The sequence below is a fragment of the Mytilus edulis genome, chromosome 4 (genome assembly GCF_963676685.1).
Source record: "Mytilus edulis chromosome 4, xbMytEdul2.2, whole genome shotgun sequence".
NCBI classification, from domain to species: domain Eukaryota; kingdom Metazoa; phylum Mollusca; class Bivalvia; order Mytilida; family Mytilidae; genus Mytilus; species Mytilus edulis.
In genome coordinates, this window is record NC_092347.1 from 36,027,120 (window position 1) to 36,157,771 (window position 130,652).

The 130,652-nt window shown below is 32.3% G+C and overlaps 5 protein-coding genes and 1 long non-coding RNA gene across 8 annotated transcripts; 2 read left to right on the top strand and 4 right to left on the bottom strand.

The window, feature by feature from the left end:
- The first annotated feature begins 13,332 nt into the window (after positions 1-13,332).
- LOC139519566 (uncharacterized) lies at positions 13,333-19,377 on the top strand. Its single transcript, XM_071311736.1, has 2 exons — positions 13,333-14,841; positions 18,827-19,377. Exons 1-2 carry the CDS (start codon positions 13,408-13,410, stop codon positions 19,229-19,231), a joined length of 1,839 nt encoding a protein of 612 aa, XP_071167837.1. The 5' UTR covers positions 13,333-13,407; the 3' UTR covers positions 19,232-19,377.
- Positions 19,378-42,928: 23,551 nt separating this feature from the next.
- LOC139519628 (DNA-directed RNA polymerase III subunit RPC3-like) lies at positions 42,929-70,552 on the bottom strand. The gene is made up of 15 exons (XM_071311824.1): positions 70,359-70,552; positions 66,403-66,664; positions 65,644-65,787; positions 64,503-64,585; positions 63,516-63,620; positions 63,032-63,124; positions 61,906-61,986; positions 61,145-61,196; positions 58,862-58,922; positions 57,985-58,051; positions 47,904-47,987; positions 46,708-46,809; positions 44,953-45,002; positions 44,077-44,226; positions 42,929-43,053 (listed from the first exon to the last, which is right to left on the bottom strand). Exons 1-15 carry the CDS (start codon positions 70,503-70,505, stop codon positions 42,942-42,944), a joined length of 1,593 nt encoding a protein of 530 aa, XP_071167925.1. The 5' UTR covers positions 70,506-70,552; the 3' UTR covers positions 42,929-42,941.
- Positions 70,553-70,587: 35 nt separating this feature from the next.
- On the top strand, positions 70,588-83,883 carry LOC139519625 (NAD-dependent protein deacetylase Sirt7-like). 2 transcript variants are annotated; one of them, XM_071311820.1, is made up of 8 exons: positions 70,588-70,650; positions 72,131-72,960; positions 74,275-74,485; positions 75,681-75,788; positions 76,663-76,790; positions 77,382-77,467; positions 77,950-78,030; positions 83,063-83,883. In XM_071311820.1, the coding sequence occupies exons 2-8, from the start codon at positions 72,163-72,165 to the stop codon at positions 83,865-83,867; spliced, it is 2,217 nt and encodes a 738-aa protein (XP_071167921.1). In that variant the 5' UTR covers positions 70,588-70,650; positions 72,131-72,162; the 3' UTR covers positions 83,868-83,883. The 2 variants fall into 2 exon arrangements, with proteins under 2 accessions (XP_071167921.1, XP_071167922.1); XM_071311821.1 differs by having other exon boundaries at positions 70,619-70,734.
- A 3,633-nt stretch (positions 83,884-87,516) lies between these two features.
- On the bottom strand, positions 87,517-95,811 carry LOC139519626 (cyclic AMP-responsive element-binding protein 3-like protein 1). Of its 2 annotated transcripts, none has more exons than XM_071311823.1 (8): positions 95,376-95,811; positions 94,058-94,571; positions 93,409-93,548; positions 93,069-93,203; positions 92,325-92,452; positions 91,626-91,707; positions 90,341-90,437; positions 87,517-89,580 (listed from the first exon to the last, which is right to left on the bottom strand). In XM_071311823.1, exons 1-8 carry the CDS (start codon positions 95,478-95,480, stop codon positions 89,228-89,230), a joined length of 1,554 nt encoding a protein of 517 aa, XP_071167924.1. In that variant the 5' UTR covers positions 95,481-95,811; the 3' UTR covers positions 87,517-89,227. The 2 variants fall into 2 exon arrangements, with proteins under 2 accessions (XP_071167924.1, XP_071167923.1); XM_071311822.1 differs by having other exon boundaries at positions 95,049-95,765.
- Positions 95,812-100,422: 4,611 nt separating this feature from the next.
- LOC139519567 (uncharacterized) lies at positions 100,423-102,703 on the bottom strand. Its single transcript, XR_011663624.1, has 2 exons — positions 102,609-102,703; positions 100,423-101,909 (listed from the first exon to the last, which is right to left on the bottom strand). It is a non-coding gene; the product is annotated as an uncharacterized lncRNA (long non-coding RNA).
- Positions 102,704-103,549: 846 nt separating this feature from the next.
- On the bottom strand, positions 103,550-107,492 carry LOC139519569 (coiled-coil domain-containing protein 30-like). The gene is made up of 6 exons (XM_071311737.1): positions 107,283-107,492; positions 106,870-106,975; positions 106,160-106,387; positions 105,711-105,778; positions 105,172-105,253; positions 103,550-103,742 (listed from the first exon to the last, which is right to left on the bottom strand). The coding sequence occupies exons 1-6, from the start codon at positions 107,354-107,356 to the stop codon at positions 103,668-103,670; spliced, it is 633 nt and encodes a 210-aa protein (XP_071167838.1). The 5' UTR covers positions 107,357-107,492; the 3' UTR covers positions 103,550-103,667.
- Positions 107,493-130,652: the final 23,160 nt, after the last annotated feature.

Genomic DNA, 130,652 nt, shown 5'->3' on the forward strand with positions numbered 1-130,652 from the left:
AAGGCTTAAATTTTGTCAGAGATAATCCATTTTTTTAAATTTATGATTCCAATGAGCTTACACAACTCTTTAAGTTTTGATTGTTTTGCAAAATGCATAACTGCTTTAAACGTTAGAGTATTAATGTTGGGACAAACTTTTTCATCTATAAATTTTTTCCTTTCTTCTGAAAAATATGTACATTCTAAAATATATCTTCTTATCCGAAAGTCAATAACACAACAATTATATTATTATTTACCTTAGTAACAGTTTCTTTGTCATTTATATTTTACTAGTATTTCGCGTTTTGTGTGCTTGCAAAAGTCTAGCCACTTAATGAATGTCATTTTCCTAATACAGGACTGGTCATGATAACAAATGTATGCTTCTATGCACGTTTTAATGGCATAAACTGGCAAAGATTAAAGACGGTTGATGCTGGAAATTTGTACAGACATTTAGGATATATTTGGAATTTGATTATATCAGATCGGCAAAAGTATGTTTTGTATAATTGATTTTTTTTGCAAAAAAACTTGAATAACCCAAGTATACCCCAAATGAAATGTAAATATAAGTTACCTTATACGTTATTTTAGAAACTCAATATGTAATTATTAGACACCCCATATTAAACTATCAAATAATTGTGTATTAAAAAGTTAAAAGTAATTTCACTGTGTAGAATGCCACATGCAGGGTGTCGTTTATGTTTGACAGGCGGTGGCGGTTTTGAAGCGGAGAAAAACTATCAAGGAAAGTTCAAGTATCAAAATTTCTTTTTTGAGAATTGTTAGAACCAAATAAGGTATTGCGCGGAAGGAACTATAATATTTTATATTTCAAAAGCAGAATCAGATGTTTTCAGTTTTCTGTGTATTGAGGTTCATATCCACGTTTCAGGATAAAAATCTACTTTAGATGATTTTTCCCGTATGATTTATATAGAAATTAATTTTTAACATGAAATTTAATCAAAAGCCAGCGTCTGAATTAAAAGTTATAAAATTAAGTTTTAAAACTATTTTTGTATCAAAATATAATGTGTCGCTCAAGGTGTCAGATTTTTCGTCTCAAGGGCATTTATCAAAAAACAAATTGATTTGCATGTAATTCGGCCTTTATCTGATACTTTTTAAATCAAACGCACCTTCTTTGTTATGATGACAAATTTAAAGCTGATGGTATTTCATTTTGCCTTTTTAGGTCTTATAAATTAAAGAGGGGCAAAAGATACCAGAGGGACATTTCCTAGATCGACAATAAACTGATAACGCCATGGCTAAAAAAGAAAAAGACAAACAGACAAATAATAGTTCACAACACACAATATAGAAAACTAAAGATAAGCAACACGAAAACTACAAAATATAGGGGTGATCTCAGGTGCTCCGGAATTGTAAGCAGATCCTGCTCCACATGTGGCACCCGTCGTTATGTGCTTTTCAATTTTTATAAATAGTGAAGAAAAAAGACTCAAAGTATTTTGTTTTTAAACCTTAATATGATTTCCTCAGTCACACTCATGGTCCCGAAAAATGGCTCAATTCGCCAAAAACATGGATCAAAATCACATAGGAGAGTTCCGTATAAGATTTTTCCTAAACTACCAACAGTCAAAATCCATAAAATTTCTTTACCAGTTTCCTCTACAATACTTTTGTGCATGCCGCATAAAACATCCACTTCCAAACGAATTCGATTACTATCTCAATAGACATACTCACTGGCATCTATATCAACAAATGACAATACAGCTTCTACAAGACATAAAGACGAAGACACTTCTATTCTAAACGATTTCAAAACAACAATTGAAATCTAGAAAAACTTAATATGGCTGTTAGTTTTCTTTCATTTGTCCAAATGGTAATGAAAACAATTTTCCTTTAGACAATACTTGTCTTCTCCTTTGCCTGGAGAAGTTCACTCTGAAATATCAATGTACATGGCGATGACATCTAATTAGTTATCAAAGGTACCAGGATTATAATTTAGTACGCCAGACGCGCGTTTCGTCTACATAAGACTCATCAGTGACGCTCATATCAAAATATTATAAAGCCAAACAAGTACAAAGTTGAAGAGCATTGACGATCCAAAATTCCAAAAAGTTGTGCCAAATACGGCTAAGGTTATCTATGCCTGGGATAAGAAAATCCTTAGTTTTTCGAAAAATTAAAATTTTTGTAAACAGGAAATTTATAAAAATGACCACATAATTGATATTCATGTCAACACCGAAGTGTTGACTACTGGGCTGGTGATACCCTCGGGGACGAAATCTAAAACTGTTTTTTGTCTAGGAACTGCAAAGTTCATACTATTTTGTCATTTTAATTTTCTTATAAAATATAAGAATTTACCGTGAAAAATTCCGTAGCAAGTCTTCTAAATCCTCTCTGCGTTTTTCCAATACCATTTTCCCTATTTAATCTTCTTTGACATAAATCTGACTGTCTCTAGGAAAAAAAAAATTGTCTAATTAAAAATGCAGCATTTTGACAGCGTTTTGAAATCATTAATAATAGATGCGTATTCGTCTTGAGGTCTTCTTGAAGGTCATTTGTATTTTATTTATATAGAAGCCGGTGATATTTTCTATGGAGAGAGTATCGAATTCGTTTGGGATTGAGTATTGTTTGCGCCGTGCACGAATGCTTTGTAAGGGAAACTGGTGAAGCAATTAATTTTATTTCTTCTGAGATTTTGCTCCTTTTTTTGGTTCATTGAGCTATAGTCGTGACTTTTCGTGACCATGATAGTGAATTTATAGGGGGAAATCATGTTTAGGTATAAAACAAAATACTTTGAATCGGTTTTTTTTTCACTATTTCTAAAAAAAAAAAAGCACATATCTCATGACACTTAAAAACCAGGCAAATTAAAATACCCTAAGTTTGGTATTTGTCATCATAACAAACAAGGTGCGTTTGATTTATAAAGTATCAGATAAAGGCCGAATTATCTTCAAAACTTTTTTTTTACAAACGCCTGTACCCCTTGAGGCACAAAACTGACATTCTGAGCGACACATTATTTTTTTACGAAAAAATAGTTTTAAAACCAATAATTTCAAATAGAAAGCGGGCTTTTGGTTAAATTTCGTGTTAGGAATTCATTTCTATATAAATCATACGGGAACAAATCGTCAAAAGTAGGGTTTTTTTTCCCAGAGCAGTGAAAACGTCTGCTTCTGCTGGCAGGAAATAGATCATGGCTCGATTCCGTCCGTGCAATACATTATTTGGTACAAACATTTCTCTAAAAAGAAATTTCGATACTTGAAATTACCTTGATAGTGTTTCTCCGCTTCAAAACCGCCATCCTGTGTAAACAATGCCGACACCCCGCATTTGTTGAATTTGTTAAACGTTCACATTAAAGCATGTAAAAGTATATGTCTGAAACAGCACAGAACAACACAACAACCATTTATCATGTACAAACGTCAACATTGCAATTGTTACCCTCAGGGCAAGATTTTGAATTTTAAGCATGAAATTATGCTACTCTCGCTGTGTACATTTAATGATGATGAACATGTATCCCATTTCAAATGCAAAACAACATAGAAATAGGTAGTTGTTTGAAACTTCAGGATTCCATTTTAAGAAATCATATGTACTTTGTCTTTCATGGTACCGGTAAACATTTTCCGTCTTGTATTTGTCTAAACACAATAGCATAAAAAAATAATGATTATAAAATGATTTTTTTTGTCAGTATATTTTCAACAACCGTTAGTTAGGTTATTATGGGACCTGGTCAAGCATCTGAATTGAATGTTTGATTTTGACTGAATAGGAACAAGCTTACAAATATAAAAAAAGAAGATGCGGTACAATAGCTAATGAGACAACTGTCCACAAGCGACCAAAATAACACAGAAATTAACAACTATAGGTCACCGTACGGCCTTTAACATTGAACAAAGCCCGTACCGCATAGTCAGCCATAAAATGCCCCGACATGATAATGTAAAACTATTCAAACGAGAAAACAAATGGCCTAATTTATGTACAAAAATTGAACGAAAAACAAATATGTTACACATAAACAAACGACAACCACTGAATTACAGGCTCCTGACTTGAGACAAGCACATTCATACAGAATGTGGCGGGGTCAAACATGTTAGCGGGACCCCAACCCTCCCCATAACCTGGGACAGTTGTATACCAGTACAACATAAGAACGAACTATATAAATCAGTTGAAATAGGCTCAACTCATCAGATGGACAAAAATACAAGTGGACTTGTACATCCCAACAACAAAAAGACATGAGTTGAGTTTTGTTGTATGTCTTTTCGTCGTTTTCGTATTTTTCGTAATAACGTCAGCTTGAGTTTGAATATCATTTGGCATATTCCGTGTCTCTTGTGTTAATCTATAAGCATTCTGTAATCTATGTCACTATCGACATAACGACTATTAGCATGAGATATGAAATGAATAGGTTACTTTCAGTGCATTTAAACAAAATGCCCTATTTCGTTCTTTCTATTTATATCACCAACACGATTAAATTCTTATCGACTATCTCATCCAACGGTAAGTAAATGTTGTATTAACCTGAAGTTTCTGATTATCTTTTGAACACTGTTACGTTTTTTACAATTTTTTTAGTTCAATATTCAAATATTTCAATGTGAAAATAGGATACTTGGAATTTTCGTTTGATTTTTAAAACGTACAATCTGAATTATACATGGAGGCTTTTATGTCACTGCCTAGTGAACGTCAAAAGGGTACAAGTCCCCAGTGGTAAAATGGCCTTCATTTTTCGTTTAAACACTACCTAGTATAGCGCAAAAGGACACGGTATTTTGGGAGTAGACAAATCAAGTTTTGAAACTATAAAGGTACGCTCTTATCACAATTATACAAAGAGACATACCGGTTATATATTGACACTATTTACCAACTTCATTCGTTTAGGTTTGCTATCTTAAATGTCAAATGACAAAAAACATAATAAAATTGCAAAACTGCTTTTTTGTATAATCATTAGTGTCAACTCGTAAACTTGCGATAAATACATTTCGATGACTTAATTAATATTTAAACCATGCTGAAAGTCATATATTACATTATAATTCTCCATAGAATGCGTCTTCAGAAAACGATTCTATCTAGGTTTTCTAAGTTTTTAAAATGTTATGAAAATACAAGGATTAACAAATTCTTATAACTCTTATCAAAGAAGCACTTGCTCTTATAAATCTATAGGAAAACACACAGTCATGAGTCTATAAAAAGTTATGGATAAATAGAACGGATGATTTGATTGCTAACACCCGTTTATCCAACAAACAACACATCCACTCAATTTAAACTGAAAAAATCTTTTACCTCACACTGCCTGAATTTATTTTTGCTCGTCATTCTTTTTCAAAAATAACGCTCTAAAAACTCAAATTATACAATGAAGTAGAATATTTGACAAAAATCTTTGATAATGATTATAACTCCATAACATTTTAATTGTAATTGTTCAATATATCAAAATGATGCTTTTTTGCTATCTTAAACTGATGCCTATCTATTATAGGTTTCAAGATAATACTAAAAAGCAGTCATCTGTTAAAAAAATAAAAAAAATACTGTTTATTTATAAGGACAATATCTCCTATGTAGTACTAGGTATTGTTTTGCTGATTATTTCTGTTTACGGCTTCCACTTATCTATTAAAGTTTTCAAAATAATAATTAGAAATAAAATGCTGTAAACAATTGCCATTTAAAAGCAATCATATATCATTCATATTGTTCCGACACATCTAGTCTTTTTTGTCGACTTCTACAAAATAACCATTGCTTTTTTAAAATACGAATAAAGAAATATAAACGTTGATGAATCAGGCCGTGTCCATTATCCATGTCTCATATACTTTGATAACAAACAAAAAAATAAACACTAGAAAAAGATTAAATTCTAAAATAAGCTCCCACACAAACATTGGAGATCTTTTATTGATAAAATTGATCGAATGAATATAGTTGTGCAGATGGTAACAGAAGCATTTCTACTGTATAAATCAATTATTTACGACGTATTGGATTTTTGTTTAACTTCCTGAGATTTTATTGAAAATCTTTTTTTTGAAAACTGATGTTTACTTTCGTTTTTTTTTAAAACCTTTAGTGAGCAGTACTAAAATATATAGAAGCTAGTAAGTATTCAGGATAACAAACTTTTTTCTTTTAATTTGACTACACGTCACCTTTCATATCGTAATTTGTTATAAAGTTGAAATCAATTACTTTCACTTTAGGTTAATGAATCCTACCAATTGGACAACAATTGCTGATCATATCTACTGCTGTGTCAACTACATATCAATTTTCGTTTTGAAACCTTTAATATACAGTAAAATAGATACAGGAAAGATGAGTGACAATAAAACAAATAAACTCTCCATCCAAGTCATAATGTGCAAAAAGGAAACAATTATAGGTCAAAATACGATCTTCACACCGATTGCACGAACAACATGCTATAAATAGAGGCAACAGTAGTATACCACTGTTCGAAACTCAAACATCGATTGAGAAAACACAACATTAAAATGTAGCACACACTGAAACGAACTATAATATAGCAATGGCCATTTTCCTGTCGTGGTACAGGACATAAAAAATGGAGGGTTGAACCTGTTTTTGTGGCATGCCAAACATCCCGCTTTTATGGCAATGTTAAATATAACATTAAAATGACAACATTACATGACAGGACTACAATACAAATAAATGGGAGAACATATAGGACAGAGAAACACACGAAAAATAGCTAACAAAAGGTACCAGGTTTAAAATTACATACGCCAGCAGTGTTCTCCTTTTTTCACTAAGGTAAGGTGGGTGTTTTGAAAAAAAACACTTGCAACCGGTTGATTTTTTTAACATTTTCAACCGGGTTTATTTTTTTCAGTTTTACTGTGGGTTCGGGTCACAAATAGAATGATAAGTATTGTATTTACATTTAATGGAATTGAACCATTCTTCTGCTATCACTGCCAGCCTTTCATTAAATGATTTGACAAAATAGTTTTGTGCATATCGGATAGCAGTTCATAATTGCTTTTGCAGGACTCCCTCCTCCTACGAAGTCTGCTAATGCATGGCCTATCGAACCAAGTTTCTGTCCTGTTCCTTGCTTTGGTGCTGTTTTGGCACACAGAACAGTAATATCTTTCTGTGACGATATCCATTGAAAGTCCTGTTCATATTTATCACCACCCCTCAAATGAGGGGCAATCTCTCAATTTAATGACTATCCCTTTTATGAGGGGTACATTTAAAGAGAAACAAATGAGCACATATTTGTTTTGGGCCTTTTTATCTCATTATGGACACTCTTGTAGAAAAGTTGTACCAAATAAAACGATTTCCCCCCTTTTAAGGTAATAAATCTAAATTTTTCTTTTTCTTTTCTTCCGAGTTTCTTCCACAGTAATATGACCCCTTTCCTGATGGACAGTCCCTCATTTGAGGGATATCCCTCATTTTGGGATTGTTCCCAACCTGTTTATCTTCGCGATCACCTGTGTGCCGATTCTGTTGTTTTGATACTTTTTTTTCAATTTCAACAATTTCAATTCAACTATCCGTTTTAGTTGACTTATATGGCTTAGAATTTTTCTGGTCATCTGCCTTTCTATTCCCCTGATTAATAAAAGAAAACATTGAAATTTGACGATCCGCCATTTTTGTCAATGAAAACAAACTGCGAGGCGCGATTAGAATTTTAAATTTTTACGGTGCGGAACCGAAAAAAATCCGGAATTTGAAAAAAAAAGCCGACCACCTCCTAAAATGGAAAGGTGGTCGGCTTTGAAAAGAAGGTGGTCGGCACACCCGGCTTAAATGCCGAATGGAAAACACTGGCCAGACATGCGTTTCGTCCACACAAGACTAACCAATGACGCTCAGATGAAAAAAGTTCGAAAGTCAAAACAAGTACAACGTTGAAGAGCACTGAGGACCAAAAGCTCCAAAAAAGTTTTGCCCAATACGGTTAGGGTTTTCTTCCTGGCATAAGAGCATCATTATTAGTTAGAATGATTCATACTTTTGCAAACATTAAATTTTATAAAATGACTATATAATAGATATACTTGATAGAACCGAAGTGGTGACTAAGCACAGAATAAAAACAGATACATAACATAAAACAACCTAATCCAGCACATAAAAATACACAGCTGAGTTAGCCAAAGCCTTAACGCACAAAGTGACGTCACATTTGAAATCATTAAAAAAACACAAAGTGACGTCACATTTGAAATTATGAAAAAATACACAAAGTGACGTCACATTTGAATTTCTGAAAATATTTCCCAAAAATAAAGGACCTATAATGACTTGTTTAAAACAATTCGAACAGCAAAATCGACGGTGTAACATATATTGAAAAATAGAAATGAGAAACACTGATGAACCATACCACCAAACGACAAACACTAAAACTTGAGCTAGAATATAAATATCCATGATCATACACTTAATTTTTGAAATACTTAAAAAAAAACATCTTTTAATAAAGTTTCTAGTATGATGAAATAAAAAGTTATTATGTAGTCGAAATAGAGATACTTTTACTTCGGGTTATTGAATTTAAATCATTGAACCAAAATGGCTGGTCATATTGTGATCAGGGTCCTTAAGCTTATGCATAAACCATCTTCACTTAAGGGTTTTTGAAACTTAGATTTCACTATGAACTCCCCTTGTTAAGTAAAATTCTTAGGTCGTATGCAAATTAAACATTTCTGAAATCTTCACTTATGTAAGGAATACTTCAATCGGAGCATTTCACTAATTACCATATGATATATGTTAGTTCATACATGATTGCTTTTACAATACCAACCGTGTAAGAAAATGATTATTTCCTCTTATCAATTGAACACAACATACTTTTATTTAAAAATGGTGTTAAACTGATGTAAGCTTGTTGTAAATTAAAAAAAAATAAGTAACCCAAACAAATGGCAAATTGGCACAGAAGAGAAAATGTTGATTTGATGAACGATCATGGGAAAAACAAACTATTTGTAATAAAAAAAAACGTCCCGCTTCTAATACTACAGGAGAGATGAAAGGAGCTTGGAAGGAAATTGGTTAATCTAATGATGTGTGCTTAACGTACAGTGGCAAATTTGTCATGCGTGTTCAGGAAGAACAAACTAACAATAAGAAGATCCTGAAAAAGAGGGTGTCTGGGATGAAGGTCGGGGAAACTTTGACTGATACTGTAAATTAAAGTTATATTGGATAAACACTTCAGTTTTGCCGGGTAACAGGTCACTTTTGGATCCCAAAAATTTGTTGCATATGCACAAGGCAGAGATTAACGACTCAATTCTTACTGGACATGATTGTGTACTTATACAAACCACAAAGCTAATAGGACACTAAACGTTGGCAAAAAGACCACCGTTAGCCTATTTTTATCCACCAGTAACCATTGCCAGGTTGGGGATGCAAGGAAATAACAAATATATAACCAAATGATAAGTACATAAAATTCTATAAGGAGATATTCTAAATTGAACCAAAAGAAGTGAAACAACTTATGCATGACGTAAAAATGTCACATGTAAAAATATTTCGAAATTATCCATTATACATATATTTTTACAGCAAACAATACTTCAACGATATGAGGAGTCGCTAAATGAATACTCGGCATTACTTCGTAAGAGGTAACCAGATTAATATTTGTTTTTCTTACTAAAATCGTAATTCAAAAAGGTTCCAAATCGTTGTGTTAATCAAACAGATTGTATCTATCTCTAATGCGCTAACCAGGGATGGGGTAATTGAAAATGTAATGGTAATTAAGTGTAATGCATTATAGCAATTTTCCATATAATTGAATGTTATGTGTAATTGAGCATTTTTTAATTAAATGTAATGGTAATTTGATTAATTACTTTGAAAAAAGCATGTAATGCTCAATTACTTTTGAATTACATTTCAATTACATGTACTTTTAAGGTATTTAAGAAATAGTCATGATAAAAATCTTCTTTAGTTGACATACATAACTTTTGCTATATAGTCCTATAATTTAAAAGAATGTGAGAATCATATATTGGTGTTGTTCAGTTTTTGATAAAGATCTTTATCTAAATAGATTGATAACATGTTTATACATACCACCAATGCATGTATGTATGGTCATGAATGTAATATTGAATATTTAAATATTACCTCCATGGTATGGTATAATAAACAAATGTGTAAATGTTTCCTAGACAGTTCAATTAGAATTTTAAATCACTGCACATAATCATTTTGTCAAATTAGTATACACAAAAGGATTATAGAAAAAATTTACCAGCTGTAAAAACAAATGGCAATTAATAAGATTAAAATGTGTAATGAAACATCCTAGGGACAATGCCACTATAACATATATGTTATCTAATTAGCAAAAAACTGCAAATATTTAGACATTATACATTGTTTGAACTAAAAATTATTTTCAATCTAGTGACAAGCATACTATTGAATAATTGTAAAGTAAAAAAACATAGTCAAATTTTTAATTAATTTATAAATTATTTATTATAATTTATTATGTTTAATTTAATGGCTTCATTTCTGAAGTGTCAAAATACCCCTTAATGTATTGGCAAGTTAATAGGAACACATTCCTTCTTCTATCAACACATCTCATGATCTAGCAATACCTGCCACATCAGCTCCTGTTGAAACAAAATGTTCAGACCAGAGAGATGCAGGCTAAATGACAAAACCTTAAAAATACTAATGCTGATCAAATGAAATGCTAAAAGTATGTTGTAGGCGTACAGTAATATTTTACACATGCTATATATACATGTACTATATATATTGTTTTAAAAAAAGTTATGACAAAATGTAATGTGTAATTTAATTAATTGCTTTAGTAAAGTAATTGTAATTTAATTAATTACATTCCAAAATTTATGTAATGTGTAATTGGTGTAATTGATCATTTTTGCAATGTAATGTGTAATTTAATTAATTACATTCCAATGTAGTTGACCCCAAGTCTGCCACTAACATCTAGTATTTAGCTTATTCAGCATCTAATAGCGTATTTTCGAATATTTCGATTCTAAACTATCAATGACTAGAAATGAATTAAACACATAGCAATAATAATTTCAGTAAAAATCAGTTTAAAAGAAGTCTGAGTCCGATGTCAGAAAAGATATTAAAAGAAATTATGCAAAATGAAAATGATATAAATTAACAGAGAAATACTAGCAGTTACTAACATGCCAGTTTCAAACCTCAATTAAACAGATTGAAATATTATGTCTTCATCATATGAAAATCAAGTTAAATCCTGCCGTTAGGGGTTGAGTATCATACAATCATAAACTATATGATAAGAACATGCCATCAACTGATTTTAGAATAAATGTTTTTTATGTCCGAGGTAAGACCCTATGAGTGAATCAATATTACTGTGCTTATCCAGTCACCTTTGTGGTATCACAAAAGCAATGGCTAAAACAGTTTACCAAATTGCAGTTAGATATCTTCTCCAACTAACTGATCAACTGGTAAAATATTTTAGCAGATTGCTCAAGTGATAGGTTGTTAGTATGAAGTGAGTGCTGTGAAATAAAAACAATTACTTACTATCCAGTTCCAGTAAGATGATGTCTTTGTCATAACTTCCAAACAAAATAATGACTTACTATAATATGGATCACTGATTTAGAAGGTCTAACTTTGACATGAAAACTTCGATCATAAATAGATCTAATAAATAATAAGTTCAAAACATTGTTTTGTAAGTCTATAATTAGTTGGTCTGTTTTCCTACAGCAAGTAGTGCGTAATTGTAATTTGAACAATTTTTCTATTCCCTGATGGGATAACTTTTCAGTAATACAGAGATATCTTTCGTTGAAATGAAATACGTTGTTACATACACGAGCGAATCGAACAAGTTGAGATAAATAAATACCATAAGATGGTATACACACTGAGGTCGTTATTATTGAGAGACAATATCTCATCGAAATATCTAAAAGTATTATTAAATTTTTAAATAAGATGTTGTTTCGACGGGTCTTCGCTGATTTGAGTCATAAATTGTAACTCATACCAGAAACAGGTTCACAATAAGTAGTGCACAGTAGGTCCCGACGGGAATTTCGATAACCTGGCGATATACGGAAACTCTATAGTGAAAAAAATATTATCTAGTTAAAATTCAAGGGGAGATATGGTATTGTAGCAAATCCCATTGACATAGTTCTTTCGTTTGTTGTAACTTAAAAATTAGATAGAACATTTGAAAATATATATTCGCATTCCGACTTTTTAAATGCCCAGTTAATCAGGTGTATTAAATTATTCTTAATAAGATTAGGAAATTTTTATATAGGGTACAATTTATCAAGTAGTTCCAACGAATTTTTGACACTCCAATTATTCAGAAATGGTGAGAAGGGCTTTCTTAAACAAAAACAAAAAAAAAATTCTGATTTTGTCTCAGGTGGTGAAACAAATGAGAAGAAAAAATGATTTCGCTTTGATTTTTCAAGATCATTTTCGCTAAGTGTGGTCCTATTAATAAAAATGTATCAATACGTAAACACACATAATATTACTGATTTAATTATTAATGAATTGAATGGTAGCTACTCTATCTATGTTTTTCAAAAATCAATATTTTCGAGTGATTTTTTCGAATAATTGTTTTATAAGTAACTCATACGTAGGTATAATCTTAGGCGTTATCATACTGTAAGCAATTTTCTGCATACCACTTACGTTTTATGGGTTTGACTTGAAACAACTAGGACTTTACTAAGGACGTTCATGTCGATCATTTGGCTACCATGGCTGAGTGTCATCTAGAACTTTACTCTGAGTATAGACAAACCTGTTCATACGGAAAGGTTTTAACATGTTTAAAGCATATATCATTCTTTTGATAATAAAATTCAAATGTATTTGATAGTTAAGAAAAATTCAAAACTTAACTTGGTTTGCTGTACACTTACTTTCATCATTATAGGAAATGATGGGGAAGTTATCAAACCTCATTCCCAACTTTGCTTTTTTGGGTACTTTTGTTGGAAGAAAAAAGGGCACTGCAAAATTCAACATTTAGAAAGATTGCACATTCACATATTTTAGCCATCATCTATCAATAAAAGAGGTAAACTAAAATTCCAGACACTAAAAGAAGATACACGTAAAAATATATGCATCAGCTACGTACTCTTGAACATAATTTTACGAAAATCAGGGATAACACATATTCTCCTTCCCTGAGGTTCAAGTTTTAACATCACGAAAATAAATGAACTATTTTTTTTTGCAGATGGCATCGTTTCAACGAATATTACCAACAAGCAGTACATTTCAACAACATGGAGATGAAAGTTCCTTCTTTACAAATATGCTGTCTCGTTTCCAAGGCAAAGAAAACGAGCTACATCGTGTACTTCAAACAGAGAAATCAAATCTATCAGTTGACGAGAAGATAAGAAATGACATTGATATTTCTCAGTCAGAACTAGTCAGCTTAACAAATGAGGTCCTAGACAGTGACGATTTTGTGCAACAATTGGAACAAAAGGATATTTCTGAAATTAAAAATTTGGGACAAAGAAAAAACGAAGTAGACGATTTTCTTGAGACACTTGGCACTACATGTGAAGAATGTATGACTTATGAAAAAGTTGATCTGATACCACAGATCAAACCAGGAGATCACATTAGGTTTCACAATTACAAAGGCGGAATTAATGTCTATAACCACCATGCCATTGTTACTGATGTGCAAGCTAAGGAAAATCAGAGGGTCGGACAAATGACATTGATTCATTATCAGGGGGATTTTACGCAGAAGTTTACGGTATTACGAGATACCAAAGAATATAACACGAAAACGGTAGAAATCGACATTGTGCGGTACCATAGGCGACCATTTAAACCTGAACAGATCGTTGAAAGAGCTAACAAAATGGCCGACAAATTTGAAAACAATGAACATGCTGAATCTTACAATGTCTTTGGAAATAATTGCGAAGACAAATCAAATGAAATTGTGACTGGTTCAAAACATAGTAACCAAGTATCGTCAGTCGCGAATTACTTGAAATGTACAATTTCATGGTTATTGAAGCTATTTTTTAAAGTTGCAATACAGTTTTTGAAAGAAATAAAAGAATATATTAGAAGTTCTGCTGATGCAATGGTAATATATAGCTTGGTCACCATGGTCGACAGAATGGCAATGTTAAAGGACAAGTTAGATAAAGGATTGATGTGTTTAAAATGCTACGAAAAACAACAGAGAATAATGTCAGCATCCCTATTATTTTGTTTGATAAGAATCGGTATATCAGTGATGTGCCACGTATCCTGGCTCTATTTCGCTGTAAATACGGTCATTGCTTGTGCATTACCATGTATAACTCCATTTTTTACGGATACAATCATGCCTATTTTTCAACCAGCATCAAGGATTCCAAAGCCAGTGGTGAAACAATGTAAAATGGTTCGGAATGGAGATGTCATTACCTTCCCTTATTATAGGCTTTATCATGAAGGTGTTATAACCAGAGTTATCCCTGACAACACCAACGATGAACACAAAGTAAAACTCACGCTGGTACATTTTAACTATCCGGGTCTGTTTGGAACTCGAACTGTTGTCAAAGAAGTATTCTTCTTTAATTTGAAAGATCAAAATATTTATGTGTACGATTTTAGCAAGGAGAATCCCTTAATACCATATGATGTAGTTAAAAGAGCTTTAGACAGGTGTGGGAACCAGAATTTCTCCATTTTATCTAATCGATCAAGTCATATGTCAAGACATTGCAAGGTAAGAAACAGATTATTTTGATGCAATGACAAAGGTCCAAAAGATATACTATAATTGTATTTCGTACTTGAAAAAACTCGTTAAGAAATTTTTTTTTTTACATTTTACACGTCTAGAGTGTTTTTGTAAATTCATGCAACCAGGACGCTCAAATTGAAATCTTTTACAGCCAATGAGGTAAATACAAATACCTTAATACGGTCGGATTAAAAAGACTACTTATAAATGTTCTAAACGACGACTAGCCAAATTCGTCTTAGTTCAATCTTGTCCGACTTTTTTCACGACACAACAAAATTGTCAAATTCAAGATTAAATGTGTAACTTTGAATCAGGTGTTGTTGAGTTAGGATTTCAACTAACAACAGATGTGAGGCTAGAATAAATATACGTGTGAACGCAAATCTAGAAGACATCATTATATTTTCTATCTTTGCAACAAAAAATAAACTACGTGCATTAAAACTAATTTCACTCGTATGCGGAGTTGAATCGAATTGAAAATAAGCTGTGTTTGGAGATTTCTTTCAGAACTGTGAATCATCAATGCTCTTCACCTTTTTTCTTTTTTTTGTTGTTGCCTTTTTAACTTTTTCACATTTTTGTAAAATTCAACATCACTAATGAGTCGTTTTAGTCTTGCGTACAAAAGTTTATGCCTTGTATCTCAGACGAGTGCGTTTACACATTACAGTTCTATGTATGAAAAATTGAATAAACCTCGGATCAATTCTGTTATACATCGGATTTCATGATATACGACTTGAATCTAGTATGATTGTGGAAAGTGTATTATAGCTGCTCTAAAATCAAATTCTCTTACGTTATTAGATATAGTAGTAGCCGAAGGCTCGTGGGCCTATATTGACCATGGGCTGATAATACATCTGATATGAAAAATGACACGGTATAATCTTTTTAATGGAGATAAACAGTTTGGTATATTGATCGTTTTGAGCGGTTCTCAAGCAGAAGTTCAAAAGCGAAGTTTACGGACGTTAGACGATAAATATAACATATCCGATATGCAATCTTTCTATTATATGCATCAACAGAGGAGTAACACATCGATGATAAAAACAAATGTTTGAAATAGTCAATAGTAATTTTGTATTGTAACTTTGTAAAGGTCAACAGTAATTTTGTATTGTAACTTTAAAAAGGTCAACAGTAATTTTGAATTGTAACTTTATAAAGGTCAACAGTAATTTTGTATTGTAACTTTGTAACAAAATTAACGGTATCAATTTTCTTGCACCAGATGCGCATTTCGACAATACATGTCTCTTCAGTGATGCTTGTGGCCAAAATATTTGAAATCCAAAGCTTATATAAAAGATGAAGAGCTATAATCCAAAAGGTCCAAAAAGTATAGCCAAATCCGTGAAAGGAATCAGAGCTTTGCATGAGGGAGATACATTCCTTAATTTATGATAATTTCTATCATTTTGTAACAGCAAATTTTAATAACACTTAAAAAATCCGTATTTTCATGCCAGTACTGGCTACTGGGCTGGTGATACCCTCGGGGACTAATAGTCCACCAGCAGAGACATCGACCCAGTGATAGTAATAAAATTAACGGTATCAATTTTCTTGCACCAGATACGCATTTCGACAATACATGTCTCTTCAGTGATGCTCGTGGCCAAAATATTTGAAATCCAAAGCTTATATAAAAGATGAAGAGCTATTATCCAAAAGGTCCAAAAAGTATAGCCAAATCCGTGTAAATTATGCTAAAAATATTTAAAATACATTTATTAATCTTTTATTTTTATTTTAAACAAAATATTTTTCTGTTTCCTAATAATTGTTTTGTACCCTGCTTTGTTATGTCTTTTACTGGTCGATGCCTCTGCTGATGGACTGTTAGTCCCGAGGGTATCACCAGCCCAGTAGCCAGTACTTCGGTACTGGCATGAAAATACGGATTTTTTTGTGTTATTTAAATTTGCTGTTACAAAATGTTAGACATTATTGTAAATTAAGGAATGTATCTTCCTCATGCAAAACTCTGATTCCTTTCATGGATTTGGCTATACTTTTTGGACCTTTTGGATTATAGCTCTTCACCTTTTATATAAGCTTTGGATTTCAAATATTTTGGCCACGTGCATCACTGAAGAGTTATGTATTGTCGAAATGCGCATCTAGTGCAGGAAAATTGGTAACGTTAATGTTATTACTACCACTGGGTCGATGCCTCTGCTGGTGGACTGTTAGTCCCGAGGGTATCACCAGCCCAGTAGCCAGTACTTCGGTACTGGCATGAAAATACGGATTTATTTTGTGTTATTTAAATTTGCTGTTACAAAATGTTAGACATTATTATAAATTAAGGAATGTATCTCCCTCATGCAAAGCTATGATTCCTTTCACGGATTTGGCTATACTTTTTGGACCTTTTGGATTATAGCTGTTCACCTTTTATATAAGCTTTGGATTTCAAATATTTTGGCCACGAGCATCACTGAAGAGACATATATTGTCGAAATGCGCATCTAGTGCAGGAAAATTGGTAACGTTAATGTTATTACTACCACTGGGTCGATGCCTCTGCTGGTGGACTGTTAGTACCAGAGGGTATCAACAGTCCAGTAGCCAGTACTTCGGTACTGGCATGCAAGTACGGAATTTTTTGTGTTATTTATATTTGCTGTTACAAAATGTTAGAAATTATTATAAATTAAGGAATGTATCTCCCTCATGCAAAGCTCTGATTCCTTTCACGGATTTGGCTATACTTTCTGGACCTTTTGGATTATAGCTCTTCATCTTTTGTATAAGTTTTGGATTTCAAATATTTTGGCCACGAGAGATGCATTGTCGAAATGCGCATCTGGTGCAGGAAAATTGGTAACGTTAATGTTATTATTGAAAACGGACCATTGAGGTGTGTTTTCCGGAATTTGCCGAGTAACGCGAGAATGCCATGTGGTTACGTTACGGAAAGGGGTGTGACAATAGTCATAGGCATGTGATAAATTTCTCATATCAGCCCCACTAAACACTATTTCGGAATATATCAAATTTACAAAAATTTAATGCTATTATCATACTTTTAAAATCATAAATTATTTACTCTAAGTTTATGATAAATGCAGAGTAACGCCGTAATGCCATGCGATAACCATTAGCAGGTGCAAGAAAGATAACGTTACGGTAAGGGATGTGATAATAGCCGGAGTCATGCGATAAACTGTTCATGTCAGATGTATTATCAGCCCTGGTCAACAACAGTCCTCAAGCCTTTGGCTGTTCTGCTGATGATATATCTGATTTTAAACATGCCATGTTATAATCTCTTATTTCTGCCTCTTGTCAGAAAAAAAAAACGGAAGGAAAAAAATGATTTCTATCAAAATTTTGTGGGAAAATGTTTCAGACTTTTACTATTATAACTCTAATATGAAATGGCTTTAGTTGTTTAACTAGATAATGTAGGATATGCATACAAATTCAAGAAAGAAAAGGAGGTAGGAAACAATAATTTATTTTTTGACTAATCTATTGAAAACTATAGTATAATAAATACAAATCAGAAGATAAATCTTCGAATATCAAGACAATCACTCTTTTTATCGCTATTTTGTGCATTTTTCCTTTGATTTTTTTTGTGATAATTTTTTGTATCATGGTACTCGTCCGAGATGGAAAATTATCGCTAGAAACTAAGAAGGCACGTGGAGTTGCTAATGAAATTGACCTGAAATTGACAACGTCGTCATAGGTAAAATAGCGATAAACAGATTATCATTGGTCATCTCAACTCGATTGCTTTTCTCGATTTCGCCGTACCGGCTCAAACGAGAAAAAAAAAGTTCTGACGATTTTTTTTAACAGTTTTTAAGCAATTTGTGCAATTCTAAAAATTATAAATGATAGAAAAATGAACTTTTTTGTTGAAAGTTTTATATGTCGACTGTCAAACGGAGCGTCCACTAGCTAGCGAGGAGTTATTTCCATTTTTGTTATATTTTAGACTGGGAAAACAGAGTTGAAGACAATTCCAAATAAGAGAGCTACGGAGATATCAGATTTTTCCCCTGGAGATGTTATTAATTTCACATATTGTTGCCTGTCTCACGAAGCCGTAGTTGTTAAGGTAGATTATCCAGAAACTATCAAATGTTCTGTAGTCCATTACAATTATGCTGGGGCCTTTGGAACTAGGACCATAGTAGAGGAAGATTTTGTTTTCAAACTTGCAGACCGAAACGTTTTCATCCATGATTACAACGGATATGATATTTACCCACGAGAAGAAGTTGTTAGAAGAGCAAAATCACGACTCGGTGAACAGAACTTTAACACTTTCAATAACAGGTCAAGTCATTTGGCTAAATGGTGTAAAATTTTAGAAAAAGGTGAAAAAAAAACCAACTGAATGAACTGAACGAAATAAAAAGGAAAACATAAAAGAGGGGCGAAAGATACCAGATGGACAGTCAAATCCATAGATCGAAAATAAACTGACAATGCCATGGCTATACTAGAAGTACAAAAAAAAACACAACATAGAAAGCTAAAGATAAAGCAACACAAACCCCACCTAAAACTTTGATCTTAGTTGATCCGGAAGGGCAAGCAGAACCTGCTCCACATTTGGATCCCCTCGTGTTGCTCATATTTTTGTTGTAAATAGTCTAATTCATTAGGTCATATTCGTGAAAAGGGAACAGGATTGTAGTTACGACATAAGGAACATATCCGATATCATTTGCGAAACGAATATTCCATAAAAATCAACCAACTCGTGATGGCGTCCGTAAAATTTACAAATTGATCAATTATGAGTAAAATAAACACTCAGATATGTGTTTTTGTTATTTAATGGTCATGCTTCTATTCATAGGAATTTTGTTTAAAAGTGCTCGACATCTATTTATATACCTATTTGTCTAAATATTCAAATGGTCCGGCCCGTAATCAACCAAAAATAGGCATTGATAATTTAACTTTACGCTAAAATTGGTTTTACTCTAGCGCTAATTATATAAAACGTCCGAACTTGTTCGTTAAAATGTCCTGTTAATGCGCTAATATGTCCATCGCCGAATAAATGCCTTTAATTCAGAAATAAACTATAATTGTTATCACAACAAAGCAGCCTATGTTTTTTAATCCTGCATTTAAATTTGGGCAAACTAGAATGACGTCTTATCTATAGCGAGATATTTTATCTTCAAAAGAAGGAATTAACTTAAAATTTTAAAGGAATGTTGATCTTCTTAAATTCACTTCAAAACATTATATAACTTACCTGTATATTTGTATGGTGTAAGATGTATGAGAATGTTTTAGAAACCTTTTTAAAGTATAATTTTCTCGTACAAGAGACTGAATGTGTCATTGCATTTTAATATTTGATTATTGTGTTAATGATATATGGCATTATACTTTATAATACTTCACGTTAAAATGCCATATTTTGATTGGGTAATACGAGGATGTTAATTTACTCTATCACATGGCTGAGAGGGTGACAATTTTTATGAATGTTACCCTCTCGTCCAGACCAATCAAAAATCGGCAATTTAAAGGACAATGAATTGAATTTACATCAAGTGATTGAATACAATGCTTATGTTTTACATTTCAGCTCAGATTTTATAATCTAACTGTAAAAATATCAAATATAAAACATCTTGCTTAACTTTTGTTGTTAATTCGAAGACCCGTAACGTTTTTATGCACGCGATTGACAATGTTTTCTCGGGGTACCAACTTGCCCTATAACCCTCTCAGCTATGTGTTATTTATATATTGAACTATTGTTTTGTGAATATTTTTGTGTGATATGAAACTTATCTATTGTATATAAATGTTGAATAATTGAATAAAAAACAACCTTGCAAGTCGAAAATAAACTGACAATGCCAAGGCTAAAAAATAAAAAGACAAACAGACAAACAAAAGTACAGAAAACATAAGAAATATGAACCCCAAAAAACTGTGAGTGATCTCAGCTGATCCGGAAAGGTAACTAGATCGTTATTTGTTCCTAGAAATTAAGAATTATTAACAAATTACTTGTAATTATATTTACTGTTATGAACGTTAATTATAGTTTCATAGTTTTGTTTAGCCGAAAATAGTGTTCCCGGCAAAATTGACAGTTTCCTATTTTGCGTTACGAAATTCCGCCAACATGTGGCATTCGGAAAACATCAATTGTTTTCCAGTTGTTATTAATACTACATTTCATTAGTAACTGCATTTTACCTGCTTTATATTCCTAAATCGGTGTAAAGTCGGATGGAATTGTCCATTCCTTCAATATAATTCTATGTTTACATTCTCGATAACTTTAATAATAACATTTAACCTTGACCAGCTACGGACTATATTCTTACACGCAAGGATAAGGCGTGCTAAGTCTTATAAAAACCGGATTTTTCTTATAACGAAACGAATTTGAACCAAGCTTGAAAGAATACAAGAGGTAATAACGCATACACGAAAAACACATTCAAACGTTTTAACATATTGTATTTCATTTACCTGTATTTATTATTATTGATAATAATAATCTCTGTTACTTTTAAAAGTTGTTTAGTCATTATTTAATATCCAGAAACCAAAGATATTGTTTTTAAATTAAAGATTGGCAACAATCTTTACACTGGTGGCAGCGAATTTAGTTTTCTTTCTTAAGAAAATTTTAAGAATCTACGTGAATATTTTATTAGGCACGCATTTGTTAAGTACATACATTGTGTTTGTCCATATTTTATGATATTTGGTTACACATAAAAAAAAACCTAAACATAAAAAAAGACACTTCAACGAAGGCTGAGAAATAGATAGTACAGTTGGTGAATATAATTAAATTATAGTATATATTTAAGTAATTTTAAATTCAACAAGGATAAATTATAATCCAAGTTGAAATAAAATAATATAGTTAGTTAAAATCTATATCAACAAGGATAAATTCTAATCCAAGTTGAAAAAGATAAAATATAATAGTTCTCAGAGTCTATATCAACAAGGATAAATACTAATCCAAGTTGAAAAGGATATAATATAATAGATAGTCAGAATCTATATCAACAAGGATAAATACTAATCCAAGTTGAAAAGGATATAATATAATAGATAGTCAGAATCTATATCAACAAGGATAAATTCTAATCCAAGTTGAAAAGGTCATAATTTAAAATTTAATATATATCAACATGGATAAATATAAATCCAAGTTGAAATTAAATAGTTCAGGGGTACAATTCAACAAAGATAAATTTTAATCTAAGTTGAAAGTTTAAATATAGTAAAAGTAAATACCATATTCAACCAGGATAAATTATAATCCAAGTTGAGTTTAAATTTAGAAGTCTATTTTAACAAGGATAAATCTGAATCCAAGTTAAATATTAAGACCATGATAATTCAAATAGGTCCAGACCGTCCAGTAATTATATTTATAGTCTATTTCAAAGTTAATATTTAATAGTCTATTTCAAAAGTTTTCTTTTACAACAAGGATAAATATAAATCTAAGTTGTAAATATAATAATATTTGGAAAAGGTCAAAGTTGAAAAATTTATAGTCATTTTCAAATTTGTTATTTATATAGTCTATTTCACAAAATAAGGATATATTCATAATTTAAAAGGTGTTTTAAAAGTAAGACATAGGAAATTGTTTTTCTATTTCAACAAGGATAAAAAGTAATCTAAGTTGAATAATTCTGAAAAACTACAAGATTAACAAGGATAAAGTTTAATCAAAGTTGATTAGTAAATTGAAACTCTTGATTTCATTTAGCAATTAAAGTCAAATGTATAATTTAAGAGACAGATCTCGTATACCACAGGGGTCCAATTCACTTAGTAGGGGAATTACCACATTAGCTAGTCCAATTATTCCCACTTGGTCTGTTGCATCTACAAATATTGATACCTGCTCATTTGGGGATGTCACGTCTCATAATTATTTAGCCTCAAACCAGGCTATTAGTTTAAACCAGGGGGAAATAAATACAAGCCCCAGGCCATTTAGTAGTACTGCGAGTAATATTCAAAGGGAAGTAAGCACAAACCCATTTCTTTTCCCAACTCAAAGTAAGAGTGATAGTGCTATAGCGACTATAACAAGAGAAAAATCATGTGAGAGTGATGAAATAATAAAGATGAGACAAGAATTAGAGGCATTAAGAAATGAAAACCTTCAGAAATCATATGAGAGTGAAGAATTGGTAAAGATGAGACAAGAGTTAGAGGCATTAAGAAATTTTAAGAACCTTCAGATGAAGAATAATGCTCAACATTTCACTGAGAGTAAATCTGACCCTGTTATCAGAAGTCCAAATAGTTATGCAGGGACCCAGCAACGTTCAGCAAACTCCTGCAACAATACAACATTGCCAGAGACCCAGCAACGTTTAACACACTCCTGCAACAATATAACATTGCCAGAGACCCAGCAACGTCCAACCTACTTATATAATACCACAACATTGCCAGACACCCAGCAACAACAATCATATGCCTATGCTAATATGACAATACCTGAGATACAGCATCGTCCAAACTATTCTGGTACAAGTACAATCATGCCTGAAATCCAGCAACGTACAGATTACGAGCAGTATCCAAACAATTCCTCAGTATCAAACTGGTTACCTAGGCAACATTATGGCAGACCACAGCAACAATATGGCAGACCACAGCAACAGTACCATAATATTGAAAACTCCAAGATAGACAATAGGAGAAGAAACAAAGTGCCATTTTACAACGGCAGAGATCCATGGAGTGCCTTCTTTATGCAATTCGAGCTCATTGCAGAGATAAACAGATGGAATACTGATACTAAAGCCATTGAATTAGTAACAGCACTTAAAGATGAGGCAATGGTTTATGCTTCCTACCTCTCACCAGAGACTAAAAGATCTTTCTTTGGGCTATGTGCAGCTATGTCTAATAGATTTGGTGAACATGGTTATCCAGAGACGTATAGACAAGAATTGCATACATTAAGGAAACAGGACAAAGAAAACATCCATGAATATGCTTCCAGAGTAGAAATGCTAGTCAGACGGTCATTTCCAACTATTGACGTAGCCACTCACAGTACATTGAGTGTAGAGTACATGCTAAGGGGATTACCCGACCAGAGCATTGCTATAGAATTACTGACAAAGAGAATTACCAGTATGACTGAAGATATCCACCAGGTGACTCTGTATGAAACATATAAAAGAGGAAATAAAGATAGAAACATCCGTCAGCTGAGTATGCAGGAAACTGTTGAATTTGATGAAGGTGAAGATGATATCGAAATAAGGAAAGTTGGCGGGAAAAGATATGTAACTGAGGAGAGGCTTACACAATTTGAAAGAGGGATCACTCAGTCATTAGGGGAGATAATTCAGAAGGAAATGACAAAATTTAACAAACCAAATGTTAACCAAGGTTATAGGCAAAACCAGCCGTATAACAAAGACAATAGAACAAAAACAAGAACCACATGATGTTTTAATTGCAACGAAGAAGGGCATTACATCAAAGACTGTAAAAAAACAAAGAAAAATAAAAGCAGTACAGAAAACAGAGATTTTTCCAACAGCAATGAGACACAAGATGATTCTTTAAACTAATAAGGGCTGAGACTGTCGAGCAAGTATCAGCCATTGATAAAATTATTGAAGTTAAGGATATAACTACCAGGAATGGACCATGTGGAGATGAATTTGATGCATTGACTCATGATCTGAGCTTGAATTTGTTGTTTGAGGGATTTGAAGAATTACAGAAGAGTACACCTAGTGATGTAATTGGCAGTGCTGAACCGAGTCCGGCAATAGAGAAAAATATCGTCATTGATCGGGTGAGGGCAGCTACCATTACTGTTCCTTTGGTCATTAACAAGGTTGAAACCAAGGCAGTTATTGACACTGGAGCGGAGGTGACAGTTTTGAGTGAGGAACTGTATTCTAAAATTCCAAAAGACATGCGACCAGAACTGAAGAAGGCAACAAGGAATTTAGTGGTTGCAGAGGCTGGGAAGCATATGACAACAAGGGGAATAGCACAGATAGAGATGAAACTAGGAAATGAGATTTTCACATGGCCCATGTATGTAGCCCCAATTGGAGATAATGTATTGTTAGGATGTGACCTGATTGATGAAAAGGACATTACTATCAACTGCAAGAGGGGACTCCAATTAAATGGTGAATGGATAGAATGCCAAACCACAAGACAAATAGATGGTATAGCCAGAGTTAGGATAAAAGAAGCAATTACCATACCAGCCAATTCTGAGATAATTATTGCTGGAGAGGGTTATGACACAGAAGGATTGTCCAGCCGGTATTCTATACTTGAACCAGTTGTTGAAGATAGTAGAAAAATTATGGTAGCAAGGACATTAGTCGATGCTCACAGTTGTAAAGTACCTGTTAGATTAATCAACCTTGATGACCACCCTGTCAAATTGAGAAAAAATTATCTGCTAGGGGAGCTTCATCCTGTTCAAGATATATCAGAAGTCATTGACCTTGAAGAAAAGAAGATTAATAGATGTGGTACATCAACCAATAGTTTCAGTATACATAGTAAACACAGTGTAACTCTTCAAGATTTTTTGACAGATCAAGGAAATAAGGAAGCAGTAAAATTCCAGAGTCATGGACTGAAAGCTCAGAGATACGGAAGATCAGTGGTGCAGAAAATGATGGTAACCAGATGAATAAGGTCGATATTCAAATGATGCCAGACTTTTTGCAGGATCTGTATGAAAGGAGCTCAAAGAATCTTACAGATGAAGTTAATCGTCAGAAATTAAGAGATCTATTGCTGACAAATAAGGACGCATTTGCTTCGAATAGAACAGAATTAGGTACATGTGCCTAAGCCAGATGGAAAATTCATTTTGGACACAGATGCTTCAAACATTGGTATAGGTGGTGTCCTTCAGCAGATACAAGATGGAAAGGAAAAAGTCATAGCTTATGCCTCTAAAAAGTTAGATCAAACCCAACAGAGATATAGTGTGACAAGAAGGGAGCTTTTGGTAATGGTGACTTTTATACACCATTTCAAACATTATTTGTTAGGCAATAAGTTTACCATTAGAACTGATCATGCTGCACTAAAATGGTTGTATTCATTTAAGGACCCTCAAGGTCAATTAGCAAGGTGGATTGAGTCCTTGGCACAGTATGATTTTGATATTGCTGTCCGCCCTTGTATCAAACATAGCAACGCTGATGCACTGTCAAGGTTGGACTACAATGATCAGCTATGTGAACACCAGAAGAGAGATGAATATAAGGAAGACTGCAAATGTTGCAAAGGCCTAATGGAGGACTGGCAGAAATTTAAGTTGGAAATTGACAACATCAAAGAATTAAGCAGCAAGATAGATCATCGTAAAGACACAGAGAGTAAAATAAGGGTCACAACCAGACAACAACATTACAAAAATCCAGGTACAAACAGAACGTGGTTAGCCAAGTATACTAATCAGGAGATGTCTGTATTTCAAAAAGAGGACGAAAATCTAAAAATTCTTCACCAATGGATGAGTAGTGGTTCTATACCAGATAGAGATAAGGCGGCAAGTTTGAACCCTGCTGTACGGCGTTACTGGTTGAATTGGCAGAATGTAGTACTTGTAGAGGGTGTAATATTCCAAAAATGGATTTTAGACGAAGATGGCAAATACAATTTACAGCTAATAGTTCCAGCCATTCTTCAAAAGGAAATCATGATAAATTGTCATGATACACCATTTTCTGGACATCTAGGAGTTGCAAAGACAAAAGACAAGATGAGGCAAAATTTCACCTGGTATGGAATTGGAAAAGATGTAACATCTCACATTAAAATGTGCCAGATTTGTAACAGATTGAAAAATTCTTCAAGAAAGCCAACTGCACCTCTGGTGGATTACAGAGTAGGTAATCCAATGGATCGCATAGCAATTCATGGGACCTTTGCCTATTACCAAAAACAAGAATAGATATCTTTTAGTCATAGGCGACTATTTTACTAGATGGATGGAAGTCTACCCAATTCCTCATCAAAATGCTGACATTATAGCAGAGAAATTGGTTCAGGAATTTATAGCCAGATTTGGAGCACCACTGGAGATCCATACTGACCAGGGAAGGAATTTTGAGAGCCAGTTATTTGCAGAAGTTTGTAAACTACTAGAAATCTCCAAGACTAGGACCACAGCCTATCATCCATCATCAAATGGAATGATAGAAAGATTTAATGGAACATTAGCTGGAATGATAAAAAGTTTCATAAATTCTAATGCTAATAATTGGGATTTGTATATAAATCTTCTTTTATCAGCCTACAGAAGTAGTCCACATCCTGCAACTGGACACACCCCTAATTTCATGATGCTGGGAAGGGAAATCAACATTTCCAGTTCCATTTTATTTCCTTTTCCAAAGGAAAAAGATTACGACAACGAGGATCAGTATATCACCAGATTACGAGCTAAGATGATGGAAGTTTACAGTATTGCACGCAATCACTTGAAATCATATGCAGAACGACAGAAGCGTGATCACGATACTAGGATTTTCCACAGTCAGTATATAGTTGGGTCCCTTGTCTATAAATTTGATAAAAACATTAATAAAAAATTTAAGTCACCTTGTGTTGGTCCATATAAGGTTACAAAAGTTTTAAGTCCTGTGGTATATGAAATATCTTATAAGAATAAAATTGAAATAGTTCATTTTGACAGACTTAAGTCCTGTACATCTGATTGACAAGAGTTTCATAAAATACTAATCAGCTTGTACATGTACATGTACTATAAGTTGATATGATAATAGAAATTAAGATTTATAAAAAATTTGTTAATTTTATGTATTTTCAGTAAAATGGTTTTCCGACAGTGTTCCCTTTGTAAATTTAAAGGAAAAATGAAAAATGCTGTGGATCATTTTTTAAAAAGACATTTACCAGAGAATGATGTACCATATTTTTGTGTTTTGTGTAAATTTAGAGCCATCAACAAATTTAAATGGGAGAAACATTTAAGCTCTTTCCCTAAGCATATTAGTGCTGTTAATTCCTGTCATACAATGTTATTCGATAAAGTTTATTGTATAGAGTCCGATAAGAAATTTGAGCTGGACATAAGTCCCAATGGTCAACTCATACCAATAGAATATACTTCTGTTCAACCCAGTAACATACCTTTTGAAGAAAATATTGAACCTGTACCTGAATATTCAGAGGAAGTTGTGATTGTTGAAATGACAGAAGAAGATCAAACTATTTTTACTCTTAAAGAAGAGATATCAAATCTAACAGACACATTAGTCAAAGAGAGAAATCAATTGGAAAATTATTTAAATAAGATGGAAGAAACCAAAAAGAATTTAAAATCTGAACTCAATCAAACTAAAGCAGAACTACATGTACAAAACCAGAAAAATAAAGAAAACCAGACGAGCGAGAAGGAAGAAAGAAGAAAGGATAGAAAGAGGAGTTATCAGGAACCTAACAAAAGGATACGAAGTGTGGTTGTGGTGCCAAAAAGAAGATGTGAACATTTTTAATTTTCTACATACTTGACATTTATTTGTATATAAATTGTGTTTATTTTCATTGATATAATTGTTAACATAACCAATAATACGTGTCGTGATATCCTGATATCCAATTAATTGAGACATGACCGGAAATATTTATATGCATATATAAAATTTGCAATTTACTTGTATACATGTATTCATAAGCTCCACGGCAGGTGCTTGTAAAAATCGCTTTATTTTAATTTGAAAAAATATCACTTTTAATATTTTTTGTAATTTCGAGACGAAATTTAATTTGACGGAGGGCAGTGTTATGAACGTTAATTATAGTTTCATAGTTTTGTTTAGCCGAAAATATTGTTCCCGGCAAAATTGACAGTTTCCTATTTTGCGTTACGAAATTCCGCCAACATGTGGCATTCGGAAAACATCAATTGTTTTCCAGTTGTTATTAATACTACATTTCATTAGTAACTGCATTTTACCTGCTTTATATTCCTAAATCGGTGTGTAAAGTCGGATGGAATTGTCCATTCCTTCAATATAATTCTATGTTTACATTCTCGATAACTTAAATAATAACATTTAACCTTGACCGGCTACGGACTATATTCTTACACGCAAGGATAAGGCGTGCTAAGTCTTATAAAAACCGGATTTTTCTTATAACGAAACGAATTTGAACCAAGCTTGAAAGAATACAAGAGGTAATAACGCATACACGAAAAACACATTCAAACGTTTTAACATATTGTATTTCATTTACCTGTATTTATTATTATTGATAATAATAATCTCTGATACTTTTAAAAGTTGTTTAGTCATTATTTAATATCCAGAAACCAAAGATATTGTTTTTAAATTAAAGATTGGCAACAATCTTTACATTTACCATGTTATAAAAATTATTCTCTTACTGGAAAATGCGTTATCCAAAGGTCCGAAATATCATGAGCCTAAACCCATTAATTAAAGACACAAATACAAAATATTGATGGATTCAGTCGAGATCCATGCCAGCAAATTGGTATGTAAAGACTAAGGTGTCGTTTATTCATATCAGAAACTAAATGGGTCTATAAATACCAATATTGCATCCATCTTTAAAATATAAAAAAGAAGATATGGTATGATTGCCAATGAGATAACTGTCCTCAAAAGACCAAAATGACACAGACATTAACAACTATAGGTCACCGTATGGCCTTCCACAATGAGCAAAGCCCATACCGCATAGTCAGCTAAAAACCCGTCATATAATCATATAAATACTTAAAAATTCCAAACATCATTTAGAGTACATACAATCTAAGACTCTTTCATCTTGCAATATTATAGGACAGTTGATTTGTCTACTCTTTATACAAGTATCCCCTTATAAAACTAAAAGACAAATTGAAAGAGTGTATACTGCTTTGTTAACAAAAAAAGAATGACCTCAAAGATCTATATAGATTCCACAACTGCAACAAAAGAGGGACGAAAGATACTAAAGGGACAGTCAAACTCATAAATCGAAAATAAACTGACAACGCCATGGCTAAAAATGAAAAAGACAAACAGACAAATTATAGTACACATGACCCAACATAGAAAACTAAAGAATAAACAACACATCCCCACAAAAAACTAGGGGTGATCTCAGGTGCACCGGAAGGGTAAGCAGATCCTGCTCCACATGTGGTATCCGTCGTGTTGCTTATGTGATAACAAATCCGGTAAATAGTTTAATTTGGTAGGTCACATTCATGAAAGGGAAGGTGATTGTAGTTACGACGTAAGGAACATATCCGATATTATTTGTGAAACGGTTATTCCATAACGGTCAACCAACTCGTGATGGCGTTCGTAAAATTTACGAAGGGATGATTTCAACTTCACCATTTGGAACTCTTGGTTTAATAGCTTCCTTGTGAGCAGCAACCCTCTATCAAGAAAATCAAGATAGGAAATGCAAATGTTGTTAACCGTGCCCGGAAATTTAGAAATGATCCATGTAAACTTGTCGCTCCTTTAAATAAAAAGGTTCTAAAAGGTTACCTATTCAACACTGTAATACAATCATTGAAAATTGTTTTATTGGTATATAAATATTGATTTTGTTATTTTTGTGTCGGGATGTATAAGTACCGGGCCACGTCAACTTGTATTTTTGTCCATCTGATGAGTTGAGCCTTTTTCAACTGATTTTTATAGTTCGTTCTTATGTTGTACTGTTATACCACTGTCCCAGGTTAGGGGAGGGTTGGGATCCCACTAACATATTTAACCCCGCCACATTATTTATGTATATGCCTGTCCCAAGTCTGGAGCCTGTAATTCAGTGGTTGTCGTTTGTTTATGTGTTAAATATTTGTTTTTCGTTCATTTGTTGTTTTTTTTTTTGTTTTTTTTTTACATAAATGAGGCCGTTAGTTTTCTCGTTTGAATTGTTTTACAGTGTCTTATCGGGGCCTTTTAAAGCTGACTATGCGGTATGGGCCTTGCTCATTGTTGAAGGCCGTACGGTGACCTATAGTTGTTAATGTCTGTGTCATTTTGGTCTTTTGTGGATAGTTGTCTCATTGGCAATCATACCACATCTTCTTTTTTATATAAGCACGGGAATATCGTATCAATTTGGAGATATATACCCCGTATGCAGGTGCTGATGGAATGTTGCTACTTAGAAATGGAAAGTTCACAATTGGAAAGCTGAAATCATCTCTTTTGTCGTAAAGTTTTGTTTTCAACCGACCCTCATTGTCAATTTCTAGATGTAAGTCAAGATATGAGGCCGACTTAACTGTATCTGCAGTATCCTTAATCTCTAGTTCGATGGGATAGATGCGTTCCACATAGTTTCATGAAAGGATATCGCTAACTTCTTATCTTTAATTTTTTCCTAAGAAGTTCCTGCATGAAGTCAGCCTCTACAACAACTTACAAGTGTATTACGATATTTCTCCACTCGAGACAGTTAAATTTTAATATTAAAAGCGCGAGGCTTGTCAAGCTTTTTAAATAATTTAAATTTTACTGTTGAGAGTGGAGAAATATCGTAATACACGAGTTACAGTGGTGGAATCTGATTCTCTAATGATTTGTATCCTTCCTTTTCAAAGATTTGAGTTGTGGAAACGGTTTTCCCGTTTGAATGGTTTTACACTAGTTATTTTGGGGCCCTTTATAGCTTGTTCGGGTTGAGCCAATGCTCCGTGTTGAAGGCCGTACATTGACCTGAAATGATTTACTTTTATAAATTGTTATTTGGATGGAGAGTTGTCTCATTGACACTCACACCACATCTTCCCATATCTCTATCTTGTCTTAGAGAGGGGTAAATCTTACTTTTTAACACTCGGATTCAAACAAAATGTTCTATGATACTAACATTATCAAGATGTTTAATTTCTTGATTAACAACATATTTGTTACGTGTTCTTCAACAAACAATTAGCATACGAATGGGAACAAACTGTGCTCCTCGTCTTGCCGACTTCTCTCTTTATTCATACAGGATTTTCCTATGAAGAAAGAAAAGAAGTTAGAAATATTCGTTAACTTCACTTTCCGCAAAAAAGATTATGTTTTCTCCCTAAATAATTTAAAACATGCGCACTATATATGTTGAACGCATCTATCTCATCGAACTTTATATGCCTGAGATCACCCCCAGTTTTTGGTGGGGTTCGTGTTGCTTAGTCTTTAGTTTTCTATGTTTTGTCTTCTGCATTATTTGTCTGTTTGTCTTTTATTTTTAGCCATGGCGTTTTCGGTTTATTTTCAATCTATGAGTTTGACTGTCCCTCTGGTATCTTTCGTCTCTCCTTTAGATAAAAGATACAACAGATACAATAAAATATGTCTCATATCTTGACTTACATCTAGATATTGACAATTTGGTTCGGTTGAATCTTTGCGACAAAATAAATGATTTCGGCTTCTAAATTATGAAATTTCCATTTAAATATAGCAACAATCCTGCAGCACCTGCATACGGAAATTGTACAAGCATGTTTTTTTTAAATGTTTAAACCATTTTAATTTTAATCAGTTAATGAAATTCAACGCCAAGAAATGCATCAGTACTTGGTGTATATTAATGAATATGCAATCAAAAATTGCCATCGTGCATCATGAAGCCTTTTTTGTGGTTCTTTTTCGTTGGCGGTTGGATTTTATATAGTGGTCATTTTCATGGTTTTAATAATACAAAGATTAATTTGGTGGAATGGTTTTCTAGTTTCATGGTTTAATCATTGTTTTACATTGTACAACATAAAATGTCTGTGTCGCATACACATTACAGTTTGACATATGTAGGGGGCATATGTTTTGGGCATACAGTGCAATGGAGTTTTATTTTACTTTCTAACTTCCAAAATGTGTTACTCCAAAAAGAAAATGATCTCCTAAATGTATTATGCATGTGATCGTTTCATATATATTGTAGAGATCCCACGATTAGTACCTATTGTCACCGTGTGGCAAGTCTTTGCACCAGAGTTATGCTGAATCGTTCTTGCAGCGAATAATTACGTTTTCGTCCTAAACATTCATTAAATATTCGCCAGTGGAGGTTAAACGACCAATAATCCTCAATCATCCTAGCATGACAGTCCTGGCTCCAGACTATATATGGTGCAAGATTGTAGATTTATTTTCTTGATAAACATTTTGGTGAAAGAAACAAGTGGACAAATCAATATCTATAATAATTCGTTGATCTGTAATTAAAACTAAAGGGCTTATTTAGAAATAAGGTGAACCCGAGTATCTCTACTCAACAAACTAGCCTCCTATTCTAGATCTTTGTCTTGGTCTATTATATGCACAATTTCTGTTTTCTTTTCTGAGTATGAATTGTTGTTTGTTTATTCTTATTTTTAGGAGTAATCTTATTCTTATTTATATGCGTCTGGCGCATTAAATTATAATCCTGGTACCTTTGATAACTATTATTAAAGGTAGAATTTGTAGATTGATTGCTTCCAACATGTATGTGTATATGATAGCCACAAAAAGATATTTCATCAATTGGTTCAATTTGACCAAATAGGCAAAACAATACTCAAATGGAAACATTCCAACCATGTCAATACATAAAAATGTGTGTCTACAGTCACTTGAATTTCTTAACATAAATGTTTAAAATAAAAAGATAAAAATATCGTAGAGTATATCGCTTAATCGTATAGTATATCGATTAATGATTGAAAATAATATCCGTATACTATTTTATTCACATTTTTTTTTATCGTTAATTGTTAGATATTCCTGTGACTACAGTCTTAAAACATGTATTTTTCTTTATCTTGACCGTAATAAAAATAAAAGCTTTTGAATTACGTCACGTTGATGCAGAGAACAATATTAATAATACAATTTAGTTTTTATTTCTACACTCGTTTTGTCAAAATGTTCAAGTTCAATCAGCTATTGTTTTAAACGACAAGTCTTTGTCTGATTGGTTTCATTATTTTGTCAGTCTAATTACTTACTTTCTTTAAATATCTGAAACCGAAAGCATGATAATTGGAATTTCCGTCAGGTATTTATTCCGTTTATACATCTAAGATAGTGAAGGGTGGTGAAGACATTGGGCCTGGACCCGCCATTACACATGAACTAGCAAACAAATTAAACTAAACAGCGAAATGCATGTCTAAAGTTCAAGTCCCCATTGGTGAAACCAACTTTCGTTTCCTTTTACCACTGGGAAAAAAAGAATAAACTACCTCGCAAAATTCATGCCAAAATGCTAAATCCCCAGTGGTAAACTGGCTTTCTTTTTTCCCTTTTCAACTAAGGGCAAAAATGCATAAATGATAGAATTTTCAAATATTTATCAATATGAACAATACAACTGTGCTGATATTAGTTTTAATAACCTCATAGTCCTGATAGGCTAAATGTTAATGGCAAACGTTACAAAAAAAAGATGATTTGTATTGTGCATTTGGATAAATGTTTGAAAATTCTATCATTTAATCGTATTGCTATTTCATATATATGATAGCTCTTTTGCATCGTAGCACTGGTGAAGGCAAATACTCATGTAACTCACTGAACACAAGTATTGAAATAAAATAATAAAAGAGGAAAGAAAGAAGAAATTTATCTTTTATAACATCAAAATGACTTATTCCTAAGAAGGAGGCTCATTGTTGGATTTGTAAGATTTATCGCTACAAATATGAAACTATGTGTGTATAAAAACCACAAATAGATATTTCAGTAATTTGTAAAATTGTACAGAATACACAAAATTATAAATAGGCAAGAGGGATAAAATGGTAGCATCAAGAATTTGCAATCAGTAACATAGCTTATATAAGAAAATGTCACACTCACTTGAATTTCTGTCAATAAATGGATTTGTAGATTTATCGCTACAAATATGAAACTATGTGTGTATAAAAACCACAAATATATATTTCAGTGATTTGTAAAATTGTACAGAATAGACGAAATTATTAACAGGAAAGAGGGATGAAAGGGTAGCCGTAACAAGTTTTCAATCAGTAACAAAGGTTATATATGAAAATGTTTGTCACAGTCAATTGAATTTCTGACAATAAAGGATTTAAGTGATGATAAAAATAATATCAGAATTAAACAGTTTTTAACAAAACGTTGTATGGCTAGAAATTCAAGTGACTGAGGTCGTTAAACATAATCATTTTTTGTTGTTGAAATCAAGTCGACTTATAAAATATAAAAATAACGTATAGTTCTAAGGAGCTAGTCAGTGTAACTGTATGCTTACCCTATGTAATTAAAAAAAAATCAGAACTTGCTCAGAGTGCGTACATTGAGATAGAAGGATATAGGACGGATTGATCTTTCTCGACTTCACTTATCCCGTCTTTTTGTTGCATTTTATCTCTGTTCCTATCTCTTTTTTTCTTTTTCCCATATCCTACTTTTTTAACAACTTCACTCCACATCCCGACTCTTTACTCGTTATATCCAACAATTTGATAAAAATTCAGACCTATATTAACTTGCATGGTCGTGCATGAAAGCGAAATAGGAGATATATATTTTGACTAGCTTGTATAAAACATCCACACTTTCTAACAGAACATCCAACATACCAAAAGCGTGTTTCCCCCGTATTATAAGTTAAATGGTGTGTTAGTGACCTAATACGATATATATATGGAGTCAGTAAATTCCATATGGGGTGAAAGCGAAACTCGAATCCCAATATGGAATTTACTGACCCCATATATATCGTATTAGGTCACTAGCACATCGTGTAACGAATTTATCTTAGCGACTATCTTCACATGTGGCATTTTGACTAGCGGCCTATCAAAATGACCAAGTCTTCAATACTTAGTATTAAGATCCAACTTCCATTTGTCTATACAGAAAACAAATGCCAACAAAAACAACTTTTAAACTTAAATTTGTTTTATGAATTTATTTTAATTGTTCAGTACATGTGTCGATTTCTTCGTCTGTTGAATTCTTTCAGATTTCTTTTTTGTTTTGACAGGGATGTAACTCCGTCATGCCAACAATAAACACTTGTTAGCTTTAATTATGTTTTATGAACTTATTTAAACCTCTTATCATCAATTTCTACGTCTGTTGACTCCTTTCAGATTTTGCTTCAACACCGTGTTGTTTGATAAAGAGTTGTGGCATCTTTTTTTTATATTTTGGAAGGGAAGTAACTCCTTACTAACCCCATATGGTAACTAACCATTCGAACATCATTAATTGTGGAGACTTGAACATGTTAAATGCCATTGAGGCCGCCTATCAACATGAACTAATTCATAAACGAAATCCATGCCAAGATTTAAGTCCCAGTGGTATTAAAGTGGCCTTCGTTCCTTTTTCCAATTAAGGGCTACTAAGTACATACATATTTGAATGTATGTATAAATATTCATAACTCAGTAGTATTTACCTAATTTTCCTTAAACGCCATATCACACCGAAAAAAAATTTAGTTGAATTTTACTAAAAATCATGTCACAGTCATTTTGATATGACTATGGAAATACGAAAATTATCCCTTAATAAAAATGTAGATTCAATGTAATATTTGTTTTGTAAACTCCTCAAAATATCGGTTTAAACTATTTGCATTTATTTGATGGGGTAGTTTGATGTTTTGCTTGTCAGTGATAAAAGGAAACGAAGCCCTGTTTAGTCAATAGGGACTTGAACCTGAGGCATGAATTTCGCTGTTTCATATTATTTTGATTGCTAACTTTTTTAGTTTTTTGTGGGCCCAGGCCAAATAACCAACAATCTTTCACATTATAAGATAAACGGAATAAATACCTGACGGAAATTCGAGATATTATACTTTCAATTTCAGATGTTTAAATATTACAATAATATACCTGTAAATAAATCAAAGAAAGTAATTAGACTGACAAAATAATGAAACTTTATCCCCAATTTTTATTTACCCGTAACATCCCATATCGTTAACTGTGTCACCCAAACATTTGTCTTTGCATATTTTCTCATGATTATATAAGGAGCTGTGGATTTACTTCCCCTTGACAATGGTTGATGCAGAGGATAATATGAATAATACAATTACATATTATTTTTTGTTTTAACACTCGTTTAGTCAAAACGTTCAACTTCAATCTGCTATTGTATGTAACAACAAGTCTTTGTCTGATTTGTTTCATTATTTTGTCATTCTAATTACTTACTTCCATTTATTACCAGATATAGTATCGTAATAGTCAAATATAAGAAACTGAAAGTATGATATTTGGAATTTCCGTCAGGTATCTATTCCGTTTATACTTCTAAGATAGTGAGAGCTGATTATGCCATTGAGGCCTGGACCCGCCAATACACATGAACTAGCAAACAATGTATACTAAACAGCTAAATTCATGCCTAAAGTTCAAGTCCCCAATGGTGGAACCAACTTACTTTTTACCACTAGCAAAAAAACAATGATGAATAAACTACCTTGCAAAATTGATGCCAAAGGTCAAAATCGCTGGTAGTAAACTGGCCTTCGTTCCCTTTCCAAATTAAGGGCCATAAAGTATATTTAAATGTCAATATCATTACATGATAGAATTTTCAAACAGTTATTTAAATACACAACACAAGTGTGCTGTAATCAGTTTAATAAACTCCTAGTCAGGCTAATGATTTAATGGCATACGTTACAAACAAGATTTGTATTGTGCATTTGGATAAATGTTTGAAAATTCTATTATTCAATCGTATTGTCATGTCAAATATATGATAGCTCTTTTGCATCGTAGCACTCTGGTGCATACAAATACTCACGTAATTCAGTGAACACAAGTTTTAATATTAAAAAGGGGGAGAACAATGAACTATATGAGTTTGTATGCTTCAACGATACATAATTACATACTTAGACAGATTAAGGTGAAGAAAATATTTATAATAATATGAAAAGTGTTACTGTGTATTTCTATCGAGAAAAAATAAATTTATCTTTATGACATCAAAATGGCATATTCCAAAGAATGAGGTTAAGGATGTACACCTCTGAGGAGCCAAAATTTCTATAATTAAACTTTTTTTTCTTAACCTGATTTTTGGGCTTATATGACTGTAAAAAATAATTGATGAAGAAAAAATCATATGGTGGTGCACTTTGAAAGTACTTATGATTTTCACTTTAAAATTTTTCATCAATTTCTACCCATTTTTTGAGCTATTGGTATTATCGTGAAAAAAATTAAAGTTCCACAATAAAACTTGTTTTCATACTTTTGTTTTAATAAAGATAAAGTGCACCAATCTGAATAAATTTTACTTTAAAAAAACTATAGCTAGGTGTTAAAATAAGAAAGTTTTATTATATTTTGATGCTTTTTCATGTCATTCATGTCAAATTTACCATGCTGTGAATGTTGTAAATTTGTGATTTTTCTCTGTGTTAACAACAAAATTTAAAATTCTGTGTTATAAATGATTGAAAAAAAAATACATATCTAAGAAATTTGAAAAGAAAAAAAGTTACATATGATGTGCATGTTTCTGGTAAAAAAAAATGTACCCCTCACCCATTTTCTCATTTTCTCAAAAAGACTGATTTGATTGGTAATAAAATTTGAAAAACACACATTTTGTTAAGTTTGATTATATCCCACAATTTGATTAAAAGTCAGAGCTATATAAACTCGCATGCTCGTACATATGAGCGAAATCATAGATATATTTTGATAACATTGTATACTGTGTATTCAGTTATTTTCCTGGATACCAATTATCTTGGGTTGAGTATAACCTTGCATATTCGTGGATATTTAATTTCGTGGATTTGGCAAAGTCTGCATATATTCCTTTAGAAAATTTACAATTCGTTGAACATTTAAATCCTTGGTTCCCCTGTACCCACGAAATCCACGAAAATTGTATCCAATGAATATTTATAAATCCACAGTATCACACAGCTTCACTTTTTACCTACCTCGAATATCCAACATACCAAAAGCGTGTTACCCCCACATAATAGATAAAAACATTTTACCAAAGCATATTTTGTCATGACAGTATTTATAAAAACAGCTATGGAATTACTTCCCGTTGATGCATATAATTATATTACAGTCATTTTTGTATTTCAACATTAAATTTGTCAAAACGTTTAAGTTAAACAAGCCATTACTTTAAACGACGAGTCTTCGTCGTATTCATTGTATTAATTTGTCAGTCTAATTACTTGTTTTCATTTATCACCAGGCATATTATTGTAATAATTAAATATCAGAAACTGAAAGAAGAATGTTTGGAATTTCTGGCAGGTATAAATATCGTTCAAACATCATTAATTGTGGAGACTTGGATGCCACTGGGGCCGCCTATTAACATGAACTAGTAACAAAAATTTAATAAACGAAATTCATGCCAAAAGTTTAAGTCCCTAGTGGTAAACTGGCCTTCGTTCCTTTTTCCAATTAAGGGCTACTAAGTACATAATTTTCATGATTTTGATATGCATAATTATTTAAAACTTATAGTCTTTACCTAATGTTTTTAAAGACCATATGATACCGAATAGATCTTTCGTTCATTTTGCCTTAAAATTTGGACAAAGTAATTTTGATATGCACTATTGAAATATGAAAAGTATCCATTAATTAATTTAAAACATGTTAAAATGTAGATTTAAAATAATATTTGTTTTGTAAACTCATCAAAATATTTGTAACAAAAAGCTAGACCTTCTAAATCAGTGAGTCATATTATAGTAAGTCATTATTTTGTTTGAAATTCATGACAAAGACATCAACCAACTGGAGATGGATGGTAAGTATTACTATTTATTTTACAGCACACATTTCATACTTGCAACCTTTCACATAAGCAATTTGTTAAAATACCAATTTACCAATTGATCAGTTGGTGGGAGAAGATTTCAAAATGCAACTAGGTAAACTGTTTTAGCCACTGCTATTGTGATACCCCAAAGGTTACTGGATAAGCCTAATAACTAGCTTTTACCTAGTAACTGCAAGTACTCTAAAATCGCATTTTCGTGGTGATTTTACCTGTTTACACAATTTGAAATGCATTTTGGTTTTCTTTAATATTTGCTTTTTGATTTGTTTCATATCCCGTCCCACCTATGATAAGTGTTTTGTATTACAATAAATGTTCACTTCTGTTCTAGTATTATGAACAATAAAATTATTTTGAAAAAATATATCCGTACTCCTAACAACTAAATTATCATTAATAAACGCCATATGCTGCTCACCAGCTGCATATATGTCTGAGGATAGGACTTGGCCGTCATATAATTACATTAACCAATGAACCATTAAACTGAGGTCAAAAAACATGTACAACCAACACGAACTCCTTTTCCCAAAATGTATATGATGTATTACTCACCTCACATTCATTTCATACATCAAAGTCAGTTGACCTGTTGCTCATAATAATGTATGCTAGCTATGGACCGGACCACTAAAACTGATCTTTCAAATGAGTTTTTCATGGTTAGGTAAACCTTGTGCGACAGATAAGAATACCATTTTTAGATCCCATTTATTAAATAAAGGCAACAGTAGTATACCGCTGTTCAAACTCATAAATCCATGGACAAAAAACAAAATCGGGGTAACAAACTAAAACTGAGGAAAACGTATTAAATATAAGAGAACAACGACACAACACTACAATGTAACACACACAGAAACGGACCAAGCATCAGAAAAAAATCCCACGAGAATAACAAACATAACATCAAAACCAAATACATGAATTAAACAATTTTCATATTACTCATGATAGTCTGTTTCATAGTTAAAAATATTATCAAAACTTCCTGACAAAATATTGATTTCAGCTTCCAAATTGTGAACTTTCCATTTGTATGTACATGTACCAACGTTCCATCAGTATCTGCATGTATAGTACATATGTGCCAGTACGAAACTGGTTAGCTTGAAGTTCCTATTATGCTAAAGGGTTACTGCTTAAAAATAACCTATTAAAACCCAGCATTCCAAATGCAGCTGTTACTTACAGGTGTTATCAATAGTTGGTTGACTGTTAATAAATACCGCAACACAGATGACGGATATACTTCAAGAGATGTATCTTCAATGCTGTCCTCTTTCTCCTGAATGAGGTATAACTAAATGTTTAACAGATATGTGTCACATGTGGAGCAGAATCTGCTTACACTTCCTGATCACCTGAAACTATCCCCAGTTTTTGGTGGGCTTCGTGTTGCTCAGTCTTTAGTTTTTTAAGTTATTTTTTGTCAACTGTTGTTTGTACATTTTGTATCTCCATCATTATTGTATTTTTGGTATGGCATTGTTAGTTTGTCTTAGACTTAATAGTTTTGATGTCCATTTTGGTGAATTTAGCCTTACTTTTTTTTTAAATGAGAAATTCCCGTGATAAAAAGCATTTTTTGAGCACCTTTTTTTACCTTATTTTTAGCAAATCAAACATAACTACATCTCCCTTTTCAAATGATTCTTTACAGTAACCGTACATATAGAAAATTTCAGCCGTATTTTTAGAAATAGCAATTTAAGTCATATTGGAGTGAAAGTGTGCTTTATTTTATCACCTGGCACTTCGTTTTCTAAAACAGAATGTTAAATCTTCGAATCAGTTGAAAAGATGGGTTTAATAAACACATATAGTATTTGGGTCAAAATTTTTAAAAGAACTACAATAGGTGGTGAGGATCACTTACAGTGAAGTCAATGTAATTGTGCAGAGAGCATGGTATTCTCTCTACCTGACACATTAAAGTTAATATTTCATTTATTGTCTGAGTGGACTTGGCAGTGTATTTAGACATATAGCACATCCATAATTTTTCCCTGTTTAGCACTAGTTTTACTTTAAAGTGGCAGTCAAGGGATGGTTCTATTCCTATATCCAACCAAAATTGGGATTCAACTATATTGAGGCAATATTTATTAAATTGCTTCGCTGAGCCTAACTTCATACGACCGTAGATGTCCAACCCTGAAAAGTAAACACAATATTCACGCTTGATACAGGTCTGAATTTATATTGGAACTAAATTTTTTACACATAATAAGTTTCTGACACAGAACTACTGTAGTCAAAGAACTTCAAATTGATTATGTGATTCAAATATCATTTGAATTTATATTTTTCGCTTTTGTGCAATACACTATGCTGTTGATTATTAACCCCCTCTCCCCCAAAAAATATACCCTTCACAGATTAAAAACAAATACTAACCCATTAGTAATAGGCACTAACCTTAACACAAAAAAAAATCAATAAAACTATGCTAAACGTTTTTGCACCTTTTCTGAGACAACATTGCAGGCAAGACAAAAACGATGTCTAGTGAACATTTATATGGGCATGTATACAACTATACATAACAGAATTTGTAAACTTAATGAAGTAATTGCAGTCTGACATATATATAACCTTAAAACATTCGAATTTATCAACAAAATAAAGTTGACCTATAACAGTAGTCATGGTTATTGACAAGATCACAAAATCCAGTATACATTTATCATGAAGTCATTCAACCATATGTATATTAGGTTAATGACAGTAGAGCCAGACATGCCAACTGGAAAAGGGCATACACATCTGTATACTGAGAAAATGTATACAAAATATGAATTATCAAGGTCATTTCCCTTCAGATACTTAAAGCTTTATACAAACAGTTTATATTGTCACAGCTGCTGCCAGATTAGCATCTGATTGTCTCACATTTTGTAATATTTCCATCATAGCTTGGTCTCATTATTGTGATAAACTTGATTTTTGACAAAAAAGGGTTTCCTGGAAAATGCCTTCTTGTCATTTTTTTACTCATTTTCATGAATAGTAAACAATCCATGCTAATTTCATTACAATTACTTATACTTCAAGTACTTTTAACTTCCATGGTAGGGGTTGTTTCATAGAAATAATTGGGAATTATATGTCAATGTGTATATATTTAGTAGGTAGCTAATCTGTCCACTTTCTGTTTGGAGGCTGATGCCTTAGGAAAGAATTGGAACAAGTTCAAATCTTTTCAAAAACCCTAAACAGTTTTTAAGTTTATGGTGTGTTCTTCCTTTAAAAGCAAATACAAAGCAGATCATATATTTATTTTTTCTTCTTCTGTGTACATTTTAAAAGTCTGTCTTGATTGGCATAAAATAAGTACATTTCTAGTACAAACATAGTATCATCAATCTGTATCTCACTAGTTTCCAACCTGTAAAAAAAGAAAAAATATATGAATGGTATTAACAAATAATTATAGGAATAAAAAAGACAGTTAATACTAGAATAATTTATCTTAAACCATTTAATGTCAACCCTCTGGGAGTAATGAGGGTTTTGGTGTGGGGGTCCGGAATTTTAGATTCTTTTTAAATTTATAGGTTAATTTTCATCATCTTAAAAATAAAAAAAATTCTGTAAAATTCTAATGAAATGATTGTATTATTAAATTTTCATGTAATTTGGTGATTTGTTTATTCTGTACATGGTACATTTCTGTAATCAGAATAATAACCATCTTCTTTTATTTTGCACAGTTATTCTTCATACTTCATCACCCTATTTTTCTCTATTATTTCTATTGTTTGCTCATTTATCTGTTTACATTATTTTTTTTGCCAATATTCTCACTCTTTTATTGTCTGTTCTATTTCATATTGTCCCATAAATCGACAAACTTACAAGCAAAAGGACAAACAAGGTGAAAAAGGCAAAATAGCTACAAGGGAAGTTTCTGAAAATTGAAATTTAAAAGACTAATTTATTTCTATGTAATGTCTAAAATACAAAGGCAAAATGTCTTGGTCAATAATATCCAAGTATTGGTTTATCAAAATATGGAGTTTAATTTTAAATATGTATTTGACAGTTAAGAGTAGTAGATACTGATGTATAGACTGTTTTTTTTCTCCAGAAATTAGATGTAGTATTATACGTAACTGACCCTATATGGTAAATAACCCCATATTTTTAGGACACTCCATACCAAATATATATATAGTCACTACATGTAGTCCTTTAACCAATCATATCCCCGTAAATCTATAGGAGGTAAGATAAAACATGATACAGATTTGTAAACAAAGTAGATTAAAGAAGAAACGTTACAGAATAATTCAAATTCTGTATCATCTGTATCAGGCAGGAAAAAACCCAACTCAGAACAAAACATTAGCTTCTTTTTTCCTAGTTTGAAATATCTGATAGTGTAGATTCTAATGAGGTATATGCCTACATTTGAACTGTCCTTTTAACTGTATCTATCTGATCCCTCTCTGTGGGTGTTATGGTCTGTTCTATTTCATCTTTCTGTGTATCATCTCCTCCTGCCTGATCAATGGAGGCTATTATTGCATCTACCCTCTCTTGTTTATCTAGCAACCGCCTGTAAATGTATTTCAGGTTAAAAGGTATATCTTTTAAATGAGATATGGCACAATATTCACAGAAAATATGTGTACATACATATATATAAATCATATACTGTGATTTTGTTTATTTTCATTGCTTCCAATTTTGTAAGATGAGAACAAAAAGTTTTTAGATATAAACAAAAATTCTGCACACCATTTTAAAAGAAATATCTGTTTTGTTGAACTTTTCAAATAATGTTCTACATTTAAACAGAAAAAATAAAACATCCACCAAATAACTATAGATTATTGTTGTTCCTCCACACTGACTATGGTAAAACATCAGCTTTAAAGCTTGTTTCACAATGTGCCAAGAAGTTTTTTGCATTGTCTGCCTTAGAAATTTATAATTGTTTAAAATAGCCCATGCAAATGTGTAAAAAACACAAGTCTACATATTAATGTCCTGAAAATTGTTTTATGTTGTTTTTCACACAAAGTACTCATTTCTTTTACAGGTAAATCAGAATCGTAAACAAAAAATGTAGATAATTGTGTTTTTTTTCTCGACCTAATTTCACTTCATGCAAAAGATGCTGATTTAACTTTGACAATTCTAAGTACAACCGATCTAAGATGGTCAATACTATTTACTTTGACTTGTGGTTTATATAAGAGTAACATTTATAATGTTGAAATGAATAAAGGAATAATTTGCTACTTCTTTATAAAGATCTATATAACCATTATAAACCAACCTATGTTCCGTCAATTCATTATCTTTTCTTAACGTTGCATTATACATTGCCTGCAAAAAAATTAAAACATAAACTGTTTCTCATCATGTTTGTTATTGAAATTGTAGAGGGTATCCTCATTATATATAATTACTTTTCAAAATAATAATTTACCTAAACCATATTAATATGAAATTTTTATTACAAAATAGAATATTAACAGATACATATCAAAATCAAATATTTCATTACAAATTTCTTCTTCCTTTTGCCAGCATTGCATCACTTTAAATTCAATAAAATTGAGAATGGAATTAGGGAATGTGTAACAGGGGCAACAACCCAACCATAGAACAGACAACAGCAGAAGGTCACCAATAGGTCTTCAATGCAGCGAGAAACTCCTGCACCATGAGGCGTCCTTTAGCTGGCCCCCTCAACAAATATCTATACTAGTTCAGTGATAATGGACGTCATACTAAACTCCAAATAATACACAAGAAACCATAATTAAAAATAATACAAGACTAACAAAGTCCAGAGGCTCCTGACTTGGGATAGGCCCAAAAAGGCGACTGGGTTAAACATGTTTTTTGAGATGTCAACAACCTCCCCCCTCTATACCTTTAGCCAATAAAGATTAGTAAACACATTACAATAAGTACAGTAAAATTCAGTTCAAGAGAAGTCCAAGTCCTATATCAGAAGAGGTAACAAAAGATAATAAACAAAATGACATAAAAACATAAACAGACTACTAGCAGTTACTGACATGCCAGTTCCAGACCTCAATCAAACTGATTGAAACAGTATGTCTATCAGGCACAATCCCTCACGTTCACAAGACTTTGAAAAAAATGAAGAAGTCACCTGGACACCAGTTTATGCATAACAGTCTGAAAAACTACAAAACATGATTTGTTATTTGATCTGTTTTGGTGTTTCATACTGCTGCATGTGTTTTGTTTTAGCTGAAGGTTCTTCAAACACTAATGTGATGAATATATTTCACAGTATTTCACTAAAGGAAGCGACTGTTTTAATTTCAAAGTTGTATTCTTAAGTGATATCTATAAGTGCAGATTTTCTGCACACTCTAACTGTATACATTGTTTGTTTCTGCACACTTTAACTGTATACATTGTTTATGTTTGTATTTATGTTTGAGATTTACACGTTCTATTCTGTTTCTTGTTTATGTCAACACCACAATTTTTACAATTGTTTTCCTGTGATTTTAAGACTTATAAAGCGTTCATTTACAATCATTTACAAGCATCTTCAATTTCTAAGTGATGTTGAAAATACCGTAAACAATCACACAACCTTTGAAATAACTGGAGTTTCACTACATATATTCAACAAGTAAGAAAAGTTTTCCTAAAATCCACAGGTGCGGAAAATTTACCAGTGCTAAATTAACAAGGCGAATTACGGTAAATTGACATTAGGTAGAACTCAACATTCTATATATTTCTGCACTTTAGTCAGATTGTCTCTATTTATAGGGTTTTTAAAGATAAATCTGCAATTTACCCCTTATGATCTATTTTAAGCCATGCTGGTCTGCAGGCAAGGTCATTGGAGACATTTTAAAAACAAGATAACATAATGATGATTGTAGCCAAATAGTTTCAAAGAAGATTTTTGTAATTTAACAGACGAAAGGAACAATATAATTGTGATGAAAAAAGCTCACTTGGCCCTTTGGCCCTTTAGGTGAGCTAAAGCGTAAGAAATAGTTTTGAACATTTAACTCATATCTTATTTACATACCTTATAAGATCTTTCTAGTACATGCTGAGCCAGTTTATGTATATCTACTTTAAACAGATAGAATGTTCTAGAAGGAGCATGATCTGGAGTTTTCGCTATCTCCTGAAAGTAAGCAATACATTATCAACAAATTCATACTTCAATGTGTATGTGAAAATAAAGTATACAATAAATCGTAACCAATATGAATGCACATTGATATACATATACATGTGCAGTTTTATATCAGGGAATTTTGTCAACTACATAATGATATTTTGTGCAATGTTATGGAACGAACTGTTACTTAGTAGACACGGTAGAAGGATTGAATTCGCATATTTTCAAGAAATTCTCACTTCTTCCGAGAAGATATTTTTTCTTAGATAATATGTCAATGGATTAAATTATCTGAAATATCAGAAATCTCAAATACTGTTGCAGTTTCTTGTACAATTCTTTCAGGCAATTGTATGTAAAATGAACGTAAAACTATGTACTGGAAATTCAGACATTAATGCGATGTTTTTTCTAATAATGTGAAAAATGCATCAGGGTTATAATTGAAATAATTTAAACTCGCAATTTGAAATTTTTTATATGAATTAAACAGGATTTTCCTCAATATCGCAAAAATTCAAATTGCATTTAAGTCTTAAATGACAAAATCGCAATAACAAATGCAAGCAATAATTTCTGAATTTACAGTATTTTGTGGTAAGCCTAATATTAGCATGCATTTTATAAGCTCAATGACCATATTTTAAGTCAAACTAAATTCACATGGATCAAGGCCTACATTAGCTTTGTAGTTCATCATTGCAAAATTCATGATATGTGCAATATACACCCAACTAAAATGTACGTAAATTCAGCTCTTTGAAAAGAATTAAAGAGTTCTTTATTTACTGTATGGTCTGTCATTTGCATTTTAAAACAGCACTCATTGTTCAGCTCAGTCAATCTTTTCAGATAGCAGTATGCCAAAAAACTTGGAGAAGCGATTTTCTTTTGAAATTTTTTTTTTCCCTCACTTTTGAGGCCTATTTATATTGAGATTGACCCATTATATGACCAGTTAATAAAAGACTCCTCATTTATGTCTAATGTCGCAATAAAATAGTTCAACTTCAGCATTTTCTTCTTTACGCAGAGTTAAGTTTATAGACAGTTATCCATATTTCTAATACTAATAGCTTCCTATTTTTCAAACTTACTGATGTGGTTATAAATTTCTGGGAAAACATATTATACAACAGTTCCTTAGCTTCTTTTGCTGAGATCATTGCAAAATCTTCAATCTAAAATAAAAAAAAAAAAATGTATGTACATTAAAGGGGCACTAGCTACGAGATATATAAACTAGAGGCTCTAAAGAGCCTGTGTTGCTCACCTTGGTCTATGTGAATATTAAACAAAGGACACAGATGGATTCAAGACAAAATTGTGTTTTGGTGATGGTGATGTGTTTGTAGATCTTACTTTACTGAACATTCTTGCTGCTTACAATTATCTCTGTCTATAATGAACTTGGCCCAGTAGTTTCAGTGGAAAATATTAGTAAAAATTTACAAATTTTATGACAATTGTTAAAAATTGACTCTAAAGGACAATAACTCCTTAGGGGGTCGATTGACCATTTTGGTCATGTTGACTTATTCTTAGGTCTTACTTTGCTGTATATTATAGCTGTTTACAGTTTATCTCTATCTATAATAACATTCAAGATAATAACCAAAAACAGCAAAATTTCCTTAAAATTACCAATTCAGGGGCAGCAACCCAACAACGGTGTGTACGATCCATCTGAAAATTTCAGGGCAGATAGATCATGACCTGATTAACAATTAAACCTCATCAATTTGATCTAAATGCTTTGGTTTTTGAGTAATAAGCCAAATACTGCATTTTACCCCTATGTTCTATTTTTAGCAATGGCGGCCATCTTGGTTGGTTGGCCGGGTCATCAGACACATTTATTAAACTAGATACCTCAAAGATGATTGTGGCCAAGTTTGGATTAATTTGGCCCAGTAGTTTCAGAGGAGAAGATTTTTGTAAAAGTTAACGACGACAGACGCCAAGTGATGAGAAAAGCTCACTTCGCCCAAGTGAAATAATAATTTGCTTTTATCAGCTAAAATGGTTCAATTTTGTCAAATTAAGCTAATAAACATGATAATGAGTTATTCACTTGCAAGTGAATAAGTCAACCTCATTAAATCCATATTCATGTGAACTCTAATTTAACCCAGTAGAAAGTGATAGAATAATGCATGCATTGTCTGTGTACGGGTATTTAAGGCCAACCTTAAAAATATGTTTGTTTGCAGTTTTCCGACTGTACCTTCAGACTAAAGGGTCGGTAGGTAGGAAAAATATTTTATTTTATCAGCCAAAATAAAGTTTAAACAAGCAGTTACACTAAACCAAGTTTCTTGTGAAGAAAAAAAAACATTTTAAAACAACAAACGCTGGACATACTGAAAACCAACATCAAATGAACAGGCATTTTCAGATAAAAATCTTAACCAAAACTGAAACTTTAACATAGTGTCATTATCCAATTTATGACATAAAATATGGTATAATTATTAAATACTGGAACACTTATAAACAAGGAATGTCATTATGACTAGAACTGTTTTAAAGAAATATATTCAGACATGTATGCTTCTCGACAAGAATGTTTTCATGAGTAGAGTATTTTCATCAGAAAAATGTAGATATTAAAGATTTATAAGACAATGTATTAAAGAGTGTATTTTTAATTAAAAAAAAATAACCATTGAATCTTCCTCAATTGAAAAACAGGCAACTTGAAAAAAAAAAGTATTAAGACATTCGACTGTTTTCATATTTCTAACAATATTTAATTATATGTGATAAGGTTATATTTTTGCCAGGCTTTAATGAAAACCAAAGAAATCTAAAGTTTGGGGTGAAATCCATAGCACCCCATTAAAAGTAAATGGTCTGTACTGAAATGTTTTTAATGCATAAAAAAAATTTGGCAGCATAGCTCCTAAGGACATGTTTTAATTGAATTCACATAGGCCACACAGTTTGGGTATATCTAATATTGTAAGAAAGAGAATAATTGCAATGTGTGGGGCAGCCCCCCTTATCCTAAAGGAGCATACTCATTGCAATCGAAGATAGATTTAATATAGAGATAGTATATTTATTTTTCAAGCTAACCATTCATTTTCTCTACATCTTTATGTAGTTAGGGTTGCTTCTTATTGATTTGGCATTATCTATATCCATTAACATTTCAAATGAGCCCTTCCTCCGTACAGGCGTGTTTACAGATATCCATGAAGATTAAGTCACGGATGAGTGGTTTCATCTTCATCGTCTTCACAACGATTTGTAGAAAATATGCCATACTTCAAGCTGCTGTCGAATTATTTAACCACTGAAATTGGTTCCATAAAGTCAGGCTCCACAGATTCTGTACCCGTTTGTTTGAGACAGAATGGTTATCGTGTCAGTTATGAATATCCACTGCATCATCGTCAATGATATCATCACACATCATTACATGTGCCTGAATCTGTATAAACAGTTTACTAATAAACTTTTTTGTTTGTTATTTGTCTTAAAATTGACACGAGACGACAGCATAAAGTACTCCTCCATGACTTCATGGATACCTGTAGGGAAAACGGTAGTATTTAATTTTCCCAGCATTAGGTTGGCCTTTTGTGTACCCAAGGCAGGTGAAGGAAGTCAAATTAGGAGCGCTGTGATTGGATGTAAGGGTACAATATATTTTTTATTTATCTATGAATAACTGCAGTGTGTATATTTACAATATAAATTTTAAAACCTATTGAAATATTTTCTAGAGAATTATTCGAAAAGACTTGCAAAATTTCATAAATTTGGTGCAAAATGACGGTGGGCATGGATAACATAAACAAGCTCCGTTGGAAGTTGGTCATGATACTATTTGGCTTTAATTTTTAAAACAGAGTAATAAAGTACTAACACAACATATAACTGTTTTATCCAGGTTTTTATCTTAAAAAGTGGTAAATTTAGAAAATGTTAACATTGTCACCAATGGCAGAATAAATAGTACCGTTTTCCCTATACTGAAGATAGCAAGGGAAATCAAAGTCACTCAAACTTCAATTCTTGTATACTATTTTGAAGCTTTTGATTAGTACATTTGATTTTTATCACAAAGAATAGAAATTTTTCACTGAGAACAATACTGTGTTGAGAAAAGTGCAGAGTCATCATGATAAGTCAAATTGATTGGTAATGATATAAAACTTTATTCTAGGATGTCAATATTAACTATATTGAGTAAAATGCACCATATTATAGTTCTTTTGTATTTGATTTCACCTTTCGCAATGATTTTTTCAATTGGAAACACCAGAATTCAAGTCGCGACAAATATTTTTTACTGTAATGTTTGCCTTTTTTGCTGCGTAATTCCCTAAATGTATAACATGGGTATTTCTGTAAACATTATCTATTAAAATGGGAAATTGTCTGGTTTAGTTTGTACTGTTTATGGAATTAGGCAATATTTGGTCACATTGAAAGCATTTTCAGTGTTAGAATTGTTCATCTAAGAAAAAAGAGGCCCACTTGAGGCTAAATTTACATAGAATTTATACTCTCCTGTGTAAAGAATTGTTCACATTCTTGATAATGCATGCAGCAAATATTTCAAAAGTGCTTCATTTTGTAGTTTCTTTCTTTTATTATATCAGACATAAATAATTTTTCATTTCCTACTGTTTGAAAGGACTTTTGTTGGTAATTAATACTCCCAAGGGACATAATTTAGCTTTTTCATTGATTAATACAGGCAACAAAGGCAACTTTACAGCTGAGTGCATGTATATTTAATGTTTAAAGTGTCTAATATCTTTGTTTTCATCATCTCGAGACAGAATAATAGATTTTATAACAAGCTTTAAAAATTTTAACCACAATATGGCATATACTAAAGCATGGAATGGAGATTAGTATGAAAAATCTTGAATTTGTGCATTTCTTGTAAATTTTTGATAAAATGAATACAAATTGAATGGAACTGTCCATTTTATCTGTTTAAATGGAACTATTTGTCATTCTTTTTAAATAAGATAAGATATGATTGGATACAGGTTGTTTATTAAGGCTTTTCTGAAAGAAGTAGAGAATGAGGTAAACCAGCATGTAGGGGTGGGGATATAAAATGATCTATGTTTCTTTAAGTACTGGGGACATACAAGTATTTATTATAGCCAAGGTTTTCACAATAGCCCAGTATTGCATTAATAATGTCATAAGAATTCTTTATATCTTTATGTCACAGTATAGGGAAAACGGTAGTATTTAATTTTCCCAGCATTAGGTTGGCCTTTTGTGTACCCAAGGCAGGTGAAGGAAGTCAAATTAGGAGCGCTGTGATTGGATGTAAGGGTACAATATATTTTTTATTTATCTATGAATAACTGCAGTGTGTATATTTACAATATAAATTTTAAAACCTATTGAAATATTTTCTAGAGAATTATTCGAAAAGACTTGCAAAATTTCATAAATTTGGTGCAAAATGACGGTGGGCATGGATAACATAAACAAGCTCCGTTGGAAGTTGGTCATGATACTATTTGGCTTTAATTTTTAAAACAGAGTAATAAAGTACTAACACAACATATAACTGTTTTATCCAGGTTTTTATCTTAAAAAGTGGTAAATTTAGAAAATGTTAACATTGTCGCCAATGGCAGAATAAATAGTACCGTTTTCCCTGTAAACAATTTCCATGTGCTTTATCATTAAATGGTGGGTCACATGAACGCTTGACAGGAAGCTAAGAAAAACCGAACTTGAAATGCGTAATTGACCCAGACTTTAAATCATTTCCGTAAAGGACCCAAAGTTCCGGATCGCGTCAATAGAAGTACTTATTAAAAAAATTTCTTCAAATTTAAAGCAATAAAATTTTCACAGTCGGGAAGATTTTCAAGCAAACTGCAAACTGCAAACAAACAATATTTTAATTTAAGCCTAAAGGAAAAGAATGTCAACATTGAAAGTGAAACAAAGGTAAATAGTTTGATTAACTGATTCGATCCACACAAAATTATTCTTATAAAGGTAAAAACACTGATTAACATAAATTTTTAATCTATAATACAAAATTTAACAAACCTATAAAAATTCAATTGCAAGAGTTGCTTAATCTATTTATATCTGTGTTTATGTTTACATCGCTTATACAGTCATAGAAGGTCAACTCAATAGTCAATAAGATAGCGTCTTGGCTAAATTTCACACCAAACGAAGCAACATCTTATTGAGACCATGTTCTGTAAATTGTATATTTGATATTTTTGATAGTTTGGAAAAAATGTTTTACATTGTTATAAGTAAAATATGAGAATTTGAGTCAAATCGGTTAACATGAATTTGGCAGCTAGTGCCCCTTTAATATTTATATCTAAGTTAAAGCAGCTCTAACCAGAAACTAGAGGCTCTTAAGATCCTGTGTCGCTCACCTAGGTTTATGTGAATATTAAACAAAAGACACAGATGGGTTGATGACAAAATTGTGTTTTGGTGATGGTGATGTGTTTGTAAATCTTACTTTACTGAACATTCTTGCTACATACAATTATCTCTTTCTATAATGAACTTGGCCCATTAGTTACAGAGGGAAATATTTTGTTAAAAATTAACAAAAATTACAAAGTTTATGAAAATTGTTAAAAATAGACTGTAAACGGCAATAACTCCTTAAGGGGTCAACTGACCATTTTAGTCATGTTGACTTATTTATAGATCTTACTTTGCTGAACATTATTGCTGTTTACAGTTTATCTCTATCTATAATAATATTCAAGATAATAACCAAAAACAGCAAAATTTCCTTAAAATTGCCAATTCAGGGGGAGCAACCCAAAAACCAGTTGTCCGATTTGTCTCAAAATTTTAGGGCAGATAAATCTCGACTTGATAAACAATTTAACCCCCATGTCAGATTTGCTCAAATGCTTTGGTTTCTGAGTTATAAGCCAAAATCTACATTTTACCCCTATGTTCTATTTTTAGCCATGGCGGCCATCTTGGTTGGCTGGCTGGGTCAACGGACACATTTTTGAAACTAGATACCCGAATGATGATTGTGGCCAAGTTTGGTTAAATTTGGCCCAGTAGTTTCAGAGGAGAAGATTTTTGTAAAAGTTAACGACAACGGACGAATGATGCCAAGTGATGAGAAATGCTCACTTGGCCTTTTAGGCCAGGTGAGGTAAAAATGTTGCATATTAATTGAAAATTCTTATTTTGGGCCAACCTTAAAAATATGTTTGTTTGCAGTTTTCCGACTGTACCTTCAGACTAAAGGGTCGGTAGGTAGGAAAAATATTTTATTTTATCAGCCAAAATAAAGTTTAAACAAGCAGTTACACTAAACCAAGTTTCTTGTGAAGAAAAAAAAACATTTTAAAACAACAAACGCTGGACATGCTGAAAACCAACATCAAATGAACAGGCATTTTCAGATAAAAATCTTAACCAAAACTGAAACTTTAACATAGTGTCATTATCCAATTTATGACATAAAATATGGTATAATTATTAAATACTGGAACACTTATAAACAAGGAATGTCATTATGACTAGAACTGTTTTAAAGAAATATATTCAGACATGTATGCTTCTCGACTAGAATGTTTTCATGAGTAGAGTATTTTCATCAGAAAAATGTAGATATTAAAGATTTATAAGACAATGTATTAAAGAGTGTATTTTTAATAAAAAAAAAATAACCATTGAATCTTCCTCAATTGAAAAACAGGCAACTTGAAAAAAAAAAATATTAAGACATTCGACTGTTTTCATATTTCTAACAAAATTTAATTATATGTGATAAGGTTATATTTTTGCCAGGCTTTAATGAAAACCAAAGAAATCTAAAGTTTGGGGTGAAATCCATAGCACCCCATTAAAAGTAAATGGTCTGTACTAAAATGTTTTTAATGCATAAAAAAAATTTGGCAGCATAGCTCCTAAGGACATGTTTTAATTGAATTCACATAGGCCACACAGTTTTGGTATATCTAATATTGTAAGAAAGAGAATAATTGCAATGTGTGGGGCAGCCCCCCTTATCCTAAAGGAGCATACTCATTGCAATCGAAGATAGATTTAATATAGAGATAGTATATTTATTTTTCAAGCTAACCATTCATTTTCTCTACATCTTTATGTAGTTAGGGTTGCTTCTTATTGATTTGGCATGATCTATATCCATTAACATTTCAAATGAGCCCTTCCTCCGTACAGGCGTGTTTACAGATATCCATGAAGATTAAGTCACGGATGAGTGGTTTCATCATCATCGTCTTCACAACGATTTGTAGAAAATATGCCATACTTCAAGCTGCTGTCGAATTATTTAACCACTGAAATTGGTTCCATAAAGTCAGGCTCCACAGATTCTGTACCCGTTTGTTTGAGACAGAATGGTTATCGTGTCAGTTATGAATATCCGCTGCATCATCGTCAATGATATCATCACACATCATTACATGTGCCTGAATCTGTATAAACAGTTTACTAATAAACTTTTTTGTTTGTTATTTGTCTTAAAATTGACACGAGACGACAGCATAAAGTACTCCTCCGTGACTTCATGGATACCTGTAAACAATTTCCATGTGCTTTATCATTAAATGGTCACATGAACGCTTGACAGGAAGCTAAGAAAAACCGAACTTGAAATGAGTAATTGACCTAGACTTTAAATCATTTCCGGAAAGGACCCAAAGTTACGGATCGCGTTTAAATCTATAATACAAAATTTAACAAACCTATAAAAATTCAATTGCAAGAGTTGCTTAATCCATTTATATCTGTGTTTATGTTTACATCGCTTATACAGTCATAGAAGGTCAACTCAATAGTCAATAAGATATTTTAATTTAAGCCTTGCTGTTACACTGTGTAGAACGCCACATGCGGGGTGTCGGCTATGTTTGACATGGGGTGGCAATTTTGAAGCGACGAAAAAGTAACAAGATAAGTTCAATCATCAAAATTTCTTATTTTTAGAACTCTCAGTACCATATAATGTATTGCACGGAAAGAACCGCAACATAATCTATTTCCTGAAAGAAGAAGCAGTCGTTTTCAGTGCTCAGTTTTCTCAAACACCTCGCCCTAGTTTTCCGTGTTGCAGATTTTGAAGCTTTATATGCAAATTTCGGTATAAAAAACTACTTTACACAGCTACTCTCCGTATCATTTATATAGAATTGTATTCCTTTCATTGACTTATACCAAATACCAGTTTCTTAGTTAAAATTAATTGGTTTTAAAACTGTTATTCATCAAAATATAAAGTGTCGCTCGGGGTGTCAGATTCTGCATCGCAAGGGGTAGAGGCTTGTCATAAAATATACATATTTGCATGTAAATTAGTCTTCATATGATACATTTTATTTCAAACACATCTACTTAACCATGACAAAATAAGGATTTTTCATTTTGCCTGTTTTTGGTCTTATAAAACATGTGCTTTTGATTTCATTCATAGTAAAAAAAAATGGCTCAAAATATTAAGTTTTCAAGCTGGTAAACGATTTCTCTTCCTTTTCAGTCGCTATCATGGTAAAAAAGTCAAGGCTATGGCTCAATAAACCAAAACATGGTAGAAAATCACAAAATAGTCCTCAATATAAGATATGCCTGAAGCCTCCACCAGCCAAAATGCATCATAGTTCATTACCAGGTTCATCTAAAAATCACTCGTGCACGCCGCAAAAATCCATCACTCCTAAAAGAATTAGAACACTCTCTCCAATGAAACACTCACCGGCATCTTTTCCAGCGAATGACAACACAACTTCAAGTAATCCCGAAGACGATGATACTACAATTGTCAATGAGAAAACAACGACTTGTACACAAATATACAACGGAACAGGTTTACAAGAAAAAATGATTCAAGACAGTTATTTCGTTCGTAATCGCCTAGCTAGAACTATCCGTTTTGTGTTACACATCTATTATATCATATCATATCAAACCATAGTCAGAGTAGACCTTCAAAGTAGATATGATATGATAGATGTGTAACAAAAAAAAATCATATCATATCTACTTTGAAAGACTAATCTGACTATGATATGATATGATATGATATTATATGATGCCCTTTTTTACTATGAATCCATGAAATCAAAAGCACATGTTTTATAAGAACAAAAACAGGCAAAATGAAAAACCCCTATTTTGTCATGGTAAAGTAGATGTGAATGAAATCAAAAGCATATATTTTATAAGACCAAAATAGGCAAAATGAAAAATCCTTGTTTCGTCATGGTAAAGTAGATGTGTTTGAAAAAAAATGTATCATATGAAGACTAATTTACATGCAAATATGTATATTTTATGACAAGCCTCTACCCCTTGCGACGCAAAATCTGACACCCCGAGCGACACTTTATATTTTGATGAATAACAGTTTTAAAACCAATTAATTTTAACTAAGTAACTGGTATTTGGTATAAGTCAATGAGAGGAATACAATTCTATATAAATGATACGGAGGGTAGCTGTGTAAAGTAGTTTTTTATACCGAAATTTGCATATAAAGCCTCAAAATCTGCAACACGGAAAACTAGGGCGAGGTGTTTGAGAAAACTGAGCACTGAAAACGACTGCTTCTGCTTTCAGGAAATAGATTATGTTGCCATTCCTTCCGTGCAATACATTATATGGTACTGAGAGTTCTAAAATAAGAAATTTTGATGCTTGAACTTACCTTGTTACTTTTTCGTCGCTTCAAAATTGCCACCCCATGTCAAACATAGCCGACACCCCGCATGTGGCGTTCTACAGGGTGTGTTAGTCATAAAAATAAATGACTAATAAATATTATTTTTTTACAAAGAACATGATTGAAATAAATGATGCCATTCATGTAAAACTCATCTTCACTAGTCAAGGGTTATGGTCATACCTTCTACTCTCCAATATCTCATGGATCACAAATTCTGACTTAATCTGACAAGGGTGAAAAAGATTCTATAGGTATGAACCTATATATTTTATATAATTAGCTAGCAAAGATGTATGAAACTCAGTTATAATAATATTTAATTTTTGCAAGCTAATTTTTTCACTAATTTGACCATATTGACCTTTGCCTAAATTTTATAATTAAGGAAAACCAGAACCACTTACTAGAAAAAACATAAAAATAACAAGTTGCAACCAGGTTTTGCGCTTCAAAATCTGAAAATTTCACATTTCACTTTTTTAAAGTACATTTACCTGCTTCTGTTCTACATGCTTTTTCAACAATAGCACTCTAAATATTCTTAGACATTTTGATCCAAACCTGCAAAAGAAGGGATAAATACATTTTAAATTTAAATGAAGCTTTTGAACAGTGATTTATACAAAGATAATGGAGAATGTATCCATTGATGCACCCTCTTTCATATAACGTTATAATTTTATAAAGGGACACATCTCTAGAACAGTAAAAATAACGCTACACAAACTTGTGCCGGTACTTGATTTAGGTTTTGTGGTAATAAGCATTGTTTTGTGAAGTTTCATAAGATTTGGTTGACACAAATTTAAGTTGGAGAATGGAAATAAAAATAAAAATATCAGCATTTTTTCCTTTTGTAATGGAGCTTAACTCTAGAATCCACCCAATTTCAAACTTGATCAGTGGTTTGTGGTAGTTAGCATTGTGTATAAGATTTATAACATTTGGGTAAGGCAAACTTAAGTTTCAAGTACAGGAATAAAAATATCAGCAATTTTTCTATTTGAAAACGTTTTTTTAAATGTCATTGTTTTCTTAATATTTTACTGCTTGAGACTTCTATTTTAAGAAAAAAAGTTAAACGTTAGCATATGCAACAAATGCAGTATCTATTGGCGTACTTTAGATATAATGTCTATTATCATTTTCAAGCACTCATTATATCTATATATATGTATATAAATATCATTATTTCATTATATCTCTTTTTATTCAAAAGTGAATTTTAATATAGTCTTATATAGTTTTCTATATGATGTATGTTCAATTTGTTTTTATTCTTGAAATATTTTTTGTTCTGCTATGTCTGTTTTTATTGGACATATGATTTTCAATGCCCCTTGGTTTCTTCCCCGTCTATTTTTATCTTACCTTTCTAATACAACTGATTCCAAATGAGAAGTAGCTATTTGAGTTAGTGCTTTATATATATCTGATTCTCTTAAGGAATAATACTATGCTTTCTTTCATCTGACCAATCTATCATTATATGCAATGCCTTGGATGAAAACCAACCTTATGTGAGTGCATGTATACATGTACATAAATTTGATTGATTTTGGAACACTTCAATGCACAATTACAAATGAATTTTGGTCGGTTAAATTGATTTTCTTGAACAGCTGAATTGTGAAACAGTTACAGACTTTCAATAGAGATTTTTTCAACTTGAAATATGTTAAAAATTATTCATAAGGTCTATTTTTAACAGACGCAACTCATATGTTATAAAATAAATGCTGACTTAATAAATTAATATATACTGCAGCTGTGCTATTTGAGCAGTCAAATTGCATTGACCGTATATTCATATGTGATATACAGTCACTGACCGTATATCACCTTGTTTATGACGTTGACAATGTGTTTCCGTAGAGTTTTATTTATGACGTCAATAAAACATACAGGTTCGCGGCAATTTTGCGTTGTCCGCTCACAATTAAAGAATGACGGTTTTTACCCTAAATACTTCATTTTGAACAGTTATAAGAGTTGCAGTATATAAAGAATAACCATACATTGTCTCGAAATATCAATCTGTTATTTGTACTCGGCTCGAAACAGGTAGAAATGCTCGGCACAGCCTCGCTTTCTACCTGTTTCTAAGCCTTGTACAAATAACATTGATATTTCGAGACAATGTATGGTTATTCTATATATAGGTTCAAAATAAAGGACAAGGTACGATAAGGCCTGTTTTTGGCCCCCCTATTTCCTCATTTTTCAAATTCTGTTTTGAAAAGCTACTTTACATGTTTAAATATTCCCTTAGGTTTGAAGTTTGTTTGGCTGAACTTCAAAACCATTAATTTTTAGAAAATGGGTGAGGTTAGGGGGGATAAAGGGCATCAATAACACCAAAAGAAGGAAAAATTACAATTTTAGGTCATTTTTTCTTTAAATATACATGCCTACGTGACCCAGAGAAAATTACGTTGATTTAGACAGCAAAAACTGTGCTAATGACTTTCGAATATTCTTGGGTCACATTGGCGCAGGCATTTCAAAACAAAAAAAATGTTGTACAAAACACCTGAAAAGTGAATAATAATTACAATATTTTAATAATAACAGAAAGTTTACCCCCCCCCCCCCCCCTCACCTCAACCAGTTGCTAAAATTAGTCATTTTGAAGTTCATCCTAACAAACTTCAATCATTAGGAAATATATTAACATAATAAGTAGCTTTCAAAAACAGAATTTGAAAAAAATTGAGAAAATAGGGGGAGGACAAAAACAGGCCTTATCGTACCTTAGCTTTAACCAGATACAACTTTTCCCCAAAAAAAAGTTATGGATTATGTATAAAAGTAGTTTCTGTTTTAATGTAAGGCTTTGTATTGTATTTTAACTCTGTATTATATTGGCTATGTATTTTAATTGTTCTGTTGAACTAACATCCTTTATGTCACCAAAACAAGACAGTTCCTTAGATTCTGTCTTTGTCAGTGGCATCAAATTTAATGGGTTTAGTCTGTACACTTGCAATGCATTTACTTAATGGGTTTTAAAATACATGTAAAATGGTTTCAGATTGAGATTTGGAATCAGTTATCTCCAAACAAACTATGAAATTTCCATAAAGATCTCTGATTTTGATTTGTCTTGTCTTTCGAGCCAGAATGACTACAGTACAAAGCCATTTGGAATTCAAAGACAAATTTTAATGAGTTTGCATTATCAGTTCTACAAATCCAGACATAACTTTGTCTAATTGCAGTTGACATGTGTGTATATAATTATGTTGTATAATAAAATCAGATGGGATTCTGTCAGAAATCTTCATAAAAAAATCACAATCTGTTTCCTGGAGATATCAAACCTTTTACCTTTTCATCACCAACCAATCAACAGAGACCTTTCCCTTAACTAATTTTTGTATCTATTTTACAAAAATCAAGGGGAACCCCTTTGTAAAATTGATGTACATTGAATTGTTTCAAACAAAAAATTCAAGAATTTTTTACTAACTAAACCAAGAATTTTTAAATTTTTTAATTTATATTTTAAATGTCAAAATTCATTATTGTTGTATGTAAAAATTCATCGTTCTAGTATGTAAAAATTCTTTGTTGTTGTATGTAAAAATTCATTATTCTAGTATGTCAAAATTCATCGTTGTAGTATGAAGAAGATATACGTATAAAGGATACTGACAACATACATTCCTCCGCCACTTTCATCAACTTTACTTATAAAACATGTCTACAAAATAAAAATACATCAAGAATAATTAATAATGATTTAACTGTTCAATTTTGTTATTTCTTTAAAATCTAGCTTTCAGGAAAACTTTTATCCTTTTTAACATTAATCTTCAAAAGATAGCACTCCCAAAAAAGATGAAAATCTTACTCTGTGTGAATGCTTTATAATTCATTAACTAAGAAAGAATCTTAAATATTTAAAATACTTCTGTGAAAATAAACTTGTAACTTATCCTAAAATTAAACATCTTATGACATAATTGAATTCAAAAGGACGATATCATGAGTGTACACAAACCACACATTCTAATGATAAACTAGGTCCAAATTTATGTCAGCTTATAAACCTTTGAAAAACTACAGAATCACATGTTTACAAAAACACAATCTTTATTAATTCATAAAAATTGGTACCCATGAAAATTAAGGCCAAATAAAAATATATATGTGGTTCCAGTAACCCTACCATCCCTACTTTTTTGGCTTAAAAATAGCCTACCCTAAAGATTTTATTGTCATTTTTCATTAAGCACGGTTAAAGTCAGAATTTTGCTCCCATAGAGTCAATGTAAAAAAAAACATAAAATAAAAAAAAATCCCTACCTACCTACCCTAATTTTTTTTTCAGATGTAACTGGAACCACACATACTTTTTTAGTTGGCCTAATGAATTCACAGTACCGGTATATTGTTTTGAGTTAACTTACTGAATCTTCACTAATCATAGACAAATAAATCTGTAGTAACTTTCTTGTAAGTCCAAAGTCCTTTGGTAATGCATTAAATATCTAAATAGATTGTAAATAGGTTATCAAATATACAAATTGTACACTTATGAGCACTCATAAGGCAATGTCCTACTCTTTTAAAGATTATTTATTTGCACTGATTTTCAAATTGTCCATTGCCAATATAAATCTATGATATAAGCTTCACAAAAATTGTGTGCATGAATTGAACAAATGAGAGCGCTAACTATGCAAATTTTAATTCAATTAATGTTTCCAAGGGGCATAACTAAAAATAATTGATCAGCACTGATTTTCAAGACATAGCTGATTTAACATGTATAAGACTATAATATTAGTTTGATTAAAACCTGGCAAGAATTATACGGGAGACAGCACTAACAAAACCTGACTGCAAGGTGACCATCAAGAAAGGAGGCTCTACATTTCAAGGGCATAGGATACAGTTTTGATCCCAAAAAGAAATTTTTATAAAAATTTGCATATAGGCTATTTTCTACCTGATTAAATCAAATATGTAATAAAAAATATACATTCATGTGCTACTTTTTAAGTAAAATGAGGTCGAAATTACAGACATTTACTCAAAATTCGGATTTGTGAACGTATTTTCCTTCTGACAGAAATGGATAACTTTTTTGTTTTTTTAAAAGATAAACACAGAAGCTGTTTTTCGTTAAATTATTCATAATTTCTCTTTTATATATATATAAGTATCCTATAAATTTACGAAATATTTTGTTTAGAAATAAATAAAATTTATCAAATGTTCATGAATGTAGAAAAAAATGTCATTTTTTGCTGTATATTTATCAAATTAAAAAAAGATCACTATCGATGTTTTCATGAAAATTGGTACAAATAATCTTCATACGTAATCAAACCAAAAGTCATTCAAAAAAAATCCATGAACTTGATTAAAAGTTAAATCAATTTAAATGACAAAAATCAGTTGAAAAATGCTTCTTTATCCAATATGTCACAGTTTGACGTTGTGAAAATAACATTTTACATTAGCAACGTCATTACCTCCCCTGTAACTGAATTGTATGCCTTTAGCCTCCTTGATCTGAAATATTCTTACCTCAGTTAATGTAACAGCATTAGTAACAGTACTGTATGGGTCAGACTTTAATTCACAGACACGTAGTAATGTTCTTAGAACTTCTCCAGCCTTCTGTGGAAAAAAAATACAGACCCTAAATAAATATCTAATGTATATATATATTCTTAGAGTTTCCTCTTGTTCATTTACTGTTTGTTCCAATTTACACATGATTTTTCTTCTGTTTGGACTCTTTTAACTAATTCTTTTGCTGGAAATGTACAATCCTTCAAGATGAAGCTAATTTTGAGATGAAATGTTTTATTTATTTTTCTACAGATACTAATTTCTGTTGTTTTGATATATTTTTTTTTAGTACAGATCCAACTTAAATTAGTATAACCCCTAATAAAATAAAATTTTAAGACATTTGTCTACTAGTATCTTTAAAATATGTAAAGCAGCCATCAAGAATTGAAAATGTGTGTATTTGTAGAACTTAAAAAGCATGACTGGTACTAACCTTATCTACCTTACTGGCTATAGCAGTTATCATAAGTTGATCTCTCATATATTGATGGAACCTGTCAAAGTTTGCTTTCCAGTAGATTCCAGCATCATCAGGTTCCTTAAAGAAAAGAGAAAATTAAAACTGAGAATACATATCATACTTTAGATTCAAATAAATGATTAATTTCTTTGTCAATAGACATTTCAAGGCCAATCAACATATGAACAGGACAATCATTATTTTCAGTACAAATAAATGATTAACTTTCTTTGTCCATAGAACTTTTCAGGGCTAACCAACCTATGAACACAGAACAATCATTAATTTATCTATTTCTATCAGTTTTACTAAAGAAAGAAGGTTCATTTTAAAGATTATACTACAAGAGATTTTTATTTCAAACACTGATTTGTAAAAAAAACCCACAATAAAGACTCCCTTCCACTAAAACAAAATACCATTCCATACAAAACATAATATTTTTTTTGGATTGGATTAATGTATCTACTATTTACAATTTTTCTCAAGTACAAGTAAAATAGCATATATATTCAAGAATTAACCACTCTGGATATTGACTCTTAACTAAATCTTTTTGTTGGGTTACATATCTACATTATTTTTCCATTTTTTTTGTAAAGTCACATGTAAATCATTATGTATTCATCGTTTTGTGTATTTCTGTATCATCTTTATCATAATTATGAATCTTTGTTTCTGAGACTCTTTTTTAAGCACAATACATACACGACATGTCAACAACTAGTTTGTTGTTAAAAAACACATAAGATCAACATATTCCTTATCATTTTTCATAGATTTTTTTGTTACATACATGTAGTTTTAAAAACTACCTTCTAGTCATAATTGCCATTTTGTGTATCTCCTTTTTTAATGTTCATTTCATGATAAGCCAATAAAATACTTGGACAAATTGTGTGCATGGACCTTACTGCACTCTATACAACTTATGATGAACCTTTCAGAGAATAAAATTACCTCTTTTTCCGGTGAATCAAGAATTCTTCTTTTTTTCAATGATACTGGATTATTGTCTGTAGAGTGTTTTCTTTTTCTACTACCTATTCAAAATAAATCATTGAAACAAATAAAGCAAATACACATACATTTCAAATTTCTATTTTTACTTATATATGGCTTATTTTTGTATTTTACTTTTTCATCATAATGTTACTTTCATAGATTGGACTCTCTCTAAGTTATCACATTTCTTAATTAACAGCTGCGCCATGAATGCATGATACGCCTGTCATTTTTTCAAAGAATAAAGTTCAATAACTTTTCAATGTCATATCAGAAATCACGAAAAAACTAAAGGGAGGTTATCTTAATAGATATAAACCAGTCATCAAAGTTTCATGATAACTACTCAAAGCCTTCTTCAAAAACTGGAAAATCCCCCCTTTTTTTAATGAATAAAATCATGTAACTCACAATCGTAAAATCTAAAATTTATGAAAATTGAAATGGAGCTTAGGTCAAAATTACCCTTTTTTAATGAAAAAAATCCAGAAAACTCAAATCTAAAATTTAAAAAAAAAACGATACAGAGCTCATGTCAATAGATATTAAGTTCCGCAAAGTTTCATGCATTTTTTGAGTAAATGTCCCACATGTTGAAGACAAGCGGACAGACAGAGAGGGACAGACGTACAGGCGGTATACCATAATACATCAGGTAAACAGGCATATAAAAAATGACAATAAGTATTAATGAATATCATTAGGAAATCATCAGGCTTATAGATAACAGAAGATTTGATAATAAGAACAAGAATGTGTCCACAGTACACGGATACCTCTCACTCACTATTGATTTTTTATGTTCAGTGGACCAAAATGCTTATTTGGCATTAAACATGTTAAAATTAGAAAGATCATATCCTAGGGAACATGTGTACTAAGTTCAAGTTGATTGGACTTCAACTTCATCAAAAACTATCATGACCAAAATGTTTAACCTGAGGTACAACAGAATGATGAACAGACAAACAGACACACAGAACGAAAAACATAATGCTCCTAAGTGGGGCATAAATATTAATTTAAAAGCTATTTAATAAAGTCTTCACAAACTTGTAATAGAACTGCATATATATTAAGTAAAGTCTACACAAACCTGTGACAGGTATTTTGTATAAATCATCAGTGACGTCTTCACTATTGCTAGTATTGGTTCTATTTTTACATCTCTGTAAGAAATGTGTATTGACCAGACAGTTAAACTTTTCCTGTACAAATGAGCTGGCTATTTCTGGATGACCTGTTAAATAAACATAATCATGATAATGAAAAATGTAATTTAGTTGAATGCATCAAGTCATTTATCATCTTTCTATTTTTGCTGGATAGGTTCATCTCACGACATGTACATGAAAAAGTTTAAGTTTTTACAAGTAAATGAAAAGATTAAGATCAACATCAAAATTTCCACAAAAAATTGTATAAAATTGATATTTGTTTTAAGAATTGAAAATTTTTCCATTTCATATTATCAACCCATTCAACTGCATTGTTGGTCTTGTGGGCTCCACACTCTAGTGTTAGAGATCCTGGGTTTCATCCCTGTTCCACTCGACCAAAGTGTCCAGGTGAGGTCAGGTGACATGCCTTCCTATATATATATATATATATAGCTAAAGACTCATACTTTTATGAACTACCACACAAAATATTCAGATCAACTTTATACTCTAATACAACATTTTCAAAGCAGGATTCTTATTTATATATATTTTTTAATAAACAGCTCTAGCTTTTTCAATTAAAATACCTCAATTAATAAAAAAACATTGTTTTTTTTTTAATATTACATTGATATCAGGTTATGAAAATGAATTATTTTCAAGATATTAAACATTATCCACAGAGTACCTACCAGCATTAGTTAGGGCTTCATTTAATTTATTAGTAACATTTTTTACAACTTGTGTCATTAACATCTGTCCATTCTGTAAAATCTCCTCCGCAACAAGTTCTGCCGCATCCCCGTATAATGTCTTAGCACAATATATATAATTTGGAAATCTAATCCTCCTTAATATAATTTCAGAATCTATCAAATATTCTAGAGTTCCTTTACTGTCTGTTATGTAATCACAAATATTATGTTGCAGAAGTACACACAAAACTTTCTTTGTCTACAAAATAAAAAATTCAACTACATGATAAACATGATAAACTAGAGGCTCTAAAGAGCCTGTGTCGCTCACCTTGGTCTATGTGCATATTAAACAAAGGACACAAATGGATTCATGACAAAATTGTATTTTGGTGATGGTGATGTGTTTGAAGTTCTTACTTTACTGAACGATTTTGCTTCTTACAATTATATCTATCAAGAACTTTGCCCATTAGTAACAGAGAACTATATTTGGTAAAAATTTACATAAATTTACCAAATTAATGAAAATTGTTAAAAATTGACTATAAAGGGCAATAACTCCTTAAGGGGTCAATTGACAATTTAGGTCATGTTGACTTATTTGTAGATCTTACTTTGCTGAACATTATTGCTGTTTACAGTTTCTCTCTAGCTATAATAATATTCAAGATAATAACCAAAAACAGCAAAATTTCTTCAAAATTACCAATTCAGGGGCAGCAACCCAACAACCGATTGACCGATTCATCTGAAAATTTCAGGGCAGATAGTTCTTAACCTGATAAACATTTTTATCCCCTGTCAGATTTCCTCAAAATGCTTTGGTTTTTGAGTTATAAGCCAAAAACTGCATTTTACCCCTATGTTCTATTTTAGCGGTGGCGGCCATCTTGGTTGGTTGACCAGGTCACGCCACACATTTTTTAAACTAGATACCCCAAAGATAATTGTGGCCAAGTTTGGATTAATTTGGCCAAGTAGTTTCAGAGGAGAAGATTTTTGTAAAAGATTACTTTAATTTACGAAAAATGGTTAAAAATTGACTATAAAGGGCAATAACTCCTAAACGGGTCAACTGACCATTTTGGTCATGTTGACTTATTTGTAGATCTTACTTTGCTGAACATTATTGCTGTTTACAGTTTATCTCTATCTATAATAATATTCAAGATAATAACCAAAAACAGCAAAATTTCCTCAAAATTACCAATTCAGGGGCAGCAACCCAACAACCGATTGACCGATTCATCTGAAAATTTTAGAGCAGATAGATCTTGACCTGATAAACATTTTTATCCCATGTCAGATTTCCTCAAAATGCTTTGGTTTTTGAGTTATAAGCCAAAAACTGCATTTTACCCCTTTGTTCTATTTTTAGCCGTGGCGGCCATCTTGGTTGGTTGACCAGGTCACGCCACACATTTTTTAAACTAGATACCCCAAAGATGATTGTGGCCAAATTTGGATTAATTTGGCCAAGTAGTTTCAGAGGAGAAGATTTTTGTAAAAGATTACTTTAATTAACGAAAAATGGTTAAAAATTGACTATAAAGGGCAATAACTCCTAAACGGGTCAACTGACCATTTTGGTCATGTTGACTTATTTGTAGATCTTACTTTGCTGAACATTATTGCTGTTTACAGTTTATCTCTAACTATAATAATATTCAAGATAATAACCAAAAACAGCAAAATTTCTTCAAAATTACCAATTCAGGGGCAGCAACCCAACAACCGATTGACCGATTCATCTGAAAATTTCAGGGCAGATAGATCTTGACCTGATAAACATTTTTACCCCATGTCAGATTTGCTCTAAATGCTTTGGTTTTTGAGTTATAAGCCAAAAACTGCATTTTACCCCTATGTTCTATTTTTAGCCGTGGCGGCCATCTTGGTTGGTTGACCGGGTCACGCCACACATTTTTTAAACCAGATACCCCAATGATGATTGTGGCCAAGTTTGGTTTGATTTGGCCCAGTAGTTTCAGAGGAGAAGATTTTTGTAAAAGTTAACGACGACGGACGACGACGGACGACGGACGCCAAGTGATGAGAAAAGCTCACTTGGCCCTTCGGGCCAGGTGAGCTAAAAAGGAAAAACTTAAATTGCTTAAAAATGCTATCCATGAAGTTCCTTAACTCAAGTATATCGCACCATTGTTGCTCAGGGGTAATACTTATATCATGTATATGATTTCATGAATGTTCTGTTATGAATCCTTAACAATTTATTTTTTTCGTAGAGTAAAACTGCTCGTGCCTTGTTCAATTTCTTCCAAAAAATAAAAATAAAACAAACAAGGCCATGCTCTTCATTGCTCTTCTTTGATTGGTAACAAGGTTCTAAAAACACTTAATCCATGGATTGAATGTTGAATGTGTACTGATTGATATTTAAGTCTGAGACTTATGATTTTTATTAGTTATTTTTGTCTTTGAACAAGCTTTCAGACACTGTGGGTACTCTCAGATCTGTACTGTATCTTCTGTGTTTTAACTTTTAAGTGTATTGTGTATACAATGATATATCTGTATATCATGTATATAGATGCAAATTTGAAATAAATAGAAGACAAGTTTTAAAATATGCTTAAGAAATTAAATAGAAAAGATGGTGTCACAGAACTTATTTTCTAAAGCTTGCTTCAAGTTAAAAAATCTGAATTTCTTTAAATTCCTTTATCAAATTTGACTATTTAACAATGTTTAAATTATCTCCCTTAAAGTTCCTAGTTGGGAAAATTGATTCGAACAAACCCAAACAATTGGTGTAGGTTAAAACAGTCTTAATAATGCAATAAATCACCTTATTTTTACTTAATTATGTAAAGCAAATAAACAGTCTTATACATTTATTGCCAATCTGTCCCAAATTTTGCAGGCTAATGCAAAGAACTACATGTACACTAATTGTATACATTTACAAGGTGCTCATATAGTTAATGTATATTAAGCCCTTTATCACTGGTTTTTATAATTGTATTTTGATCTAATGTTGTCCCAGGTTATGGGGATTGTTTCGTACCAACTAACATTATTAACCTGCCACAGCCCTGATTACATGTTCATCCTAGGTCCATTCGCCCTGAGTTTGTTCGCCAATAGAGTCCATTTGGCCTGGGTTCATAATACCATTTTTTTAATAAACTAGTCAGCTTAGAATTAATAAAAGCAATGATGTACAAATTGTTAATCATGAAAAGGATTTCAGTACAAATTCATTTATCATGTTTATTATTAAACTCTGAGACTACTTTGACACCATCTTCACTAGCCAAGGATTACAATCCACTTCCCTCCTCTTCAGACAAGAGAGACATGGGTGGATTGTAACCCTAGGCTAGCAAAGATGACTAAAACACATGTGTTTAAGGTCTCAGTTATACTACATTGTACATTATATATATATAATAATTTACTGAATAGAAATATTTTGTTAACAAATATCAAAACTTTAAAGAAAAATACATTTTATTCATGTACATGTATTCTACTATGCAAATCAAAGGGAAAATGATAAATAAGATTCAGCAATACCGAAATATTCAGTGAATTTTACAACGCACGTTATAATTAACATTTAAGTCATATTCTGTTCAAATAATAAACATTATCAGAGGCATATACATTGTATATATGTCTCTGAAATTATGCAAATTTGCAACTAGAGAACAATAAGAAAAAAAGAAAAATCAGGCCAATGGCAAACCGGTATTAGGACGAGCAGGTACTTTACAAATACATGTACTAGAGCGAATACATATGTCAGTGAATCAGGGCAAACAGACCTTACCCAAGACAGGAGCCTATAATTCACTGGTTGTTGTTTGTTGCTGTTAAGCATAAAATAATTTTGTTTTACCACATCTTTTTATATCATGTTTAAAATCATATTTTATGTAATTATGTTTATAAAAATATATAGTTTATTTAGATCAGTAATGCACCTGTTCTAGTGAGAATTTGCTCTTTAATGCAAGGTATCTAAGTGCACAGATATTATCCTTCAATAGATGACATCCAACTGCTTCTGCTACTTCTCCAAAATTATCTTTTAATATGCTTTTGCATAGGTTACTTTTATTATGTGACATGCTGTTTCGTCATTAAATTGGTTGGTAAAATCAAAAGAGATTCCAGCTAAACAGAGAAGTATGGAAAAGATCCGAGAACTCCAAAAACAAAGAAGGTAAAAGCTGAAACAAAAGCGGTTTTGGAAACTGTTTACGATTTTTTGCAGTACAGTATAACTTTTGAGTTTAATTATAGATCTAATAATCGAGAGAATCTTAAACACAGTCCCCTGGTGTCTCCCCCAGCTAAGTAATCTACTTATCCAGTTGTTTTTTCCTTGGGTTGCACTGCCGAAAACATTGAGCCTACTGCAGAGCATCACTTTTTGACATTTTTTATTTGAAATTTCCTGTCGCTAGTGTAGTGTCAGTGTTTCTAATTTTTAGTGGAAAGTTGCCTTGTTTATCAGGTTTAATTCAATATTAACTATAGAAAGATGAAAAATATATACCAAATTAATGGCGAGCTTTTACATGGTTATCAATTCACCGTTTCGGAATCTTAAGCATTCTGGGTAAAATTTCCAAAAGAGTACAACAAAACGCTGTGATTGGTGTAAAACGTGATTAACAATAGAAATTCAACCAATGACCATGATGACGTAACGTTATTTTCATTTTGGTGTACCAACAATGAGATTACCCATAGTCCTTTAGATTTGATTTTTAAAAAGGCGAATTATCTAAACAACAGTGTAAAGTTAAGTTTAAAAGTAAGTTAATCAGCTTTGCTAATGTAAGCCAGTTTTGTAACAGACTTTGGGAATAGCTCTGATAGCAAGGACAAAAAATGAAAGAGGGAGGCGATTATACAAATACAAATACAAATATTTTATTGGATGCCTCCGATGATTGGCACAAACTCAATTACAATAATTGGCAATGGCCCATACAACTAGTATACAAATAGTAATGATGCAGCAATTAAACAATACTACATAGCATATCATTGGGCACATTTCGAACAATGAAATGTGCAGAACTTTATAAATATATCAATACAATGTATATAGGTTAATTTATAAGAATTATAAGACTACTGACATAAGTTTATTGTATGTTATAGCTTCAAATTGTTCATACATTTTGTATTACTCATTTATAAGAACATTTTTTCTTAATTCAAATGATTGATTAATAAAAGATGATATTAATCTAAGTGTTTTTGACTACACTTGCTATTAACTGATTAAGTAATAGTTTGATATATTCATCCTCCGTTTTGGATTGTTTGTCATAGTTTTTAAAATAGGACAATTTTGATACAAGAACATTTCTTTGTGATTCATATTTTGTGCAGTGCAAGATAAAATGTTTTTCGTCTTCTATATTTTTATTGTGACATAATTTGCACAACCTTATTCATGGTCCACTGAACATAGAAAATGACAGTGCATGTTTCAGGTTAAAGTTTTTGGTCAAGGTAGTTTTTGATGAAGTTGAAGTCCAATCAACTTGAAACTTAGTACACATGTTCTCTATGATATTATCTTTCTAATTTTAATGCCTAATTATATTTTTTATCCAATTTCATGGTCCATTGAACATGGAAAATAATAGTGCGAGTTGGGCATCCGTGTACTTTGGACACATTCTTGTTTTACCTCAATTTATAAGTATTCAATTTTAGGATATATATATTTCAGCAACTTTGTGATGTTTATGTCAGAATTTCAAAATGGGTAAGCGTGCTTGTTGTGTTAAAGGTTGTCGAAATAATGGAAGAAGATTAGAGAAATGGAAAGAACACTTCTGTGACTTTCATAATTGTAATTTTGGAACATCAAGATGTATATGTGAACCTCCTTTTACACTTTTCACATTTCCAACTGAACTTAAAAACCCATACAACAGGAGAATCTGGACAAAAAATGTAAACAGAAGTATTGGAAATAAAATCTGGACCCCTACTCAAGAGTCTCGTATTTGCTCAATACACTTTGTAGATGGATTTCCTAATGACAATAACCCATATCCAACATTGTGTCTTGGTCACGAATTGGCTACTACACAAACTTTTGCAAGACCACCACCAATTGACCGATCAAATATAGATTCATCTCCATTGAAAAAGAGAAAACATCAAGATTCTCCCAGTGACAAAAACCCAAATCCAACATTTTGTCTTGGTCAAGAGTTGCCTACTACAGTAACTTTTGTTATACTACCACCAATTGACCAATCAAATATAGATCCAACTCCATTAATAAAGAGAGAACATCAAGATTATCAAGATTCTCCCAGTGACAATAACCCATATTCAACATTGGGTCTTGGTCAAGAGTTGGCTACTACAGTAACATTTGCTAGACCACAACTAATTGACCAATCAAATATAGATCCAACTCCATTAATAAAGAGGGAACATCAAGATTCTGACAGCACAGATTCATATGACCACCATGACCATGAAGACCATAACTATTCAATTGCCTGTCTCTCTTGTGAACAGAAATCTTATGCAATAACCCCAATGGTAATGGTATAATGTTAATTCAGAAATTATTGCGTGCATTTATTATTGCAATTTTTCAAGAATGGACAAAAGTGCAAGTTTAATTATTGCGATTTCCAAAAATAGCTGCATACAGATCTATGTTTCAGTTATCAGAATGCAAGTTCTTATTCTTGCGATTCCCACCCGGTTGCATTATTCAAATTAATTAAAACCTGACCATTTTTATTAATTTACAGTACATTGTTTAAATACTTTGTATTCTTGTACTGTATTCAGGGTATTGTCTTGTATTGTAATTTTTTGTAACACTAAGAATGTATTTACCAAATTTAATATTTAAATTGCTCCCTTATTTATAATCTTCACATAAGGTCATATATAATGTATCTTTCCTTTATGGGGTAAGATTACATTCCCCAATTTTCACAGCCAAGTTAAATTAAATAAAAATTGGCTTCATCATTTTCATGGTATACATGTATATTGCATCAAAAATATTTAAAACAGTTAAGATAGATGGCACTGTTTTGATACTTTTGTGAAATTTAAAAGTACAAATGTTGCTTTGATCCCCTTTATATATACAAGATTTGTTTTGCTTCATTACACTTACCATTGTTACTAGGTCAGTGACTTTGAATTCATTAGCAATATCAAATGTTAAGTTTTCTGCTTAAGTCATAATTGGTGTGATAAAAACTCCTTGTGATAAATCAATGATATTTTATATAAAGTTGCATTGCTTTTTGTACAACTCAGTCTGTACAAATATGTACATATCAGTTTAATGACTATTTTTAGGCCCTGCCTGTTATGCCTGGCATGTTATGGTGTCTTTGTTAGAATAGATATAGGAAGATGTGGTGTGAGTGCCAATGAGACAACTCTCCATACAAATAACAATTTAAAAAGTAAACCATTATAGGTTAAAGTACGGCCTTCAACACAAAGCCTTGGCTCACACCGAAAACAACAAGCTATAAAGGGCCCCAAAATTACTAGTGTAAAACCATTCAAACGGGAAAACCAACGGTATAATGCCTTAATTAAATGATGCTAAAATATAAAGAACAGACAATAATCATGATAGTAGGCAAAAAATGTGAATACGGTAATAGAGAAAATGGGCCAAAAAATATGAAGCATAGGATATAGAAAAAAATTACCTTAAGAGTATAGAATACAGAAAAAAGGGACCTTCATACAGACCCTCATCATGTTCATGTATGATTTTGTGTCCAGAACTTATACATGTTTTACACCTCATTTCTTTTTTCAACAACCCAACCAAATGATTACAATATTAAATTATTTCTTTCAATTTTATTTCAGTTTGAGATGTCAGTGAATTACGCAGATGGTTTATCACCATATGAGCATAAAGGACCTTGTGGCCAACCAGAACTACAAGATTCTCCTGAAGAAGGAGAAAGAAAGATAGCAGAATTGGTAGAGTTGATCAAATATAGTAAACATATGATTGTCATCACAGGTGCAGGTATCAGCACCTCAGCAGGGATACCTGACTTCAGGGGGCCAAAAGGTAACTTTAAATCATAGTCAGCAGGAGAGTTTTCTTAAACATGTATAACATAATACATTTGTAAAGAAATATGAATGTTTTTTTTTTTTGTTTTTTTTTAGGCCCTTGGCTCCTCCGGGGAGCATAGGCCATTGACGAACTCCCTCCATCTAACTCGATTTTGGGCCAGCTTTTCTAGTGTGTTCCAGTTGTGTCCTTGCTGCTTTATTTCCGATTCTGTGTCCCTACGCCAGGTGTTTCTTGGTCGTCCTCTGTGTTTTTTTTCCCTTGAGAGTTCTACTTTAGAGTCTGCCTTGTAATCTGCTTGGACGTTAAGCAAACAACAATCAATCAATGTAATCTGCTTGTTAATTTTCGCAGTGTGTGGCATATCCATACCCATTTTCTTTTCTTGATTTGGATGTCAATCAGTTCTTGGCCAGCTCTTTTCCATAGGTCTTCATTTCTTACTTTATGGAACCATCTGATGTTCATGATTCTCCTTAGGCAGTAGTTGATGAACCTTTGAAGTCTTAGACAACATTGTTTTGGTTGTTCTCCATGTCTCTGATCCATACAAGAGCAATGATTTAAAGTTGGAATTGAAAATTTCCATTTTTGTGCTGCTTGAGATGTTCTTTGCACTCCATACTTTCCCTAGAGTGTTAAAGAATGAATGGGTTACTTTAGATATAAAAGAGAGGTAAAAGATGCCAAATGGATATATATATTCAAAATCACAAGTTGAAACAAAATGGGTGATGCCATGGCAAAAAAATGAAATACGATGAAGACAACATAGGAAACTGAAAACTACCCAACACAAACTCCATAAAAAATCAAGAGTGATCTTGTGTACTCAGATGAGTAAGCAGATCCTGCTCCATATGAGGCACACTCTGTGTTGCCCATTTAATGATTTAAGTACAAAGTACAGTAGGTCACATTAAAGGAAAAAAGAACAGGACAGTGGTTTGGACAGTAAGAAAATAACATAACAGATTTTCCATATCATTCAACCAAAAATAATCCCAACTTATATATAAATGTATAGCAATAATGGCAATATCCTTATTTTATTACCAAACAAAAAAATCTAAATATGTAGACTAGTACAAATTTACAACATAAAAAAGCAGAACATGTTTTTAGAAACCGCTTTTTCACCAGAAGAATTTATGCTAATATTTGTGTTTTTGTAAATTATTGAAAACAGGAGTTTGGACTTTAGAAAAGAAAGGCATCAAACCAGAATTTAGTGTAACATTTGAAGGAGCAAAACCATCTCCTACACATATGGCACTGGTAGCACTAGAAAGATTGGGTAGGTAACAACTAAAACCAGATGATCAATGTTCTGTATTTTATGTACAGTTGGATTTTCATGCAATGAGAGTTTTTTTTCAGTAAAAAATTGATATCATTAATTTAATGTTTTATTTATATTTGATTACTTTTGTGGAATTAGGCTGAATGGTGTATGTAAATGGTTTTAATATAATTGACTTGCATTTGTTCATGCAAATGGTCACCACAAAATGGATTCTATATCAGGATATGACAAATCCATTTATATGCATGTAAGGCAAAAAAGAATGGAAAATGGCATGCAAAAAGAAATTGATATGCATTGTTTAATAAATTCATGCAATTTATATGATATTTTGATTTCATGAAAATCTTCACTTGGTGTACCCTTCTGCAGAAATAAATATTTAAGTGGGTTTCAGATTCCTACATTATTCTTCTAGATGTCTTTGTTTCATAAGCAGTTGTTGTTTGCTTTCTGTCTTATTGATGTTATTATACAATTTTATGCATGAGTTTGTGATAACACTTAATTAGGCAAAATATGAAAACAGTCAAGGGAGATAATTGCTCAGTGTTAGGCAGTATAAAAATGTGCAATTATCTCCCTTTTTAGTTTTCCATCTTTTGAATATTCATTCAGTCTACAGTACTATTAATTTCAACTTACCTGTTCGTTATTTCTTTTCTTCAATACATTTGTAACTATTTTTGCTGAGAAAAATAACTACATATTTGATCAGCAACTTGACGGTGATGTGTTGTAATGTGTTAGACTTTATTGGAACTGTCAAACATCTACTTCCTGTTTCCTAAGTCATTAACACGTAGAAATATTTGTAAGAAGACAACATTTTCAATTTATTGTTATCTTAATGTTTCATTTTCAGGTGTACTGCAATGTGTCGTATCACAGAATGTTGATGGATTACATTTCAGATCTGGTTTCCCTAGAAACAGATTATCTGAGCTCCATGGTGACATGTTTGTAGAACAGTGTGACAAATGTAACACACAAGTAAGTGTTTTAAAAATTCTTTTGTAATGACAACTGCGTCCTATAATCTACAATTTTCTGTGACTTATTCCAGGATTTAGGAGACAGTATGTTGATTTTTTCCTTGGGTAGTGTAATGTGGAGGATTTAATATATATTTCTTTTGAAAGTACATTTTGTACTGTAGATTTTATGTATTTCAGTAGGTATCAATTTTCATTGGTTGAAAAAAAAAACTTCATTGATTTATGACCATGTGGTTTTGCATACAATTCTGTGAGAAATGTGTACTTTGTTGTACATTTGAAATGGTGGTTCATCTATATCTACAACATTTACATAGTGTTGAACCCAACAAATAATAATGATCCACAGTACTTGACACTTTTATGGAATTAAGAAAATAAGTTTGATTTAATAAACCGATGAGTTCATTAAAGCTTACATATATTCATGGTTTTTCATACCTTGATTTGTTTCTGATAATAGAAATTGGAAACAATAGAAATGGACTATTGAAATTATAAGTATATTGTATCATGATTGTAATTATATGAAAGTAACACATTGACATTTGTTGAAACAAATTATCTGGGATATTTTGTTTTACAGTATATAAATGCTACAGTTGTACCAACCATGGCATTAAGGCCCACAGGAAATCCATGTACACAGAGAAAGTCTAGAGGATTGTGCAGGTAACCATTTCAAATCCAGACAACTGCTGTTTGTTGGAAAGAAAAACAGCTCAAGCATGAAAAAAGCTTTATCTTTATAATAAGATTGAAAATTTTCTATATGAATTTTGCTTCATTGGTTTTTTTTTGTTACACAATAACCATTGCATTGAGTTATAAAATAATGCATGTTCATCAAAAATATACAAAAAATCAAAAAATTTCAGTATAATTTGAAATCAAAGAGAAATTCACTTCACTTGTATTTGCTTCATATAAGGATCTTTTTTATAACCTTGGTAATCAAATTAGAAATGTCAAAGCCAAAGAGTACAATTGGAGCTTTTCAATCAAAAGGGTTGACTTCACTGAAATTTGGAGCCTTAATTTGTATAAATTATAATGTTCACAAATTGAATTATTAAAACATCAAGTGTAGTTGCTCATCTTACTGGAAGGTCTTCTTCTGTTTATGGAAAAAACTATTGTTTGTGTATTTTCAGAGGAAAGCTGAGAGATACAATACTGGACTGGGAAGATGCTTTGCCTGATGAAGATTTGGATAGAGCTTTTGCAAATGCTAAGTAATAACATTTATCATGTATTTTAGTGAATGAGTTTTGTTCATCACAGAGAAAGTTTAATTTAAGAATTTTTAAACACATGTTTTGTATTTCAACCATGGAAACACATAACCAGATAGCATCTTCATCAATTAAATATGTTTTCTTTTACTCCATCAGGAATTTCAGGTATTTTTTTTTTTATATATATACGACGGCAAAAATTGAAAATTTTTTGGTCGTATATTGGTATCATGTTGGCGTTGTCGTCGTCGTCCAAAGACATTTGGTTTTCGCACTCTAACTTTAGTAAAAGTGAATAGAAATCTATGACATTTAAACACAAGGTTTATGACCATAAAAGTAAAGTTGGGATTGATTTTGGGTATTTTGGTCCCAACAGTTTAGGAATTAGGGGCCAAAAAGGGCCCAAATAAGCATTTTTCTTGGTTTTCGCTCAATAACTTTAGTATTAATAAACAGAAATCTATGAAATTTTAACATAAGGTCTATGACCACAAAAGGAAGGTTGGGATTGATTTTGGGAGTTGAGGTCCCAACAGTTTAGGAATTAGGGACCAAATAGGGGCCCAAATAAGCATTTTTCTTGGTTTTTGCACAATAACTTTAGTATAAGGCCACACCAATTTGATTTCTTGTTCGACGGACCCGCCGGCACCTATTTTTTTCAAAACAGATTTTTATACGACCGCAAATTTTGAAAAAACTTTCGTTGTATATTGCTATCACGTTGGCGTCGGCGTCGTCGTCGTCGTCGTCGTCGTCCGGCGTCCGAATACTTTTAGTTTTCGCACTCTAACTTTAGTAAAAGTGAATAGAAATCTATGAAATTTTAACACAAGGTTTATGACCATATAAGGAAGGTTGGTATTGATTTTGGGAGTTTTGGTCCCAACATTTTAGGAATTAGGGGCCAAAAAGGGCCCAAATAAGCATTTTCTTGGTTTTCGCACTATAACTTTAGTTTAAGTTAATAGAAATCTATGAAATTTTGACACAAGGTTTATGACCACAAAAGAAAGATTGGGATTGATTTTGGGAGTTTTGGTTTCAACAGTTTAGGAATAAGGGGCCAATAAAGGGCCCAAATAAGCATTTTTCTTGGTTTTCGCACAATAACTTTAGTTTAAGTAAATAGAAATCGATGAAATTTAAACACAATGTTTATGACCACTAAAGGAAGGTTGGTATTGATTTTGGGAGTTTAGGACCCAACAGTTTAGGAATTAGGGGCCAAAAAGGGACCCAAATAAGCATTTTTCTTGGTTTTCGCACCATAACGTTAGTATAAGTAAATAGAAATCTATGAAATTTAAACACAAGGTTTATGACCATAAAAGGAAGGTTGGTATTGATTTTGGGAGTTTTGGTCCCAACAGTTTAGGAAAAAGGGGCCCAAAGGGTCCAAAATTAAACTTTGTTTGATTTCATCAAAATTGAATAATTGGGGTTCTTTGATATGCCGAATCTAACTGTATATGTAGATTCTCAACTTTTGGTCCCGTTTTCAAATTGGTCTACATTAAGGTCCAAAGGGTCCAAAATTAAACTTAGTTTGATTTTGACAAAAAATGAATCGGTTGGGTTCTTTGATATGTTGAATCTAAAAATGTACTTAGATTCTTGATTATTGGCCCAGTTTTCAAGTTGGTCCAAATCGGGGTCCAAAATTAAACTTTGTTTGATTTCATCCAAAATTGAATCCTTGGGGTTCTTTGATATGCCAAATCTAACTGTGTATGTAGATTCTTCATTTTTGGTCCTGTTTTCAAATTGGTTTACATTAAAGTCCAAAGGGTCCAAAATTAAACTAAGTTTGATTTTAACAAAAATTGAATTCTTGGGCCTCTTTGATATGCTGAATCTAAACATGTACTTAGATTTTTGATTATGGGCCCAGTTTTCAAGTTGGTCCAAATCAGGATCTAAAATTATTATATTAAGTATTGTGCAATAGCAAGTCTTTTCAATTGCACAGTATTGTGCAATGGCAAGAAATATCTAATTGCACAATATTGTGAAATAGCTAATTTTTTTTTAATTAGAGTTATCTTTCTTTGTCCAGAATAGTAAGCAAGAAATATCCTATTGCACAATATTGTGCAATAGCAAGAATTTTTTTTTAATTGGAGTTATCTTTCTTTGTCCAGAATCAACTTAAATCTTTGTTATATACAATATACAATGTATATACACTTTTTACTACCAACTGATAAATTTAAATAATCTTTACCATTCAGTGATAACAAACAGTTTTTTTACATCTTAATATTTTATGATGTATTTAAATGAGTAGTTATTGTTGCAAACTCCATTAGAATATTTTAATTGAGATTAGTTTTGGAATAAGGGAAAGGGGGATGTGATTAAAAAATTGGGTTGGAGTAAGGGAAAGGGGGATGTGATTAAAAAATTGGGTTCAATTTTTCTCATTTAAAATTTCATAAATAAAAAGAAAATTTCTTCAAACATTTTTTTGAGAGGATTAATATTCAACAGCATAGTGAATTGCTCTAAGAGAAAACAAAAAATTTAAGTTCATTAGAACACATTCATTCTGTGTCAGAAACCTATGCTGTGTCAACTATTTAATCACAATCCAAATTTAGAGCTGAATCCAGCTTGAATGTTGTGTCCATACTTGCCCCAACCGTTCAGGGTTCAACCTCTGCGGTCGTATAAAGCTACGCCCTGCGGAGCATCTGGTTTTTATTTTTTATATGTTCCCGCTTCCCGCATCCGGAAATGTAATCATGTCCATTTCCCGCTCCGTTTTTTTTTTGTAAATAGTATAAAAAGATATCAACATTTGTTTTTAAAATCACAGCTGTCTAACCTGTAATTAACGATTTTAAACATAAAATCACCCCGCCACACTGCGTAAATATTTGTGAGAATATTTGTTTCAGCATGAAACCTATTTATCTTAAGTAGGAGTGCTCCGAAATAAATTTATAACAGCGGAAATACCTGTAAAGAACAAAAAATTGGTTTCTTTCCCCTTACTTATATTCCCTATCAAAAAATGTTCGTTGTTAGAATAAAGTACAAAGAACTTCTGAAGGATTTGCCTTCAACTGCAATTATATTGTATGCTGGCGAAACAAAACTATCCATAGCCGCTGCATGTTTATGCACCTGTCCTGATTGATTCAGAGGCCTGTCGTTCAGCAGGTATCGTTTATTGATGTTGTTCATTGGTATTTTCCCGTTTGGATATATAAGTTAGATCGTTGGTTTTCCTGTTCGAATTGTGTACGCTAATACTTTTGGGGTCCTTTATAGCTTGCTGTTTGGTCTGTATCAAAGCCCTGTGTAAAAGGCCGTACTTTGACCTGTGTTTGTTATCATCAGTTTGAGAAAAACCCTCCCTCAGACAAGGGGTCATTTTACTGAATATGTAGAAAAGAAATTAGAAAAAATACCAAGGATTTGTATATAGTTCTTCTATACAAAACCTTTGAAAACTGTACTCAAAAAGAGGAGAGTTACATCATATTTTGAACAACTTTTTGTAAAAGAGGGGTCCACTTATTTCGAATAATATTTAACTGTTAAAGAAAATGTGTTAATTTAACATGTTAAAGTCCAGGAATATTACAAAATTCTTGGACATGTTTTGACCATTTAACATGTTTAATACCAGATAGATATATAGTTTTTTGAGAAAATATGAGCCCTTTTGTACAAACTAATATATTATAACTTATATTGATCCCTCATAAAACATGTAAACGGGATATTTATAACATTAAGGGGTTGCCCCCCAAACTGATTATGACTTGGATGGAGAATTGTCTCATTGTCAGTCACACATACACACATACATAGACCAGATTTAATCATTTCTTGGTGAACAGGGAAAAAATACTTCAGAAATTAAAGAAATGTCAAAGTGCAAGTGATAAATCAAGTTTTAATATTGTCAAAACCTACTATTTTATGTTTACAAAAAAAAATTATAATCGCTCGCCTTTACTTTTCCAGCTTCGCATAAAAAATTTGCATATTAAATATTTTTTTATTAAAATTTTCAAATCGCTCGCTCGCCCCAAATTTTGGAGTCCAAAAATTCGTAGAACAAGAAATTAAATTGGTGTGGCCTAAGTCAATAGAAATCTATGAAATTTTAACACAAGATTTATGACCACAAAAGGAAGGTTTGGATTGATTTCACAACAACACTGATCGATTGAAAAAAAAATTGACAATTATACGAAATTTACACGAAAAAAATGATAAATTCGTGCACAGAAGACTAAGTTTATGATGTATGTATGCATTGGTTCAAGAATTGGAAGAACATTATTTTCACCGGTCACTCGTTTCTTATGACTTTAATATTTAGGAAAGGGGGATGTGAAAAAAAAATGGGGGGGGGGGGGTCAACTTTTCTCATTTCAGATTTCATAAATAAAAAGAAAATTTCTTTAAACATTTTTTTGAGAGGATTAATATTGAACAACATAGTGAATTGCTCAAAGGCAAAAAAAAATTTTGTTAAGTTCATTAGACCACATTCATTCTGTTTCAGAAACCTATGCTGTGTCAACTATTTAATCACAATCCAAATCTAGAGCTGATTCCAGCTTGAATATTGTGTCCATACTTGCCCCAACCATTCAGGGTTCAACCTCTGCGGTCATATAAAGCTGCGCCCTGTGGAGCATCTGGTTTTATATGTGATGACTAATTTATGTACATGTAGTGTTTCAAAAACTATATTTCTGGTAAAAAAAAATCAGTTTCTTTGTATACAAACAAGAATTTGGGGTGTGATTGCCAATGAGACAGCTCTCAACCAGTCACCAAATAACATAGAATTTTAAAATTATAAGTCACAGAAGGCCTTCAACAATGAGAAAATCCAATTTTTCATAGTAAGCAATCAAAGGCACTTGAAATGACAAATGTAAAACAATTCAAATAGGAATAACTAACAGCCTTCACGTTAATTTGAAAATAAAAAAAAATCTTGAACCTTGAATACAATAGCTTTCAATTTATTTTAGAACTTTTTTATATTTGACAGGAAAGCTGATCTGTGTTTGTGTTTAGGGACATCTTTACAAATCTTACCATGTGCTAATTTACCACTTCAAGTAAAGCGTAATGGAGGCAAATTTGTAACTATAAATTTACAAGCAACAAAACATGAAAAGAAAGCTGACATGAGAATACATGAACGTGTTGATAAAGTTATGATTGAGGTTTGTCGAAGGCTAGAGATTGAGATTCCAGAGTACGATAATCCAGTAATCTGTTTAGAGTCGATGCATACAGAAAAATCAGAAGAAAAGTTAAGTGTTGTTGTCCGAGACGAATTGATAATGATAGAAAATAAAGATCTTGTTAAAAAAGAGGATATTAAAAAGGAGGTCAAAGATGAAAATGAATTTAAGGAAGAGTGCAACCAAAGCAATCAGTCTCAAAACTTCAATAAAATTGAACATGTTGAAGGACATGAAATTAAAAAAGAACAAAACACTATGTGTGAAAGAATATCAGACAATAGTCACAAAGAAGTTAAATGTAACAAAAATGATCTAAATCAGGCAGCAGTTGGTAATAGTGACATAGATACCATTAATGAAATATCAAAACTAGGCAGATCTGACAAAGGAACAATACTCTCATTAAATGAAGAGAGTGATCAGGGTAAAGTACCAGCTAAGAATGACGGACATCAGCTGAATACTCACAATGATAGCTGTGTAACTGACAGTTCAGCAGGTTTACACATGTACATTGTAAATTCATCACAAAAACAGGAGTCAACAGACACAGACCTTAAAGATGATGATTATGAAATACCTCACAAAATAATAAAGTTATAGATTTTTAAGAAAAAAACTTATTTTATCACATCCTCACCCCTGATCTATGGAGGGGTAAAATGATTGGTTGTTTATTTGTCTGTTTTTTTGTCTTGGTTTTTCATTGAGTTTAAGTATTCATAAGAGATCGGTAATATTTCTTCCTTGGATAGTATTTGCTGAGGGTCTTCATCTAGTAATGTATTGGACAGTCTTCAATGCTGAACTGAATAGTTCATATCTTGTAACAATCTGAATCAGGTTAATGTTGTATGTCTATGTCAACTTTGGGGGTACATTTCACAATCCGTATTCATAAAAAGGACCTTTTGACCTTTAAATACAGTGTACAGCAATTTGAAACCATAACTATATGTAAGGCAGGTTTGACAAACCTGTATGATGAGGAACTGAATAACTATATGTGAAACTTAGATCACCTTGATCTACCTTTAAAATATCAAGTCTATGGTGCTGGTGATCAGGATCTAGGAAAATAACAAAATTCTTACACAAACTTTGTCAGTAGACTTTGTCAATAAATCATTGGTAGGTATTTGTATTTTTTTCAATAAGATCATTGCCAAATGGGTATAAAAAATACAAGGTATCCTTTATCCCTTTTACGTATTTAGGTAGTAGTGAAACAGAAAACTAACAACTCAAGTTTCCAAAAAAAAAAAAATCTAAGGTAACAGTTCTCAAAAATTAATATACATTGATAAATTCAGGATAATTTGGGCATATGACTTGAATGGCTAATTTGAAATTTAGACACAAATGTTTGATAAATCGATATAAGAAGATGTGGTATAAGTGCCAATGAGACAACTCTCCATTCAAGTCACAATTTATAAAAGTAAACCATTATTGGTCAAAGTACAGTCTTTAACACGAAGCCTTGGCTCACACCGAACAGCAAGCTATAAAGGGTCTCAAAAAATTACTAGTGTAACACCATTCAAACAGGAAAACCAACGGTTTAATCCATACAAAAAATCAAGAAACAAGAAACACTTATGACCCACATCAACAAACGACAACTTCTGAACATCAGATTCCTGAATTAGGACAGGTGCAAACAAAGTTTAAACGTTTTAATGGTACCAAACTTCACCCTTATTTGAAAATTGAAACAATAGTGTGACATCACAACAGTAGAAAGACACTATAAAATATCATTTAAAATGGCTAACCTTAATGTATGCTTCAGGGAGCATCTATTTGAATGCTAGTGAGGAAAGGTAATCAACAGATTCCCTAATTATGTACACACAGTCAGTTGCACGTCTTCAGTGTATATTCAAACATTCAAAAAACTTGATAGCTTTTAAGTTTGAAAACTGGAAGAGTTGGTAACACAAAAAAATTTCTTTTAATATTATTAGCTTTTCTCATCACTTGGCGTCCGTCGTCATACGTCGTCGTCATCTGTTAACTTTCTGTTCAAATTTAACCAAACTTGCCCACAATCATCATTGGGGTATCTAGTTAAAAAAATGTGTCAAGTGATCTGACCAGCCAACCAAGATGGCCACCACGGCTAAAAATAGATCATAGGGGTAAAATGTAGATTTTGGCTTATAACTCTAAAACCAAAGCATTTAAAGCAAATCTGAAATTGGGTAAAATTGTTTATCAAGTCAACATCTATCTGACCTGAAATTTTCAGATGAATCAGACAACCGGTTGTTGGGTTGCTGCCTCTGAATTGTTAATTTCAAGGAAATTTTTCTGTTTTTGGTTATTATCTTGAACACTATTATAGATAGAAATAAACTGTAAACAACAATGTTCATCAAAGTAAGATCTACAAATAAGTTAACATGACCAAAATGGTCAGTGGACCCCTTAAAAGGTACTTTGCCCTTTATAGTCAATTTTACCATTTTTCTTAAATTTTTGTAATCTTTTTCAAAAATCTAATCTCCTCTGAAACTACTGGGCCAAATTCAACCAAACTTGGCCACAATCATCATTGGGGTATCTAGTTTAAAAATGTGTCCAGTGACATGGCCGCCATGACTAAAAATAGATCATAGGGGGGAAATGTAGATTTTGGCTTATAACTCTGAAACCAAAGCATTTAGAGCAAATCTGACATGTGGTAAAATTGTTAATCAAGTCAAAATCTATCTGCCCTGAAATTTTACCGTTTTTGGTTATTATCTCCAATATTATTATAGATGGAGATAAATTGCAAACTGCAATAATGTACAGCAAAGTAAGACCTACAAATAAGTCATTATGAGCAAAATGGTCAATTGACCCCTTAAGGAGTTATTGCCCTTTATAGTCAATTTTTGTAAATTTTAACAAAACGTTTTTCTCTGTAACTACTGGGCAAAGTGCATTATAGATAGATATATTGTTAACAGCAAGAGTGTTCAGTAAAGTAATATCTACAAACACATCAACATCATCAAAACACAATTTTGTCATGAACCCATCTGTGTCCTTTGTTTAATATGCACATAGACCAAGGTGAGCGACACAGGCTCTTTAGAGCCTCTAGTTATAAGTTAATTTGGACTTTTACAACCAGGCTACAAATTATCATCAATGACAGGACTTGTAAGTTGGACAAAATAAACCACATTTTAATAGTTCTTTAATGTTGTAACTCAGAAGAGGTTTTGTTACTGAACCACTAGTCTGTCAAAACTGAGTTTGTGAGTTTGATGCAGGTGCGTCCAATATTTAACAAAAAGGATTGCCTGTTTTCCTGTTGAAGATCAGTGCTAATCTGCTGTCACACACAAAAAAAAAGGCCCAAATGAAATAGCCAATAGTTAAAAACTGTTTTGAAAGTGGTGTGAAATCCCCAAAAATCAATCATCATAACCTTAAACAAATGACCATTACAAACACATGTAGACAAAATAAGGTGAAAGTTTCCATATCTTCTTGTTACAATCTAACATTAACTTAAACACATGTCATGTCTCAATTGTTCAACAACAGGTCAGGGCACTGTGACCTTTGCAGGTTCCAAAGATAAGTTGTGTTGTTGCATTTTGTCATATCTCTTTACTCATATGTCATATTTATGCAGGATAATTTACCTAAATACATGTAAATGCGATTCTCAAGGTATATTTTTAAATATTTACATGTACATATGCAAGTGACCTAAGGACAACATTACAATCAATTAGTTATTGGTTGTGTATTTGCAAAAATGTACTGTAGATTCATTTCTTTTCCTGGGTACAAATTTTTGTGGATTGAGTAAAACTTCCATTTTCATTGATGTTTAATTTCATTGTTTTGGCAAAGTCTGCATATATTCTGTTGAAAAATTTGTAAATAGTTGAACATTTAAATTTGTGGTTGCCCTGTACCCATGAAATCCACAAAAATTTGTATCCAACAAATATTAATGAATCCACTGTTTTCATTTTAAAAAGTTACATGATGTCAGATATTCAACTGCTCAATTTGGGAGTTTTACCATTGAACATGGTTTCCTGTGTTATTTGGTGGGTTTTGTGTTTATACTCAGTCTTTAGTTTTCTATGTTGTGTTTTGTATGCTGTTGTTTGCCTTTTGGCAGTTTATTTTTAACTTGTGAGTTTGAATGTCCCTTTGGTGTCTCATTCGACTCTGTTTCTCATTTGGATCTGATGCATAAGGGTTCTTAACAATTAATAATGGATTAAACTCAAAATTCAAAAATATTCTTTATTTACAACAACATAGTATAAAACAACAAGTAGAAAAACAAAAATAACCTTCACAAGAAAGGGTTATATAAAACAGTTTCATTTGTAAAATGAAAAGATGATAAAAATTTAATGAACCTGTCATCACTCAATCGAGTATCAAACTGACAGCCATTTACTCTCTCAAATATCATATCATGTTGCCAAAAAAGCTTATAGTAAACTTTTGCATGAAAAACTCAAAATCTAACTCTTCATTATTTTCAAGCATTTAAATACATTCCCAGCCAATAAAATGTATGAAAAATCAATTAAATTTGGAAAATAAAAATAGTTTCATAAAGCGTCTTTAAATTTCATCTAGAAATAATCACTAAAACATGTAAAATGTGTGCAAAGTTTCAAACTATACATTAAAGCTTATATAATATGTTATTTGTTCAATTTCAAGCATAGTACTTATGATTTTTACAAGACAAATGGTCATGATGACCAGAATGACCTTAAGAGAATAATAAACAGAACAATTTAACAAACATACATTGTAGATATATGTCACTGTCAATTATAACAATCAAATGTTTATGAACTATTTTCATTAGTTTGTTTAATAAGATTATACATGCTTTTTTCTTGTCATTATGATAATGTTATTTTTGTCACAAATCGTTTTAGTTGGTTTATATGGCAATAAAAAGTTTGATTTGATTTGATTGATATTTTATGAAACATATTTTGTAACAAATCATTTACTGAAAAATATCAAAATTTCTCCAGCATCCTTGTCAACAAAACTTTATCGTAACTGAATTGTAATGAAGCCATTATAAATTGAAATTGTGTAAACTAATCAATAAACATTTGTTTCTCAAGTCCTTACTAAATTTCCAAATGAACTACTATCAATACCTTTGGCTATCATATTGTAAAATTCTAAGATGAGTTTTGTCGAAGTTTAAAATTCCAAACAAAAAGACGATTTGATATGTTTTCAAAGGAGAAAAGAATTATCCATTTTGCACTAGATTAAACATGTAAAAAGTCATAACTTATTTTTTTAAATATTTTTTTTAGACAAAATGTTTCATCCAAAAATGTATCATTCAGTAGTAGCTGATTTGCCATGAAAAAGCACTAAAATCATAAATTCCTATAATAAAAATAATAAGATAATAAGCATGACTTGTATTCTTAAGAAATAAAACAAAACTCCATCAGGTGGTGAAAGTGTAGAATCATATACATATATATGTAAGTGTATTTGACCATATCTAAAACTCTAAATCCACCCCTCCTCAAAACCATGTAAAAGCATTATTATAATCACAATAATTACAATCTTATGATTTGTTGGACTTTGAAAAATTCTTAAAACTCGTACTTCGCAAAAGTTATAAGCAATCAACAGGATCAATATATCTTTATTTTTCTTAGGTTTGTGACTAATTCTTGCATGCAGTTTGATTCCTCAATTTCTTAAAATCTTGAGTAGAGATACTATTGCAATTTAATCAATCAGTAACCTTCCAAGACTATAAAAAGTTTGTGCGGACCAGCCCATTATATATGTAGCTATTTCATAATGCTGTCCTGAGATGGACCAGCACTTTATACACATGATACATGTAGCTATTTCATAATGCTGTACTACATGTGATTAACAATTATTAACATAATTATCATTAACTATTTCTCCCTGAGAAAACAATAATTATGTCATAAATCTCCATTTTTGCTGTGACTTTTTGTTTCACTTTCACCATTGTCAAATTGTTCCACTGTTTTCTCGTTATTAAAGTCCACCTGAATTTGTTCCTGATTGATATTGTTACTTAATTTCACATTAACATGATTGGTGTCCGTTTCATTGTTGTCTGCTGATTTAGAATGATATAAAATGTCTTCATCCACAATAGTATCAATGTGTGTATTTGGAGGAATTGGAATTGCTGGTGTTTTTGGCGGTATTTCAAACGGTGGACCTGGTTTAACTGTCAGACCGTAAGGATTGTCATCATTATCTGTATCCAATCCACTGTCTCCATCGTGAAGCAAACTTCTGGATTTTCCTGCAAATAATTTATAGCATTAATGTCTGTTTTCATTTTTTCATGAAAAATTATAAATTGACCCGAAATCATTGATTTATAGCAACAGAACAATTTGCTTTATATCTGTATATTGTATTAATTAAAAATTTTGTCAATTATCACGACATTTAAAAGTAATTAATACAGGCTATGTAATTATGTTAATTAATATCTTGGTTGGAAGACCTCTAAATGTTCACTTTGTTGTTTGTTTGCTGTCAAGTAAAAGCTGTGTTACATATTTGTTTTTCATTCATTTCTTTGTACATTAATTATGGCATTAGTTTTCCTTTTTGAATTATTTTACATTTGAGATTTCAGGGCCTCTTACAGCGGACTATGCGGTATGGGCTTTGTTCATTGATGAAGGCCGTACAGTGACCTATAGCTGTTAATTTCTGTTGTCATTTGATTACTTGTGGGGAGTTGTCACATTGGCAATCATACTACATCTTCCTTTTTATAGTTACATTTCTTTTTTACTTTTACAATTTGTCAGAAAAGCAAGTGACTTAGGGTTATTTCTGTCCCCTGATACTTGATATATAAAAAGATGTGATATGATTGATAATGAGACAACTCTCCACAAGAGACCAAATAACAATGAAATCAATAATTTCTAGAAATACTTGGTATCAGTTAAATGCATTCAATTAAGATAGTATTTTCCTAACTATAACTGTATATTTCTGTCACTTAGATAACAATTGCACTTCAGTTTAATAACCATAATGCTTACCTGGAATTGGTACATTCCTTACTCCTGTCAAGGAATCAAAACTTTTGAATGGATTGAAGGTTGGAACAATGATGAAGGCAAATGATAACAGTAGTACCTAAAAATAGATTAAATGTGTTCATGAAAGCAAATGATAACAGTAGTACCTAAAAATAGATTAAATGTTTTCATAAAGCAAATGATAACAGTAGTACCTAAAAATACATTAAATCATTATGTGTTCATGAAAGCAAATGATAACATTAGTACATAAAAATAGATTAAATGATTTTATAATTATCTATCAATAAAAACAAATGATAAAAGAAGTTCCTAAAAAAAGATACATTTATAATTATTTATGAACCTTTCATTGGTATTTGCTAATATTAAACACAATTTCTTTTGATTTAAACAAAGTTATTACAAAGTTGTCTTCATTTCAAAGTTAAATACGAAGCTTTATATATATATATATATATATATAAGACCCTGGCCTTCTACAACGAAATTTGTTTTACATGCACATGTATAAAAATTGTGGTTTTTATCCAATGCAATCATAGGTTTGAACGTAGTTTTCAATTTAGACTTGTATATATATAGAGTCTATAAGAATCTACCAACCAGTAAATATATATATATATACAACTCGTCTAAACATCAACCCAACAATGTTAGATCTGTAAATTTGCTTTCGCAAATTTTTGGTTCTTCCCTCGCCGGGATTCGAACCCATGCTACTGTGATATCGTGACACCAAATCGCCTGCACTGCAGCCGTCCCGCTAGACCACACGACCACCTGGGCTCTCAAAAAAAGAGCTTTCGCTGGCCGTGTGTTACCTTTCCCCGTCAGTTTTAATCTAGCGGCGTACTACAGTACATGATATATAAGGCATGAAGATGTTATTGTTACAGATCAGCTAAATTATCTATAGTAAAGGATCCTACAAATTAATGTAATATACAGTCACAGAAAATAATTATATTTATAAGTACGTCTATATATATATATTAAAATACTGCAGTGTTTTACATGTTTACTGAACGTGCAAGATCCCCTGGGTAGTCGAGGTTGTTTAAACAAATTGTTTTACATGTTTATTTACCCATCTGACTGCATTTGATAATTGAATGCCATACTTCTTCTTATTAAGAAATCAACTCAAAAAGTTTTTTGTTTTTTTTTTAAATGTGAAATTAACAACACTGAATCAACACTTTTGAATGATTTAATGTTTTTTTCAAATGAATATGACTATGTAATGAAATTTTGGCTGCCAAAAATAAATACTAATACATACCATAACACATGTTGATGTCTGTGGTTTGGATGTCTTAGAAACTAAAAATGTTTGTAATTTCTTTAACTGCTGCATCAATGTTCTGAAAACAAATATATTCATGTAAAGGTACATGTATAATGTATAAACTCTAATTCAAATTAATTCTTTTATCAGTAGTATAAGAAATTCATTGAATTATTGAAATGTTTTTGTAATAATTTTCTTAATCAACAAAATAATTAAGAAATAATTCATGGGGGCTTGATTATATCGTGATTTTACCACGGGTTGGCCCTTTATGACAAATATTTTACCCAGAGCAATAGGGAAGGGTAAAATATCAGCATGAAAGGACAATCTAAGGTAAAATCACGATATATTCATCGATTCTTCTGGGGCAAATATGGCAATTCTTTTGGATCGAAGCGCTAAAAGTAAAGGCATTATTTGACGTTCCTATAAATAAATGCACTATTAAATTGATGTAAAAGAACATTGCAAACTGAATAAATGGCATACTTAGACTATTTACAATGACATATAGTAATTAATCTGTCACAGAGTCCTTGTTCTGGGTTAAAAAAATGTATTATGGAGTCAATCAAGTTGAATTAAAAAATCAAAGATTAATCTTATGGTCATTAATTTGGATTAAAAATGTTTGTAATAGATGTCTGCATAAACTTTCCTGTGACCTATACAAGTCACGACACTTACTGATTTTGTTGTTCTAAGCCATCCACCTTTTTCTTCAAGTTAGCATTTTCTGATGTACACATTTTGACTCGTTTCTCCAACCCTTCCACATAACCCATCTTTCTCTTCCTACTTTCTTTTGCAGATATCTGTTAAATAAAAGATGAATTTGCAATTAACATTTTTAATTAAAATCTTGTCTCAAACAATTGCATACTATATTTTATTATCATGTAAACTCTCTCCAGTGCTTTTTGTAGGCAAACTTTTGACCAAACTATTCGGTATTATATGTGTATTGCTAGTAATTTATTGTGCATAAATTCAGGCAGTTAAATGTAGTTTTCTAGTTTCAACATGTTCAATTGTTTTACATTTGTCATTTATTGGCCTTTAACACAAACAGCTTGTTATGTGGTATTGGTTTTGCTCATTGTTGAAGGCAGTACTCTCATCTATAAATGTTAACCCCTACGTCATTTGGTCTCTGGTGGACAGTTGTCTCATTGGCAATCATATCACATCATCTTATTTTCATATCTGACATATATACATGATATACACCCCTTTTTATTTAAACTACATTTTGTACAATTCCAAATTTATTCCCTTCATCCTAGTATTACCAACATTGCAAAACCTTCCTGATCAATTGTTTAAATTGTTGTCGTTATGTACTTATGAATATAGATGCAATATACATATATTATGAATAAGCAAACAAAAATGTGTTTATTTTTTAATAAATTTCTAATTGTGTCTTACCTTGTTTCTTATTTTTCGTCTAACTGCTTTAAGAACTCTTTCTTCTTCCTTTGTAAGTGGCATATCTGTAGGGAGAACAACTCCTTCTTTAGCCAGTAAGTCTAATTCTTCATCTGTGAGCTTTAATTCTGGAATCTGGAAATAAATATAAACATATAAGCATTGTTATTAAAACCATGGAAAACAGAAGTACGTGTATGTATATACTATGACATGGTTATGTATTAATCTTTCTTTATAGATACAATTTACCATAACAATGTTATGAAAACAAATGCCTAGTTACTACAAGTTTAACCATAAAAACAAAAGCACTATGGAAGTTACATTTATTATTTACCTTTGATGATGTTGATGTGTTAATATCTTTCATGGTAAATGGTAATGTATCACATGATGTAACTTTGATGACACGAATAACTTGACTAGAATCAACAGTGGCTGTTGTACTGGTGACTTCATTCAGTGGACTATCTAAACCTACAAATCATGTACATGTTTATGTTTATTCATTTATAACAAAATGTATAAGAATATATAGTTTCATTAAATGGTAGCTTATGTTCTGACTTTGTCACTTCACATGTTTAATAATGTTAATTTACATTTATGAAAGTTCATAAAACTATTCACATTCAAGTACCGGTATATGTACAAATGTACAATTCAGCTTCACAAATTCATGTCCTACAATTTTCTTTATATATATTCTCTTTATGAAAAAATTTAAAATTTGGGAGAATTTAAGAAGATAAAATATTTATAATCCTAAGGATACCATGGAATATTGGTTTGAGAGTTGTTGATTATTTCATGGTTTCCTCATCATTCTCCTTGTAAAATAATTGCATTCAATTTTTGGTGATGAACATATGTCTAAATGAAAATTTTACAATATTCATATAGATCACTTACATACAATGTACTTACAATGTACAAAATGTTCTTGTAAATAAGATTTACAAACTACATGTATTTTATTTCCTTACCAAAATTTATTGATGTTTCCTGATTTAGAGCATTTGTGCTACAAATTTCTTTGAGGAAATCTTCGTCTGTTGCATTCAATAAACTAGGATCAATTCCATCAATATTAATGTCTTTCATGTCTAAATCCTCAAGCGACAGTACATTATTTTGTTGTATGATACCAGCTTGTCCAACGTCACAATTGATTTCCATCATATCAGGGATTAAGTTTGATTGACTCCTAGGGGATCCTGACATATCTCCTGACTGTGGGCTTTGTTGTCGGTCTGTTGATCTTGGACTATACTGTTGGTCAGAAGACACACTTTGTGGCGAATAAGCATGACCACTTGAGCTCATTGAAATTCCGCTGTCACTGTTTGTTGGTGATTTTTGAGCATAATAATCATGATCTGAATAAATGTCTTTTGTTTTATTTTCCAATTCTGGTGGGTCAAGGAAATCAAAGTTGTTTATATTGGCTTCATTTAAGGCAGATTCCAAAAGATCTCCAGAAAATAAGTCAAGGTCCGACTGAAAAAAAAAAGTTACATGAATTGCAAATACTTTTAGGCATACATTGTATATTGTTTTAAATGTCAATGTATGTAAAACATGTGTACAATGTATACATTGTACATGAACCAGTAGTATGTATTGGTCAAAAAAGTTAAAAACAAACCAAAACAACCTTTAACATTGTTTAATGTTGTATGGGTTTAACAATGATAGCTGATCATTTCTGTGGTATTTACAATGTACAAAATGATTTAATGTAGCCATGGTCTGTTGTATTCTTGTGGAGGGTTGCCTCATTGACATTCATACCACATCTTCTTATTTTTATATTCAAATGTATTTATTTGGCATAATACATGATAGATGCAAGAAGAACGTTTCCATGAATTTTTTGAAAATGATTTCAAATATTGGACATGTGTGTTCAGTCAAGTATGGGTACATTTTTGTACATGATGATGAATATGCAATTGTACAAATCCACTAAGTCACCTCTTGAAATATATCACTCCAGTCATCACTAACAGCATCTTCCTCAGAATCAGTTTCATGGTACTTCTTGATTATGGTAAAATCCTCATCCAAAAGAGGGAAAGGTATCGCATCAAATAAATCAACATCATCACCTGCTAGTAGATCCATATCCATGTTGCTTAAATCACATACACTGAATGACAATAGTGACAGCATGGAAGTGTGTGTGTGGAAGAAAAATTTATTTTTAGATTTATGTGTCAGCAATATGTTACATCAGAAAGATAAAGATTAGTTTACAAGCTACAGTAGTGATGTCAGCATCACTTGCTGTAAAATACTTACAAAATCCAATGGTGGCACATGTGTATTGTCGAACTCTTTCGACAGCACACCTTCTTGATCATCAAATAACAGGTCAAGCACTTGCAAATTGGCGTCCACTTCCATTAATATGTTTAAGTTATTAACATCTATTTATGGAAATTGACAAAATATCAAAAATGACGTGTAACAAATTTCGTCAACGTTTGTTTGTTGTTAGGGGATTCCCAAAATGTGACGATGACGCACTAGTATAAAACGAAAATGCAAAATAAATTGAACAGTCAGCAGTTAGAAATATTCTCCAGCTGGATTTTTATCTTAAGAATCAATGTTTTTGATTATTGACAAGTCTGTTTAATCCCTCGTTTCCTTATTGTTGGAAATTACACCACAACACAAATATGACGTGGAAGCGGAAGTAAACAGCAAGTAAACACACCTTCGGAACTTCTTTAGATTTTCCTATGAAAATGTTTACCCGCCAAATTCCAAACAATATTAGCTTGTGAAAAAAACTTGTCTGACTTGATTTTGCCAACACTAGTGATAGTAGAGGGGGAGGACAGGGGGGTACCCTTCTCTCTTCTCCCACTCATCTTCTCCTTTCTCCTACCCCCGTTCTCCTTTCTCCCATTAGAATAAAACATCTCCTTTTGAGATATTTTTTTCTTGAAATATTAGATTATTTTTTAAAAGGAGAGATATTTTATTTTTTCTCCTTTCTCCAACTTTTTCTCCTTTCTCCCAGCCTTCCTCTCCTTTCTCATACCCCCTTTCTCCCATCCCCTTTCTCCCTGTCTCCCTTACCCCTGTCCCCCCTCATAGTAAGACTGTAAAATAAAATCCATTTCAACACGGATAGAATTATAAGAAAGGATGGCCCTACCTTCATTCATTTGATTTGCTTATGTCTTAGCTCGGATAATAACGAGTTCCAAGTAAATATGATCAATATCAGAGAGTGACAGGGACACAAAAATACACATATGTCATCTATACTATTAAACGAGAAGACCTCATTTTGGGTGTCGCTTCTCTTCTTTCCACAATAAATTAATCAACACGCCCCTGTCAGGCGCGGATCCAGAGGGGGGGGGGGGGTCCGGGGGTTAGAACCCCCCTTTTTTTGGCCGATCAATGCATTTGAATGGGAGCATATACCTGGAACCCCCCTTTACTCTGGGTTGGGAACCCCCCCTTTTTAAAATGGCTGGATCCGCCCCTGCCTGTGTCCTATAGGTACAGTGCAAAGTCGCTTTTGTCATCCATTCATATTATTATTCAGATTGAGACCTCATTTTGGGTGTCGCTTCTCTGACTCTTCTTTCCACAATAAATTAATCAACACGCCCCTGTGTCCTATAGGTACAGTGCATAGTCGCTTTTGTCATCCATTCATATGATTATTCAGATTGAGTTATTTTGGGAGAAAAAACGAGAAAAAAGGCATCCGGATATTGTCCCGTCATTGGATGAAATTTTAAGTCAGATTAGACTTCCGGTTTGCGTTTTTCTGTATACTTTGAACATACATATATACAAAGAATAAAGTGTATTTTCAGAATTCTATCTGCTATCATTTTCAAGTTTACTATCCACGGCGGTCACAGAGTTTATTAAATAGAGAGAGTCTGTATACTATATCAATGACCACCATGGATCTTAGAATTGAACTTAGAATTGAAAGTAAAAACACTATATTTATATAGTAATGAATGTTCATAATATACAGAAAAGCGCTAAAAATATTCATGTGAACTTTTGATACCTTTTCTGAAATTCTCCAGTCATTAAATCTTTTACAAAATTCATTGATTACAAAAAAAAGAAGATGTGGTATGATTGACATGTTGAGACAACGCTCCACAAGAGACCAATATGACACAGAAATTAACAACTATAGGTCACCGTACGACCTTCAACAACGAGCAAAGCCCATACGGCATACTCAGCTTTAAAAGGCCCCGAACTGACAATGTTAAACAATTCAAACCAGAAAACTAGCGGCCCTATTTATGTAAAATCAATCACAGAAAGGATTTTCGAGCATGCGTATTCTGTTGCCATAGTTAAGCGTGCTTAAATAAGTTCAAAGGGCACAAACCGAAACTATACCGACTACGTCGGAAAAATGAACGAAAAACAAATATGTAACACATAAACAAACGACAACCACTGAATTACAGGCTCCTTACGTAAATGTTCATAACATACTAAATGTATGTTCATATTGAAATTGAAAAATTGGGAATTTGGGAAATAAAGGAGGAGGGATAAAAAAAAATAATGTTCCTGTCCCCAATAACCTATGACTTATGATACTTTTGCTGAAATTCTCTAGTCATTCAATATTTTACAAAATTCTTCCAACAACACTTTACATACTTTTAACTACGCTCTAAATGCCCGCGATTTCGCGGGTGTGTTCTAGTATACATAATGTCTCGTAAGACACATTCTGAAAAGAAAAGATTTCATTAGAATGCTAAACTTTTTTTTTTTGGTAAATGGGCCTGCGCTTTAAAGGGCATTAACTGTCATTGTATTTTCACATTAATTTGAGTCGACCATTTGATGATATATATAGCATATCAAAACTTATATCCATTTAAATTACAACAAATAGTGGACAATGCATTAAATCGATATAATATATTTCAGTATTCCGTGTGTATTTTAGTCTAGACGGCACCTATAGATTATCGAGATGACCTCCTAAGATTGTCGACGGTCAAAATCCCGGCGATATAAACACAAATATCAATAGATATCGAGCACGTGCAATTTATAACTTCATGTCAGTGCTTCGGTGCTGACATGATTTTTTACGCACTTTTCGATTTCTAAATTCTTAGAAGATGATTTACGAAATTAGAACGAAACAAAGATTCCAACTCCCTTAGACAAAGTTGACTATAAACAAATTTTGCCATTTATTTCTTGTATACTGTTTTTTTTTTACTCACGCAAACATTACTTTTCCTTTAAACATTTATTCTATGGTGATGGTTTAGAAGACGGCCTAAATAATTTGCATGTTTTAATTTAGTTTTACGAACATCATACCGTTGTTGATTATGGCATTGCTTTCTTACTGTTATTGTTTACCCAGCCTTTTGGTGAACATTTAGTTCTTGCAACAGCATTTTTTAAAATCCCAGAAAAGTTATTAATAATATCATTAAAACCAGAAAGCGGTGTTGCATGATGGCTATCATGTACAAAAATAGCTTCTGTTGTTTGTTTGTCTTTTTCATTTTTAGCCATGGTGTTGTCAGTTTGTTTTTAGATTTATAAGTTTGACTGCTTTTGGTATCTTTCGTCCCTCTTTTCTGACTGATCTTAGGTTAATGTTTTAAATAAGATATTTTCTTAGATAAATCTCTAACATTAGCATCCTGTATATATCGACAAGAAACTGCTCTTCTATATGTTTTAACCACTTTGCACGAATTATTTACTTATAGAATTTATTACGTTTTTCGTGACGGGTGTTACAAGAGGACAAATGTACTGATCCAACCGAGTACCTCATTTATCCATTTGTTGATCACATATTTTTGTCAATGTGGGTTGTTTTGTGAACTTTTTTTATTTGCTTTTTGTGAACGGTCTTGTTTTGTGAACTTTCTTTGTTTTGCTTCTTGTGAACGGTCTTGTTTTGTGAACTTTCTTTGTTTTGCTTTTTATGAACGAGTCTTGTTTTGTAGACTTTCTTCTTTTCTGGTCATAAAATGGCATGCCTCTCTTTATGTTTTATTATTTGGTTATACCTTCAAGTGTCTTATCCTTTTCATTTTTGATCTAAAGTATATGCGAAATGTTCTTATTGTTGTACACAGTTTCTCCTGTTCTTACTTTGACAACATAGCTCCATGTACAATAAAAACAATGCAAGAATTAACTGACCTAACGAGTCACCAATGTAGCAACCATGGTTGTACCCGGAACAACATTATATGTAAGGATGAAAGGCCTAAAGGAATTCAGATGGTCTTATTCTTATTATGTGTCTTGAGCAGCACTGAAAAAAATACCTAGTAATCTCTACTAGGTAAACTAGTAAACTTACTGTCCATGAGATTACTAGGCCAGAAGTATATTTACTAGCCTACTTAGTAACTATACTAGGCCATCAAAATAAATTTACTAGGCTACTTAGTAATTACACTAGGAGCCCCTAGTAATTTTGCTAGACTGCTTGGTGACTTTACTAGTCTGAATAAGTAATTTTACTACCTTTTAGTAACATAACTAGGTCCTCCTAGTGGCAAATACATGGTAAGACTAGTGATTCTACTAGCTTCAAGTAACTTTACAAACATTTCCTAGTAGGAATACCTCCTTCAGCTAGTAACTTTACTAGCTATAAGTACTTGTACCAGGTCACCCTCGTGTGGTACTTTTTCGTACCTACATGTAGCAATGTTACTGGATTAAGGATTCTTTTTTATTTTGGTTTGTTTGCATAGTTTCATAGCAGTGCAATTTCTTATAGCTATTTCTCTATTGTACAGGTACAAAGTTCAAAATGATAAATCCATTTTTTTTTAATAAGGGGGACTGCCATAAAAGGGGGCTCACTCAAGTCATAGTTAAATTTTTCACTGTATAATCAATTAAATTTTTCCCATGAAAGGGGCCAATCCATCACTCAGTTAGTAAAATCAACAGGAAGCTTCTAGGTAGTTACATGTATATGTGTTTGTGATCTTTCAATTCAGGAAACATAATGACAATAGCAATAATTGTGAAAGATAAATATACAACAATGACCTGAAAAGACTAGCAAAAACATCAGCAATAGGTCACAATATCCTCAATATGAATTGACTTACAATGTATACTTTGGTTGCCAATGAATGCAGATAAAAATGTGTTGCATCTGTAGTGATAATTGACCTTCAATGTCAATACAGACAAAACTATTTCTTTTCACTCCTTGTTCTTGTTGTTTTCTCTTTCACACATTCTCACTTAAATGTCGCCATGTTAGGCCTGAAAGCTTTACAGTTACCTAACTAAATTTGTCAGTGTGTGAGGTTCAGCAAAATAATTTTAAAGATAAATCCTACATATTTTATTTACATAAGATGCATAACATCAGAACTGTAAAATACATTTGAGTAGACAATACAAAGTAGTTAATTTCAAGTACATGTATAGAAAAAGGTGTCCAACCAACAACAAACAAATAGGTAACATGTTCTCAATTTACTTCAAAGTAACCATTTAAATTCATGTTCAAAACCATTAATAAGCTGTACCCTAATCAATATTAACAATATTTCATACATGTATTTAGAATATTCAGTTTACAATTCTAAAGTTAATTCGATGAAAAACATTTAAAACGTCAGTTTAATAAATTATAACCCATCTAGTTATTGCACGGCCCCTGTTTAAATCAATCAGCTCTCCCTGCAAAACCAAAATGAATAAACTCTCCCTCGAATATTTATTTTAAAAAAAAGAACAAAGTAAGACTTATCAGTTATTTTATGTCTTCCTACTTCAAAGTTTACATTTCAAAACACTTTGAAGTAAAAATAAAATTGTCAGGAAGTAAGTATACAGATTGTACCTAACAGTTTATAACTTTATAAAGCATGATCACTTATCATTTTTTAAAGCACTGTAAATTTTAGTTTGAGCAAACAGGTCCAACTCAATGTCACCCCTCTAGAGCACCAGGATCTAAATACATGTCACCCATCTCATATTGCACTAGGATCTAAATCATTTTCACCGTTTGCTCTTACATTGATATTTTATATTATGAAACTTTGTTTTATCTTATTTAGACCTTAATAAACTTGAACAGGCCTAGGTCAAAACTGATTTTATAGTCTTAATCAATTGAATTCTAATATTGGCTTGTATCAGTTTTTAGATGAATAAATAAGTTGACACAAAAGTTGGTTAACATTTTCACGGAACTGTCATGTATACAGATAACACTTTCTCAAAATTGTTTATACTATACATGTATGTCATAGATCACAACAAAAACAAATAATCATACTTGTACTGAAACATCAATAGATATAAATATAAATGTTCCTTATATAAAACTTTTCATGCTAAATGTATAGATCTGCATTGTTACATCGAAGGTCCCAATTCTGGCTTGAACTTGATGGGAGAGCGGACTCCTATTGACGGCCTTGGTGAGCTGTTTTGAAGCTCTCAACTGACTTGGCGCACACTACGTCTTCTTTCAATGAATCACAGTTTTGACAAAGAATGTGTTTTTAAATTGCTCGTTTTCACAGTTTGTTGTTTCAATAGCCTTAACCAAATATATAAATTATCACTTTTAAAGTCTGAAAAGCGTGTCGGCTTGATGTTCCTTTTTGGTAAAGATTGCTTGTTACCAATAATTTGTCAGGTTTGGATAGCTGGGACCATACCCTCAACCGCTTTGTACGGTAATACTAGTCTTTGGCTTGTTCTTGTGAATTGCAGGTTTTTCAAGTTCCAGTAAGTGTAGCATGTTGGTGGTCGATCCTTCTTGTCTAAATTTATCATCCCCTGTGATTTTTTCAGAACCTGAAATTATTCAAAAATCCATAATAAAACTACATGTAGTGTTGTCAATATTAATAAATATAGATTAACTAGAACTCTACTGTCAATTTCTACTAATACATAGTATTTAAAAAACTATATTTCACTTTGTTTCTTATGTGTGATAGGTGAGTCATCATGTCAGACATATATAGATACACACTGAACATTTATGTGCTTTTTTTTATAGCTTTTTAATGCATTTGCATACAAGTATTTCAAGTAAGACATTAACGAGTGTAATATGTATGCATTAATATTAAATCTACAATTATACTGCTATACAGAGTTAAAATACTGGCAAAAACAATAATTATCCCAGAGCCAATGGCATGTTTAAAATATACTTTTATAAATATTTTCATATATAATTAAAAAACAGTTAAGGCACCACCCTTTCTAATCCAGTGTTGGTATATTATCCCAAAAAAGCATTAGTAAATTAGGAAAAATTGTATTAGCCTTTTTGAATTTTAACACTTTCTACTTTCATCCTGAAGCTAAGAGACGGCTAGCTCTTTAGAAAAGCTATTACTTGTTTGAAATTAGAATGCATTTGTGCACTCAGAGTCAATATGCAAGTGTACACCTACATGGTGCATGTATGTCATCAAGTACATTCTGTGGTGCTTTCAAATGTTTCTCAATTTCATATTTGATGTGAAAATATTGAAGATATACCATGTATTGACTGTGTTAGTTTTGGCAGGTTCATATTTTTTCACTACAAGGGCGCAGCCATATTAATTTCATAACGAGGCTCACTTTAATTATATAATCATAAAACGTTTCGGATTTAAGTTACGGTTTTCTGTGGTGAAATAGAAGGATTATTAATTAGTTTTCGTATTAAAAAAGAAGAAAAGGTGTTAATATTAGAATAAAGAAATCTGCATCTTGTAAATCTTCACTTAAATAGATAAAGTTTGTTCTACGTGTCACAAGGTTATGTTGACCATTTTCTGTAGTACATTTTATTTTACGTGAAAGGCGAGATGATGTGGTTCTTTTTTTGTGTAAACAAGTTAAGACGATAAAATAAAACACAAATTAGTTAAAATACTTACAGCTTTTAAATGAATTAGGCCCAAAATCACTCAGGATCTTTATTCGTTTGATTGCGGCCATCACTTCATGTACAACAGAACTTGGCCACGCGAATATGATATCGTCCGGCGGGAAATCCTGTTATCAGTTGCACAGCTGGTTCCTGGTAATACGATGCATCCAGGATAGTAAACATACTAGTCTAATTAGTTGTTTGATAATCTACTAGGGACTTTTAATGAAGTACTAGCCAAACTAGTAATATTTACTAGGTATTTTTTTCAGTGAGTGTTCTACTCTTTTGTGGGGTTGTTGTCTCTTTGACACATTCACCGTTTCCATTTCAATCTTATTCGCTAAAACCACTGAACAAAATAATGCCAAAAAAGTCCGATATGTTCTGTATGTTATTACTTCGGTTCATGCAGAAGAAAGGCTGATTTTGGCCACTTTGAAAACGTAAATCAATGGACAAGATTTAGGCTCCTTGGATTCTCCATTTGTTTGCATGTTTTTGTTTCCCTCTCTCGATTCGCTGAATATTAACATACTAAATAATGCGAAATGGCAAATGCTTAAAATATATCATGATTTATTCAGGAAAACATTATAAAAAACTTTAAAAAAAAAAGTCTTTTACAAAAATACATATGATATTGTACAAGTGTATAATTATGATGATGCTCATTGTCTTTATTTACTGAATTCTCGCTTGATTAGTTCAAAATCTGGTAAACTTGCACTGCATCTATTCTTTTTATTAAACTCCTGAAAAAAAATGAAAAAAAAATGTAATAATCAGACTAAAAAAAAGTACTTTGTTTGATACATTTTAATAATTCATTTAATTATTGAAATTGTGCGCCTTAATTTTAGCCAATATCTCATTTAAAATCATTCTAAATCCGATTCATCGTGTAAAATAAGTTTCATGCACTCGTGATGTTAATTAATCCCTACAATAGATCCTTATTTTTAAGCGGTGGAGTTTCAGTCATGATTTCATCTCGGTTAAACAACCCTGCGGAACCGATAGCTATTGTGGTAATTAATCTTAGTTTAAAGTCGTAAGTTTTATGCCTATAATGTTTTCAACTTGACGGTTAAGAGGCAACACTCAATCCATATTGCCAATTCCATTTATTCTATTATAGAAGCTAATAAATATAAACCTTTATTGGCTTGCTCATTGTTGAAGGCCATACATTGACATATATAATGGTTAATTTCTGTGTCATTCGGTCTCTTGTGAAGAGTTGTCTCCGACTCTCATTGGTAATCATACCACATTAAGATCTGTTTTAGATTTAAAAAGCTCTTGTAACGTACTATCTACCTAGGAGTTACCACTTGACAATACATTGGTAAACATCTATAATACTAAAATTACGAGGTCCAATTTGTCAGCCGTCATTACGTAAAAACGACGAATAAAAAAAATCAACTGTATATCTAACTAATATAGTACAAAGGTGTAGATTAAAAATTACACCACTCCAGGCCCTTTTGTTTTCCACGTAATTAATATTGCCAATAATTAAGAAGTTCCGGGTCGAGTCCGATACCGATACCAATAGTATATTCACCTGTTACCGATTACCTTATCTGTAAGTTCCGCATCTGACAGGCGCACCACCAAACGGTGTATTCAAGATTAATTTGCTATATAGTATTACACGGGTCATAATCACAGGGTTGACACTACTTAATTGTCAAATTGTTACCTATTGTAGTATTTTAATCAGTTAGACTTTCTAAGATAACAATACGAATACTAAACATCTGGACTAAAATAAGGCGTATAGGTACAGTTTTCAATTTGTTAACGGGCATGACGTAAAACAGCGACTCAAAGAATTCAACTTTATCTAATATAGGACAATGCTGTTGATTAAAAAATACTCCATTCCAGGACCTTTTGTTTTCCAAATAATTAATTTTATCAATAATTGATAAGTTCCAGTTCGACGAGTTCAAACAGAAAGATTTGAAAGCAGAGAAAACTGTGTATCTTATAATCGGCATGACTTTATCAGATGACAATTCTAATACTAAAATAAGGCTTGCGCATAGTTATATACCTTAATTCAGTCACGGACCCGCGATATCACGGGTGTGTTCTAGTATATATAATCTATGCTGTAAACTATACATAAATTCTCCTATAAATGCTCATGAATATAATAAATAAACTAACCTGAGGCATGGTAAACTGGTATTTGCTACTCATTCTTTGCACAACAGTTTGTATTGGGATAATTGCGTGTATCTTACTGTTACTACAATGAAATAAATATAGTGTAATGCATTGTTAAAACATGTTATTATTTCATCTACCAAAACGTTTGTATTTATGTTTCACTATTTTCTTCCCCCTTTTGTTTTAATATATTCCACTGTCATTACTGCCTCATTCTTTAAAACGTTAATTATTCTAAGTTTCCTCTTATGTTCTTTCTGACATATATCATATTGTTAAACCTCCAAGCCTTTATCTATTTGGTGTTGTAAACGCTTTTGAAGATCAGTTGCATGACCAATTAAATACTTTTTTTTATGAATATCCGTTAATCCCAATAATTATTATTCCAAACTTATAAAACTTTCTGTGTTGCTTTGCAGGCAAACGTATTGTTAATAAGAGATTCGGAAATGTTGTAAGCGACAGCAACCAAACAAAAAGAACATACTAAATGGTTTAGCTGGCATAAGTTCGTTAATATATCTTTTACTTACACTTGTGATGCAGTTCGTGTTCTGATATTCACATGGAATTCAATCATTTTGACTATGTCCTGTTCCAGCTTAAATAACAAGAATAAAAAATGATAAAAAAAAAACCAAACCAATTGTGAATCGAAATTAAAATCCTATTTATTTGTGCAAAATCTATTACATAACCTAGCTTGAACATTTCGTACACTATAAATCTTGGGTCTTACTCTGTTCTCTGCAAGGAAATAATTATTCTATAAATCAATAAGTATGTATCCAGCACCAAAATATGTCATACATTTTTCAGTGATGGTTCAGTAAAATTCAAGTTTTTATATAATACCTCTCTTTATATACAGTGATGTGCTCATTAAATTAATTATGATTTTTATTATAGTTCCATGTTTAATTGAATAATTGGGTATTTTCGTGTCTGCTTTGTATTATAAAAGTTGCATATTTTTTTTTACCTTTTGGACAGAAGATCTTATCCTGGACTCCTGCTCCAGAAGATGTTGATACTTTTGTACCGTCTTTTTTGCTTGCTTCACTGTTTCTTGAAGATGTTTCTGAACCTTATTCATTGCTCTTCGTGTTGCGCGTTCTTCATGCGCACTCACGTTTTCTTTAATGTAATCATTAATCTTCTTTGAAGTATCCATCTTGTATGTAACTTTCCTGTCGGCAAGCCAACACACCTGAAATGAAATTTTATTCAAGTGTTAGAAATAAGGATTTCGCTAACTTAAATGATAGTTATATTGAAGCATTTGTTATAATTTGACATACATTTTTATATTTGTCAGAGGTCAAGTTATTTGATCAATGTCGAGGTTCTTATCTTAGATACAATTGCGTATTATAATATTGTGTGATGAATGATAACATATTTAACTCCATTGGAGGTGTGCCTACATTGGCAGAATTTATTCCGATGCAGATACAGATACAGGAATGACTTCTGTCCTCATTAAAATCCAAGGTTTAGAATTTGGATTTACTTGGGGGAAAGGGGGGAGGTCGATCTACAATTTACTCTTTTTATAATAACTATATAAAGGATTGCATTTGACAATTATCCTTTTTTCTTCAATTTCCTTTTTCTATTCTCTATTTTATTTTTCTCATAATTTTTTTCGAGTGTGGATGGAAGGGGTCTTATGTGAATTGTTATTGTTACCTTTTGCTGATCCTGCAATTTCTTGTAAATTTGATTGTGTTTTTTAATCTCCTTTTCCATTTCTTTGATTTTCTTTTCACATTGCTTGACAATCTTCTTGTCAAACCTACAACAAAGATAATATGATTTGACGATATTGTTGATAACTTTAAGTTTGTTATAGCCGATTTATTATTTTTTTCGGCTGTATAAAAGGCCGCGACATAAAAATAGGAAGCAATTCAATTGAGACAACTTATAGCCTAATTTATAAACAGTTTACGAAAAACCAACCAAATAACCTCGTATGGTCGAAAAGATTTTACAACTCCCCGACCCTCACAAAATCAAAATCAAAGAAATAATTTTACAGCTCACAAACTGAAGTTACTAATATTTCTTAACTTAACTACCGAATTCTTAAAAATACTTACATTCCACCAAAAACATAATCTACTCCGTACATCCTTGGAATATATATGGTCATTGTTACATCTGCAGCCTCCATTTCGATTAATTTTCTCTGCGAAAAGTTGCTGAATCTCTGCGTGTATTTTTTTTCACGTCGTTGTGAAGGAAAGAAGAGAATGATGGGAAGGGCCGACGTCACAATAAAGACGTCTTCCAGTTGGACGTTAAAACAATTACGAACGGCGTTGAAAAGACTATTTTTAACCATAACTCTAGGATTGATAGACTAAGTACCCTTCTGTTAAAACACACAAATGGTACATTACAAGTTGCGACGGCCAAAGTGACTATGCTCAATATAAAAATAAGGAGATGTGGTATGAATGCCAATGTGAATAAGAACTATCCAACAGGGTTCAAATGAATGTAAAAATAAGATTTATTGATTGTTGGTTGCTTAACGTTAAGTGGCAAATATTTAATGCATGTTCAGGACGAGCAAAAATAAGATGTTGCATAACTGCCAATAAGACAATCTCCACCAGAGACCAAATAACATATTAGAAGTTGACATCTTAAAGGCACCGTACGGCCTTCATGCATTAGCTAAACCATACCCAATGATCACCCATTAAAAGCCCCCAAAATGAAAAAAATATTAGACAATGAAGTTGATTTTTGTCGAGCCTGCGACTTAAGTGATCCGGCGGCGGCGTTAACTAACTTCTAAAAGTTTAATATTTTTAAAGGTGGAAATCCTGAATGCTTCATACTTTGTATATTCTGGATGCCTTATTTCACACGTTCATTGTCCTTGGCCTCATTTTCATGGTTCAGTGACTACTTGAGAAAAAGAGTTGAGATGTTTTGTAATGTAAATTTCTTTCTTATCAGGAGTAATAGGATAACTATATTTGGTATGTGCGTACTTTGCAAGGTCCGCATGCCCAGCAGACAGTTTTCACTTGACCTCATTTCATGGAGAAGTGAACAAGGTTAAGTTTTGGTGGTCAAGTCCATATATCTGATACCATAAACAATACCTTGACCTTCATTTTCATGGTCAGTGATCAAAGTTAAGTTTTTGAGTTTGGCCATCAATAGGTGTACTATATTTGTTGTATGGAAGGATTGTAAGCTGTACATGTCTCTCTGGCATGGTTCATCTTACCTTGACCTCATTTTCAGGGTTCATTGGTCAATGTTTAGTTTTCTTGATTAAGTCTGTTTTTTAGAAACTAAAAGCTATATATCAACTATATTTAGTGTATTGAATGATTGTAAGGTGTACATATATTTTATGTTTGGTTTATATGACTTGACCTCAATTTTTTGGATCATTTTGGTCGAACCTGCGACCTTTGTCGCAGAAAGCTCAACATAGGGATAGTGATCGGCGGCGGCGGCGGCGGCGTTAGCTTACTTCTTTAAAGCTTCATAATTAAAAAGACCTGGATGTTTCATACTTTGTATATGGATGCCTCATGTTACGAAGTTTCCGTCAGTCACATGTCCAATGACTACTGGACAAAAAAGTTCAGATTTTTTGTAATGTTAAATTCTCTCTTATTATAAGTAAAACTAGATTTGGTATGCTCGTACCTTGCAAGGTCATCATGCCCGTCAGACAGTTTTAACTTGACTTCGACCTCATTTCATGGATCAGTGAACAAGGTTATGTTTTGGTGGTCAAGTCCATATCTCAGATACTATGAGCAATAGGTCTAGTATATTCGGTGTATGGAAGGACTGTAAGGTGTCATCTGACCTTGACCTCATTTTCATGGTTCAGTGATTATGGTTAAGTTTTTGTGATTTGGTCTTTTTTTCTTATACTGTATGCAATAGGTCTACTATATTTGGTGTATGAAATGATTGTAAGGTGTACAGGTCTAGCTGGCAGGTGTCATCTGATCTTGACCTCATTTTCATGGTTCAGTGGTCAAAGTTAGGTTTTTGAGTTTTGGTCTTTTTTTCTAATACTATATACAATAGGTCAACTTTAGTTGGTGTATTGAAATATTTTATGATCTATATGTCAGTCAAGTAGGTTTTATTTGACCTTGACCTCATTTTCACGGTTCATTGCTCAGTGTTAGGTTTTTGTGTTTTGGTCTGTTTTTCTTTAACTATAAGCAATAGGTCAACTATATTTGTTGTATGGAAGAATTGTTAGTTGTACATGCCTGCCTGGCATGGTTCATCTGACCTTGACCTCATTTTCATGGTTCATTGGTCACTGTTTATATTTCTTGGTTAATGTTAAGTTTATGTGGCAGTTATAATAATGCTTTATATCTAGGATTTTTATATCTAGGATTATCAACATAATATCAATGATATTATAAAGAAGGCGAGACATTTCAGCGTGTGAACTCTTGTTAACTTTATGTGATAGTAAAGCTTTATATTTGGGACAATCAACAATATATCGATGGTTAGTAAAGGAGACGAGTCGGAGACATTCCAGCGTGTGAATTCTTGTTTAATAAGCAATAATTAAAACCGTACGTCCTTCGCGGTGGTTATATAGAATAAAAACCTTAACCGAATACCAACACGGGAAAGGATTGATTGGATGTATGGGTTTTTGTTATGAAATTCAACTTCACGAAACATACATTGGTTGACCAGTAAATAACTGAAGGAACTTCAAGACAGTGATATTTGACAGCAAACTCTTTACATTCTGACAAGGGTTGGCTTAATAGATTAATGGATACAGGTTATTATTCTTTTGCGGTCAAATTTTAAGGTTTTAAATAAAATTTAATGTTTCAAAGGGTATATTTTTAATAAATGGAAGACGAAATAATAACGAAACTAAGATACAAACTCACTTAAGCAAAGTACTCTCAGATCTGTTCCTGCTGTCTTTTTGTTGTTGGGATGTACAAGTACCCGGCCACGTCCACTTGTATTTTTGTCCATCTGATGGGTTAAGCCTTTTTCGACTGATTTTTATAGTTTGTTCTTATGTTGTACTGGTATATACCACTGTCCCAGGTTAGGGGAGGGTTGGGATCCCGCTGACATGTTTAACTTCGCCACATTATGTATGTATGTGCCTGTCCCAAGTTAGGAGCCTGTTATTCAGTGGTTGTCGTTTGTTTATGCGTTACATATTTGTTTTTGGTTATTTTTTTTATATATATATAAATAAGGCCGTTAGTTTTCTCCTTTGAATTGTTTTTACATTGTCATTTCGGGCTCTTTTATAGCTGACTATGCGGTATGGACTTTGCACATTATTGAAGGCCGTACAGTGACCTTTTTGGTCTCTTGTGGAGAGGTGTCTCATTGGCAATCATATCACATCTTCTTTTATATATATATATAATTTGAGCCATTTTTATAAGATCCATCTTGTCCATAAAGCTCTTCACATGGTTGTGTCTCATACATCCTTGACTTTTAATGTTTTTTATAGCGTTAAGAAGGGAAGTCCAGCAAAGCCCTTCGAATGCATGAAATTAATAAAGTGTTATTTTCATTCTATATGGTCACCAATAAAGGGCATCAAAAAGTACCTTGACCAAAAACTTTAACCTGAAGCGGGACAGACGAACAACAAACAGACGCACAGACCGAAACACACAATGCCCTTCATCGTGTTAAACTGGAACCTAGCCTAAAGGTCAGTGGTTTAAGAGAAAACGTCCAAACCAATATTACTTTTAAATAAGCTTAAAGAGTGCCGTGAGTCAGCATACAATCGACAAAATCACCTTTTAATGAACACGAAAAAAGTTCTGGAACACCTAGGATTTCTTCCCACAAAAAGTGAATCAATGTATCATTCCTTTAAAGGGATTTAAAAACAAATCTAAAATTTTCTTTTGATATTTTTTTCTTGATCTGGAATATTTCACGACAATCTATGAGGGTTTGTAAATTGAGCATGTAAAAAAATTTGCTTAAAGACGGAGATTCATTCAAAAGACTGCTCTATCCACATTCGAAACCTTAATATTGACGCCGCTTTGTCTCGCTGTTGGGACATAAATCACAGGCTCGACAAAAATACAAACAGCAGATAGTGAATTGATTTAAATATAAGAAAAGTATGTAGAATTCATAGTAGATTCAGACTTTTACAAAAGATTCGAACAAATATATTAAATGATCTATTTGAGTAAATTAAGTCCCTTTTTATTCAAAATTACAATCCATTGAAAAAAGAAGCACAAGGATGATGTTCTTTTGACCAGTTTTTCTTATTCTAATTTCTATGTCGATTATTTGTTTTATTTTCAAAATTCAAGTGTACTGTACGCCCGGGCGTTTTGACGTAAACGTAGCTACGCGCATGGTTGTCGTGATTAATTTTATTTTTTTTTACAAATTTTAATTAAAGTTTGAATGTCCATCCACGATTCATAGGATCTTGATCAGACTTTTAATAAATTTTAATCGGGAATGGTTCTGCCAAGGACGGCAGTAAAAATCGCCAATGTGTCACCCCAGCTTAGGTTAAACTTGTGTTTTTAACTTGAACAGATTTCACAATATACTGTATTTAGGCTTCATGGTTCATTAGACAAAATGCCTCACGGGTATGTTTTAGGGCACTATATGATTTGGCGGTATAGTTCTTTTGTTCTAATTTGTGAACACTTTATCATGGAATTTATTTTGAATTACTAGTTAGTCGAAACAGGCTGTTCACTTAGGATAAATATCACTTTGGTTGGAAAGTCTCTTGCATAAGGTAAGTTTTATTCTTTCTTTAATGATAACAGAGACATATATATATATGTGTATATATGTCTCTGATGATAACATGTTAACAAATTAATGGAATAGTAATAGAAGTGTTGCACAAAATGTCAAGTTTATTTTGGTGGCTGTTGAAAAGTTTTAAACGAGTTTATAAAAAGACAATCCAAAAAGAAGATTTAACAGTCAAATTTCATAATTCAGTAATCTGCTTTGAATTTGTTACACTACTATATTTTCCCTGGCGGGTCTACTCGACCCGCACGGCCTGCGTGTTTTTTGTTATTGGTGTAAATTCGATTTGAAATAACATGCTATAGAAATAAATAGAAATAAAAAAAACCAGGTCTATAAAGTATTATGTAGTATAAACCATATTCAGTGCTTGACAGGATTGTATAGTTGAGTCTATCATTTTTGTTGTACTGACAACTATTAATTATTAATAATTTCAGGTTGGGAACAACCTCTCAAATGAGGGGTAACCTATCAATGTAATGACTATCCCTATTATGAGGGGTACACTTCAACAATATTCAAGTGATATAAAAAAAAGTTATTGTAAAAATCAGTTAGTACAAATGAGCACATAATTATATTTTTTGAAGAAACTTTACCCAAAGAACCATAGGCAGGTCCAATGGGGAGGGGGGGGGAGCTTTCTTTGGAAAGGTTTGGTTGATTATATAGGGATTCACTGAAGTATGACTGGAGTGGGCCCCCTTAGGACGGTCAGCAGTCCCCCTTTATGATAAGTTCTGGATCTGGTATTATATGGTCAAAACATGTCCAAATATTTTCCCCCTTTTAAGTTAAAAAATCAAAGTTTTTCTTCAACAGCTAGTAAAATGTCACCCCATTGACTGATGGACAGTCCCAGATTTAAGGGTTATCTCCACCTGGGGGGTGACAACCTGTATATTAATTTGTGTAGGTCCTGCCAAAACATGAATGATACAACAAAATAATATTTAATGGTCACTATAATGGAAATGTGCTACATGCACAATATGTGAGGTAAGCTAAGCATTATTTTGAATTAATTAACTTGGCATGTTTTTTTTCCATATGATTTCTCTTATTTAAAAATGCCAAGCAAGCTATAGTTATGAAATTATAAATTTAACCTAATGAACAGATGAAAAGGAACAATTTTAATAACTAAAATGTCAAGGCACAGGTCATCAGCAAAAATAACTTTTCAGGAGAACTAGATAAGTTTATTTTACATGACTTCATGACAGAAAGTTTTAAATGGAAAATAAAAAAAGAATGAAATTTCTGCATGAAAATTTCAAAGAATTAAGTCGATCAATAAACCAATAAATTAAAAATCCTTGCCTTATTAAAACTCTAATTATTTTATATTTCACAAAAGTAAACACTTTCCCGAAAGAAATTCCTCTTGTCTGATAATATAAACCACCTGAATTTCAATAATAGAGTCAACATATTTATACAGCTGAAGTTTCTGTTCAGAAAAAAGTACTTTTTTTTTTATAAAAGAAACCTGCGTCTTCAAATTTATAAAACCAAAATTTTAATCAGACTGATAATGCAATATGTTTATATATTATGGCTCATGTTCATTCATCTATCCATCTGTCCAGCTTCAGGTTAAAGGTTTTGGTCATGCAAGGTAGTTTTTGATGAAGTTGAAGTCCAATCAACTTGAAACTTAGTACACATGTTTCCTTTCCATTTACTGCCAAATTAAAAGTTTTGACCCCAATTTCACGGTCCACTGAACATGGAAAATGATAGTACAAATTCATGTACTTTGGACACATTCTTGTTTTTGTCGAGCCTGCAACTTTTGTTGCAGAAAGCTTGACAGGGATAGTGAGCGATCCGGTGGTGGCATTAGCTAACTTCTAAATAAGCTTTATATTTTAGAAGGTGGAAGACTTGGATGCTCATACTTTGTATATAGATGCCTCATGTTACAAAGTTTCTGTCAGTCACATGTCCAATGTCCTTGTCCTTGACCTAATGTTTATGATTCAGTGACTACTGTAATCAAAAGTTAAGATTTTTGCCTAAATTGTTAAATTATCTCTTATTATAAGTAATAGGATAACTATATTTGGTATGTGAGTACCTTGCAACTGTCCTCATTCCCGTCAGACAGTTTTCACTTGACCTTGACCTCATTTCGTGGATCAGTGAACAAGATGAAGTTTTGATGGTCAAGTCCTCATCTCCGATACTATAAGCAAAGGTGTTGCATATATTCAATGTATGAAAGGACTGTAAGGTGTACATGTCCAACTCAGGCAGGTAACATCATTTTTTATTTGACCTTGTTCACAGTCCATTGCTCATTGTTAAGTTTTTGTGTTCTTGTGTTCTGATCTGTATTTCTTAAACTATAAGCAATAGGTCAATTATATTTGTTGTATGGAAGAATTGTTAGCTGTACATGCCTACCTGGCATGGTTCATCTGACCTTGACCTCTTTTTCATGATTTATTGCTCATTTTTTAAGTTTTTGTGTTTTGGTCTGTTTTTCATGAACTTCATGTATAAGCAATAGGTCGATTAACTATATTTGTTGTATGGAAGAATTGTCAGCTGTACATGTCTGTCTGGCATGGTTCATCTGACCTTGACCTCTTTTTCATGGTTTATTGCTCATTGGTAAGCTTTTGTGTTTTGGTCTGTATTTCATGAACTTCATGTATAAGCAATAGGTCGATTAACTATATTTGTTGTATGGAAGAATTGTCAGCTGTACATGTTTGTCTGGCATGGTTCATCTGAAGTTTTTTTTTCTCCAAACTTTATATTTTTTAGTATCATTACAAAGTTATAAAGCATGGAAATTGATAAGAAAGTGTTTGTGGTAATTGAAATAGCACATCAATCCAACTGAACAATGTACTTAATCTTTTAAAAATAGTTTGTATGATTGTCAATGAGACAAACTTTTACCAGAGACCAACTATTATGAGGTAATTGTAACCAATACAGTACTCACACAGTATGGCAACACAGATCAATATATCCCATATACATAAAGATCTGATTGCTATTAAATTTTTCTCCCCCCCCCCCCTTTTGGTTGACTGGGGACTAGAAATATCAGGTCACCATAGGGCTTTCTCAAACTGGAAGTAAAACTCTCGCCAGAGTGGGGCATTAATATCACTGCATGAGGTAAAAAACATGAATGTTAAATATGATGCATTGTGTACAGAGTTCAGAACTCTGTGGATTAAAAACCCTTGCTTATAAAACGTTATCTCTTTGAGAGGTTATAGTAGGTGGCATAAAATATTTTTCATAGATTTTATTTTTTTAATATTTCAAAAATAATTTTCGTCGCTAGTAAAGATTCTTTAGCCTGCCAAGTAATGAAATTTTGAAGAAAAAAAACCCAACAAACTTTCGCTCTCTAATGCTACCCTTTTTTTGATAAGTGTAAGAAGAACTAGAAATTAATTTGTTGTGGCCTTCAGCATATCATGTTTTCTAAAAGTTTGTTACCTGAGTGATATTAACTTCATCTTTCATTGTAATATGATACTTCCTGAAAATTGTGAATTATGGGCCATGCATGAATGTCAAAACTTTTATTTTAGATCAGTTGAAATCTCGTTGGACTGTTTACTCATATTTATTAATTATGTCTTTTAGCTAAATGCAGGGTCTGAACACTTTTCATTGTCTTGTGATGACCAGAAGGTTTATTGAAATATCATATCCTCCAGACATATTTGTTGTCATTACACAGGCTGTCTTATAGTTGTTAATTTCTGTGTCATTTGGTCTCTTGTGGAGAGTTGTCTCATCATACGCCATCTTTTTATTTTTATACGCCCATTTAAGGGACGTATTATGGTATACCTTGTCCAACATTAACTCCAAAATGCTTTAACCAGTTTGCATTAATACTTTCAATCTTTATAAATTTTAAAGTTTGTGTTTTATAAGTCATGAGATTTTATTTATAAAAAATTGGGGATTTTCCCGTTTTTCAGACAATAACTCAAGTGCTTTGAACAGTTTTCATGAAACTTTGGTGATGGGTTTCTACCTATTAAATTAAACCTCCTTTAATTTTTTTTTTAATTTATAACATTGATGACTTATGGAACTTTATTCTTTAAAAAGCGTCCAGCTTATCATGAGCTCTTGCCAGTCAACTCTGAATTATCTAACCATTGACAATTGAAAATCTTTTCTCTAATTTAGTCTAACAGAACAAAAGAAAAGTTTCTGATTATTCTTCATATTCAGAGATGATTCCAGGTGTTTTCAAATGGGTCCCTTAAACATCATATTGGGAATTTTTATTCTAATTGTGAATTTTTTAAGCATAAAATCTAAGACGAAATAACATTATTTTCCTGTAAAAACGGAAAATGTATATTATTAAGTTTAACCTGTACACTGATGTTCATGTAAGTGTTAACATTTTGAATAATTCTGGATGGGCTACTGTTATTTTAATAACATGAATATAATTGAACATCATGCACTAGTTTACATCAGTCATCTTAGCTATAAAAAAATCATTCATCGGGTATTTTTTTAACAGCAGGTCATCTCTATAAATTTACCTTGATTCAAATGGATTTCAATGGATTTCAAATTGAACTGGTCAATTGTCGAATTCAGAAAAGCAAATACAAAAGTTCATATACTTAATTGATAAGATATTTAAAGCATTGAACCATGAGTGTTCTTTAAAATTATTTGAATCATCTTCAAAACTTTTGAAATAGTTCCATAATGATGACATCGTCTTTCATGAATGGTCTATCATCAACATTATTTTCAAAAAATGCTAAAACTTTTGTCTTTTGACGAAATAATTTCTTTTCATCATATTATATAACCGGCTCTGCTGGGCGATCTGCTTTTACGAGATCAGCGCCAATTAAACTTTATCCATCAATGTTATATCAAAATTTGAATTTTCTCTCTGCCGAGGTCTGCTTTGACGCCTATTTTTATCACCTGCTGGGCGATCTGCTTTTACAAGATCTAATACTCCTATAGCATATTAATGAATTGAATTCGGCAGATAAAAGTGTTCTCCACATTTTGACATTATTAGAAACTAACAAAACCTTTAAATAGACTTATTAAAAGGGGATATAGTTACGATACTGTTGTCAGGTCATTAAAGATTGCATATTTTGGCTTTAACATTGATTCACTGATAGGGTCTTTGCATCGGAACTAAACACATTTATTTCTAAAAAAAACAGTTTTTGGCATGACACGGGTTATGTTCTTCTCATATATTTTATGATAGTATGATACTAAATCCCTAACGGGAGGGATTGTACCTGATATTCATATGATGAAGACATAATCTTTCAATCAGTTTAATTGAGGTCTGGAGCTGGCATGTCAGTTAACTGCTAGTAATCTGTTGTTATTTATGCATTATTGTCATTTTATTTATTTTCTTTTGTTGCATCTTTTGACATCGGACTCGGACTTCTCTTGAACTGAATTTTAATGTGCGTATTGTTATTCTTTTACTTTTCTACATTGGCTAGAGGTATAGGGGGAGGGTTTAAATTTTAGTTTCTTGTGTATAATTCGGAGTTTAGTATGACGTCCATTATCACTGTACTATTATGCACATTTTAGGGGCCAGCTGAAGGACACCTACGGGTGCGGGAATTCTCGCTACATTGAAGACCCATTGGTTGCCTTCGGCTGTTGTTTGCTCTATGGTCGGGTGGTTGTCGCTTTGACATATTCACCATTTCCTTTCTCAATTTTATCTAATAACTTGAAATCTCATAGTTCAAAAATATTAACATTTTACAACTCATTTTACCCCCTCCCCCTTTTGAAAAAGGTGGGAAAATGGGGGTAGGTAATACTGTTTTACCTCTGTCTGTCGATCCAGCCATCAGTTCATCAGTCCTTCCGTCCCATGAATATTTTTTGTTTCATTTTTCTCAGGAACTACAATTCAAGGATTTCTGAATTTTGGTTTGGGGGTTTATATATGGGTCATTTTCAAAAAATGTCGAATTTTGAAATTGAAAAATTTATTAAAAGTTACTTATTCAAACAACCCTCTACATAAGCAAATCAAAACAAACAGTACTTTAAGAACAACATATTAAAAGATGCAATCTTAATGATGTCATACAAGAATATCTTGAAACATTTTTTGATCGGTCACGGTACAATATTTTGTCTATCCTGTTACCATTTTCAAAAGAAATTTTGGGTTATTAAGAAAAGGTTTTAATAGATAAAATGTTAAGCTTGTTTTACGTGACCAATTAGATGGTTTTCAAGAGAATAAACTTCTATATTATATTCATTCTGTAAAATAATAGATTATTTACCAATTTTCTAGGTTGTACTGAAAAATGGCTCTAAAAATTGGTTTTCAAAGGTTGTAAAAATTACCACCAGTAATGCAAGTCTAAGATAGCAATTTATATTGTTCGGCCTTTTTTCACCCTTTCAAATAAACCCAACATCAAGTAAATCCCTCATAAGTTAATTTACTTTTCTCTTTATTTCGTTGGTAACAGGAACGTACGTTTCTGATATATCACTATATAAAAGTCTATCCTGTTACCTTTTTGTCTGTCCTGTTACCAATATCAGTATTGCACCTGCAAATGCTTAATTGGGAAGAGTAAGATGTTATAACCTTAAGATGAGTTCAAACAATAAAATATTTCATTCGTTTTCCACCTACATGTTAAGATAAAAAAAATTTAACGACGTTTTTGTCTATAAAAAAATTGTCTATCCTGTTACTGTAACCATAGCAACCATAGTAACAGGATAGACAAATTTCTTCGTTTTTGATTGCTGTTGTGAAATAACTACTCCCTTTGGTGAAGTGATTATGGTTTTCTATTGTGAATTTGGTTTCCAACACGTTATTGCACTTTTTACAACCATATTGTTAGTGTAATTAATCAAAATGGTTTGTAACAGCATAGACATGATAAAAAGTACGCTTTATTTTTTTCACTAAATGTCTTGAAATTTCTTTTCTCTACACTGTCGTTCAAGAAAGGAGGAGTTTTAAATGTAAAGATTACTTTGCATTTTTGAAATCAACACTGACTGATTCAATATTCATAGGGAGAATAATTTAACGACTGATTTATGTAGCGGTAACAGGATAGACATGAACCTCCTGTAGTACGATGATTGAATTTAGTTTGTAGATAATCTGTTACATACAATGATAAAGAAGCTACAATTTTTCGTTAGAATTATAATTAACGTTCTTAAAAAGTCCCTTTTGCAGATATCAAGGCGATCAGAAAATCGGAAAAAAATCATTTGAAATGTGTTTTTCTGACAATGTACGCACACAAATACCCCCAAAATCGGACTTAAATGCAGTTTAATCTTATGAAAATAGATGTAAGGTATGTTTATTATTAATGTTCTGATCCACAAATCCGACAAGCTTTCATTTAAACCATTACAACTGAAATTTCCATTAGAAATAAAAAATTTAGCATGGGTGTACTGAAAATTCGACATTTTTTTTAAATGACCCATATATCAGCTATACCAAGTGATGCCTTTCAGATTCATCACTAAGCAACTTCCTGTTTACCGAACACGTGTATCATTTTACACCTAATAGCCAAGTTGAAAATTTTTGCCACTTTTTTCTCAGGAACTAAAATACAAGAATTTCTGAAATTTGGTTTTAGGGTTTATACAAGTCAGCTTGCAACATAGGGATAGTGATCAGGTGGCTTTGGAGGCGGTGGCGTTACATAACTTCTTAAAAGTTTTGTATTTTAGAAGGGGGAAGACCTAGATGCTTCATACTTTGTATATGGATGCCTCATGTTACGAAGTTTCCGTCAGTCACATGTCCAATGTCCTTGACCTCATTTTCATGGTTCAGTGACTACTTTTTTGTCATGTTGAATTCTCCCTTATTATAAGTAATGAGATAACTATATTTGGTTTGTGCGTACATTGCAAGGTCCTCATGCCAGTCAGATAGTTTTCACTTGACCTTGACCTCATTTCATGGATCAGTGAACAAAGCTAAGCTTTGGTGTTCAAGTCCATATCTCAGATACTATAAGCAATTAAAGGTCTATATAGTATATTCAGTGTATGGAAGGACTGTAAGGTGTACATGTCCAACTGGCAGGTGTCATCTGACCTTGACCTCCTTTTCATGGTTCAGTGGTTATAGTTAAGTTTTTGTGTTTTGGTCTGTTTTTCTTATACTGTATGCAATAGGTCTACTATATTTGGTATATGGAATTATTGTGTAATCTTTATGTCAGTCACACAGGTTTTATTTGACCTTGACCTCATTTTCACAGTTCATTGCTCAGTGTTCAGTTTTTGTGTTTTGGTCAGACTGTTTTTCTTAAACAATAAGTAATGGGTCAACTATATTTGTTGTATGGAAGAATTGTTAGCTGTACATGCCTGCCTGGCATGGTTCATCTGACCGTGACCTCATTTTCCTGGTTCGTTGGTCAATGTTTAGTTTTCTTGGTTAAGTTTATGTGACAGTTGTAATAAAGCTTTATATTTAGGACTATCATCAATGATAATAGTAAAGAAGGCGAGACATTTCAGCGTGTCCACTCTTGTCCTGGTTAAAGTTAAGTTTATGTGACAGTTGTACTAAAGCTTTATACTTAGGACTGTCAACATAATATCAATGATTAGTAAATAAGGCGAGACATTTCAAGGTGTGCACTCTTGTTGAAATTTTAATAACTTTCTAAAACTATCCTGGATTTCTACCAAACTTTGACAGAAGCTTGTTTGTGATCATAAGATAGTATCCAGAAGTAAATTTTGTTAAAAAAAATCCTGTTTTTCCCCATTTACTTATAAATGAAGTTAAGTTTTTCTGCTTGGAAACATTACATTCACTCTGTGCTAAAAGTTTTATACGACTGCAAAATTTTTTGCGGTCGTATATTGGTATCACGTCGTCGTTGTCAGCGGCATCCAAAGACGGATGGTTTCCAGATAATAACTTTAGAATAAGTAAATGGAAATCACTAAAATGTTAACTCAATGTTTATAACCACAAAAGGAAGGTTGGGATTGATATTGGGGGCCCAAAACATACATTTATCTTGTTTCAGGACAATAAGTTGTGTTTAAGTATTTCAATTACTCTGAAATTGTATCATAATAATGTTCAAACTATTTAGTAAAAGGTTGGGATTTCTTGTAAGGGTTATGGGGCAAACAGTCAAGGAATTAAGGGCCAAAAAGGGGCCAAAAACAAGCATTTTTGAAGTTTTGGGACAATAACTTTATGTTTAATTGTATGGATCTCTCTGACATTGTACCACAAGATTCCATATAATGAAGGGAATGTTAAAAATAGTGTCAGTCTGGGGTTAATATCCCTAAACATTTAGGAATAGGAGGCCAAAAAGAAGCATTTTTGTCGAGCCTGCAACTTTTGTTGCAGAAAGCTCGACATAGGGATAGTGATCCGGCGGCGGCGGCGGCGTTAGCTAACTTCTTAAAAGCTTTATATTTTAGAAGGTGGAAGACCTGGATGCTTCATACTTTGTATATAGATGCCTCATGTTACGAAGTTTCTGTCAGTCACATGTCCAATGTCCTTGACCTCATTTTCATGGTTCAGTGACCACTTGAAAAAAAAGTTCAGATTTTTTGTAATGTTGAATTCTCTCTTATTATAAGTAATAGGATAACTGTAATTGATATGTGCGTACCTTGCAAGGTCCTCATGTCTGTCAGACAGTTTTCACTTGACCTCGACCTCATTTCATGGATCAGTGAACAAGGTTAAGTTTTGGTGGTCAAGTCCATATCTCAGATACTATAAACAATAGGGCTAGTATATTAGGTGTGTGGAAGACCTGTAAGGTGTACATGGCCAACTGGCAGGTGTCATCTGACCTTGACCTCATTTTCATGGTTCAGTGGTTATAGTAAAATTTTTGTGTTTTGGTCTGTTTTTTTTCATACTATATGCAATAGGTCTACTATATTTGTTGTATGGAATGATTGTAAGGTGTACATGTCTAGCGGGCAGATGTCATGTGACCTTGATCTCATTTTCATGGTTCAGTGGTCAAAGTTAAATTTTTGTGTTTTGGTCTGTTTTTTCATACTATATGCAATAGGTCTACTATATTTGTTGAATGGAATGATTGTAAGGTATACATGTCTAGCGGGCAGATGTCATTAGACCTTGACCTCATTTTCATGGTTCAGTGGTCAAAGTTAAGTTTTTTGAGTTTTGGTCTTTTTATCTAATACTATATGCCATAGGTCAACTATATTTGGTGTATGGAAATATTTTATGATCTTTATTTCAGTAGCGCAGGTTTCTTTTGACCATGACCTCATTTTCACGGTTCATTGCACAGTGTTAAGTTTTTGTGTTTTGGTCTATTTTTCTTAAACTATAAGTAATAGGTCAACTATATATGTTGTATAGAAGCATTGTTCACTGTACATGTACGTCTGCCTGGCATGGTTCATATGACATTGACCTCTTTTTCGAGGTTCATTGGGGTTTGTTTAGTTATCTTGGTTAATGTTAAATTTATGTCAGCACTTCGGTGTTGACATGAATATCAATTATATGGTCATTTTTATAAATTTTCTGTTTACAAAACTTTTGAATTTTTCGAAAAACTAAGGATTTTCTTACCCCAGGAGTAGATAACCTTAGCCGTATTTGGCACAACTTTTGGGATTTTTGGGTCCTCAATGCTCTTCAACTTTGTATTTGTTTGGCTTTTTAGCTATTTTGATCTGAGCGTCACTGATGAGTCTTATGTAGACGAAATGCGCGTCTGGCGTATACAATTATAATCCTGGTACTTTTGATAACTATTATGTGACAGATGTAATAAAGCTTAGCTTTATACTTAGGACTATCAACATAATATCAATGATTAGTATAGAAGGCGAGACATTTCAGCGTGTTCACTCTTGTTCTAGTTGACAGACAATAAGTTGTGTTTAAGTGTATGGATCTCTCTGAAATTATACTACAAGGTTTCTTACTACAAAGGAAAGGCTGGAATTGAGTTTTTGGGATCTTGCTCGAAGGGTTTCAATAAGTTAGGGGCCAAAAAAGGGCCCAAATAAGCATTTTTAGCTCACCTTGCCCAAAGGTCAAAGTGAGCTTTTCTCATCACTTGGCGTCCAGTGTCGTCCAGCTTCATTCGCTTTTACAAAAATCTTCTCCTAAAACTATACTTGGCTTAATTTAATCAAACTTGGCCACAACCATCATTAGGGTATCTAGTTTAAAAAATATGTCTGGTGACCCGGCCAACCAAACCAAGATGGCTGCCATGGCTAAGAATATAACATAGGGGTAAAATGTAGATTTTGTCTTATAACTCTAAAACCAAAGCATTTAGTGCAATCTGACATGAATTAAAATTGTTTATCAGGTCAATATCTATCTGCCCTGAAATTTTCAGTTGAATTGGACAAGGGCTTGTTAGGTTACTGCCCCTGAATTGGTAATTTTATGGAAATTTTGCCGTTTTTGATTATTATCTTGAATATTATTATAGATAGATATAAACTACAAACAGCAATAATGTTCAGAAAAGTAAGATCTACAAATAAGTTAGCATGACTTAAATGGTCAGTTGACAACTTAAGGAGTTATTGCCCTTTATAGTCATTTTTTACCAATTTTTCGTAAATTTTTGTAATCTTTTACAAAAATTCCTCTGAAACTACTAGGCCAAATTTAACCATTCTTAGCCACAATCATAATTAGGTTATTTAGTTTAAAAATTGTGTGCGGTGACCCTGCCAACTAACCAAGATGGCTGCCATGGCTAAAAATAGAACATGGGGGTAAAATGTAGATTTTGGCTTATAACTCTGAAACCAAAGCATTTAGAGCAAATCTGACAGGGAATTAAATTGTTAAAAAAATCAATATCTATGTTTAATAATAATATATAATATAACAGTGTTCAGCAAAGTAAGATGTAGAAATAAGTCAACATGACCAAAATAGTCTTAAGGAGTTATTGCCCTTTATAGTCAATTTTCAACAATTTTCATTAATTTTGTTAATTTTTACAAAATATTTTCCTCTGTTACTAAATGACCAATTTTATTATAAAGAAAATTGTAAGAGGCAAGAATTTTCAGTAAAGTAAGATCTACAAACACATCACCATCACCAAAACACAATTTTGTCATGAATCCATCTGTGTCCTTTGTTTGATATGCACATAGATCCAAGGTGATCGACACCAGCTCTTAAGACCCGCTAGTGGTAGTTTTCAGTCAATAAATCTCTCTGAAATGATACCACACGTTTCCATACTACAAAGGATGGTTATAGGGGGTAATGGAACAAATCATTAAGCAAAAAGGGACAAAAAAGGGGGGGACAAGGGTTTTTCTGGTTAAAAGACAACTTAAACTTTAAAAGCAGTGTAAGTAGCATATTAATCTATTGTAATAAAAATTCATAATATCTAATAAAATTTGTAGATTTAGCTAACAAAGTCCTTATATTTGTATATAGTAACATTTGTTTATAGTGGAAAATTGTTTTAACCTTAAATAAGATTCAATTTAAAATTGCTTGCTTAGTCCCTCTCTGTGATTACCATTAGATAACTCTGGTTCATTTCCCAATCAATCTATCATGAACGGACGATAAATAATTCGATTTTGATTTATAGTCTTTTTCAAAAATGATGAACGGTTCTTTATATTGGTATGTTATCATTTTAAACGTTTCAAATTTATGAAATAATATTCGTACACCAATGTTTTTGAATCACCAATAACTAAAACTGAAATATATTGAATTGATACATTTTGTAATTATTCAAAATTATATCAGAAACCTAAACTTAATTATAAAATAATGAACCTGTTAAAAAAAGACAATACTCGCATAACTTTTTTGAATTGGCACATAATACAACGGAATGTCACTCTTGCATACAAATGGCACATCAATATAATTAACTTGCACGTGCAATTGTGCTCCACCTTCAATGATGATTCTAAATTATAAATATAACCAAAAGTTGTTAATCTATAGATAGTGAAGACTAATGAAAGCTAACCCACTGTTAAAATATTTTTTTGCAATTTTTTAAAACTTCCTCAGAAAAATGCTCGAGCCACTTGACTTTCATAGCTCATAATTAACGTTTTTACACAATATTTAAATAAAGTAGCTAAAGATTATTCGCTTCTCAAAGTGTAAGACGCAATAAAAATCGTATGTTTGCACCATCTTACCCAAATACAGATTTAATCAAGTTCTGAACATTTTGACATTTCTTCCTTTATTTTTATGAAAAACTGGTTTTAAACAAATCACAAGTAAGTGTAAAGATCTGAATAAATACCTATATCCCGATATCCTGAGGTAAATTTGCTAGTGTATGGGAGGTAATCCAATTAAAATTTTAAGAATACTATAAAAATTATCCTTACTTGTGGAAAGATCTGCAATTGTTCTCTGAACAATTGGATTTTAAGTTTCTTTATATTTTTTATAGCCTATAGAAAATATATAGCATAGGTAACTTCAAAGAATCGAAAGTGATGTATGTTTATCTATACTGAACCAAAAATGTTTAGCAACAAAAATATGAAATTTTATTTTATTACAAAATGGTAATAAAAAAATGGAATTATGACATGTCAGATTAGCAACATGAATGTTTAACACTCATATTCATTAAGATATTTTTTGTATGGAGCGCGAGAGGGTCAAAATGCGGAAATGAGTATAGTGTTATTCAAAATCAATTTCTCTGCCATGTTCTAAGTGCATCAATGAAGGATAGGCAGGAACATCAGCAGCTACCCTTAGTCAATGCACTACTCTTGTGGCCAGAAGAAACTTACATGTTGACGTAAAGCAAAGGTAACGCTCCTCCCTTGACGATGGTTGTTTTTGGTGTACGACATATCAACCTATCCTATGCTTTGTTAATATCTGTTTGCTAGTCCCTAAACTGTTGACTTATGCACATAAAATCGAGCTTCGACGTCAGCAACACTCATGCTGGCATCAACCATTCCAAGAGCCATCTGACAGTCATTTTCCGAGAGGCATGGTTGACGCCCTATGCAATTTTTTCAAACTTTTATGTGTTTTTCTTACCAATGGTGTGTTTCTTAGTGCAAAAAAAAAAATATTGTTTTAAAAGTACAGGTACAGACGGTAAAACATCAATTACACATGTAAATCTGAAATGGTACGAAATCAATCACCTGGCAAAAAGTATGACTGTTAAAAATTTCAGGTAAAACTAAGGATTATATCAATGATGTTTAATAAAAAAAAATCCAGAAACAACAAACAAAAAATGAAAAAAAAGTGTTGCTATACTTTTTTGGCTCAGTATATTTCATTTTTATGTTTTTTTTTGTTTTTTGTTTTATTTATTTCCATTTTCTATAGATTACTTTAAAGAATTATAAGTGAGGTATGGTTATCTATTTCATTTTATGTTTTAGGTGATGTCCAGGATCAGACAGTGAGGTAAGTTTTGATAGGATTGTGTGCATGTTTGTATGCCTTTTTGTCCAAGTTTCCTCTAGGTGGCGTTCAAGGATCGGACTGGCAGGTATGTTAAGATAAGACTGTGCATTTTTGTATGCCTTTTTGTCCAAGTTTCCTTTAGGTGGCATCAAAGGATTAGAAGGACAGGTATGTTGAGATAAGATTGTGTATGTTTGTATGCCTTTTTGTCCAAGTTTCCTCTAGGTGCCGTCAAAGGATCGGGGGACAGGTATGTTAAAATAAGATTGTGTGTTTGTATGCATTTTTGTCCAAGATTCCTCTAGGTGGTGTCAAAGGAGAGGACGTACAGGTATGTTAAGATAAGATTGTGTGTTTGTATGCCTTTTTGTCCAATTTTCCTCTAGGTGGCGTCAAAGGATAGGACGGACAGGTATGTTAAGGTAAGATTGTGTGTTTGTATGCCTTTTTGTCTTAATTTCCTCTAGGTGGCGTCAAAGGATCCAACAGCAGGTATGTTAAGATAAGATTGTGTGCATGTTTGTATGCCTTTTTGTCCCATATTCCTCTAGGTTGCATCAAAGGATCGGACGGACAGGTATGTTAAGATAAGATTGTGTATGTTTGTATGCGTTTTTGTCCCAGTTTCTATACTAGGAGGGGTTAAAGGATCCAAAGGACAGGTATGTTAAGATAAGATTGTGTGTATGTTTGTATGCCTTTTTGTCAAAGTTTCTTCTAGGTGGCGTCAAAGGATCCAATGGACAGGTATGTTAAGATAAGATTGTGTGATGTATTTATTTCTTTTTGTCCAAGTTTCCTCTAGGTGGCGTCAAATGATCGGATGGACAGGTATGTTAAGATAGGATTGTGTGTTTGTATGCCTTTTTGTCCAAATTTCCTCTGGGTGGCGTCAAAAGATCAGACGGACAGGTATGTTAAGGTAGGATTGTGTGGTTGTATGTTTTTTTCTCCAAATTTCCTCTAGGTGGCGTCAAAGGATCAGACAGCAGGTATGTTAAGATAAGAATGTGTGTTTGTATGCCTTTTAGTCCTAGTTTCTTCTAGGTGGTGTCAAAGGATCAGATAGACAGGTATGTTAAGATAAGATTGTGTGTATATTTGTATGCCTTTTTGTCCAAGTTTCTTCTAGGCAGCGTCAAAGGATCCAACGGACAGGTATGTTAAGATAAGATTGTGTGCATGTTTGTATCCCTCTTTGTCCAAATTTTTTCTAGGTGGCGTCAAAGGATCTGACGGACAGGTATGTTAAGATAGGATTGTGTGTTTGTGTGCCTTTTTGTCCAAATTTCCTCTAGGTGGCATCAAAGGATCAGACAGCAGGTATGTTAAGATAAGATTGTGTGTTTGTATGCCTTTTTCTCCAAATTCCCTGTAGGTGGCGTCAAAGAATTAGACAGCAGGTATGTTAAGATAAGATTGTGTGTATGTTTGCATGCCTTTTTGTCATAGTTTCTTCTAGGTGGTGTCAAAGGATCCAACGGACAGGTATGTTAAGATAAGATTGTGTGTATGTTTGTATGCCTTTTTGTCCACGTTTCATCTAGGTGGCGTCAAAGGATCCAACGGAAAGGTATGTTAAGATAAGATTGTATGTTTGTATGCCTTTTTGTCCACATTTCCTCTAGGTGGCGTGTTTGTATGCCTTTTTGTCCAAATTTCCTCTAGGTGGTGTCAAGATTCGGACGGACAGGTATGTTAAGATAGGATTGTGTATTTGTATGCTTTTTTGTCCAAATTTCCTCTAGGTGGCTTCAAAGGATCGGACGGACAGGTATGTTAAGATAAGATTGTGTGTTTGTATGCCTTTTTGTCCAAATTTCCTCTAGGTGGCCTCAAAGGATCAGACAGCAGGTATATAAAGATAAGATTGAGTGTATGTTTGTATGCCTTTTTGTCCAAGTTTCTTCTATGTGGCGTCAAAGGATCCAATTGACAGGTATGTTAAGATAAGATTGTGTGCATGTTTGTATGTCTTTTTGTCCAAGTTTCCTCTAGGTGCTGTCAAAGGATCTAACGGAAAGGTATGTTAAGATAAGATTGTGTGTTTGTATGCCTGTTTGTCCAAATTTCCTCTAGGTGGTGTCAAGATTCGGACGGACAGGCATGTTAAGATAGGATTGTGTGTTTGTATGCTTTTTTGTCCAAATTTCCTCTAGGTGGCTTCAAAGGATCGGACGGACAGGTATGTTAAGATAATATTGTGTGTTTGTATGCCTTTTTGTCCAAATTTTTTCTAGGTGGTGTCAAGATTCGGACGGACAGGTATGTTAAGATAGGATTGTGTGTTTGTATGCTTTTTTGTCCAAATTTCCTCGAGGTGGCTTCAAAGGATCGGACGGACAGGTATGTTAAGATAAGATTGTGTGTTTGTATGCCTTTTTGTCCAAATTTCCTCTAGGTGGCCACAAAGGATCAGACAGCAGGTATATAAAGATAAGATTGAGTGTATGTTTGTATGCCTTTTTGTCCAAGTTTCTTCTATGTGGCGTCAAAGGATCCAGTTGACAGGTATGTTAAGATAAGATTGTGTGCATGTTTGAATGTCTTTTTGTCCAAGTTTCCTCTAGGTGCTGTCAAAGGATCCAACGGAAAGGTATGTTAAGATAAGATTGTGTGTTTGTATGCATTTTTGTCCAAATTTCCTCTAGGTGGCGTCAAAGGATCAGATGGACAGGTATGTTAAGATAAGATTGTGTTTATATGCCTTTTTGTCCAAGTTTCCTCTAGGTGGTGTCAAGGATAGGACGGACAGGTATGTTAAGATAAGATTGTGTTTGTATGCCTTTTTGTCTTAATTTCCTGTAGGTGGCGTCAAAGGATCAGACAGCAGGTATGTTAAGATAAGAATGTGTGTTTGTATGCCTTTTTGTCCAAATTTCCTCTAGGTGGCGACAAAGGATGGGACGAACAGGTATGTTAAGATAAGATTGTGTGTTTGTATGCCTTTTTGTCCAAATTTCCTCTAGGTGGCGTCAAAGGATTAGACAGCAGGTATGTTAAGATAAGATTGTGTGTTTGTATGCCTTTTTCTCCAAATTTCCTCTAGGTGGCGTCAAAGGATACGACGGACAGGTATGTTAAGATAAGATTGTGTGTTTGTATGCCTTTTTGTCCTAGTTTCTTCTAGGTGGCATCAAAGGATCGGACAGACAGGTATGTTAAGATAAGATTGTGTGTATATTTGTATGCCTTTATGTCCAAGTTTCTTCTAGGTGGTGTCAAAGGATCCAACCGACAGGTATGTTAAGATAAGATTGTGTGTTTGTATGCCTTTTTGTTTAGTTTCTTCTAGGTGGCGTCAAAGGATCGGACAGACGGGTATGTTAAGATAAGATTGTGTGTATGTTTGCATGCCTTTTTGTCATAGTTTCTTCTAGGTGGTGTCAAAGGATCCAACGGACAGGTATGTTAAGATAAGATTGTGTGTATGTTTGTATGCCTTTTTGTCCACGTTTCATCTAGGTGGCGTCAAAGGATTACACAGCAGGTATGTTAAGATAAGATTGTGTGTTTGTATGCCTTTTTGTCCAATTTTCCTCTAGGTGGCGTCAAAGGATAGGACGGACAGGTATGTTAAGGTAAGATTGTGTGTTTGTATGCCTTTTTGTCTTAATTTCCTCTAGGTGGCGTCAAAGGATCCAACAGCAGGTATGTTAAGATAAGATTGTGTGCATGTTTGTATGCCTTTTTGTCCCATATTCTTCTAGGTTGCATCAAAGGATCGGACGGACAGGTATGTTAAGATAAGATTGTGTATGTTTGTATGCGTTTTTGTCCCAGTTTCTATACTAGGAGGGGTTAAAGGATCCAAAGGACAGGACTATGTTAAGATAAGATTGTGTGTATGTTTGTATGCCTTTTTGTCAAAGTTTCTTCTAGGTGGCGTCAAAGGATCCAATGGACAGGTATGTTAAGATAAGATTGTGTGATGTATTTATTTCTTTTTGTCCAAGTTTCCTCTAGGTGGCGTCAAATGATCGGATGGACAGGTATGTTAAGATAGGATTGTGTGTTTGTATGCCTTTTTGTCCAAATTTCCTCTGGGTGGCGTCAAAAGATCAGACGGACAGGTATGTTTCCCTGCTTTCATGATATTCATGTATTCATGAATAAAGTAGAATATTCATGAATATTCATGAATATTCCACTTCCATTCATGGTTACTATTCCAGTGTCAAAATTATTCATG

Excerpts from the sequence above, each read along its gene's own strand:
- LOC139519625 (XM_071311820.1), top strand. The coding sequence starts at position 72,163 with ATGGGTAAGCGTGCTTGTTGTGTTAAAGGTTGTCGAAATAATGGAAGA. Across the intron at positions 74,486-75,680 it reads TGACTTCAGGGGGCCAAAAG|GAGTTTGGACTTTAGAAAAG; the intron begins GTAACTTTAAAT and ends TATTGAAAACAG. Across the intron at positions 77,468-77,949 it reads AAGTCTAGAGGATTGTGCAG|AGGAAAGCTGAGAGATACAA; the intron begins GTAACCATTTCA and ends GTGTATTTTCAG.
- LOC139519566 (XM_071311736.1), top strand. The coding sequence starts at position 13,408 with ATGCTGTCTCGTTTCCAAGGCAAAGAAAACGAGCTACATCGTGTACTT. Across the intron at positions 14,842-18,826 it reads ATATGTCAAGACATTGCAAG|ACTGGGAAAACAGAGTTGAA; the intron begins GTAAGAAACAGA and ends GTTATATTTTAG.
- LOC139519628 (XM_071311824.1), bottom strand. The coding sequence starts at position 70,505 with ATGTCACATAATAAAAGTAACCTATGCAAAAGCATATTAAAAGATAAT. Across the intron at positions 58,052-58,861 it reads GAATCAGTTGTATTAGAAAG|GTTTGGATCAAAATGTCTAA; the intron begins GTAAGATAAAAA and ends CTTCTTTTGCAG. Across the intron at positions 47,988-57,984 it reads AGCATGTAGAACAGAAGCAG|ATTGAAGATTTTGCAATGAT; the intron begins GTAAATGTACTT and ends TTTTTATTTTAG.
- LOC139519569 (XM_071311737.1), bottom strand. The coding sequence starts at position 107,356 with ATGGAGGCTGCAGATGTAACAATGACCATATATATTCCAAGGATGTAC. Across the intron at positions 106,388-106,869 it reads AATTGCAGGATCAGCAAAAG|GTGTGTTGGCTTGCCGACAG; the intron begins GTAACAATAACA and ends ATTTCATTTCAG. Across the intron at positions 105,779-106,159 it reads TAAGATCTTCTGTCCAAAAG|CTGGAACAGGACATAGTCAA; the intron begins GTAAAAAAAAAT and ends TTGTTATTTAAG.
- LOC139519626 (XM_071311822.1), bottom strand. The coding sequence starts at position 95,246 with ATGCTGTCACTATTGTCATTCAGTGTATGTGATTTAAGCAACATGGAT. Across the intron at positions 91,708-92,324 it reads GGCTTAGAACAACAAAATCA|AACATTGATGCAGCAGTTAA; the intron begins GTAAGTGTCGTG and ends ATTTGTTTTCAG. Across the intron at positions 90,438-91,625 it reads AGACATCAACATGTGTTATG|GTACTACTGTTATCATTTGC; the intron begins GTATGTATTAGT and ends ATCTATTTTTAG.